This window comes from Diadema antillarum, unplaced genomic scaffold (genome assembly GCF_040938485.1).
Source record: "Diadema antillarum isolate AM-2024a unplaced genomic scaffold, OU_Dant_1.0 seq00001051_RagTag, whole genome shotgun sequence".
Taxonomy (NCBI): Eukaryota; Metazoa; Echinodermata; class Echinoidea; order Diadematoida; family Diadematidae; genus Diadema; species Diadema antillarum.
Window position 1 is genome coordinate 112,313 of NW_027271881.1, and position 144,179 is coordinate 256,491.

The following is a 144,179-nucleotide window of genomic DNA, read 5'->3' on the forward strand; positions in this document are numbered from 1 at the left end:
TGGTTAGATTTTGCCAAAATTGTAATTACTGTGATAATATGAAGTTTGAAAAAAAAAAAAAGTAGAAAATAGGAGCATTAAGGTGCATCAGTTTGTTTATGTTAAAGTTGTTAGCAGTTAGTTTTTTGAAGGCAGTAAGTGATTAATGGTGTTTGAAAAGCACTATTAAAGTGAGAAGAGTATTAATTGTATTTTGGGTGTATATAGGGAGATGAACCAAAACTATTGATTTTATTTTTGGTTTTGAAATTTTTATAGTATGAGAAACGCCACAGGAAGGTAACTGGTTAACACAGAAAAAAAAAAATAAGCAAATTAAAATTAGAGTAAATGATAGTATATGAATTGATAGTGTTTGTATAGCACAGTGTTTGTATAGTGCATAACACAAGGTGATAATACTTTGATGTGTTTATATGCTGAAATAAGTATGGAAAAATGGGTATGGAAAAGAGAATTGATTAGTTATGAGAGGTAATTTAGTGTGTAATTTAGATAAAGTGGATTAAGAAGTGTTGTTAACAGAAACAGAATATTGGTTGTGAACAGAAATGGAATATACTGTCGTTAACAGAATATTAATTGTCAGGAAGGAATATATGTTACTGTGTATATTTTGATTAGGATAGAAAGACGGAAGATGAGAAGAAAGTGATGAATTTGGTTAGGGTAGGAGACTGAGAAAGTGTATTTATACAGGAAAAGTGATGTTTAGTGTTATAGTATACGTAGATTAGTGATTTTGGAAGGAGGATAGAAGATGAGTAAGCGCAGTGTATAAAGTTGATTTGAGAAGAAATAATAGCAGTTTGAGATGATGGAAGGAGTATTTAAAGAAGAAGGAATTGTGTTTTTGATGTGATCAGTGCGATCAGTTTGACAAAATAGGATATATGTTTGATTTCATTTTTTTTTGAAAAAAAAAAAGTATAAGAAAATGAGGACATTTTATTTTGTAAGAGGAAGACTGATTTGTAGGGACTTATTTTGAACCATTTATTATCAGTGTTTTCCCCCTTCTGTTATAACATGTACCACCCCTCTACACACCAATACATCAACCCACACTACATACATATTCACATCCACATGCATCCACGCACCCCACCTATCACTGACACACCACATATCACATGACATTTTCCCGCTCTTTTCACTTCACATCCATTGGTCCCTGTAATACTGAAAACATGCCAAAATCACCCAAGCCTACACATCATTTACATATTATGAATATTTAGCTGTAACCTTTGTTTCCTTATTTGCATGTTTTGTTATGTTGATTCTGTATATGAATATTCATGTTACAACCTGGATTTTTCATGTGAACTCATGCTAAATTACGAAGAATAAACTGGCTACAAGTTAGTTAGCCAGGGGACTCCTTCCAGGTACCACGTGTGTGCTGCTGTAGTCTGCTGTTGGTGTACATGTGATGAGTGCTAGAGAGCTGAGTGAACCCGAGCCTTACACAGTCAAAATGAGGAAAGCTGTCCCTGCCTATGTCCAGACCTACAAATCACAGCTACATGTATATGCATACCAATACGGCTCAAATTCCCCACTGCCAGTGAAAGGTGTGATTCCTGTACAAATCCACTCGGAAAATGCATTATGCTATGTAGATTTCCATGTAGTCCAAGCCAAGAGAAATCTTCTGAGCTATGCAATGGCAAACAAGCTAAACCTGATCACAATCCACCAGGTTTCGGATCATCACATGATGACTGAAGACACTACATCACGATACTCAGGCACGTTTGAGGGTATCGGAAAGGTGAAACACAGAAAGATCAAACTGCACATTGACGAATCTGTGCAAGCCAAATAATAGAAATGCAGAAGAATACCCTTCCACAAATGGAAAAATGTGGAGACAGAACTTCAAAGACATCACTGAAAAGATTGAAGGTCCAACTCCTTGGGTGAGTCCCAATGTGGTTGTCCCCAAATCAGGAGGCTCAGTCAGAATCTGCATTGATGTGAGGGAAGCCAAGAAGGCCATCAAACGTGAACGTCATCAAGTGCCTACCCTACACAAGCTGATCGAGGACTTGAATGGCTCCTGCATATATTCAGCACATTAGATTTGACTGCAGGCTATCATCAATTTCAGCTAGATGAATTGAAGAGGTATATATGTATATCACTACCAGTACCTTTAGCACACACATGGGAATGAGGATGATGCTTACAAAGCCAACCCAATGAAGATCCATACACTGGTTGACACATGGGCATCTGTCATCCATTACACATATGTAATGTGCACCCAACAGTGTACAAGTAAAAGTGTGAACAGGTGAAGTTCATGGGTCACATTTTGAGCAAAAATGGACTGAAAATAGACCATGACATAGAAGAATGGATCAAGAAAATGCCCAACCCAGATTCAGTTGAAGCCGACCAGAGATTCTTGGGCATGGTTAAGTACATATACTGAAGTGAAATTTCTCCCAGCGCTCTCAGAAGGAGCGAGTCACTCAAGACAGTTAATCCACAAAGATGTCCCATGGCATTGGGGCACAGAGCAGTAATGTGCAGCACGGGAAGGCATTGAGACACTCGTAAGTGCAGCGCCAATACTGAGGTATTTTGATTCCCCATGCACAAGTGAGGGAAAGAAGGTGCATTAAAGTCTAGATCTTCATTTGCACCAATAGTAATGCAGCAAGGCCAACCCGTATTGTATGTGACTAAGGCACTGATTCTGACAGTGACAAATTCAGTGAAGAAATGGTATTCCATCAGGATTCGAACCCGAGACCTCTGGACGCCAGCCCGGTGCTCTATCGATTGAGCTATCGAAAGACCTAGTACACTGTTTATCCGAGAAACCCTTAATTCTCAATGCTCGTGTGGTCAGAAGCAATTGTAGTGTGTGTGTGTGTGACAAACACACACACACACACACACACACACACATAAACCCGAAGGATGATTTACATCCTTCGGGTTTATGTCAGGCTTATGTGTGTACCTGTATATTATCATTGCTAATGGTGAACTCGTGAGTCTTTTCCAGGGTGAATATCAAAGCTAACAGAAGTGACTAAAAAACCCCACCAAGTAGTGAGACATACATGTGTGTATACATAAGGATTTGACATAAGAGCTGTGATAAATGATGCCATAGAATCGAAAATGGCAGTTGAATAACAACCAAAAGAGCTTCATTTTGCATAAATCAAATATGGTTATGCTGTAGAGGCAAGAAAATAGTCCCACAATTATAGATCTCTGTACAATTTGGATCTTGCCACTGCTACTGAAAGCAAACATGATCACTATCACATACTCTCTACATCAATAGGATCAACCTTTGTCAAAACTGAGAACAATTTTACCAGTAAAGCACCTGTTAGATATTGTGACTGGTTGGGCACTGCATACCACATATATTTCACGAGTATGATATTTTGCAAATATGGACAATTTTGCAAGTGGTTGAATTATGATTGAGAACTACAGTGACAGAATGAAAATAAGACCTGTCCCTTTTCAGCGGAAATTTTAGTGATTTCCTGCCTCGGACATGACATACAGTGCATTTGTGTAATGGATGGCAATATTTTTGGGAGTAGCTAATTTCATGAATATTGTTTGACTAGCGAAATACACCACTTATACAGTTTTTCACACCATGAGCTGTTTTCCTGCAGTCATAAGTTAAGGAAACCTTACAGTCTCTTTGGTCAACATGGCAAACAACACTTATAATGTGTGGGACATAGTTGTGAGTAGAAGATGGAAAAAGATTTGACGCACACTTGCAGTCATCAAGAACACTACAAGGAATGTCTGACAGAAAAATTCATTACTTACATATATGGTATAAGAGTACACAGTATAACCATGTGCAACTTGCATATCTGATGTCTTTGCAAATGATTCAGTCATTCTAAACCAAAGAGTTATCTCTGTGGCTATTTTTTCCAACTTTTAAATCTGCATGCTTTATGTGTTTATGTTACCAAAAAAAGTAGATTTTAACTACTTGCGAGTAAATCCAAATATAGCTGAAAATTTCATATCCAAAACAAAAGTCTCTTCCCCTCATTTCTTCTTTTGATGACCTCCATTCTAGAGGGGGAATTCTGTCAAATCTTAGTTTCATCACTCTTCAGATGGGCAAAATTTCCTGCTGCGATGAACCCAACAAATGACATAGTACTGTTTGTGATAAAATAAACAAGGTGGATTCCGGGTGTCCTGTAAGAAGCATCACGCACAAGTGTTGCATCACCTCGCGTCTTCAGAAAGATGTTGTCTGGAGCTGGTAGACTCTGGGGCCCTTCTTGAGGAGGTAGTTCTGATTGTTCAGGGATGACACAAACCCCTCAAAGTCTGACACTTGTATGTGAGCTTCCTGCAAATGCAATGTAATAGCAAAAAATCTAATTAGAACTTTGTCAACCTATGCTGCAGTTGGGTTATCAAGTCATTAACCATGCTACAGTAACATGATAGAGCTAAATGTGATCAATCAGTCTTAAGAAGTTGTTCAGAATGAGATTATTTAGGCATTGACTTATGATTGATATCATATCATAATCACTTATATATTCATATGTAACCTCTTGTTCCCTTAAACCTGGGGCTATATATTTATTGCATACTGTGATAAAGTTTTGGAATGCTCAGTAAATTTAAAGCTATACCAATTAAGCCAGAGAATTACAATGACACTGCATTCTGCACCTAATGTTCCTTACCATTATGAAATAAAAAGTACTTCAAATATTTACGATATGAAATGTTAAAGAAAAAAAATCCTTAAATTTCTACCTCAGGAAGAGAATTTTGGAATATGTATTATGTTATCGGTATATCAACTCATCTTGTCATACGAATGAAAAGGCTACCATCCTTCCATCATAATACTGGGCATTACCTTGGCTAATTCTCTCATTTGCTGGACAGTGAAGATATTGTTGTAGGTCCTTTCTGCCACTCGATTCAATATCGCCACAAATTTCTTTGCCTACAATGAAAGTCAGACAAAGAGTCATGGTAACAATTTAATTAAACAATTGAATTTTACTCCATTTTCAATACTCACTATAAAACATTCCATCCTAAAGAGAAACAGATATGTTATGACATTTGGGAAATTTCACAATAAACAGTTGGAACAAACGCCAATACAAAAATGTTACACCCACATACTATGGGAGTGTATCATTCATAACAGCACAGTTTGTTTAGATAACAGTTAAGATATTTTATGTTACAGTTGATATGATTTCATCAATTATAGTGTATTACTGTTATTTGGTCGTCATTTACTTTGCTGTGTATCTTGTCTACCTACTCTACTTTTGTTGTCTCTATAGACCTTGTATTAATTTGCATTAGTTTGCTTTTCAGCACTGCCTTGCAGTCTGGCACTAATTCAGTTAAGTAATTGATATTCAGTTGTCACCTCCATCACCATTGCTTCAGATACCTTTCCTCTTATTCAGTTTTGTTGCCTTCATTCTTTCTCTATTCAGGTGTGTTCATTCATTCCATTTCACACCTGATTCTTTAGTTGAGTCCAGATAGCTCTCATTCGTATATAATCACCCCCTCCTACTTGTATCATCTCAGGCCTTTCTTTACTTATTGGTTGATTTATTGAATTAGACTCCTCCACTTTATTAGAGTCCTCCATTTTTATTACGTCTGTTGGTTGTTGTAGATAATTTGAATATATGTAAATGTTGTTTATGTAAATTATGTCCATTCAGAAGTTTGCTGCGGCAAGTTGCCCCAAAAATAAATCAGAGCACTACCAGACTTCTTTGACTTCAGTTCGTCTTATTTGCGCCATCTAAGTTCTCTCAACATTAAGTTATCTTCCCTTTTTCAAAAAAATGTCAGTTAAATGATCAAGCAACATTTCTTAATAATTTCAACATGCTACAACAGTATTAAAGGCTGCACTTTCATGCATGTCTTTATTGAATAAAATCTACACAGATGCATTTTGTTTTATATGCCAATGCACAGAACTAAATAAATATAAAGGATCATTGAGCATTAAAATAGTGTCGAGGTTCACTGTTAATCAGAGATGAATTTACATTACTGTGTGGTATAATATCATAACATTTTAGAGAGTGGCATCATGTGATGTCCAATGGCGTAGCCAGGAAGGAGCAATAGGGGCAGTCAACCCCTTAAGATTTAGAAGGCGAACAAATGGGAAAATAAAGTTGAGTACAATGTATATGCATGTGTTTCTGCCTCTCATAGACAGCATTTCAACCCATTTGAGAGATAGATTCAATGTAACACAGAGGAGAATAATGCATCCAATCCGAATTGTACCGGCTTACTTAGACAACAATGAGAAGGTCTTCTCCGCAGCAGAAGTGTATCAAGAACTTGTCAACACTACCATGTTTGAGGGAGAGATGGACATATGGCGTCAACATTGGAAACAAAGTGATGTATGCATTGCTGAGAGGAAGCAAGTTAACACCGCACTCAAAGCACTGGGGTGGAGTATTGCCCACGAACAGCTCTTCCAAATATCAATTTACTCCTGCAAATTTTGACAACACTCTCGGTAACCACAGCATAAGAATATACTTTCTCTCAAGTTGATAGAACTGCATCTGCCCAAGAGCCTCCATGGGCAAGAAACGGCTTGAGGCAATGGTCCTCCTTCAGACACAGGACAGAGCTACCTTCCCTAGATGATGTTATCGAATAAAGGAAGTTTTCACAGACACGTTCATAGTTAAATCTGAGATGGACATTTGGCATCAACGTCGGAAACAAAGTGATGAATACGTCGCCCAGAGAAAGCAAGTTAACACTGCACTCGAAGCACTGTAGTACAGCCCATGAACAACTCTTCCAAATATCAATTAACAGCTGCGAATTTTGGCAACACTCCCAGTAACTACAGCACAAGCTGAATATACTTTCTCTAAAGGTGAAAGAACTGCATCTGATGCAAGAGCCTTCATGGGCAAAGAACTGCTTATAGCACTGGTCCTCCTTCAGACGCACAGGATGGAGCTAACTTCTCTCAACAATATTATCTAGATATTTGCCTCACTGAAATCAAGATGAATTGAATTATACTACTGAAATTCAGTTCAGTTTGGCTAGTCTCCCTTACATAAGTGAGGTGTTTGAATAAAGTGTTTTCACAGATGTGTATGTAGTTAAAAATTAATTCAATTCCGGATTTTAAAGTGTTGGATGTGTGGTTTGGGCTACTGTAAAAGTGGTTTCTTACGCGTACAGAAACTTTCGCAGTTTCCATCGGTGCCGACTTTTTCGCGTGTGTTTAAATTCGCGGTCAGTAATGATAGCGTTGTAACAAGCGACGAGTTCAAAACATTTTCCCGTGATGTTAAATTCGCGGTTCAACCTCAAAGCGCGAAAATAAAACCACAGCGAAAGAAACCACTTTTACAGTATTCTCTACCTTGTACCCTATGCACACAAAGCATTAACATGAACATGGGACCAGGCAGTAGGCTTGAGAGAGCTGTATTTTGCCTCATGCCTGTATATACATGGAGTACGAATGGACAAAAGGTGTTCCCCCCCCCCCCCAACAATATACGGTACACAATTGACACAACTGACAATCAACACACAATTTATTATTCTAAGTGAGAGTAGAGGGTGTTTCCCTCTTCTGACTGTTTAAACACTCTTCTTAGTGCTATTTCTGCTTGGTTGCCTAGCATACGGTGTTCATGATATTATAAGAATCAACACTAGAAATCTATTTAAATGATATTCTTGTTTTGTTAAAAATATCTACATCAAAAGTTTGTCAGTGTTTGGATGCAAAAACCACTAAAAAGCTTGTTCAGGCTTTTGTTATATGTCATGTAGACTACTGTAAAGCGCATTGAGACACTACGGTAGTGATATGCACTATATAAGCACTGTATTATTATTATTATTATTATTATTACTATTATTATCATTATCAAAATACTGCTACCATATTTAAACCTGGACTGTTTCAAGTCAACAAAACATGCACCAAATTGCACCACAAACAACATAAAACTGCAAAAAGCTCTCACTGTGGGAGGGAAAGCATCCCCTTCCCACACCCTCCCCCCACTCCTACACTCACTCTCCTTGCTCAGGCTTTGTCACTTCACTCTCTCTCATACTACCGCCCCTCTAAGATTAAACCCTGGCTACGCCATTGATCATGTCCAACCATTAACGCAACTTTCAGTTCCTTCATATAGCATAGTACAGAAAGAGGGTTCATGCTACTGTTAATTACCACTATATGAAGAATAAATAAACATACGAGAAACAAACAAAACATTCATTAATACCTGAGACTTGCTGCTCATTCCAGAGCCATGCTGCGACCGCTGGAAGTCCAGAAAACCGAACTGGTCTGAGTAGGTGTCAATCATACTGCAAGGGTCAAATTGTTCAACAGCAAGTGAAGCTTTGTGCCTTTCATTTGCACAAAACAAAACGTCCAAATGTCCACATCATAGTGGTAATATTGAAAACTTTGCAGAACAAGCTGTCTTTCCTTTCACTGATGGATGATCAGAAAAATGTCTGCTGGGGTAAGACTAAAGTAAACTATATGTCTTTGAACTATTACCATGAAGTATAAATGTGTGTGGTAGTAGGATGCTCGTACAAATGTAGGTCTTCAAAGGAGCTATGCCTGTCTCCTACACTATTACTGTCAAATAATGATAATAATAATTGCTAATTTTTATATAGTGCATTTCACACTTGTTAAGTATGTTAATGCCCTTTAGGAACTATTATTACCGCAGTGACTGGATACATCATTTCCAACCAGCACTAACAATGATCACTTTCCACTCCCTGGAGAGCATTCCAGTCAGTCGTAGCCATTTTACATTTTTATGTTCTTGTGAACATGGTAGTTTAACCCTAAAAAGACTGGGCTATTTTGGTAGCTCGAAAGACTGGGGGGGCCTAAAGGGCCCCCCCTTAAGATCTCGGCTGTGGATCGCGCGATCGCCGCGGAAATTTGCACAATGGTATTGTGCGATGTAATCTACAAGATCATATATTTAAATTTTCCAAAGTAGTCTTCTTTTATTTTATTTTGATTAATTATGCTAATTTATGCGAGAAATCAGACTTTTTTTATCTAAATCAGTAAATAAAGCTCCAAAAGTGCTCATTTTTGGTCTAGATATTCTTTGTAGCATTCTTAGCAAATGTACTTGAAAAAAAATTTGGTATCAAAATTAATTTCTTATTTATTTTATTGTTTTATGAATTTCTTATGTATTTCTTTGTTTTTTCGACCTTTTGTTTTTGTTGTTTTTTTTCAGCAAAATTTGTGGCAGACCCTTTTTGAAGCATAATACTACTAAAACAAATTGATTTTAGCCATTGAGAGTAAAAATAAGCATATTTATATGAACCATGTGATAAAACTCAATTTGTATTGACTTTGTACACAAAATCACATTTTTGAGCCATTTTTGGTCTCACGTGCATGTACAAAAAGTTATGTAACTTCAGAACCGTACCCCCGGGCGTCACAAATTTGGTGTCAAAATGTGCGGGAAACTCGAAAGAAAAAAGTCATAGAGCATCGCAGCGAGAGCAGTGCGTGTTGCTGAGTAATCGCGCGAAATGTCGAGGGGGGGCCTTTTAGGCACCCCCCCCCCCAGTCTTTTTAGGGTTAATGGCAATGAGGGAAATGTTCTGATTCATTTGTTTTTGTTCCTTTTTTTTTTTTTTTTTGGCTATCGATGCACGATACTCACTTAGCCAGTGATTGACTTCATAAAACTTACACCTTTGATTGTCATATGTACATCTGCATATCAATAGAAGGTATTTTGAATGCAAATGTAACTTGGCATAAAATGCTTCTGCCTATATTGAAATGGATGATGGACGTGATCATGTATGTTCTGCCCTTTACATTGATAAGATGATCATAAAATCAAATACTGCAGCACACCCTCACCTGTACTTCATGAGTTCCACCACATCCTCGGCATCAGCCTGGGAGGCCTGCTCCCTGAGTTCCAGCCTGGCCCGGGCCTCTGTCAGCCGGATCATGGACTCTAGCTGCCTGGTGGTGATTGGTGTGCTGTCCATGCCTTGGTGCTGACGACGCAGCTCAAGGTAGAAATTCTACAGAGGTGTGTTTGCATGTGTGTGTGTGTGTGGGGGGGGGGGGGGGGGGAGAAAGGAGGGGGGAATCAAAACTGGGACTATGAAATATTTTACAAGACATTAACATTTGACATAGAAATAAAGATCATCTTATGCCAATGAGTAATCTTGTTATTTGGCTATGCCAGGACAAGCAGCCATCCAAATATTAAAGTGATATGTTAACAGCACAATACTTTCTGGCAAGTTGTATTGTACTGGGTAAACACAGCGAATATCAAGGTAATGACGTAACAAAAACAAGGCAGTCATTAATCTAACATTGTATTGCTCAAGAAAATGTCACACAGCAGTTGTTGTGACAAGCCCACCTACCTGAAGAACACTAGCAGCCTCTGGGATCAGCTTGGGGTGCACATACTTCCTCGCATAGGCGATGTACTTCCTGAGTAGCTGGGGTGGGATGGGGTCAAAGTCTTCGCCCCGCCCAACCTTGAGTCTCTCGGAGAGGGGTTTGTCTGACTGCCAGAGGCGGTGGGCCTCATCATCGTCAGCTGTAGTGACAGATCCCGAGGGATATCTCGTCACACGCACCCCACCCATGGCCCTATTATGACACAGGAAAATCAAATATGATTTCAAGTGTGACTTTGACAATATCTGTTAAACATAACAATTCAAGTTACTTACTTAGTTTTGTGTGAGTCCTTGTATATAGGACTGCCATTACAATTATGAAATTTTACAGGAAGATTTCACAAAAAAATGAGTACAACCTACAGGGAAAGTAACAAAGATTTACACCATTCGATACATTAGAGACATATAGCTACATATTTCTTCTGTCAAGGGCAGGGGTGAGGATATGGAAAAGTCTTCCATTGATCAGTAAAACTAATACATCATAAACTGATGTTTGTGGTCTATAAATTGCAGTTACAGTACACTCTATCCCTACAAGAATGTGATAATGCAAAGAATAACATGGTACCATTTTCTCTTTCTCACTTAAAGTAAAAAAACGCACACAAACAAAACATAAGAATCAGTGGGAGATTGTGAAACCATGACATCATTGTCTTACCTAATTTGCATACGTGGATGTCGATCACTGGTGTCACTGTTTTGTGTAAACTTATTTCACATCTACTTTTGCTCTGACGGATATCGTACGGTTCATTTGACTCGACGCCATAAACTAAACTTGATCAAAGAGAGGAATGGCACACTGACTGCACACCAGGGGGGTGTTTCATCAATTTAGTCAGTGCTGACAAGTTGTCAGTCTCTGACAATTTTGGCAAAATCCTTGGTTTTGATTGGCTGAGATGCTCTGGTCACTGACTGTTGCTATGGTTATTGTTAGAGACTGACAACTTGTCAGCGCTGACAACTTTCATAAAACGGTACCCTGAAAGATGTCTCACCTGTGTTTCCCAGCATGAAGGGCCATCACGTGCTCAGAGAGCATCGAGTCCATCTCTTCATCCGGTTGGTCAAGCAGGATGAAGACCAAATCAAATCTGGACAGGAGAGGACCGCTCATCCTGCCAAGAGAGATGTGATGCAGTAAATATTTCACTTGATTTACTGTGACTTTTTACTCGATTTACAGTGGCATTTCTCTTTATGTCATATCCTTTTTTCCCTGCTTTGATTTTTAGGGGAGGGGTTTGGGAGTAGATACAGAAATTGCCAAAGTTTAGGCAAAAACACTGTATACGCCATATACATTTAGCGAGTCTAATTTTCTGTGAATCGGGACTTCCCGACAATTTTGCGAGTGGGTAAATTCGCGATTGTGAAGTACAATGTTGAACAGAGAAATGTGCGTGTCGCACATTCATGTTGGGATCAGAGTTAAAATTTTCGCATTTTTTCAAATTTGTGAATGGCACCTGACTCGCGAAATTCGCGAAAATAAATACCTCACAAAATATTTGGCATATACAGTAAATGCATCAGAGGTTGAATAAAGAACTTTTCTCTTTATGATAGTCTCTTTTCATCCCAAATGACATTTTGTTTCCTGTTAAATAATTTCCATGCTCATTCTAGAACGTACCTGAGGTTTTCTGAGACAGTCTTGGCCTTGTTGTAATGGCCACCCACAGGGTTTGCAGCAGCCAGGATTGAGGTCCTGGCAGGAAGACTACACACCACACCAGCCTTGGCTATACTGATACTCTGCTGCTCCTGTGTTGTAGTATGGACCAAACCAAACATTTATAAACACTAATCTCCAGTCGAATGTTTCGAAATTCAAACAACCTTACCAAAACAGCAGAGGCAATATTACAGCTTAATTCTTGCTCGCATCACATTTACAGAATTGTACATGTTCATATGAGGACCTGTGCAATTGAGATTACTAAACAATCTAATCGATTTTCCACACTAATACGACTATATTTACAATATTTTTAGCATGCAGATAGTGCCTCTATGCTGAATAATGATTACAATTTTCCAATAGTTCTGTGACACTGAGACACCAAAAATACTACAGAGGATTCCAGTTATAAGGAAGTCCTCAGGACTAGCAGTTTTCTTTCGCTATATTGAAATTTCGTTATAACCGAACACATAAACAATAAAAATACATAGAACGGATAATGTTACAGCCTGAATATTTACTTTGTCGTAACCGGAATTTCGTTATAACCGTGTTCGTTATAACGGGAGTGCGCTGTATCAATCGTAAGGATCACTGTCAGCATCTTGACATTCCATGACAGAAGTGATGACAAACCAAGTGTAATATCTGCTAATGTAAGACCTTTGAGCCTCCTTATACACGTGGCTGTTGCCAAATTCATCTTCTCTGACTGCAGTGAAAATAACTCACCATGGCCTCCAGCAGGGCTTGGTGCTGTGATCCCATCTTGTCAAACTCATCTATGCAGCAACATCCTATGAGGGTGTGAGAAGATGGTGAAAGCACTTTCAGAATCACTTCTTGCAAGTGTTATTTATATACCACTATCCTCATGCCATACTTTGATTTGAATATATGTGACCCTGCATCACAAAACACACAGAAAGTCGCCAGACATGAAATTTTAGTTAAGAGCATATTCTAAAAGAACAGACTTTAAGCTTTAAAATGATGTATAACTCAAATCAAACAGACTCTCCTAACCTATCTAAATATTGAAAAGAAAACACACACTCAGGAAAAGTGTGAACTGAGAAAAGAGGCTCTGAAGTGTAGTGTCTATTAGAGCGCTAAATCTGTACCAAGCCGTGCTGGCTGTGCAACGAATGGGACAAAAAACAGGATGTAAATCACCCAGAGTAACAACAATGAAGGGATTATCAGATTAAACTGAAATTGAGAGTGCCGTATTAACACATTCTGTTCATAATTTATGCCAACTTTCAAAGCAGTAACATCATCCTTTCAAAAGTTACTTGAGTTTAAAGTGAAGAGTGTGTTCAAGGTTTTTAAGAAATGAAAAGGGGACTCTAAAAACACACCTAATCACATTCTACCAAAAAAGTTCAAGATAAACTGCTAAAAAACACACTTTCCTGCCCATTTTATGATCCCAAATTGTAACATAATGTGAAGAAGACTTACTCCTTCAAAAAATATGAAAAAGTCAAGATAGGTTAGATCGACCCATTTCACCTAATTTCAGTCTCCAAACAAAATCAGTGTGTGCGACTTTTTGTTCGTTTTGTGGTGCACGGTCACATATGGTCTGATACTGATTTAGTTGGTTTATTAGGGCCCGGTGTTGTGAATCAATCAGGTTACACTGCTATGTTCAACTATCTTGCATCAATCTGCAAGTACCATACATGGATAAGTTACCACAGCATGACTGGCAGATCAGACTTAATTGAGCAAATTATTGGAAAGGTTTTGCACACATCTCAAAACAGGAGGATCTGTCAAACCAAATGAAGATTGATATTGAATGACATTGCTAAAATTTTGTTGGGTGGATAGTGTTTCATCTTGTGTTTATTTTACCAGTGAATCTGTGTCAGTGGAAAATGTGATCTATTCTCATTTCTCTCAAAAAAAAATACTGAACATAGTTGTACACCACTTGTTCCATACCAGGGCTACCAACATCAACTGACCAAAATCAAGGAGATTCCAAAGAGCACTCAGGTTGATAAGCCTGTTACATACATCTCAATAGGCAACAGTAATTCCCAAATCAGGGAGGATTTTATATTCTTAGCCAGGACAGAAAAAGAGATCTTTCATTATTCAGGGAGCTTCTGGCAGAATCAAGGTAACTTGGCAGCTGTGTCTTACCCATGACATGAAATCCAGCTTTGTGTTTCATTTTGAATCTCAGAACAGATCAGCCGGGAATGTTTTATAATGCTTACAGTTCTGTAGCTTGAAGCTATGATATTCAAAACAAGTGATACTGCACAACTTTTTTCTCACGGACCTGAACTAATACATTCATTTTACGACAGGGAAAGACATGAATGTGGAATAATGACAATGTCGCATTCACTAATGGTAGCCTCTGATCAGTGTCAACACTGCTCTTCCAGAGGGACCTGCCATTTTAATTTGCCCAGTATTGCCAGGTACCCATTTTACAGGTCAAGGGACATAAGATGGATAAAATGTCTTTCCACAAAGGATTGGTATCATGTGGGATTTGAACTGAGGACCTCTGGTCCAAAGTCATGAGCCCTAACCACTTCATCACATGTAGGTCACTCACCCTGATCCCCCAAGACTAAGGCTCCCGCCTCCAGGGAGTAGTCACCCGAAGACCCGTCCTTGGTCAGGGTCACTGTCAGGCCCGACGTCGTGGTCGTGTTGCCACAGACATACACACCCCTGGGGGCAACGTTGGATGCTGCCTGCAGCATCTACAAGGATGATGATATTACAAAAATGATGAACATTTGATGTGGCCACATAGATGCACATTGATTGTTAATGCTGAGTAGAGCAACTACTCATAGTGACCAGATAGTTTCTTTCTTACAGATATTTTGTTTCCTTCCTTCAGATTTTCAGTTTCCTAGGTACTGATGAAACACATACTGTATACGCCGAATATTTCGCAAGGTTTTTATTTCTGCGAATTTCGCGAGTCAGGTGCTATTCGCGAAATTAAAGACACGCGAAAATATTGACTCTGATCCCGATGTGAACGTGACGTACGCGTGAACACTTCTCCGTTCAGGACAGGACTCCACGATCACGAATTTAACCACTCGCGAAATCGTCGGGAATTCCTGATTCGCGAAAATTTAGACTCGCGAAATATATAGCGTATACAGTATCAAATCCATCTAGCTATCACACATCAACCCACAGAGCAAGGCAGTCATCACTTGTTCTTGAGATAATTTTACCACAGAGTAGACTACTGCCTTGCTCATGTAGCTATTCTTTTTTCATTTTATTATTGTACTTGGGAATCCAGTCAAACTAATCATTCTCACCTCATTATCTACATTAGCCTTTGCAAGAATTCCTGATAAAAAAGTTGTGGAAACTTTACTGTCATTACTGTTTGGTAAATTGAAAGTCCACACAACACTGCATATTATAAATGTCTGTGCACATCATATGATTTGCAAAATGAGAGTGGTGGAATAATTCACAAGCAGTTACATTCTGGATTTTTTTAAAGAGACAAATTAAGATATAACTCGGTAATTTCCCATATTGGAGAAATGTATTTAATTTGCATTATGGGAATGTTTTAGCTTGTTGAGTTTGAGGATATCAGTCAAGTTTCTATATTCACAAAAAACACATGCACGTTGAAAACATAAGGCGTGTATAGTGTACTTGGCATTCAGGACACGAAAAACTACAGAGTGACTGATTGAAAAAGGGCAAGCAAAGAGAAGATATTACCTGACTCTTCCCCAGTCCTGGATCACCTACGACCAAAATGTGGGGATCTCCACGCACTGGAATACGATTCTGCAATAGTGATTATTTGAGTAAGTGTTACAGAATGAAATACACAACAGCTCTTACTCTGATGATTACGATTAATAACTGTTTTGCAAAAATCAAATTTGACTGGCTCTGAAGATCTTCCATCCAAAAGCTAATAATTTCTTTCAATCTTTGAGCCTGCAAATGATTATTGTCATTGTAACAGTAGTAATGCAACTTAAACTCAGCAGCACGACATGAATTGGTCGGCAGGAATCTAGACAGCTTTATCTACACTCGAAGATCATTATCAAACATTTTCTTTGATATACAACCCTTCTGTATGTAAAACCTCTTATCTTTGATATACACTAGTGACCAAACATTTACATGACAAACTTATTGTGATAAGATATATACATGTACTGTAAAACACAATATTTTCGCTGCATGAAATTTTCGCAAATGGGAGCTGACAGCCTTATTTGCAGCATGAAATTTTCGCAAGTTGCCTCTCACATTCAATGCATATAGTGTAGACAAGAAATTTAGCCTGTATTTTAATTTCACAAATCTCAGCTCTCGCGAAATTTGCGAAATCAAAATGCACACCAACATTCCTCGTTTTATAGTATATCTTCACCTGTTCTTGAATGTACACATTTGTTATGTTTGCGATAAAACTTGAATTGGCACCACAATACCTTGTCATTGGCATACTTGTGCGTCCCACCAAAGAGTCCAAGAATGAGGCCCGCCTTGACCAGCTCATGCCCATAAATAGTTGGACAGAGAGACCTGAGAAAACAAAGAAGATAAAAATATAAAGGAATTGAAGTGCTGGTTTCAAGAATACAATCCTAAATGCGCCTTTTAAAAAGCTTTCAACTGCATATAAGCATTTTATTGTTGCGGGCTTGTAGGCTGCTCACACTGAGTGAGGGTTATAGAAACAAAAACACAAAAACAAAATCAAGCATTCAAAGTACTTTTAAGAAAAGCCATTTGATCTCATGAACAAGACATATCAGCTGGTGTGTCAACATATACACAATCTTTGCCTTTACTTTTACTACTACTACTACTACTACTACTACTACTACTACTACTACTACTACTACCACCACCACCACCACCATGGCCGCCGCCACCGCTGCTGCTGCTAGTGCTTCAACATTTGTTTCCGTAGCATGGTCTTATTAAAGTTTGAAAGAAGGAACTTACCCAACTATGAGCCTGAAAAGATTCTCCTGGCTCTGAATCTCCTGTATGGCATAAAGTTCCTTGATGGTGAAGTCCACGGCTGCTCCTGATGTCCCAGCACTGCCACCCTCCTCACTAGTCTTCTTGCCCTGCTTCAGGTTGGACACGGAGTTGGCTCGGATGTACAGGAGGAACATGCACTTGTCCTTGTTGCGACTTTTACCTGAAGAGATTGGGATTGACAAGTCAGGAATTGTATGATATACATAACAATTTTATTACTCTGGGCGATACTTCGTAATGTTTTCTCTAATTTCAATGAATGATAATTATCACCGGACCAAGTATTGTTAAACTGGGTCATGAAAGCAAAGGGGGAAAAAATATGTCAGCAAATAAAAAGATATATCTTGATGTCAGCTATGTAACCTCAAGCTAAAGTTCAAGCCCATTGGCTAAATATACTGATGCTCATCTAGATTTAATTAAATCTCCTGGAGTTTACAGACTCAGTAGCGTGGAGTAACCATGAAGTGGAAAGGCTGGCCCGCCTCGGATATTTACCAGAATCCCCATAAAAAATTGTACATAGCTTTATCAGTGATCTCTATGTACAAGTACACACACAGCTGGAAAACCTTGACTGGAGTCGGAAGCTGCCGATCAGCGTACCCTTTGATGCACATACCGCTATTCGCTGACCAATGCTAATTGTGGATTTTCATATGTACCCTGGAGGGAAGCGAATGAATCAGGCCATTCATGAATGCAGACCCTACCGGGTCTTCAAAGGTCTGCAGGTGCTCTATAAATGTGCTGAAAGCCTTTGTTTTGATCGTTACTCCATTTGTGATGACAGGAGAAAATGAAATGGACTGGGAAATCTCTGGAATCAGCTAAAAAAGAAATGACCTTTAATATGTGACACTGCACCTCAAAACAAACAAAAAGTCGCCAGACATGAATTTTTAGTTAAGACTATATTCTGAAAGAGCAGACTTTAAGCTTTAAAATGATGTATAACTCAAATCAAATGGACTCTCCTAACCTATCTAAATATTGGAAAGAAAGCACAAACTCAGGAAAAGTGTGAACTGAGAAAAGAGGCTCTGAAGTACAGTGTCTATTCAAGCGCTTAATCTTTACAAAAACGTGCTGGCTGTGCGATGAATGGGACAAAAAACAGGAAGTAATTCACCAGAATAACAACAATGAAGGGATTATCACATTAAAATGATATTAAGCATGCCTCATTAACACATTCTGTCCATTAGTAATGCCAACTTTCAAAGCAGTAGCACTATCCTTTCAAAAGTTATTAGAGTTGAAAGTGAAGAGTGTGGGCAAGGTTTTTCAGAAATGAAAAAGGGATTCTAAAGACACACCTACTCACACTATTCCTACCAAAAATGTTCGAGATAAACTGCTAAAAAAACACACTTTCCTGCCCGTTTTATGATACCAAATTTTAGCATGATATAAAAAATGACCCGCTCTTTCAGAAAATATGAAAAAGTCAAGTTCGGCTAGGTTGACCCATTTCCCTTATTTTCAGTCCTCACGCAAAATCAGTGTGTGCGACTTTATGTTCGTTTTGAGGTGCACGGTCACATATACGTGCTATCACGTCCAATGATGATTTTCTGTATCAAATTACCTTCATCCACATTTGCCACTTTGACAATGCCACTGACTGTTACAGTATCCCCTGGCACACAGGAATCAACTGAAATTAAAAGAGAAATCCATAATCCTTCTGACAGTATACATGTAGTGGGAGTTCAATGCAATGTGTATCATCTGCATGATATAATATATCTTTATAAAGTCTTCATGATGATAAATGTTAATAGGCCATGTGATCTAAGAACAGTTGATACCTACATCAATCTAGCAGATTCACAAAAACAAAATTTGTGATCTACATTGTAAAAGACAAAGTGGTGTGAGGTTTCCTGTTTTACAAGACAAACTTCAATCTTAGGAAAATCATTGCAAACAGAAGTCATGCTACTTTTGGATATCCTTAAAACAGTCATCTTAGTGAAGAAAAAAAAGCGTCACATAATTGCCTGTACAAGTATCACAAGTATCACACAGTCAACTCTGCTTTTTAAGTCCAATCCACTCCTACTGGAGAATGAGCTCCAACATGGCCACTATCTAACTTCCCAGATGGCAATTGAACATTAACTCTACTGCCTCTATTTACAGATAGAGAGCAATGCAATGGAGTGCAACAAGAAGGCAGTTTCACTGACCAAGGTCGTGCATGAGTTCGCACTCTACGGTTCGCGGGATCCGACCAGTCTCCCGCTGCTCATCCATAACGATTTCCTGGAGTTTAATGGTCTGCCAGTCGGCAGTCTCTGTCAGGGCAGAGCTCTGCTGAGGGACGAAGGACCGACCCCTACACTCTGGAGCAAGACACTAAGGCAAACAAAAATAAAGAACATTCTTTTTGAAATACAGGGGACTCCCGTTACAACAAATTGCTTGTACAACACATTTGATCATTCTATAAAACCAATTCTATGCAAAGAGTGAATCTTAACTTTGAATTAATTTTGTGAACATCTTTGTAGTAAAACATGCTTTCAGATGGTACCTTTTGCTCTTGTAAAATTAAAGTTTTCAAATTGGTGCAGATCAATCATGTTGTGTGTGCAGGGAAGTGATGCTTTACCCAGAGCACATCTAAGGTAGTAAACAGCTCTGTATCAGGACTGTACATCATCAAGCTTGCTGTCAATTTTCCGTCATCACCTAGTGAATGTATAAACAGCTGTATTTGATTTTCACATGTATTTGAGGTCAGTGTTAAGTAGTACATACAATGAACATACAACAGAAGCATTCCTCATTCTTTCTCCAATCTTGAAAATTAGTGTCACACAGAACAAGTACTGTGAAAGTGGAATTTTTTGTGCGAGTAATTTTTGACACTCAAACAGGAAAGACAAATTTAATGATTTTGATTTCACAGATAGTCATGACAATTGAGGGGCACTTCAAGCAGCTCACCAGTGCCACAGCATTTAAAGACTTTGGCAACACACACTGGAGTATGGGTACACATTAGTTCCATGTAACACAAAATGTGTGAAAATGTTTGACACTGCAAAAAATGTCCACTCTCACAGTATGTCAGACCCACACTGATGGCAAAGAATTCCAAAAAATAGAAATAAATAGATATGTTTCTGGGGTATGAGTTTTCTTCAATCTTGTCTCCCTCTGTACAAATGAAAGTTGTAAGATCGCAACTACTACTGGAAAATGAGCTCCAACATGGCCACTATCTGACTTACCGGATGTCAGATGCAGAGACTCCAACTCTCCCGTTTTCGACGGGAGATCTCCCGCCGAAAGCCCATTTTTGCACAATCTCCCGTTCTCCCATTTGAGATTTGATTTCTCCCGCCCTGGCTCTGTGTCTCCCGGTGGAAAGGATTTCTTACTTATTTCTATCGTATGTTGAAAAAAATAAGCCTTAGATAGCACCAGAGAACATTTAGAATCCTAGGAACTTCGCACACATCAACTTGGAGTCTCCCGTTTGCTAGGGGTTTCGGGCGGGAGAATCTCCAGATCAGAAGGTGCTTGGGGTTGGAGTCTCTGCAGATGAACAATAATTTTAATCAAATGCTTGCCTTTTCATAGATCATAGAACAATGTCAGAATTTTGAAGCTTGGGTATCTGTTCCAAGTTCATCATGTCATTACCGGCAACCAGGGATTGCCTGGTGGTAGTGTCGCTGCCTGGAAAGCAGTAGATGACAGGTTTGATTCCTGCTGGTTCCTTTTTTTCCAACATGCTTGTTAAAAAAGTTGATCAGCATGGCAATCTTACAAATTTTGAGGGAGACAAAATGAAGAAAACCCATACCCCATATCTTCACCCTTCTGCAAAATAATCTCTTGCTTTCATTCAGATATGTTTTGTTTTTTTCATGAACTGGTAGCATAATTGTTAGAAACACACTGGATACAGCTGTGAAACAAGATACCGGTAGACTTTGACAAACCTTTGTTGGCAAGACGTACTTCCCCTCAGGCAAATTGACAATCTGTAGAAAGGATGAAAAAAAAGCAAAACTCCTTTACATGCTGCTCCTCATGGGGGTGAACCTCAGGAGCTGCAGATTTTTGGAACAAGATTAGACTCAAGGGTATCCAGGAATTCTGTGAAGGGGAGGGGGTGCGCAAAGCACAGGAGCGTAAGGACTAAAGCCCAAGCCAGGGCAGGCACTGCACTTTTGAAAGTGGGGGGCAGTTTATATTTCTGGTGCCACTTCCGGGTTTCATCAGCTGACAAGCAAAAGAAAAAAGGGCCTTAAAAAGAATTTTCTGGTACCACTTATGGGGTTAATTGGCTAAACGCAAAGAAAAAAAAAAAGCTGAAGTGCAAATTTTCTCGTTTTCTCATGCCACTTTAGGGTTTCATCAGCTGACAAAAAGAAAAAAAAATCTGCCACTGAGACTAAATGACTGACTTTCTTATTCCGCTCCTTTTTTTTTAATCGGCATTTCAATAGATTTGTGAGAGTAGCATGTTACACTACAACTAAAATGCAATTACTGAAACATGTTATATAAAGGTTTGTTTGTTTTTTAAAGATCATCTTAAAAAAAAAATCAGAAATGAATATCAAAATTAAGTATACAATGCAGCACAGCCACAAAAGAACAGACAATATAATTGTATTTAAATGATGCATCACCTGAATGTCCCCACATGTATTGCACAGGAACGCCATCTTTGTGCAGAGAGGTTTGATGTTGCTCACTCTAACGACTGTCCCCTTCACTGACACAAACTTTCCTGTAGCAAAGTATCAAAAGAAACAAATATGGGAATGGCGGCTAAATGGATAGCACTACTGCTGCTGATATGAAAAATACTCTGCTACCTCATTCCCTATGAAAGTCTTAATCTTTCCACCTGCAGGTTCCCTTTGGTAATTGTCTAAAATCCTGGCAGGGTAGATATAGAATGTAAGCAAAGTGTCCCTGTAACTGTAAAGACTAAGGCCCGAATTTACGGAGATGGTACAAATTAAACCATGGTTTTAACCATTGACAAAAACCATGGAGCGCAAAGTGACGCATGGAATATTTCGTTACGAAATCAGTCATTTCGTCGATGAAATGTTTATTTTGTAACGAAATGACAACATTTTGTAACTAAATGAACATTTCGTCTACGAAAAGATAATTTCGTTAATGAAACGGTCATTTTGTTGACGAAATGACCAATTTCATAACGAAATATTCCGTGCGACACTTGACGCTCCATGGTTTTTGTCCACGGTTTAAACCATGGTTTCATTTGTACCACCTTCGTGAATTCGGGCCTAAGTGTTAAAAGATGTGTCTCCCAAATATGACATCAAAGAGTCAAAGTCTGTAATGGACAGACGTGCATCAAATCTGGCATAACGTCCTTCCCTTTTCAAATATCACTGGGTCAAAATATGAAAAATGGTGAGGAAAACACAGATAAGGTAGACCCCATATTGATACAGTTTCATTCAGAGGTTTTGTTCAAGACGCAGGTATGATGCACACAAAGTACAAATTACGACGAAGTTGTCCATTACAAAACCGTGAGAGTAACATCTTCGCTGAATAGATATCATACTATTCTTCCTCTTCATAGATATCCCCCATTACTGACATTTTCATGAAAAGATTACAGCATGATTATACAAAGGTAAGAATTGAATGCACAGAAAATGCAAGAATGTACAAATCATGGCATGTGTTTATGCAAGAGCAAGTCATGGTTTGTACTCACCATAGCAATTTGCTTTCAGGTTCTTGAATGCTGTGATGGGTTCATAGTTCAAAATTCTGAAAAATTGCAAGCATTTACACAATTGAAACAATTATGATCATTACTTTCAATAGCATATGGCTAAAATGTGGTGTGCGTGAAGAGAAAAATGTCAAACCAAAAGATTTACACATGAATTTGAATCGAGCATTTTTGACGTACCAATAGACAACAAACTCAATACTTTAGCTCTGAATGCGAATTCGACTCAAATATAATTCTTTCTTTCGTGACATCAACAATATTCATTTGACTATACACAGATGTAAAATGTGCCATGTGATGGTCATGCACCAGCAGGATGAAGTGGACAATTATTGATGTTGAAACCAGTTCTATCATTTCAACACTTCTTAACTGGTGTATCTTTAAGTCAATATTCTCAAGGCACTGAACTTCACTACCCATTCACTTGCAAGCACTATCACTCATTTGCATATCATATACCCTATCCTGGATTCCCTGATAAATCCCATAGATCCAATCTCTTTTCCAAACACCCAACATCCCCATACATTCAATAATACTTGTGTAAAGATGTTTTTTGCTGCTGTTTTATAGGCATTCATCATTTTACTACAAATGATTCCTTACACTGCACAAACTTTGCCACTTCTTCTCCTGCTCTAGTGGGGAACGGAAATGGACCAACGCACTGGCTAAACTCTGACATTGTTCAGCTTCAATTGGTCCTCGCCAATGAACCTGCTGGTGTGAGGTTTTGATACTGACCTGGCGTGGATGAGTGGAACCTGGACCAGCATGGGGGGTATGTCAACAGAGTCCTGGGACTGACTCTCCGAGTTCTCCTGCCTCTGCAGGACTGCTGCTTGTCGTTCCAAGTCCTTGGTCCAGACCTAGGGATTGGAGCAAATCGTGTACAGGAGGCTCTGTTTTCTCACTTCACAGACAGCATTGAACAGCATGCAACAGTATAAACTAAAGACTGCCCACCTGTGTCTAGATGGCTTCAGGTCATGCTTTTAGTTTAATAATGCATTCTTTTTCATGCACCATAAGAAATAAAGACTGTGCCTTTTAATCCAAAAAATTCCAATACTACTAACATCTGATCCAAAAGGATCTTGAAGCTCACCCGTCTGCAGCAAAGCAAGATAGAGCAGCAAAGCAAGATAGAGCGGCAACTTACTGTCGAATTTAGACTTTTGAACATATGTCATTGTTAACATTCTCTCTCTCTTTCTTTTTCTTTAATTGAAAATACCTGATGAAACGCCACACCAAGACAATTTATGATGCGTTGAGGCATTTCCTTGAGGTCTGCCTTGAGGGAGGGCAGAGTGTCGCTCACAGAGGGGTCACTCAACAGTTCCTTAAAATCCACCAAGATGCTGCCCCGCTGGTCAATTTCAGCCTGTTCAAAGAGAACGAGCACACGAAGGAGAATATGTAAAGACCTTCTAATCTGCATTTTCCAATGCCCCCTCCCCCCTCCCCCATCCCCCCCCCCCCAACACACACACATACACACAAACACATAAAATCTCATGAAGGCCAATATTACAATTTGACTTGAATAGTTTGATGCATTTTTAATACCTAGTTTGAAAAAATTTATTTACTCCTTTAAATGCTAATGGAAGGTGTTTTTTTTTCTTTCAGCACTAAAACAAAACTCACTGGAGTTAGCTGAGACACTCGGAGAGAACTCTTTTCAAATCTACACACTCACAACAGGCAGAGAAACAAACCTACACACACATGCATGTATTTATATGGAAAAGTTAAACTAAACATGGGTGCATGTGCTATATATTTTACTCTTTTTACAGGTATTTTGCTGTACCATCCCAGTAAAAAACATGAACCTTGCTCAATCATAATGCCATGCATCATCTTTCAACCATTACTACTGTTTGTATACTTTGTTCTGAATACCAAATACCCAAAATTGACAAGAATGAAGATCCTTTCCTTTTTGTTGTGACTAAATAGAAATATTACACTTTATCTACAAGATCCTGAATGCCCCATACATTTCACAGAGTTTTTATTTTCACAAAATTTGCAAGTCGGGTGCTATTCATGTGAAAGTATGAACTCTGATCCCGACATGAATGTGAATGTGACGTGCACAATTCTAAATTCTTTACTGTACTCCATGATTGTGAATTCAACCACTCGGAAAATGTAAGGAAGTCCCAATTCGCAAAAAAGGAAGACCTGCTTTGCTGTACCAGCACCAGTATGCAGTAATGTCAGGCATGGCGGGACACGCAGGACTGTACCTTGTCATACTTGGCAAGTCTTGGTCTGAAGAACATCTCAAAAGTCTCAATCTTAGTCACTGTTGAGGATTCTGAGCTGTAAGCTATCAAAAAGAAATGAGAGAAAATTGGTAAAATTTTGAACTTATGGCAGTGATGCAGTAGACCTGAGATAGGGGAATAGGTGAAACAAGCACATTGTGCAGGGACTTGCTGGTAAGAGACATGTTTCAGCGTCATTGAAAAGGCCTCCTATGCAAAGAAACACTCATTACGTGAGTTGGACAATACAATTTGTGCAGATGTAAAAACAGATTGTTAGCTGTTTTAGCTGTTTCAGTTCACACATTCTATCATTGTGAAACAGCACCATACTAACTATAAGTAGCTAGAATTAGATGTACCACATCTTCATTTGTCTACTACTGCATCTATGTCATACTTCCATCTGTGTGCTGTACATTCATACTGTGTAGATCTTACCATACATTTATCTGCATGCAATTCTGTCATTATTTTGAGTTCTATCTCTCCATCTATCAGGAAGCTGGAATCTTGTCATTACCATGACAATTGCCATTCCAGCACGGTTGCTATCATATCAACTTTTTTATGAAATGGGGCCCAGGTCTTCATCTATATAATATGCCTTCATCTACATACGTGCTATACCTTGATCTACGGCTTTCACCTTGATGCATATATGCTCCCTTTGTCTTTGTAATGCATCGCCTGTGTATTATTGAGTCTTCATCTGCATACCTTACCTTCGTCTGTAAAGTAGAATCTCCAGCCTTTGTAGGGGACAAGACTGCTGGCGAGTGCCTCCATTTCAGCATGGCGTGTACTGGAGACTGGTACAGAACTGTTGGAATTACTGTTTCCATAGCCACCTCCTGTAAAAGACGGAAATGTGACATGGGATTGCAAATCACTCACTCCTAATTCCTTAATCTATCAATAGATTGACACAGAATTAGTCAGTGGTCATGATGCAGGCTCTGCAATTATAGAAAGAAAGAGAGAAGAATCTCTATGCCATCAGCATAGAAATTATTTACTTCCAGGGAAAATATACTTCATAATGAACATGTTAAATATGTCATGACATGGTTACATGGTTGCAAACATTGAACACAAAGTCAGAGTGAAATGTTGAAAGGTAGCATATTTACTAGGAAGGGGTATTTGTGGGTATATAGGGAACTTCTGTATTTGTCATCATATGGCACTATCAGGTAAATAATCTCCACATTTTTGCAATTGCAGTCTCATTCTTTCTGATACTGTCAAAAAAAGTTCATCTTAAGTTTTCCTTTTGTGGTATATATTCATTTATTTCAAGTAGAGCATTATTTATGAAAAATATGATGCAGATTCAAACTTTTCCAACTGTTCTCATCATCTGATAAACTTCAACACTGCTTTGTAGCTGGAGTTGTCCCAGGTTCCAGGTCGCTAGTCATTATCAATTTATGTGACATTGATAATGACCTGGGACATGGGACAACCGCACCTACAAAGCAGTGTTAAAGTTCACCATATGATGAGAACAGTTGGAAAAGTTTAAATCTGCATCATATATATCAAGCACAAAGTGGTACAATGTGGTCAAAACTTTTGGAAATCATTCCAGCAAATTTTGAAAGTTTTTACATGGACATATAAACATCTATGAGATGAACACTTGCTAATGCATTGGATGAACTTATGTTATAAACCCTGTGAAGATGATTCTATATTCACAGCCCTGTGGTAGAATGACCTAGTGTTCAAATACAGCACACATTGCATTGGTCAAAGGCATAATTTACCATTTGCAGATGAAACAAAAACCCAGCAGCTGTGCTTCAAAATAGTTCTTAAATGTGAGTAAGGGATAGAAACAGCCAATGTAAAAATTTTAATCGTTATGATGGATGTTAAGTATTGTTAAAAATACAAAATGTGAACAATAGTTTGTTTCTGGACTAAACTGTCTACAGTTATGGTTTATCCTTGAGAAAAAACAGTGATATCTCCTAATTGTATTTTAGGATTTATTGCAAAATGTCTATATGGTAGGATGTTTTGTGATACAGCTGACCTACACATGCATCAAATGTGATGTCTTGAAATTTTTTACAATCACTGCTCCTAAAGGTAAAAAGGACCTAATTTAATCTTTTAGATATATGCTATATGTGTAACAAACATTAAACATTATCATGTTCGATCCAACAAACAGTTTTTCATTCATAATGATTATCTGCGCAATAAAAATGATATGCAAGGTTTCCAATCACTGTTTACCATAAGAATACATAAGGCGCACTCGCAGTCAGACTGGCAAAAGATTGGGAAGTTTAAGATCGTGATCTTTAAGATCTCGAAGTTTTGCCAGTGTGACCGCAAACTTCCCGCAAAACTTCTCGCAAAACTTCTCGATCTGTTTGCGGGCGGTGTCTCCGAAGCACGAGACCAATGTCATGAACAAATGTGCACTGTTTAATACGTCATAATCACTAGCCATCGGACGGCGCACACTTTCTTGCCCGCATACAAATGGTCCAATTAACTTCGCGATCTTAAACTTCTCGATCTTTTGCCAGTCTGACCGTGCCTATTGTATACTTTAAAGGTGCATGGTCCCGGTAGTGTAGAGGGCGCTGCTGATAAAACTGCCAATCACCGTTAGCATCGATACGAAGATTACCGAAGTTGAGCTGTCACCAAGAGTAAAGTGTGTAGGCGTTGCTAAGTAACGTTGCCTTCGTTGTCTTCTCTGCGCATCGCGCAGTCTGTAGTATTAATGCAAGGCACAGTGTGTGCGTGTGTGCATATATGTGCCTGTTATATATTATGACATCACAACAGAAGTTTGCTAAAGCTGTCATCCCCCTCAGCCGAATCATGAGCCGAACTGTGATAGGACAACTGACTACAGTACAGTGAATCGGACTTCTTCGGACTCGGGGAAGTGGGCCACAGCGTAAGCGCCAAAGAGCATAGGTCTAACGTTATAGGAAACTTGCGCCGTGCGCCCGCGTACGCATTTGACTAAAACACTGGGACCATGCACCTTTAAGTTTGAGAATATTTTTCATCCCTAGCTGCATGGACACTTATTTGGCCACCAAGAAACAACAACAAACAAACAAACACACAGAACCATAGACATGGAATAAAAAATGTCAACAAGTCATAGCCATCACAGTGATATACCTCTACCCCTCCTGTTCCAAGAGTTCCATCCTCCACCTCCTCTACCACCCCTCCAGCCTCCACCGCCTCGGCCTTGATTGCCTCCTCCTCCTCCTCTCCATCCTCCTCTTCCACCACCACCCCCATATCCTCCTCCTCCTCCCCTGCTCTGGTAAGTTGTGAAGTAGTTCCCTCTAGTTTGGTTTCGTCCCCTCCATCCTGGGCCACCAGCAGCACCTCCTCCTCCTTCTCTTGCTCCTCGCCAGCTAGAGCCTCCTCCACCACTGCCCTGCCCCCTCCAGCTCGAACTGCTGCCTCCCCCTCTCCAGCTTTGCAAGGATCCCTGGGTGTCACTCATGGCATTTTCATCAGCAACCAGTTTCTTTGCCTGATGGTTAATCATTCATAGTACAAAACACAAATTTAAATCGGCAAGTGGGCAAACTGAGCTTTAGTAACAAGTCTAACGTTAGTCATCAGTTACCGTGATTCGAAATTTGGCGGCATACCAGTAGTATCATACGCCTTTCTAAATTCTGCTCTATCTCTGCTGGCCGCGGGGGCCCGTAGTAGCTAGCGCGAGCTATTCCCACCTCAGCGAGTGACAAAATTGTGTAAGCAAAGATCGTACGGTGCTCTCTGATCAGGCGTTCCATAAACATGCACGTAAACGGCAAATCGTCTCAGTGCGCACGCACGGCGCACTAGCTGCATTGTTCCATACAAATCAGTGGTAAGCGCGCTTTTTGTTTTCGTGCAGTGTGGCGGGGATTTCAGCCAAACGCCAATTGGCAATTGGGGGAATTACCAGCACCGGATGGGTGCTACATACACGGTAGCCGGTTTGTAGCATGCTAGCACGTAGCACACAGCGCACTGACTACACGAGATCCAGTATCAACCAGCCAGCTGCACACAGAACACAGACGTTTTCAACGTTTTGGCGCGGCTAGCAATCGGCATTGTTTCATCTGTCTCGAGAGTAAGTATTGGGTAAGGTCTATTAATTAGTATTTTACCGTTTCCGGAGTTCTGAAGGTTATTGTAGATTGTTGAAATATCCCTTCACTATAAACTTCAGAGAAATTACGAAAAACCGTAGGCGCAGCCGCTAACGTCAATGCCGTCATTGCACAACAAGGCCTGACACTGTGTGGTGACTCGGTATATTTCCGTGTTTTGAGACACATCAAGTTTGAATTGTTTCGATCAAAATGTTATAGAAACTTATCATGGTTATCAGATCAGGGAGATGTATTAATTATGGATGACTCTAGAAGAAGTTTAAACGTGGTACCAAAGGTGAGATACCAAAACAAAGTTGTAGAACTGGAATGCAAACTTGTACACAGCATTGCATTATTCTTAACGCTAACATGTTAGGAGGTAGACAGAAAGATCCGTCTGTCCGGAGGACTCTTTTGTATTTTGCCATTAACGCCGTCCTCCGTAGACAGACGGAAGGTTGTAGTACCCATTGCTGTGTGGATGTTCTTAACCACTGTCTCTGTGGAAAATTGGGTGAGGTAAAATTACCTCACCCTTCTCGATTGCGTCTAATTCACGGCCCTAGGTCGGCAAATTTAAGCTTGAATAGTTAAATCAACTATTCAAGAATAGACTACACTCACCAGATTAATGAATAATCCAATATTTCGGTCGAATTTTCAACGCAAAACACACATCAACCAGCCCGTCGCGTCGTCACGTTCAAACTGCAGAAACATACAGTATGAATCTATTAGCCAATCACATACGAGGTAGTTTCTACGTGTTTTTTTTTACTTAATAAAGTACCTCGCATGTGATTGGTTAACAGATTCAAAATGGCCACCTACAGCTAGCGAACGGCGATGTTGCGATATGGATAAAATTTCTGCATTATAACCGCGTTACTGTGAGTATTTCGATTGCAAAATGTGAGAAATTAACCCCAAATATTGCTGCATAATGTGTCATGTCATGTCAAACTTGTTTGAATATAAAAAAGCTGTCTGAAATTTGGTTTATCGTAACGTTTGATCTGTGCGCTACTGCCACACAGGAGCTGGCATCATTGACTTCGGTCTGTATACGGAGGGGATCCGTGAAGCCAGACGCAGTCTCCGCAGAACATTCCCCGACGGACAGATACAGACCGATCTTTCGGTCAAGTTAGGAGGGTACCCCCATCAGTACTAGTAGCCTGACCAGACCGCTGTGCGTTGCTTCACGACTGCGGCTGCGTGTAGTTAACCCATCAGGTCACAGGTGCTTTAACTAAAATTAAAGTTTGGCAAAACTCAACAAAACTAAAGAAACATTCATAATCTAATATTCATGTTAATCATGATATTCTCATTACAATTAGCATGATTAGATACTAGTATCTAGTCCATTACAAAAATCAGAACAAGGTTATCCTAGAGCTCTCACAGACGTGCAGACAGTGCACAGCAGAAAAGACATCTCTCACTGCAGTTCTCTCTTTCAATAATGGGCCAGATGCATAAAAGCTAGCAAATTGCTTGTGCTAGCCTTTTACTAAACTGCGAAACACAGCCCGAACGCCGAACGCAAAGCGTTCGGACTGTTTAGGGAAGGATTTTGAGTCACGGTAGAGGTTAGATTCGCGGGTAAATGCCAACTTAAGTACTTCAAATTTCTTCAATTTGAATACTTACAGATTTGGTCCAATTGTTGAGGATACTTGCCTTGGTACGTTTTGCTCCTCCAGTGGTCCGTTTCTGTAAATATTGGAGACTTTAAATGATCTAGTCAGGAGGAATCTGTGAGAATGACAACTGCTCCATTCGACGAATTTGAAGCCTGTGCGCATGCGCCTGTAAACCGGAGTGCAATGTATCCTTTTCACAAGGCCTTCTCGCTGTATTGCATTGCTTTCTGGGCGAATGAAAAAGCGATATCCCAGGTGAGCGCACAGTGTGAGAGCGAAAGGGCCTTGTCCAAAGGCGAAAAACATTGTGCCGTTCATGCATATTGATATCGCCAATGTGCTATGTGCCTTCGCAAAGGTTGTTTCAAAAAACGAAGGGAGGAACGGGGAGAACGAAGATGGAGTCGTAGAAAAACATCTTTTCAAGACCGTAGGATCAGTTTCAAAGTGTGCAAGTGAACAACAATGAATTAGATAAGAGACATATATAGAGTATAAAATTAAGCCTTTTTCTGGTGAAATATGTAACTTGTAGAGCCGCGAAAATTTTGGGTTGTCTTCGAACGTTCAGTGACAGCACTCTTTCAACTCAGGGGCGCTCCCACAGTATAACTGTGTACAAGGAGCGCCCTGGGGTTAGCCTTTTACTTGAATCCGTATTATGCATAAAAACAAGCAATTGCTTGCGAGCAAAAGCTTTTGCTAGCAAGCACAAGTATTTGCTTGCTGCCCGCAATCAGTTGCTTAGAAGTTAGAAACCAAGCGTTTGCTTAAAAACGTATGCATACAACATACCTTTTGCTTGTTCTTGCTAGCAGTTTCTTATGATTTTCCAAGCTCTGTAAAATGAGCTCTAACTTTTGCTTAACTGGGATGTTCCCTTTTAAGTTTCATTTTCATATTCATCAAAGAAAGACTAAACTTGTGCAGTTGTGGCATAAATCTACAAGAAATTACTCCTAAGTAGTGTAAGAAATTTGTTCAGATGTTAGTACGTAAAATGTGATGAAAACAGGTAGGATGTCTGACTTTGGAGGAGAGCAAGGACACCTCTCTCCACGTGCGACCTGGTAAATCCGGGCTACTAAGCAGTGATGGGAATCAGCCAGTACGTTTGTGTGTGTAGATGTGTGTGTGCGTCTGTGTGTGCATTTATGAGTGTGATTTCATAGCTCCTTTGCTATGTCAGGAAATGTTTCCGCACACACACGCCCTTTCAAATACATGCTGTCACACCTGCCTTTGTTCTTGTGTTTGCACAGGCATGACGTCCCTTTTGTTGAAAACGCAAGCAATTGCTTGTACGGGACAAGCAAAAGGTTATGTATATGGATTTAAGCTATTGCTTGAGTTAGACCTTTTGCTAGACGAGCTTGTGCTTTTGCTTGAAGCATTTTATTGCTTACAAGCAATTGCTTGTTTTATGCATTCGGCCCAATGTGCTGGTAACAATGCGACCAGCCCGAACTGTGTCCAAGGAGCGCCCCAGGGTTAGTGGTGATAAGCACAATCAGGGTATGCAATCATGACTTTCTCACTTTAAAAAATTGTAACTTCTAAAAGAATGCACCAACTGACTTAAAAATTCACATGCAGCATGCTAAGACATCAGTAATCACATGTGGTAAGACAATAGCTAATTTCTTCTCATTTACTGTTAATTATTAAAGATCAATTACCAAAAAGTCCCCCAAAACCCACGTAATGCATCAAAAAAAGCGTTTTACAACTTACGTAAAATCAAGATTTGAGGTCCATATTTTAAGTCTACCCCTATGTGTTTGGTATCAAATTAATGGATTTTTTCCTGGCATTGCTTGCATGCAATAAAAAACAGTGGTTTTTTCAGCTGGAGAAAGTTATAAGGTCTGAAGTCCCATCCTGGTAGGAGTGTAATGCTGGCTTATTTTTGTGACATTGTGACCTTTTAACCCATGCTGTACAGCTATACATGGAGAAACAGCTTATTTTTCTGCTTTTCCTGAAAGTACTGAAGACACACTACAATATGGTGCGCTGTTTGCCAATAAATGTTCAGCCAGTTTTGAGTTTTGAGCCATTTTCAAATGCTGAGTAAAATAAGTGCAGCCGTTTTTCAGTATTTTCAGTGAGGTATATCCTAATTTGACTACTTTAAAGAATCTTTTCCTCTTATTGAATATCCTTGTTTTTTTAACCATGAATTGTACATATGTAGAAATCTATTGTGTGAAAATTTGAGCAATAGGAACTTATTTTTTTATATTTTTACAACTTGCTGAGCATAAAAAAGTGCGATACACGCCCATGTTATACTGCATGAAGGTCATATGATAAGTGTTCAGTGTTCATATTTCAATGCTTGTTCAATTTCTAAAGATATCATAAGCAAAAACATAGTATTTTGGCTTAATATGTCATTGTTTGAGTGTCACAGCTTGGATATCAACTCAAGTCATCATAAATCTCACATTCATTCTTCTATCTGTGTTTACAAATATGAGAATTGATCCAAACACTGTGCGCACATTCAAGGTCAAACTGTACAGATAATTTTTTGATGAAAAATATCATATCTTCCAAAGTACCAGCCCTAATTTCATAAAAATTTGTAATAATGGCCACTATATGCCTGTTACATATTCCTGAAAGTTTTGCCTCTTCACTCTTTGGCAAAAGTGAAATATGATAAAATATGTAAAAGTGGTTTTATTTCAATTCAAAATAATGCCTACAAAATTGATCATCCATTTCAAGAAGTGAAAATATGAAATTTATTCATATTTTGTGATATGTCATGGCTATGTGCTGGTGGTGAATGAAAGGGATATTTATCAGGAATATCTAACAGCAATAGCAGATGAAAAAAACATTCTCCTTTTTTTTTAATGAATTTTTCCAATATATTAGTCATTTCAATGTAATTCGACACCCCTAATTTAAATGCTAATTTATGCGCAGTTAAATGCAAAATTTTCACTCTTTCTTTACATGAAATGAAAATTTGAACACTCTGCTACAACAAACAATAAAAAAAGCATTTTCACCAAGTTTTTTCATTTTTGCCCTGTTACACAATTGCATACCCTGATTGTGCTATTGACCTAGTGTGTACTGTGAGTTGGAGTAGCAAATCAAAATGTGGGGTACAGGAAGATGAAAAGGAACTCTTTCCACCTCCCTGCAAGATTTACTACTCTTAGAACAGCAAAACTTAGATAAACATTCTAGAAACATTTTAGCATAGACCGATAATTTCATAAATCTGCCTCTTGTTCGGTGGCCTCTTGTTAACTGCACAGTCAGCCCGGTCAGAATGGTCAGCTGACAGTATTTCCGACTATGCAGTTAATAAAAGGCCACCGTATATGAGGTAGATTTATTGGTCTAACTTTACCAGAGTACTTTATATCATGTATCACACAGATTAAAATAAGGAAAATAATGTATGCAGTGTGTTCATCATGGAAAAATAATGAGTTTTTAAGAGGACCTTACTTTGAATTCATTTTGATATGTGCACTAATGTACAATGAGAACAGAAATTCATGTTTATAACTTCAACTTCTTTCCTAAACTATACTGAATGAATTCTAGTATTTCATTTAAAATTTTGTGTTGAAATAGATACACAGCTTGTATTTCACTGAAATGTAAATATATTATAAGAGAAATTTGTGAAGTATTGTTAATACAAAACAATTCTTGAACAGTCAATATGAATATGCAAATGAGTGATGATGTCATCACCTGGTCCTCACAACTTGTAGTTTGAACATAAAATCTTTCATTTCCAGTTACTTTTTGTTTTAGTGCAATTATGCCATAGTCTCAAATTCTGATCCTTTGTCTGATCATTATTCTGAAGTAAGAGCTCTATTAGATTCACTTTTTAATTTTTATAGCAGGAGATTTGCTTTTTTTTTTGTCTTATCTTTTTACGAGGTCAGTGACAAATTGTGTGGTGATGACATCATCAGCTCACTCATTTGCATATTTTTCAACTGTTTCAGAATTTCATAACTTCATTATTTGATCAAATTGTCACTGTCATGCTTGTGAAATTTCACTCTTTCTTTCAGACTAACTTTTGTAAACTGGTCTGTAATTGCCCTATAAGCCCATAGAGTTTTGTCCAAGAAAGACATGTTCATACTGACAAGTCAACTATATTTACTATTCTGTTTGTCTGCTTGTACTCTGCTAAAACTCCAGGAAAGCAAGTTTGATTGTAACTTTGTGTGGAACTGTATTGTTGTTCATTGTGCAGTATATACTTGGCATGAATGATCTTGGTAAAATCCTGTAGAGTCTTGTTTCGGTCTTACAGCTTACAGAAATACCCCCTCCCCCTCCTTTTTGGATTGAATTTTTGCTAGTACCGTGCACTCCCGTTATGATGAACACGGTTGTAATGAAGGAAAAATTCAGGCCGCAACATTATTCAATTCAATTCAATTCAATTCGTTTATTCATCTCATTTTCGGATAAAACAGTATTGAATTTTACAATACAGAACAAAAAGATAATCATTTTCATATAACAGTGAAAAGGAAAAAAGATAACTTGAATAAAGCCAAAAAGGCCTTGTGAAGTAAGTTCCCTTACGAGTATGCACAAAATAATTGATTTTTAAGGTACAAAGTGTAGACATGGACAGAAAACCAACAAATACAACAAAACATAACATAACAAAGCAAAACAAAAACATTAGACAAATGATATGATAGATTGACTATGTGTGATTTGCTAGAAGGTATATTTTCAAAAATTTCTTAAATGAGGACAGACTATTGCGTGAACAAATATCTCTAGGAATCGAATACCAGATTAACGGAAATTGGTGACGTACGGAGTTTGAAACCAGATTTGTTTTTACTACCCCAGGGTGGTCCACGAGGGGTTTTAGCATGTCGCTGCAACATGCTAAAATTCTTGTGCAACATCCTAAAAAGCCAGCAACATGCTATGCAACATCCTTAAGAATTTGCAACAAGCTCAAAGTAAAAGTATTAAAAAATGTGCAAAACATGTGCATAACATAAGAAACATCAAACTACCAGGTACTTTAGATATTTGTGTGCAAAACACGAGAGAGAACATTGAATGTAAGCAGCACAAAGAGAGATAAGCAGCAAAATATTGCGTACTACGTACTCATCGTGTGCGCTCCGCGCATATTTAATTTCTGCAATATTCTCAGATTCTGAGCTTGCAACATGCTAAAATTTCAAGTTGTGGACCACCCTGTACCCACATATGAAATCTATTGCAATTTCGTGTATTGTATTTATGAATTTCGTTATTAGTGGAAAACATGTACATGAAATATTATGAGGTAACATATCTTTGAAATAATAAAATCCCAAAACAGCAGTATTATAAGTATACAAATCAAATATATTCAAAGTATTAAATTACATATTTATTACATATCTATGTATTACATATTTATTGTTATTTTGTCCGGTTATAATTTCGATATAACGAAAGAAAACTGCCTGTCCCCGTTATAACAGGAGTCCACTGTATAGGCATTATAGTACAGTAGTAGTAAAACTGACAGCATGGTCTTCATGATAGACCAACTATACCCTCACTTCTGATTAGGGTCTGATGTGAATTGAGATGTGAATTGAGCCCTCTTCAGCCATGAAGGTTTCTTGCATCTGACTCTGTTCTCTAAGCCAATTTTACTCTTTTCTTTGATATTTCAGGACTTTCCTTGTAGCTATCTAGCAAAGAACACACTCATCGCAATGGCACAGACGACCTCTCAGAAGCATAGAGACTTCGTGTCAGAACCCATGGGAGAAAAGCCAGTTACAGACTTGGCAGGGATAGGGGCTGTCATTGGTGGTCGTCTGACAGACAAAGGCTTTGACAAAGTGAGTATTTATTAGATTGTTTGTACAAAATTTTAAAGGGAAATATTTTATTGTTATTATGTTAGTGAAATAGCTATTTGCATAGTATTCCAAAACTTGACCACTGTCCATTTTCTGTATCTTCAGGAAAAACTCTCCAAGCACTTTAGGACACTTTTAGCTTTATTTGTGTGTGTGTGTGTGTGTGTGTGTGTGTGAGTGTGTGTATAGCTTGTTTATGGTTTAACAGTTATGTAGTTAAATATGGAACAGAAATTATTTCTATATTCATTAAGCAGAAGAATTATAGACATCCAATATTACACAGTGCCTCTGCTTATCAGCAAACCTGCCAGGGACAAACAAGTGCTGTACAGTAGTTTCATGGAAATTTATGACTACACCCCAGTTCAGATATGGCATTAAATGTGCCCCTGCAAGAAAAATAACATCAAGATTATATTGTTTGCATAGCAACAGCAGATCAGGAAAATTCAGGAAACATTAATCACTTTCATGCTTTCAAACCCACCAAATCATCAAATGAGTGACAGGGCTGGTGCTATTGTGTACATGGTTCTCTTACCGGTAATTTCTGTCAGTACTCTCCCGAAAGCTTTCCTCCACAACAACCTTTTCTTCAAAACTTCAAAATAATCACAAGTTTGAGAACAAAATGTTAACTTTCATCTTTTAAGATGTGTTGCCAATTTGGGGATCATTTATGAATTTAACAATTTAGAGACTTTGGATACAGTGCACTCCTGTAATCATAACAAACGTGGTACCGGGTAATATTAGAACTATTGTTACCATGAAGTAAAAAGTCAGGTCCTTAAATGATTAACATCATGAAATGGTGAAGCCTGAGTACACATATCTTTGGGACAAATTCCCCTTAGATTACCGGAGAACATACTTTGTAGTACGCTTCTTATATTTTTACACCTTTACTTTGACCTTTTTTAATGTCTTCAACAATAATAATTGTTCCATTAAAACATTTTACTTGATGAATTTTGCTATTTTTCATAGGCCTATGTTTTGCTGGGTCAGTTCCTGGTACTGAAGAAAGATGAGGACATGTTCCGAGACTGGTTGAAGGAAGAAGGAGGAGCAAACAGGAAACAAGCCTCGGACTGCTTCAATTGCTTGAAAGACTGGTGTGACAGTTACCTGTAAAACGTGACAAAGACCATTCACTGTGTCACAGACTGTCATCGTGGTCAGTGGAAGGAGGGAAGAGCCCAATATGCCTGTCTAGCTGTGATAAACATTCAAATGTGACTCGGTGTAGAAGCGTCTTTCATAGATTGCTTTGATCCTTCCCCCCCCCCCCCCCCAAAGAAAAAAGAAAAGAAAAGAGAGGAAGTATAGCACAAACATCCTGGCGATGTAGGTTTGTTGCTTAAAGGAATGCAGCTGACATCAACTGTAAACCTTCTTGATAGAAATGCAATGTTCCACTTATTCCTTAAAATGTTTTTAACCCTGAAAGATTCCCTCATGTTTAGAGATGTGAAAGTTCCCTCTTTGCACAGAAAAACTAGGACAATGCCAGTAATACAGATCTATGTATCCGTAATACATTTCACACAATTCTGGTACTTCAACAGCATATTTTACACAAATATTTGCATTTTGGATTGATGTTGGTGGATGAAATGTATTGTGTGATTGGCATTTAATAGTTATACTTATTTATTATGCCCCCCTCCCATCCTAAAAAGGGTACACAAGTGTTTCTCCCAAATGATATGGGATTTCAATTACATGTATTAGATGGATATATTTATGCACCACTGTGCAAGACTCATATCAGTCACATGACAATGACACATGACATGTGGGATGTTTATTTTTCTCGAATTTTGAAAGTCGAGTGCTATTTGCGAATTTAACAATGCATGAAGACATTAACTCAGATCCTGACATGAATGCAATGTGTACAATTCTCCATCCCTTCAAATACTTTGTGATCGCAAATTTAACCACTCACAGAAATGTATAGCAAGGCCCGATTCGCAAAAAAAGAATTAAAAAGAATAAAAAATAGATTCCCTAAATGTTTGCCCTCTACAGTCCATTTTCATTCTGTGACTCATTGTGATGTGGTAATCCAGACAAGAAGCTCCAACAGACAGCTCTACATGGGATTAGATTAGATTAGATTAGATTAGATTTTATTGACTCTTCCAACCCCATTCCGGGGTATGAGAGTACAACACACAAATACAAGATATGGTCATTACAATAACAAAGAATACATGTTTGCGATATATTACAATGATGTATATAAAATAGTCTATACCTACTAAACATATATACAGTGATATACAAATTGGCAAGCAAGGTTAACTACCGTAATCGTATGAACCATACGACCAAACAATCGTAACATACAACTACTATAGATCGAGTATCACTGGATGCTTAATTTTTCTACCACTACGAGTTACAATATTTTCTTTCTTGACTAAAGTACACTCCGCTTGTTCAGGCTTCTGCAAATTTGCAAAATATGACATGGATGAACACCAAAGATTCCATTGTTGAAGAAAGTAAGTCATAATAGTCACAGTCACAGGCATTTTATTTTAACTTCTCCTTCGCTGACTTCATGCTCATTACAAATACAGTATGTGTAAGTGTAAAAGAATATACATGTTGATGTACTTCTCTTGGGGCCGAGGAATTCATTGTATTCTCATTGTGGTGGCATCTTCATTCGTCTTTCCTAGAATTCCAAACAAGATATGGCTCATCACAGGAACCTATTCTCATTTGTTACCAAGTTGAATTTTTAGAAATGTACAAGTCTGTATTTTAACAGTTTCACATGTACAACGTACAATGTGTCATATTGTCGTAATATAATACACAACTGTACATATATTACAAAAGAGAATGTAACCAGGCCCAAGATTGTGTCTAAAAATAGTTCCATGAATGAAAAAAAAAAAGAAAAAAGGATGTGTGATAGCAACATGGGAAGCATAGTATGGTTGTTTTGATACTTCAAAATTAATTTGATGCACTATCAGCTTTCTTCAATATCAAACTGTGGCCTGGTAGTCCAGTTTTAATCTTTTAGATGTGGAATTATTGAATTATAATGTATGTACTGCTCATTTCTAGATAGAACGTAGGTATTTGGATTACATGTGTAAGTATAGCAAACTTAAATTGAATACTTGCACACAGTTTCATCACATTTTGTAATTGTAGCAGTGTCCTTAGCTGTTATGCACATGCACATCGTCGTACATGTATATGTGTAACCCTAACCAGGCCGGGCTTTTTGGGCTGTTCTGTAGCCAGGGGAGGGTTGATCCAACCCCCCCCCCCCCCCCCATTTCTCGACCGTTGCAATCGCCATGAAAATTGGCACATACATTATCTGTTGCGTAATCTGCCAAGCTATAAAAGAAAAGTTTGAATTTTTCACTTTTTATAAAAAATTATATTGGTTATACATGTATGCGTAAAATCATACATTTTGCTCTAACTCAGAAAATAAAGCTACTAGCATCCTAATTTTTGCCGATATTATTCTTTATAGTATTGCTAACAATGTACTTGAAAAAAACAAATCTGATATCAAAATTAATTTCTTATGTATTCTATTGTTTTATTAATTTCTTATGTATTTCTTTGTTTTTCTACCTTTGCTTTTTTTCCCCACAAAATTTATTACAGAACATATTTTAAGCATAATTTTGCTAAAATTAATTGATTTCAGCCATTGAAAGTGAAATTAATCGGATCTTTCTGAGTAAGGTGAGAAAACTCTATTTGCTTAGACCTTTATACACAAAAATATGTTTTTGAGCCATTTTTGGTCTGACAAGTTTGTATAAAAGGTCATACAGTGTCGTAACAGTATGCCCGATTTTCGCGAAAGTGGTGTCGTAAGATGTGCAAGACTTGAAATTAAAAAGTGGCACAGCGAGTGGCACAGTCAAAATAATTTGCGCGGCGGAATGGTTGTGGAAAATGTTGGGGGGGGGGGTTGATTCAAACCCCCTGGCCGTTATAGGGTTAAAGAACATTTAATGCAAACTGTATGTAGCTCCTTGGTTGTACATGTACTTTGCACTTTGCACCTATTGACAATGCATACATGTATACGTGTACATTGTAACTCTTGATTTTTTTTTTTTTTTTGATGAGATAACGGTGAATAAAATATAAAACTCGTTACAAATTCAGACTAAGCACATGATTTTGTGTAGTAATTTTGTGGTCCAATTAAATACAATGCTATCATAGTTGATGGCTTTCTAATTTGAAAAAAAAAAAAGGTTGATGTTAGAAGTACTAATCTTGTTAATTACACTGTACTAGACTCCTCAGCTGGAGATCTTATGTGGATACATTCCAAACCTCTGCTGTATAATTTTTAAAGGAGTAATTGATATTCTGTCCCCTTTTTTTTAACTGTCAAATGTGTGATAAAAAGCTGTATTGTGTGTATATCAAAATAATAATGTATTTTTCCCTAATGTACATCTAGGCTCCTACTGTATGACATGGGAAACAGCATATTTAAGGACACAGTACACAGTTTACATGTACACCATGTACGTGTAACGTGCACATCATGTTCTGAAATGCTGTAATGTTTGTGCTAAGTAATCACATGATTAATTTATGCTTTAGTGTATGAGGTACTGTTAGTATGTCTGTTCAAAGTGCATGATCAAAAATTTTATGTAAGATTTAATCCATTGATATGAAATTCATTAACCTGACTTTTCATTAAACAGTCTGAAGCAAGATTTATCAGTCATCAGGTGTGATAAGTGGTAGCAAAGGTAGAGGAGTCAGATGTAATGTTACAGTTTGAGCAGTGTTTTCAGATGATTATATTATGTATGTGTGTATGCGTATACATGTATATATATATATATATATATATATATATATATATATAATACTGTGTATGTATACTGTATATATATACTGTATATATATATATATATATATATATATATATATATATATATATTTTATATATATATATATATATATAGTGAAAACTTTGAGCAAAGAAAATGGGTTTTCGTCGGGATTCGAACCCGAGACCTTCGGCTTACCAGACCGGTGCTCTACCGACTGAGCTATTGAAAGCCCTAGTTCGGTGTTCGTCCCAAACCCTTAATTCTGTTTGCTCATGTGGTCAGAAGCTATAGTGTGTGTATGTGTGCCACACACACACACATTAACCTCACATAAACCCAAAGGATGTAAATCAACTTTGGAAGAAATGCGAGGGATCACCAAAGCGATGCAGCTTTTTATTTTTTGTAATATATATTGAAACAAAGAGAGGGAAAACTGACCAGAAACAAATAATAAATAGTGAAAACTTTTAGCAAAGAAAATGGGGTCTCTTTGCTCAAAGTTTTCACTATTTATTATTATTTGTTTCTGGTCAGTTTTCCCTTTGTTTCATATATATATATATATATATATATATATATATATATATATATATATATATATATTATATATATATATATATTATATATGTATATATATGTAATCCATTGCATGTGTTTGATTAACACATTGAACAGATAGAAAACATTGGAATCATTCAATACCTGCATAAATTTCTAATGAGTCATTGGCAGGACAGTCTTGGATGTTGAGGGTGTTCCAAAAAGAGTTGAAAGTTTGTAACATAAATAATTTAGTCACTAACTTTCAACTAATGCAATGAAATACCTGCAGCAATTTGCCATCAGCCCTGTGAAAATGCTGTTTAATTGGTTTTCCATTGGTTAGGTACAACGTAAAAGATGTTCATAATTAGATAACAATTTTGTTATTGTGGGAAAGAGAATGGCCTGCATGGTTTGGCATGTAAAGCAACAATTTAAGACACTAAGCTCAATTATTAATATACATTACTTCTGCGTTGGATTCTTAATGTGGATTTGTGAATATGGAAATGTCATCCTGATTACAATGTTATAACAGGGGTAACGTCAATGAAACAAGAAGGGAAAAAAAGATATATAGGACTACATCTGAAGACACATTCGAACTTGAACGCAAGAACTGGTCACAATAGTACAGTCATATTCAATTAACAGTATTTACAGCAGAATATTAATTAACAAGGACAAAAATTTCATGAAAACAAAGTTATGTAGCAAAGTTTGTAAAGACAGAAGCATTGACTAGTCCTTTATTAAATTTTGTTCTTAGAGAAAACATCTCCCCGTCCCTTTGTCCGTATCAACAAAATTATGGCCATAGTGATGTGGCAGAGATATTCTTGCAGTTTTTACAGCTTGAGTCTTGTAGTGACATAAAGACATGACATTGTGTAATGACAATGGATTGTGGCTCAGTTTTTGTTTTGTTTTGTTTTGTTTTGTTTTTTTGTTGTTTTTTTTTGGGGGGGTCTTTTTGTAATAATTATGTGCATTGTGTGTGGGGGGATAGGAGAGAAGTTTGAAAAATAAACCGCAGAGAATTACACATTTTCGTTCATGCGCCATTGTCAAGGGAGTATTCCCTAACACACATTGATTATTATGCTCACATTATTAGTTGACTCTTGGATAAAATCATTTCCTTCCGAAACCCTCTTTTCCATCAATGTTTTCCCTCAGGACCCATATAATTCACTTGTCCCTCCAAATACATTTCAGTGATTAGAATCAAGACAGGTGAACCGTATTGCACATAATCAGTTGAAGCACACAAGAAATTCATACCATTACCCAATCTTGTGTAAATATGAAAGTTGGGATCAATTTCAATTCGATTCCCAGATGCCCGAAACTGCTGAAATTCACGAAGAAGGCTGGAGTGCAGGGGCCTGTTGCATGAAACCTTTTTTACCTCAGAGAACCCAGGTTATCTTTCCACAAAGTTCTCTACCATTAAGCCAAAGTCTATAGCAGAATCATATTAACCTGATATTGTTTTCATGGTCTTATCAGGGTGGTTTTTTTTTTTTCAGGTATTGTCAAAAAAAATTTTTTTTTTTTAAATCAAATTAAAAATGGTCACAATTTTAGTGTGAAAAAAAACCCCAACATAATGTACAAAACTACTCACTAGTTCAGTTTGTATACATAAGGAAAGTAACTGTTGTCTTAGGTTATTTTAATGACACGTCCAGGACTCCATGCATGATTCTAGGACAGGTGTACCCGCTTGACAATTACCCCAGAACTTCCCTGACCTTTTTACCCTAAATCCTAATCCTCGATCCTGAACCTAATCCTAACCCTAACCCAAATTCTAACGCAAACCCTGATCCTTACTCTATAACCTTATCACTAACCAGTAAGCCGGGGGGTTGGGGGTACTAGTAATTGTCCTGATACGCCAGGCATCGATTCTCTTCCAAGTTCCACCGCCTTCGTCTCGGATGTGAGATCGGTGGATCCCACTTCCACGTTACCTACTTACCCGTCAACGAAGGGGGCGCACTCTATTGTCGCTGCTTCACTTTCCCCACTTATGCCTGGAGCACTGCCCTGTATGGTCTGGATCGGGGGGAAATTTCATGAAGCATTTTGTAAATTTGCTCTCTGCCAATCAGATGCAAGGATTTCAGATGCTTGTAACAGTTTGTCAGAAAAATATCCGACCAAAACGCTTCATGAAATGCCCCCCGGGAGTAACCAGATGACAAGTCCAATTGGTACTAGAAAAGCAGAAGCCTATATACACTTACACCTAAGAGGTGGAAATTGGAACCATCTCCTTTCTTACATGTACGTTCGGTTTCTTTTGTGTTTTTGTGGGGGGGCGGTTCTTTTGTGATTGTAATTTTGGTTTTGCATTGTCCTCATGTTATTTTGGGGATTTTTTTTTTTAGTCTTTTTGTGCGCTTAGAAACACCAGTATAAATATATAATCATATAAATGCAATTATTTTTACTATTATTGTTATTATTATCAATTATATTATCATTATTATCATTATTATTATTATTATTATTATCATCATCATCATCATCATCATCATTATCCTCATCATTACCGTATATCTTTATCATTTTTGTCTTGGTGGGTGATATCCAAGACAACTAAAAGAGCTGCCGTGAAGGGCGTTGACTTGCTCCTTGCCTGATACAGAACTTAATAATCTCATTATATACCTAGTGATACCAGTAGGCCTAATAGGCATGGGGGAGGGGGCAATAGAAATTACATAGGCTATACATACAAAACAAATTCTAATGTCAGCCACGGACTGTATCGTTGAAATAATGTCACAAAGCAATTGTTACATCACAAAGGAACTGTGACTGCTTCGTACAGTCACTTTGTTATAAACCAGGGAGGTGTTAGAAAAGGAGAGACAACTCCTGCTCTCCTTTTGAAGTCATGCGCGGCACCGCCAACTCAAGGTCAGTTTATTTGCATTGCACGACTGGACACTAACTTTTGGGAAGTTCTCTCTCTCTCTCCCTGGTGGCCTATTCGGGCCATGTACTAAAATATATATGAATTAAAAATTTTGGTGACCCAAAAAAGGAACGTGGTGCTGGTCCGAAGTGAAAGGAAATATATATATATGTATATATATATATATATATGTATATATATATATATATATATATATATATATATATATATATTTATATATTACAAAATCATTTCAAAGTTTTGGTGGCCGATCGGAACCACCGCTAATGTCGAGCCCTACCATAATACAGTATGTGATGTATGAGAATGATGCAGTATAGGTCAACCATGTGGTTGACCTATACTGCTGTCTAAATGCATCAGTCTGCAAGAATCTTCAGTCTATTGAAGGAGGCAGACTTAATCAGAAGAAGAAGAAGAAGAAAAACTGAATTCATAATTGCTGCGCAACTTTTAGCATCGTGTATACATGACTTTCCGCGGTATTGTCATTTTTGTTTCCTTTGTTTAGAGTTCCACAATCCATGCATGGTTGACCATGTGGTTGACCTATACTACTGTCTAATGCATCAGCTTTGGCATTGTCTTGTTACACTTGAATAGATGTAATGAAAATCAGGTTTTATGATCGGATGCATGCACGTGTAAATTTTATCCTGCAGATTCCATTGATCTGTAGTTATGTACCTTCGGATGAAAAAATATCTATTTTAGTGCGTCTGTCTAATAGAAGAAAGATGTAAAGATTGATTTATTAATTTAGGTCTTGTATATGAAACCATTAAAAAGATTTTCTTTCCTTTAAGCCAGTATGTTCATATTTTGTTTCACATCACGCCGACAATGCTATACCATAGCCTATATAAAGGAAGTTCAGTGGAAGTGCGGTGATCAACCTATATCTGAGAGTACAGACTGCTCATATAAATATTCTTTTAAAAAAGACGTATACGCGGTGGCGAGAAAGATTCGAAAGTATACCACAAATATATCATACACCGGCATAGCTCGCTTCCACATTCTTCCACAATAAGCCAGTTCGGAGTAAGTTTGCGCATGAGAGGAAAAGGGTCATTTTGTAATGAGTCGCAACAAGCCCGATGGTTTTTTAATTCAGTGAGATAAGCATGCAACTGCGAGTCTGCGATACAATGATTATTCATGTAGGAACCATCCCTGTAAATGGTGCTTGCCATATTATACTGATAGCATCACATCCACCTTGACGACAAAAATGGTATTTGGCAATATCAATTTAAAAAAAAAAACAGATGCACATTGATACATTCAATGCAAAATATGAAACGGACCATTCTCACATGGTTCACGCAGCTTCATTCTTTTATTTAGCATGGCTGATAAATTCCACAGATTGATACGTCTGGCAAGCCTGCGTATAGAATTATGATCAAGTCTGAAAACAAGTAAAGAGTCTGACCAACTGAGGGAGAGAGAGAGGGAGAGAGAGCCCAGAGAGAGAGAGAAAAGGAAGGTCAGGGTTGTATTACTGTGCACATGAGCTAACTCCGAACGTACAGATAATCAGCAAAATACAATAAGCGACAAGCGTCCATTTCAAATCGTACGAATTATTTTAACACAGTAGGCCTATGAACAAAATACAACCGAACTTCTACTTCTTTTTTTTTTTTTTTTTTTTTTTTGATTGAGACTACTCTAGACTGGACAGGGCAAGATAAATTGTTATTTTTCGTTTGTGGGCTTTTTTTATTTAGTTTCTGGAAAGTACGATGTATGAGGGCATTTTCACCATCTCAAAGAGAATAAGAGGACCAATTCTAGCGAGATGCCACGGTCGATGATTATATACTACCGGTACACATTATAACAGCACCTACATTCCAAGTTATCATCCTCAACATGCTATTGTGCATACTTCTGAGAAGAAACCATGCTGTGGTAAACTCTTTGTTACATAGTGTTCGATTGCAGCATTCCACTAGGTCCCCAACGACCTTGAGCCATGATCACAGTTATCATGGTTGTGCTGGAATTACATTAGGCGACTCAGAAAGCCACATTTGCGCATATTCATCAAAATACATTCCAGTCTGAGGCTTTAGGCAATATCCTGGTTACACCACTAGATGGTCACTGAGAATCTTCCCGTGGCGCTTTGGTCTCGGTAGTTCGTGATTTGCCGTTTCGAGTCTTCACATGTGAACAGGAAAAACAATGTGCTAATTATAAAATGGAAAGTCAACTACATTGAGGTCAGAACGGGGCGTTACTCTTTCAGCGGGCTAACCATACCCTTTCTCCCAATATGAATGCCCTTTTATTGATGTTTAGGAGACACAAAGCCGTGTCCATGACGACCGTAATTATAATATGAATAAGTTTTGCGGAATGATCGTTGTAGAACCGCTTCACTCTGTGAGGTCTTCCGAACATTGCGCCTTGTAGCGTAGATCCGCGAGCCCATCGCGACGCTAGCTAATTAGAGATTAATGATTTTGATTTTGTTTCTCCTATATGCTTAATGTGCTAATATCTAGCAGGGATGCAAATTTGAAGTAAATTCAGTGACACGTAAAAGAAGAGTAATTGTTGCCGATGAACCCATACATGACAAGTTCGTCTATCTATGCTCTTCAATGTTTCAAATAGTTCCGTACACGTACGATGGTTGTGCGGATATTGGTCGGCTTTGATCGGGGGCGCTATCGATGCGGAATCGGCGAGAGGATGGGATGCTAGGTACCACCTCCAGTAGCTGGCAGCAGGTTCATGTACGGGAAATATACACCGTACGTAAACACGTTCGAAACGCGACAGCATTTAATGGCGAAAACGTATGGATGACACTACGGTAAGCAGGAAAATTACACTCTCTTAAAGATTTGCCTTGTTCATGAGTTAAGTGAAGGTATTCTCTGCATATTATAAAATCAGTTTTTGAAGCTGGATAGTAAATGTCTCACTTAATCGCTGTAGTGCAGGGAGGTAGCCTTGAAGTATCATGCCCGATGTTTGACGTTTTTGTGATAAATTGCATTGGTGATGGTAGACCTAACTTGTTACATGTACCGTACTGTTGTACATTGTCGTTGGCTAGATACGTTGACCGAAAGATCGGTCTGTATCTGGTCGTCGGGGATATGTTCCGCGGAGACTGCGTCTGTCTTCACGGATCCCCTGAGGAGAGTTAAAAAATGATAAAAGATTCCTCCGGACAGACGGATTTTTCAGTCTACATAGGCCCCTACCGGCCTACGTGTGGTTGATTTCGATAGTTCTTGATCGTGATGCCCTCCGTCTGCGGGGTGCCTGCTCTGCTACTGTTACCACTATTTCAGTATTTGGCCAGGCGGAGACTCCTCGAGCATGTCGAGATCGAGGACAGTATTGAAGCAAATAATTAACGATGGTGAAGGTGATGGGACAAACTATCATTTCCGAGGCGATCTGGATGTAGCTATCTTTCTGAAGTGCAGCTGAGGAAAGATTGCGTTCACATTCAGATCGCCGAGGAAGTGATAATTTGTCTCATTGCCTGAAACTAAAAGTTTATTATTTGCTTCATATTCCACATCTAGGGTCCTAGAAATTCCATTTTATTCCATATCTGAAACCGTTTTAGCTGTCTTTAGGTATCCTTAATAACGTTAGAGCTTAGGCTACGTGTGCGCGTCGATAACAAAACAATGAATTTGCTGTGCGCACCGCGCGGCACCGAAGCGAAGTGAAAGTGTGTTGCACTGTGTACTATCAAGTGACCTAGGTCACATGATAGTCAACAGTGCAACGCACTTTTATTTTGCGCGTACTCATCTTGCGTTAGGAGTGTGTGGACTGTGGAAATCAGTGAAACAAAAGGGACTATCAATGTAGAGGGTAACGAACTTTTCTTCTCAGGTGATGTGACGGGCAAAACTACGCTTGATCACGTGATCAGCTCTGGACCAATCCTAATGCAACATTTTTAGTATGTGGAATATAATAAAAAATGTCCAAAACTGAATGGAAAGCCTATCATCATGATCATGTTGTGCGAATCGCTTCTTTGCAATCCTTCAAGTAGGGTTTCTAACATTAGTAATACCATTTGATATACCTGAAAAAAAAACAACAACAAGAAAAAACAGTGCAAGGGCCATACATAGGGGGCTCTAACGTTGGATTCTACACAACAAAGTCGGGCAATCCGGGGCTAGGGAGTAGGGGTTTCATGAGAGGGGCCACACACAGTTTTGAACTCAAATACCCAAAATAAATGAAATGACTCTATCTAATTTAGGCCCTAATTGATATTCTGGGCTACAGAACGATATTCTCACAATCACACACAAGCATTAGCCATTACACATAAGACATTACACAATGTCATTGCAATGGCCAATGCACGTACAATATACGTTGGCATTCCAAATAATGAAATTAGAACAACCTAATATTGCATGGAATTTATAGGCCTAAATAAACATTGCCGAGTGCATGCAGAAATTAGAAATTGCAATTTTATGTGATGAATTGCCATCATGTTTACCGTCACTGGCGTTCGGGTATGCTGGCTTCTGTAACGTTTGCGATTAACACCAATTACCATGGAAGTCACCACTTTTTACAAAGATAGTATATTAAATATAAGTTGCTAAAACTGATTTAAATTCATCCTTTCATGTGAAAATTACAATTCTCGCCTTTCTCTGTGTGATGGAAACAACTCATAAATTTATGGGGAAAACTAAACGTTTTTGCCTTAGGTTCTCAATCCAGCTGTCATGCAGACACAACACATGCAATTTACCATTTGCCAGTCCTCTCATCAGGTCGCCATCAGACAGTCATGTTGCCACTGTTGAGCTACCACCCTTATTTTCTGTAATTTTTCAAGGCACACCCATTTAATGGTTCTGCCCAATGCTGTACATGCCAAAGTTCAAAATGATGTGTGATTTAACTAACTTACCTTCAATATATTGTGCACACTCTACACGTTTATAGTGTACATGTGTCTAATGTAGTTCCGAATTCAAACACATTTGTACATATTGATAAGCTCTTCCTGCCAACACAGACATTTTTCACTGTGACAGGACATTTTTTTTTTTTTACTTTTCACTCAACTAGACAAGAGTCATACACATGAAATGATATTAAAGCACAAGAGGGACAAATAGTGACAGTCCCATGAGCAAGGGGCGACTTCATGTTAATGGCAACTTAGGTGACGTTAGTCATTTTAGCTTTTCAGCAATATCTGCAATCCAATTTTGGCCATTACTTACAGTTTGTGCTGCAAGAATATTTGCCGTGTGCATACAAAAAAAGAGAGTAGAATCTTCATTTTGCCAGTTCAATGCTTACCTGCTGCTCCTTGTGTGCATTCTACTAAAAGTAGCCAACAACTGTGATGAATCATCAGGATATGGTGCCTTGGTGGCTTTGAATGCTAACTCTCACTAACACAACAGTCCTAAACTGTGGGATAATTGTGACAGTTTACCCCCTCCCCTTAATTGGTGGGTTGGTAGTTATTTAGGGCAAGAGTTCCTCTTGGGACAGCCACACAAAACTGAATACCCCACCACTTGCCAAATATGCGTGTGTGCATACATCCGTGCATAAGCTTACAAAAGTAGGGTTGTGTAGGTGGCTGTCCCAAAAGGAACTCCTTCCATTATTCAGGTTTTCAAACCCAGTTCTGCTATGAAGATTTGTTAAAACCAACTCTTTGAGTATTGTATTGCCCATGTAATGACCATATTGCACTTGTTTTTGGCGGGTACTTTATGGTCCTAGCTTGGACAGTTCATTCCAGTGTTCTCAAGTTGAGCAATATTATTTGAACTCGATTAGAAATGTTATTCTTTCCTTATGTTGTTTCTCCCACAGTGAAGCAGTCAGCATGCCTATGGAGATTGATCACTCCCCTCTGAGAGAACGCTGCTTCGTCATAAGCCTGTGTTGAGCCTGTGGCAGATGCATTATTCCTTATGACCCTGTTTTCAGCCAGAGGCAAGAGTGCTGGTCTGTCAGCATATGTTGCTGATACTGGAACATTCTGTTATATTTAACGAAAACAGGAGAGTTATCGAAAATCATGGACAAGTACGAGAGACTGGGGAAGATAGGTGAAGGGTCCTATGGAGTGGTATTCAAATGCAGACATAAGGACACAGGGACTATAGTCGCTATCAAAAGATTTGTGGAGTCAGAAGATGATCCCCTCATTAAGAAGATTGCCTTGAGGGAGATTAGAATGTTGAAGGTAAGTCCACATTAATAAATTATCTGTTTGGTCCTGGCACTGTCAGTGTCAACGTGTGTAGGGTGGCAGAAAGAAACCCAATATGAATTGATGAAGTGCAGCATTGACAGAACACATCAGCCAAGATTGAGGAAAATCAAACAATCCGTTCAAAAGTTTTATAAAGCCATCGCTTGATGAGAAGACTACAACATTTTGTGATGTCATGCATGGAAAACAACTGGAAGAAAATTCAACATATTTTAACTTTTCTAGCATAATGAAGAGTGCTTGACTTACATTATACCTCTTCCAGAAAGCAGGTGGAATAATATTCCCATTAAAATACAATGTATGTCAGTAACAAGATGAGTGAGCATGTGTACTTTTCATGAAAAATGAAATTTTTGGAATTTTCTTTATATTTTCTTCGTATCATTGTACATACAGAAATCTCATCCGGCAATGGCCGCACCGAAACTTTAAACTTCATAACTTTTCAACAGATCTTCTGAATTTCCTTAAACTTCACTGATGCTTTCTTCTAATATCGCTGCATTCATTCAATCCTTATGTATATTTGGGATTTCATTCCCCTGTAAGGGCATACATGTAGGTCCTGGCTGGGGTCCAGTGACCCCCTACATTTCAGTGGTGTTAATGTTTGAGGACCTGTAGGGCTCAGTACTACACAATGTATCATTACATGAATAACACCATTTACTTTTTATTTTTGATACCTTCTTAAGTACTTTATAGTGTAATTTTATGAATATTGTGTGTACACATGAGATATTGAATATGGTACAAAGAAATGTTGAGTATAGTTTTCCAGTTTCAGGTAAGGTCCTGCAGTATATGTGGGTGTTTTCTTTGAAACATGATGTGTATGATCAAGGAGTTTAAAGGACAAGTCCACCTTCATATTCATATGGATTGAGAGAATGCAGCAATGTCAGAAAACCACATCAGTAACTGAGGAAAATCGGACGATCCATTCAAAAGTTATGAATTTTTGAAGTTTCTGCTCAGTTACTGCTGGATGAGAAGACTATTACAGATTGTGAATTCACATGTGTACAACAATGAAAATACAAAGAAAATCCAACATATTTTCACTTTTCTTGCATGATAAGCAAACACTTAATTTGCTTCTTTCAGTCGGAGGGGAATGATATTACCCTTAACATGCATTAGTGACAAGTCGAGGGAATGTGCACTTTAAAAAAAAAAAGATTTTGTGATAATTCTTGTTATATTTCCTTATATCATTTTACACATGTGACTTCATACATTGTACTTAGTCTTCTCATCCAGCATAGACTGCACAAATACTTTAGAAATTCATAACTTTTGAACGGATTGTTCGATTTCCCCCAAACTTTCACTTACAACTGTTCTACTAACATTGCTGCATTCACTCAATCCACATGTAAGGTGGACTTGTTCTTTGAGAGATGGAGTTCCAGCTGGCTGTAATTCAAACAGTTGTCAGTTTTTTCTTGCAATATACAAAAGAACTCCACAGGTGGGATTGTGCCTTTAATGATTGATGTTCGATGCTGCTGTCTTGCTTAGCAATCTGAGGATTCATTTTGAGGGTTAACGTAATGTTGGCTATATTTTGATTGTTCATTTATTAAATGAAATGAAATCTCACTTAAAGGGAACACAAACCCAAAGAGCAATGTGGATTGAGTAAAAGCAGTAACATTAGTAGAACACATCAGTGAAAATTTGAGGAAAATCGGACAGTCGATGTAAAAGTTATGAATTTTTAAAGTTTTGGTGTTGGAACCGCTGGATGAGGAGACTACTAGAGGTTATATAAAGAAAATATAAAAGGAATTCCACAAAAATTCACTTTACTAGCAAAATGAAAGAGTACTTGGCTAGCCGCTCTTAGAAAGCAGGGGGAATAAGTGCTACCCCTGACATTATGTCAGTATCAAGTTGATAAAATATGAAATTTTCATGAAAAATGAATTTTTATCGAATTTCCTTTATATTTTCTTTATATTATAGTCCACTCATACGTCATAACCTCTAGTAATCTCCTTACCCAGCAGTTCCAACACCAAAACTTTAAAAATTCATAACTTTTGCATCGATTGCCAAATTTTCCTCAAACTTTCACTGATGTGTTCTACTAATATTACTGCTTTCACTCAATCCACATTGCTCTTTGGGTAACTTACATTCCCTTTAATGAAAAGCATATAAAACAAAAGTCAATCCTGTCCAGAAATATATGAAAAAGTGTAAATCTAGGCCCCATTTCATAAAAGAAGTTAGGATAGCAACTTTTGATGGAATGGCAATATCCCAGAGCAGCAGCCAATCACGAAGCTGGATTCTTGTCATTACCATGACAATTGCCATTCCAACAAGAGATGCTATCATATTAACTTTTTATGATATGGGGCCCAGAACCGTATCATGTAAAAGTGTTTATAACTGTACCCTCCTGGAGCCAGTTTTATCACTCTTCCACATAATTCAGACAAATAAAACTGATATGGAATAATCTTCAAGTATAATTCTTTATGAATAGATATATCAAATTAGTGCCCGGACATGCCCAGTCGAGCAATTTTCATTTTTATTTCATCATTTTTTGCCCAATTTCTATTCACTCATCCCCATGTCTTAAACATTTATATATCATCTATCTTTTACAAGTATGGATGGTGGTTTGAATCAAATCCATGATTTACGAAGCACACTTACATATTGTAGGTTATGGACTAAAACAAGCACAAAATACTTAGAGGCATACATTGTACACATACATTTAGTACCTTGCACATGTGCATGTCTGTGCCCACTCACTTCTGGATGTCTGTGGGCATGGATGATACTGTATGCATACAGGTACTGCAATTGATATTTGCATAATCTATGCACTAAGTTTAAGATCCACCACCTTAGGAGAATTCATAACAGAGAATTTTGTAAAAAAAGATTCCATTCAGCTGCAATATAATTTTTATTTTCATTAATCAATGTAATAAATACAATAGGACCATAGTGCATATATACAAATTGTAGGATAAAGTTCTTTGTTGGAAAATGAAAGTTGGAAGGCGTATTGTATGTGATGATGGTACCTGAAATCTTCAAGTGAATGTCTTTGAAATATGCTCTGCTTTGTTGTTTTTTGAGATTATGTTTGGTATTGCAGCAACTTTAGTCAAGGCCCTCTACTTTGCATATTTTCTTTCACAGCAACTGAAACATGAGAATCTGGTTAATCTGAAGGAAGTGTTCAGGAGAAAAAAGAAACTTCATCTTGTCTTCGAGTATTGTGATTACACAGTTCTGAACACATTGGAAGCCAATCCCAATGGGTAAGGCAGTTATTATAAGCATTTCATCATGTTTTCAAACTTACAGATTTGTGAGTGATGACTGCTTGTAGAGAATGCTGTGCTCATCCGCATAACCTTTCTGCTGTTCTTACAGCGAAGCAGTTTGATATGCTGTGTTTTCAAGTTTAGAAGAAGACATATAGATCAGATGTGAATGACTCATCAAGTTTGCTCTTTGTGAGACTCAAGTTATTGCATAAATGTACAATCTCTGTCTTTTCTATGATATTATGTTTGTAATTGTTCTTTATCTACAACTGTAGGTGTAATGTAACAAATTAGGTAGAATTTATTGGTAGTGGTGAGAAAGAGTTAATTGCAGTGTGTTTGGAGATTCAAAAGACATGTGTTGTACAGTAACTCAGGAGTGTTTGGCAATGTTATCATCCCAATATAGTTTAAAGTACTGTACTGTAGTAATGGGCATGGTGAATCATACCATTCTGCACTCAGCAGTCAGCCACATCGCAATATCAAGCTGAACAGGGGATTAAAGCGTTCAGCAAGAAGTTGATTGTAAGACACAGATGGAAATGAAGTGTGGCATGGCTTTAACACTCAACAACAAAGTTAAGTTGAAGTTACTGTAAAAGTTGACCTTTTTGCGCAAGTAAACTCTGCCCAATAAGATGAATTCTGCATGTTTTTAATTCCGCGGTATCAAGATATCAACTACTGGAACATATATTGTACAGCAAGCAAAAATATTTATGTGCCTATATTTTCACGCTAGTTTCTTGTAGCGCGACATGTGCAAAAATTTCAACACTGTAAAAAATTTCACTTTTACAGTAGATAATGTACTGTAGCTATCCAGAGCATGGTTCACATCTTTGTACATGTATATGTTTTCCTATTGGTAATGTAAAATGCCCATGTAAATGGATTTATCTGTTTTCTTGTTTGATATACAACACTTTTGTTGGTATGCTCCATTTCTTTACACTAGTGTTCCAGAGGCGCAGTATATCAACATTGTGTACCAAACACTAGAAGCAGTCAACTTTTGTCATCAGCATAATGTAAGTTTTCGGTGTTTGTAGTTGTAACCAAACTTTCGTGAGAACCTTTGCTATCATCGCAATTCTGCCTGTAAATGATGTGCAGTATTCCTAATCAATCTGTAGAATGTGCACTGTACTGTTGATGCAATAGATATGTACACTCATGACAGTACCTTTATATTATACAGAATTTACATCTATGATGTGTCACTTTCAAATTGTAAGTCATCAATACAAAAGCAAAGATGTCTGATTATTGCAATTGTGAAAATTGCAGTTAATTTATATACATACATTTTCCCAACAAGAGAGCAGTAGGAATATGCACACTATGGCTGGGGAGAAACTCTTATTATGAGTAGATTATTGAAAATTCTGAACTTAATTGTTTTCCTCCATTGGTATTACTTTGAGAAGTGCAACTGTATTAATTGATGAACACCATTTTTACAAGAACAGCTGCTAGCATTCGTAATGAAATCATATCTTGTGCATGGAGACTGTGTGACATACACGTAGCTAATAGCACTTTTGTTGATTTTTTTTCAGAGGGAGTTTGTTATTTGTCTGTCTCTGAGAATTCTGATATGCTAGCATTAAAGAAATTCTTAATGTTATTTCAGTAGACTCCAAAATCACAAAATACATGTTGTATCAATGATATATGCATATTACAGTATTTTTTTCTTTAATTATTATATATGACTCAGCTCTGGACTGTTTGAGATGAGGATTTTACTAGCGGTCATGGTCAGAATAGGAAGTTGCATTGTCAAGTGCAAGAACTGAAGATTTATAGATCAACATAGTATGATAGATACATGCACACAGTATCAGTGCTGTCACAGAACCTGTTTCACCCATTGAAGACTGATTCTGACTATTCTCAGGTGGGGTAAATAGGAAATGCATGTTTATATAGAAAAATCAATCCGTCTCCAATGGGTTAAAGTGCAGAGTACTGTAGGGCAACTCTCAACACCCAGAGGGATGATCAAAATAAGTTGAGGTCAGCATGCAACACATAGTACCAAGTTTATGAGTTGGTCATATTTTGATAGTGCATTGCTGATTTTTCTCACTTTTATTTGCTTGTTCGTTTGCTTCATATGGATGACTAGGGAAAAACGATGACTGCAATATTTTTCGTTACATTTCTCTTTCAGTGTATTCACAGAGATGTCAAGCCTGAGAATATCTTGATCACCAAAGATGGAAGAATAAAACTGTGTGACTTTGGATTTGCAAGAATATTAAGTAAGTGTGACCACTTTGTAGATTTGCATTGATGTACATGTAGATATATATGTCATAAGGATATGCTGTCCATGAAAATGATAATATCTTTATGAGAGGTAAAGTAATGTTTTTGTGCATATTGTTTGTATGGTTTATTTCATGATAATCAATCAGTGTCAATTTAGATAATGAAATACTTCTAAACATGAGACAACCAAGTCCCCAAATTTTGCCTTAATGTAGATTTTCATTTAGAATTACGGTGGAGCTAGGCTATGTGCAAATGCTTATGGCGTTGTGGGATGGATAGATTTGAAAAACAAGTTACTGGGTGAAATGATAATCCTATGAAAGGTCAAATGATACTATACTTTGGCTACAGATCATTTTCTGCCATATCTTTAGCAAGGAGTGTCCAGTAGTCATGATTTGGTAGGGAAAGAATAGAATTAAATTGAAAATGAATTCAGATGAAATGATTCAGATATAAAATCAGATGCCCAGGCATGAGCACTGAGAGTTTTTGTTTTGAAGAAGAAAATAAAGCAGACATTATTTCCTATGTGCAAAGAGGGTATTATCAAAGTAGATACATGTTCTATAGGTAAGATCAGAGAATGTCTTATTACTCTAGTTAGAGGACCATATTAAGGGCAGAATATGCAACAGTCTGTTTACTCTAGCTGGTCTTTTTGTTCAGTCCATTCTCATACATACCAGTATTTCAGACCATTTTCAAATATATCTGTTCTGTTGAGTAGATTAGTACAGTAGATTTAATATGTATAAATTTATATGAAGCTCAATGACAACGTATATTTTTGTCAGACATCAGTAGTGTCACATGTTTTCAATTGGATTTGAACAGACATTCAATATGATTCTTTTTAGTGATAAGATTGACCTTGTTTAGAATTTCCAAGAACACAATATCCTTATATTTTCAGCCAAGTAATGAGCAAACATTTCATTTTGATGAAATGAGACATACAACTGTAAGGGAGACATTTCATGTGCCTCTAGAAATCTTATATACCCAAAACATAATATTCCTATAATTTTCTAGAAGAACCAGTATCCTCTCTCTTAGAACATGTGTAATATGGCATTCTTGATATATTTTGAATAAAGCTTCAATGAAGAGACATGTGATACATTGTAATGGACACAGTATGTCTGATGAGAAAATGTTATAAAGGGGATTGAAGCCCAAATGTATATGAATGAATACAGCAATATTACATGTACAAAGGTCCTACATGTACAGTACTGTAGTAGAACGTGTTCAGTAAAAGTTTGAGGAAAGGCATACCATCTGTTTAAAATTTATGAATTTTTAAAGTTTGGGTCTAGCCATTGCTTGGTGAGAACACTACTACAGTTTGTGACATCAACTATTAAAAGAATGAGTTGTAAAAAAAAAGTACACAGACAATTTAACATATATTGTCACTTTTTAGCATAATGAAAGAGCATGTGACTAACCTCTTTCAGAAAGCAGTGGGAATAATATTGCCCATATGTCAGTGACAAGTTGAGAGAATGTGTACTTTACAAAATGTACATTGAAAAATAGACATTTTGTTGAATTTTCTATATATTTTCTTTTCACCATTCTTTGTATGTGATGTCACAAACTGTAGCAGCCTTCTCATCCAGAGATGGCTGCACCAAAACCTGAAAAATTAGTAACCTTTGAAGGGGTTGTCTGATTTTCCTCAAACTTTTGCTGATGTATTTTACTAATATTGCTGCATTCGCTTAATTCACATGTATTGAGTTTCATTCGTATTCCCCTTAAAGGGGAAGGCTAGTAACTGATCAGTGGGAATCAGTGGAAATGCTGGGAAATGATTGTTTCAATCCTTATGGGATTCATTCAAGAGTTCATTGTATATCTATTGTTGTGTGAAAATGATTTGCTTCAGAATGGTCTCATATTCAAGTAATGTGCAGTTTAATGCTTCCAGGTTAGCGTCCCTGGTCAGTGACGGAGCATTAATCTGCACATTACTTGAATGTGAGACCGTTCTGAAGCAAATCATTTTCACACAACAATAGATATACAATGAACTCTTGAATGAGTCCCATAAGGATTGGAACAATCATCTCCCAGCATTTCCACTGATTCCCACTGATCAGTTACTAGCCTTCCCCTTTAAATGATGATTTAGCACGATATCACACTCGGAGAAAATGACCATTGTGCAAGTAGTGTCTGTATCATTTGACTGCAATGATGTTCTGGGGGCCTATCAGACAACATTGTTGTACTCATATACATGTACAGTTGTATGTCAATTTTCACAGGTCAAGTTTGCTTTTGAAATTCACATCTTTCAAAGAGAACAACCTTTACCTTAAAACTAAACCGATTTAATTTTCTTGGAAATGTCATATCAGTTGTAGTTCAAGAAAAGTGCAGTATCTGCAGTATTACAACTTATATGAGGTGAAATGTGGCATGTGATATCTAGCCTGCTATAAAGCTTTAGGCCATATACTGTATACGCAAATTTTGCAAGTCAGGTGCTATTCGCAAAATTAAAGACACACGAAAATAATGACTCTAATCCTGATATTACTGTGATGCACACGTATGCATTTCTCTGTTCAGTACAGTACTCTACTATCAAAATTTAACCACTCGCGAAATTGTCGGGCAGTCCCAAGTCGTGAAAATTTAGACTCGCTAAATATGTGGCGTATACAGAAGTAGAGTTATGGCTTCCAAGTATGAAGTGCACACAGAAATCAATACATTTTGTGTGTGCCTTTTCTACAGTCATATAATTCTGTCTGAGCATTGACAGTTTTGGCTACTGTCAATCAGTAAATATGTGTGCCAGGATATTGCAGAGCCCTCCTGACAATCCTTTATCTAGCATTCATTGTATCAGTGGAGACATTTTATACAGCTGTATACAATGTAATATGTATGGAGGTGTTGAAGCATGATTTAAAGGGACTGTAGAGTACTGGTTGAGGTAGGGATTCATATTTTGAACATTCCTATTAAAGTGAGATAATGAAAAGCCTCCTATGAAATATGAAAGAGCATGTAATTTTAAAAGCTAAATCGACACCTCGACCAGAACTGTACACACCCTTTAAGCAAATCTGCACAATATGCCATGTGACAAAGCACAGCTTATGAAATTGTTGTACATCTGTATCAGTATCAATATGTAAAGGCAGTAAATTATGCTTTGTTGAAAAACAATTACACTGTAAAAGCAGTAGATGAGAAAGTGGAGTACAGGATGTGATGATATAGTGTATACGTTTGTGTACTCATAGAATGCATACTTGTGCATAAATGGAGTGATTTATAGTGTCCAGATGGCAAGTTGAAGTGCTGAGCCGTTGTCTGGCTTCTTAAGCACATATGACAGATGGGACAAAATTTGCAATTAATATTTAGTTTCTGCCTAGCAACTGACAGTACAGTGAATTCACACACATGTACACACACACACACACACACACACACACACACACACACACATACACATGCACAGCGTTTTAGCAGGGAAAGGTGGATTGCAGTCAAAAGATTTGTGCAACTGTTGCCATGTGAACCCCACTCTGAAGTAATATTTGGATAACACCGTTGCCATGTACACTGTAGCACCATGGCAGCAGCTGCATAAATGGATTGGAAATTACTAATGATATGGTGTATTTAGTTGGCAATCTATTATTTGCAGCAGTCATCTTGCGTTGATCGATATTATGCAGGGCTCCATACTATATTTTTTTAACTTGCCCTTAGAGCAAGTTAATTTCTTACTTATCATAAATTCACTTGCTCGTAAAGAACCTACATGCTCAAAACTAAAGGTTAGAAAAAAGAGTAGCTACATAACTTTATTTCTTCAGTAATATCAAATAATAATGATGTCCATAATTTTTATGACTATATAGTATAGTATTAATCTTTGAGCAAGATGTTGATATTTGTGAATTGACCATAATAATTAGACAAATTTGTGTTATTAGGCAGGAGAGATGGGCAGGGGGGAATTGAATAATTTATTTTCAACTTTTCAACAGATAACAACCATGAAAATCTATTAATTTTTTTCCTCCCACTAACTTTCATAATATCAAGTTTACATATACCACAAATAATTCTCTGCTAAACTCTTAGGACAGAAATAATCACACATGTCTGTCTTGTGGTCTATGCCAATTGTTACACGTGTTACCTGTGTTATTAGGCAGGAGAGATGGGCAGGGGGGAATGGAATAATTTATTTTCTACTTTTCAACAGATAACAACCATGAAAATCTATTAATTTTTTTCCTCCCACTAACTTTTATAATATCAAGTTTACATATACCACAAATAATTCTCTGCTAAACTCTTAGGACAGAAATAATCACACATGTCTGTCTTGTTACACGTGCCTCTGCAATATTTTGTACTGCTGCTTGCCAAAAATACTGCAGGTTTCATCGAAAATACTGCTTTTCTCATATCATATTACATATCTATCGCAGGAGCTTGGTTCATGGAAAATACTGCTTTTCTCATATCGTATTACTTCATACAGTAGATCTATCGCAAGAAATATATAGTACCCCCGTCATACTACGGGCGGAATGAGCCGGAATGCCGTTGGAATGAAAATTCTTCCTGCCTTCCTGCATATTCGAAGTGCATTCTAAAAATTCTGACGACACTCTGAGTGCGTTCCAAACATTCGGGCCCATTCTTGTGGCTAGCCCGAATGTTTTAAGCATGCTTAAAACATTCAAGGAGCATTCGAAGTGGAGAAATATCGATTTTTATTCAAAGGATATTCTAACTGGACTTTGATTGCATTCTAAATATTCCTACGGCATTCTAGATATTCTGACGACATTCTAACAGCATTTGAAACAATCTGATCTCATTTGAGGGAGAATCGGAACGGTGTTGCACCTCAAATTCTGCCAAAATATCTCAAATGCTCATACAATTAACCCCCAGTTAAATAATAGCGAGAAGGTCAGAGTAAAGGGTTAGGGTTAGGATTAGGTTCAGGATTAGGAGTAGGGTTAGGGTCACGGGAAGGGTCTGGAGTAATTGCCCAGGGGGTAACTAGCCTAGACACTCTTTTTTGAAGATGGTCTTTCTGGAGGACAGCAATCTGTAGCAAAGCAATACGGTCCAAGGATGATCGGGTTGAGACTGGTGAAAATCACCATTTTATACGCTAGTGGAGACCATTCTGGCGGCATTCTTGACACACAGGGGACATTGGTGTTGCATTGTAAGTACATTCTGAGTGTATTCCAAATTTTCGGGCTGCATTCTGTTTGAATTTGTGAACATTTAAAGTATATTTGGTAGCCATTCCTGGAACGTTCTGACCGCATTCGAAATGAGTTTGTACCGCCTGCGAGACGCTTTCCCACTATCAGACTTCGGGCAGCAATCGAACCGCGCTCATACGGCATTTGAAGTGCTTTCTAAAGATTCTGACCCCATTCTAACAGTATTCTGAATATTCCTACAACATTCCAAGTACATTCGAGCATCATTCGAGAGTTTAATAATTCATTCGGAATGTGCAAGTATGATTCGAGAATGATTCGAAGTACATTCCAAGTATTTGAACAGCATTCCCTACCAAATTGTTAGAATTTGAATTTTTCTCCCGAATGTGGCACGAATTCGGATAATCTTTAATTCCGGCTGGTTCTGCTTGATTCGTGCTGATTCCGAATAAGTGTGACGGGGGTATCAATACTGTTTTTCTACCCAGAATATACCTTTCAGCCCTCAGAATACTGCAGTGCTGTTCACAAGATTAGCATCCTGTGTGATATTACAAAGAGACACCTATAATAATAATAATGATAATAATAGTCAGTTCTTAGAACGCATAATACCATAAGATACTGTAAAACATGATATATTCGCGGCATGAATTTTTCGCGAATTGGAGCCGAAGTGCCACTGGCGTTCAATGCATATAGTGTCATGGACTTTCGCGTGCATTTTAATTTCGCGAATCTTGGCGCTCGCGAAATTCGCGAAATTAAAGTGCACGCGAAAATTCCTTGTTTTACAGAAGTCTATGCATGTACAAAATTAATGAAAACAAAATCTATCACATATTTCTCTATTCAAACATGTAATCAACAATTATCAAAAAGGTGAGTTTTTAACACAGATTTGAATTTATCAAAACCTGTAATGCATCTACCACTGAGAGGGAGATTATTCTGTAATGAGGGTGCCATTTTTCCAAAAGCCCTATCACCAAATGTCTTAGATTTGACACTTATTTCAGAGAGGAGATTTTTTTATTTTGAGCGCAGATTACGACCAGGATGTTATGGCTTGATGAGTTCACTGAGATATGCAGGGGCATTTCCATGAAATCATTTGAATACAAGGGTCAAAATCTTAAACCTGATACGAGCTCTTATGGGTAACCAATGAAGACTACGAAGAATGGGAGTTATTATGATTAAATTTCCTTTTGCGTGTCACAAGCCTTGCGGCTGAATTTTGTATCCTTTGGAGTCCTCGCAGCTGAGAGTTTGGAACTCCAATGAGCTAACCATTATTATTATCCAAATGACTAAATATAAATGCATGAACCAGTTTTTCTGTAGTTGCTTTATCGAGAATGTGTCTCAATTTTCCAATCCTGTGCAGACCTATGCATGGCAGTTGTAACATACTGTATACACAGCATATTTTGCAAGCTTCTTACAATTTCTTTAGAATTTCGCGAGTCAACTTATGTGTTGTATACTCAAGAAAATAGATATTGCGTCACATAATTCAAAAGCATAGAATATGATCTTTAAGTTGAGAAGTAACTAATACTTTGCTTAAAAAGTGGTGATACTTCTTTCTCGTCCCATCAGTGTGACTCTTGATTGGCAAATTAACATCTTGCCAAATCTTCTTACAAGTCCCAATTTACAAAAATAATATATACTCGCAAAAGATATGGTGTACAATCTGCCATGATATACTTTGTAGCTGATATTTAACAGTCTTTTAGAACAAGATCATCTCAGATAAAATGGAAGAAGCAGAGAGTAGGCTGTGCAAGATAAAGTAGTTATATGTTTTATCATTATTTTATTTATAGATATGAATTTTAGCCACATGTAATTACCAGCATATTGATTTGTCTTTTCAGATAAAAGTCAAAGCGCCTCTGTGGTCATTCTACAATGTATGAATGATTTAATTTTAAGCATTTTTGTAATATTCAACTGAAGTGGATAAGGTCACTACCGATTCAAGACGAGCAGAAGTGATTGATGCCACCAGGTTGTAGCTAGTATGTTTTGGTTTAGACCAAAATGCTAGTGCTGTGCTAGATACTGCATTTCCAAACAGAAGGAAAGAGCAAGAGAGGGAGAGCGCTAGTAGCAGGAGATGTAAACATTCATTTCTATGCATGGTGTGTGTACCTATTGTGTACTCTGTCCTCATGGCAACGCAAATGCCTCATTAGTGTCGATGGAGGAGTCGAGGGATTGAAGAGTGGTACAAGAGGAAGAGATAAGAGTGCATCTCATGGGAAATATTGATCAGCCTGGACAATTAACGCTACCAATTAAGTTAATGCACAGCTGGGAGTGCAGAATTGTATTAAGTTGGGGTTTTTTTTTATGTGTGTCTCTGTGAGCATACTGACAGTTATTCTGTGCGACATGTCAACATTAAACTGATTGCCTACATTGAGTTTGATCTATTTTATATGCTGTCATAGTTACTGCCCCATTCAAGGCTATATAGTACATACATGTAATTGTACAATTGAATTGTCGTCGTTTGCCAGTTGTGGAATTTATAGTGTACATGTATATATGAAAATGACAACAATACTATTCAGTCCTTCAGAGGCAGTATGTCAAGGGCTGATTACCTGTAATACTAGGCGGTGTTTCAGAAGTAAATCTTCAAGAAACATGCGATAATGTAACTTTGTCCACTCACAATCACTAGTTTTTTCAATGACCATCCCAATTTGTATTAAAACAAGTGAGGTTCGTGACACACAGTACATACTGTGTACGCTGTACACTAGGTGGCCTCAAATTTATATTTCAAGCCCTTAGTACATGTTCATTAGTTAAAAGTTGAACTGTAATAAAGCCAACCATAGTTGGACAATGCAAGTTTCAATTACTACTACACATTTCCAAAGTTGTAAAACAAATTTTAATGAATGCGGTCAACATCTTTTTTAAGTGAGTGAAGAATGAGAATGCATGATATTCCTTTCATGGGGATCTATTCTCTTGTGATATTAGTGTAGCTCATGGTGATGTATAGTGTGCTCTCTATCAATCTTTGATCCAGTCCAGGGGCCTGTTTCATAAAGCTGTTTGTAAAGTTACGAACAACTTAACGTGCGACTGGTGATCAATTCTGATGTGCTATACTTATCAGAATTTCCATAATTCAGCACAAGAACAGATCACCAGTCGCTCGTAAGTCGTTTGTAAATTTACCAACAGCTTTATGAAACACCCCCCAGATATTTCCATTTTTCTTCTTTCTCTACATTAAAAACACACACAATTTGTCCTCCAGTCCAACTGGTTCCTATGGAAGACCAGCTACACTCTAATAGTGCAACCGAATATGAGTTAACCAGCCATCTTGTCTTTCCGTATAGTTTTTCTAAGTTTCCCTGTCTCTGTTTACACTGTATATCTGCATGGATTTTGTTTTTAACATTGTCAAGTTTGTAATGTTATTTTTATCTTCAGATTTGTATATATTTTATTGTATATGTTCTTTACTTTGTCTGTTTTAATGTCATTGTGTATAATTTGGTATATCGTTGCTGGGGCGACAAGACCTCGTATCTACAAAATGTCAAATGTTCAGGAGAGCCAAAAAACATGCCAGCCAAAGCACTATACCGAATCATAATGGGACAGCCGTTCGTTTGACGTGCCATGGTGGCTTCATTTTTGGGGTAACACACCTAGGACTTGGACAGGACATCACTTAACTGATTATTTGACCATAAATACAAAAAAGTCATTTTCACCAAAATTGCAGATCATACAAGGTCTTGTCACCTCAGCGACGATATTCTTTATACTAGAAATAAAAACAAATATCAAAAAAAGAAGTGTAAAGTGTATTAGAATTCTATGGCACTACAATATTTTGATACAGTAAGTCAATCCTGAGCATACTTATGCACTGTCATATGAAACTCAATCACCTCATACAGCTGTTCATCAATTTTCTTTGTCCTCGAAGTGTCTGAGTGCATTGTGAATTCATCTGTCTGTTTGCTTTTGATGCTGCGGTATAAAGTCATGATAATTAATAAAACCCTCTTGTCTTCCTTTAGCGGGACCTGATGATGAGTACACAGACTATGTGGCCACTCGATGGTATAGAGCCCCAGAGCTGCTTGTTGGTGACATGGTGTATGGTCCCCCTGTAGATGTCTGGGCCATTGGATGTGTGACAGCCGAACTCATAGCAGGGGAGGCCCTGTGGCCTGGCAGATCAGATGTTGATCAGCTCTATCTCATCAAACAAACACTAGGTAAGAAGCTACATTCTGTATACCTTGGATGTCATTTTTATCATGCGTACATTTATATGCCTCTCTTTTCCATGAGAAATTGAACGATTTCATTGACTCGGCCACGTATACTTTTTTTCAATTGCCAGAGGTTGATTACCTCCGCCAAGGGAGGAGGTTATGTTTTCGTTACCGTTGGTTTGTTTGTTAGTTAGTTCGTTCGTTCGTTCATTTGTCCGTGTGCCAAATAACTCAAAAAGTAGTTTACGGATTGGGATGACACTTGCAGGAAAGGTTGAGAATGACACAAGTACCAAAGGATTAACTTTTGGTAGTGATCCGAGAATTTTGGGGAAATTTATGAAGGATTTTTGACATTTTGGCAGGTAGGGTCAATGAACTTGAGAGGTCAGGCTGTGCGTATTTGAGGTTTGCATGCGCGCACTAAAGTGCGTGCTCTAGTTCCTGCTAGGGGGAGGCGCGCCGTGCAGCTGATCAAGGGTTTATGACGTAACAAAGGCTTCTATATTGGGAAATCGGGCGACTTTTCATGCACACAATGTTATAAGTACGTAGGGCCTGTGGATGGAAATCACTGATATCTCTATGGAAGAACAAGATCAGTGGTGGATCAGAGTGCTTTTCTAGTCACAAAATGCATTATCCAAGTAATGACACATAGCAACATGTGATGTGTTATGATGGTGTGTGTGTGTGTGTGTGTGTGTGTGTGTGTGTTGGAACTGTCATGAAGTGCATTTCCAGTAATTCAATAAGTATGTTATACTCTTTTTGTTCCACAGGTGACCTAATTGACAGGCATCTGAAGATCTTCAGTACAAATCATTTCTTTAAAGGAATGAGCATTCCAGAGCCAGAGAGAAGGGTAAATATGTTATGTGACTGCAACTGTACATCTTTAGGGACAATTGTGTCCTTCAGGAATTGGAAGGGCATAAGGAGTGACTTCCAAACAATTGATGCAAATGATACAATAGGCATTTTCACATCAGCCAAATGAAAATCCAAGCACAAGTTTTTTTTCTTGATCACAAATTATTTCATTTGACCTATTCACATCAGCCCAAAGCGAATTAGCCTTAAATTTTTTGAGCACATGCCTTAAGAAAAAAAAAAAATTACCTGTGATTTGTGTGTAGATTGCTGCGATCAATCAGGCCACACATGTAAGGCATTATGGGATGCATCGTGCTAATTTCTTGAGTTGAATTCGCATAATCAAATAGTGTGCTACAAATGTAGTTTGCAAATCATCCCACTGTTCCAGAAATTTCTGGAGTTTGGGTTGAGAAATTTTCTCGATCTTTGCTTTCAAATTAGGGCACTTATTTGAATCCATATCAAATAGCATGCTATTTCGTCATCGGGTTATGAAAATCCAAGCTCAAGATTCTGAAAATGGCACGCTATTTCCAAACATCAGGCTGATATGAAAATGCCTATTGTGGATGTTTTGTTGTAATGTATACAGGTGCATTTGTTTAAGGTCTCACCCCCCCCCCCCCCAACACACACACACACAAACACAAATATGGAGCCAAGAGGCAGAGAGAAGCAAATGGCATGCTTACAAAAGTCTTCCAAAGATCCAGAACTTAGGAGCCAAGCTCTGCAGGTGTATATGGCATTTGCTTGGATATTATTTTGCAATGTTTGTTTTTTTTTACTTTCAGTATATGTACAGACGGAATTAAATGTCATTTACATGCCTACAGTCTGCCTTTATTCTGTAATACAGATCAGGTTCTCACAGCTTGCATTTATATAAAGGCATAGAAATATTGATAATCTCAAAGTATTGTCTTATCTCTTTATTTTCTGCAGATACCTTTGAAAGATAAGGTCAGGAACCTGAATCCCACAGCACTGACATTTTTAGAGGTAAGAAGTCTTTATTTATTTATTTTTATTTGTATTCTTCTGTTGAGTGCATGAAACTCATCAGCACCAAGGGGTTTCCTGCATTGTCAACCTCTACTAGCTAAAGTAACCAATTTCACACTACTATTGAAGATTAAATTGCGGAGTAGAGTTATATGGGGATGAAGTGAACCAGACAAAGGCATACACAATCTTTTACACACACATAAGTAAGGGTGGCTGCAGGCAGTTTAATGATCTTGGAAAGAGCTGCAGTCAAGGTGGTTCAACTCTCAAAGGCTTAGTGATTATTTATATATCATTGACAAAAAAAGAAGAAAAAATACTGGAGAGTGTGGAATGTGATGAATCGTTTACATTGTTTCATCATGGTATGAGGTCTTTACGTTCGAGCCTGGAATGAACTGATAATACCACAGCAGGTAATTTGTGGTCATAATCCAGTCAAAGTCAAGAAAAGAAGGAAGAGGTTTGTATTTCATCGGTGTGATATCTTTTTGGCATGAGGTTTTACAAAGTGTGCTTCCTAGGGAAGTGAGAGAAAGAGGCCAAAGGCCAGTGAGACCTCACAGTTAAAGGGACATTCCATACGATTTTCATAATTTCACATGTAGTACATAAATCAACAGCTCCATGTATGGACTTATGGAATTTATTGTGGCCCTTGAGCAGAGAAACCAATAATCTGAAAATCTTAAACAAATTACACTGAACAGTGTTGATGACATGGGAGCCTCACATATTTAAGAAATGTAGCAGTGTAATTCCATTACAATACCGCTTGCGACAATTTCACCTGTGTAGAATCTATGCACACCTTCTTCTTTGTTCTGCTTCCTTGAGCCCCAACTCATGCATTCTTATGGTGAGGCTGCAATGTCATCATCCTTGTTCATTGCAATTTGTTATAAATTTTGAAAACATTATTATTCCTCATCCCAGTCACTTTAAATTCTGAAACTCTGTACTCAGTATAACTAGGACCCCGTTTGCGGGGCCGAGCCCCGCAATTTTGTCCATTTATACTGCCGGGCTCGGCCGCGCTTTTAATTCAAACCTTTCAATTCAAACCTTTCAATATTTTGTCGTAGTGGCACTCTGCTTGTAAACAAACACAATTTGGTATAGTGTGGATTTTAGACCCTTTGCCAACTGGTGCCTGTGGCGACGAAGTCGCCGTTCGGGCAAAGGCCTTTGCCAAAGGAAAAATCCTTTGCAGGACAAAACCACCTTAAACTATACTAGTTTTCGACGTTGAGGGGGTTAATATCCTGAATAGCGAAATAGTACGGGCAGAGGGTCTGCAAGCCAGACTAAAATTGGCCGCGCATTTAGCCCAGTTTGCATTTACACTGAGAAAAGGCCGTGGCCGAGACTACCTCCAGAGCGTGGCCAAATGCGCGGCCAATTTTGGCCCCGCATTTGGCCTTTGCGTGTTTACACTGAAATGAAGGCGGGCTCGGCCGCGGCCAAGCCCCGCACTGTAAACGGGGTCTAGGTTATAGTTGTTGAGATGTAAAAGTCTGAAAATTTTCTGGAGGTCCCCTTTAATTCCTGGAGATTTTTCCTCCTGCAGGCTTGCCTTCAGATGGACCCAGCAGACAGACTCAGCTGCCAAGACCTCATGGAGATGCCCTTCTTTGACAGACACAGGGGTGTTGAGGACAGACACGTTGAGTCAACCGTTCGGAGATACAGATCAAAAGTAGTAAGGCCCCTTTACCCTTAACCTATTCTACAGGCAAGAACTGAAGCAAAAGGAGTGACATTTGGAAAGGGGAAAAATATCAATATTTTCCAAATAATTTCATAACAATGTGTCATTTTATCACTGTTGGGGAAGTGCTGACACAGGCAAACTTGAAATGCTAAGGTACCTAGAGAGTCTAGGAGATCATTGAGCATTAGAATAATTCCAAAATGTATACAATGCCTTTTCCGTTTTGGCAATTCATATTTTTTATGCTTGAAAAGACATGGACAAAAGAGTTTGCCATGCTTAAAACAGCAAAAAAAAAAAGTATCATGTTGCCTGACTCTCCTTTTCTTTATATCTTCCCATCAACACTAGATGGCTCGAAAGGACAACAGCCACTTACCTCAGCTAAACTCCCAGGGTATTCAAGATGGACTGACCAAGGGACACAGTATTCAGGGCCACAAGAAGATTGATGAGAAGATCTCCAAACGAGACCGTCTGCCAAATATAGAGTCCACCTTCAAGTAGAATGCCAGTGACTTATGATGCGTTCATTGGAGCCAGAGTCTCTGTGGACTTACTCAGTGACTCAGATTCGTGGTGAGGGAATTCATCTTTGACAAGTTCAAACAAATCTTGGAGCTATTTTTGTGGCCTTGTACTGATTTGCAAGGATGTAGACAGCTATGGACTGTGGTATATGTAGCCGCTGACGAGACTTGTGTGAGGAAGGTGGATAACGGAAGACCAGCATGTGTCTGGGGAAAACTGGGAATGATTGAACACGTTCCTCTTTGTGGGTTCTTCAGTGAGTGTACAAATGGATCTCCTCCTGCATTGTGCTAAGGACTGCAGGGTTTGCTCCTATGGATCCTGCTCTTCTCCGTTGGTCAGACAGAATGCAGGAATCCAGTGCGCTGTGCATTAAAGCATTGCACCAGCGTTGCAAGCAAGATTGACATGTAGTAGTCACATGCACTCCAGTGTATTGATAAGTCAAGATTTAGGCATGAAGTGAAGTTGATTGGCACGTGGGATATTCACATAGTATTTCATTGGTGGTGGTCCTCTCTTTCTGTCTCTTAAATGACTGGAATTAACATCCAGCTCCTATGTAAACCTTGCCTTTATTTGTGAGAAATGCGTACACTTCCTGTGCTATTTGATTCATTTTATGTTAGTCAGGATGAAGGGTGTATGATTGTGTGGATGTGTACAAGTATGCACATGATGGTAAGTGTAATTCATGAGGAAACTTAGTTCCTATTGGAATTTATAGGTTTAAGCAGTTCTTGAGTTTTTTGTTTGTGATGTTATTTGCCACAAAGGTGAACAATTTGATGTAATCATGTCACACACATCATGAATTTGTTGAGTTAAGCTTTTATATAAGTTAGATGAGTTACATCCCTACAGTGCCAGTTACTAGACAATCATGCTCCTGTAAATACATCAGGATATACTTGTCTTATTGCTGACAGTGTACCATTCTCTCCCCCCCCCCCCCTTTCTTTTTAATGTGGAAAATATTTTATCATGGAACCTTTTTGAGGATGCTGTTAATATGTATTTCTACTTCATATACCAAATTTGGATGATGTCATATGGAATATAATTGTGAAATGGTGAAGACAGTAAGGTGATTTTCAGAGATAGAAATTAATAATGCTCAATGCAGAAACCTACTTATGACTGAGGCATTCACCTCTAAGTACCACATCTAGTGTTAAAAGGAGTTGCAATTGATTATTAGTTGCTCAGTACACTCTTAACCATGAGTTTACAGGGGATATTAATTTTCTATTGAGTGGCACCTGTTTATAGTATGGAGCCTCTCCTACAAAGTGCTGCTGTGATGTAAATAATACAGTGACTGTAGCCATCATACAGTCATGTGTTTCAAACAGTTGGAAGTTGACATTTATAACTCTTTTTTGCATGGCAAACATTTAGTTTTTCCCCGGTGTAATAATTTTTTCTTTTCTTCATAGTAAATGCTACTACCTCCAGGCCTTTAAAATCTCTGTGCTTGTGCCAGAGGCTCCCTGAAAACTTCAATGTTTCTGCACGTCCTGACAAAAAAAAACACACAATAGTGTCCCTCATTGTAGAATTTTTTGAATGAGTTTTGCCTGTAGAAATACATGTTGTATGCTTATCTCTCCCTGTATGCATTTCGGAACCTCCATGATCTCGATGTTGGAATATCGACAGTTCTGCACCTTCGAAAAGTGCAAAATAATTTTGAATAAGATATAACTTGGTTCACCTCTTTACTTAGAAAATGAGAAAAGATTATTCATTCTCTGTTGGAAGAATGTGAAGGTGCAGTGTATGTTAAAAGCTGATACAATACCTAAAATGAGATTAGAGACTAGGCTTGAAGAAACTTCAAAAAGAAAGAAAGAAAGAAATTAATTATGAATGTAGTCAGATGTTGACAGTTAGGAGAGTTTTTTTTTTTTTTTTTTTGGGGGGGGGGGGGCATTGGTAAGATTTGTTAAATCACCTTCTCGAGTAGGATATGAGCTGTCTTTTCTTTAGACATACTTGTATGTAATTGTATTTTTTATGCAAATTTGTATTTTCACTCTGGAAGCATGTCAGAAATTGTGATACTATTCCCAAACAAGAAATCACAAATTTCAAAAATTTCTGATGAGATGTACTGGTGATTATGGCAAGGAGTAATGTGAAATGTGAGATTGGTTTAAGTAGTTTACATTTCCTACATGTATGACACATGGATTAAGATGTGGGAGAGAAAAAAAAATCAATGCCTATATGTAAGCTTTGTCCTCATTCCCGACTGCTGCAGACCTTTGGCAAATTGTACAGCATGCAATGTTACAAAATACTTGTCTTGTACTCCGAATTAGAAACAGCAGTGATTGATACTCACCAAGCGTACTTCAACAGAAACTTTCGAAAGCTCATGGACAAGGGTTTGACACATATAAATGTTTACATTTGTAGGTCTGTGTATGCAAGAGTACTCAGGACTCTAGAAATTATGTGCTACCCTAGATGAACACAATTTATAAAGAGGATTAATTTTCTCTCTCTCTCTCTCTCTTGTCTGAAATCATGTGTGCACTAACCAACATTAATGTTTAGGATTTAGTAGTGTGGTTTGCAATAGTGTATCTTGTAGATAATTAAGGCAGTGGATGCATCTAGGACTGTCAATCATCATTTGGTGATGTCATCTGACAGATTGGAATGCATCTAGGACTATCAATCGTCATTTGGTGTCTGACTGATTGGAGTAACGTATGTTGTCAGAGTGTCTACTGGGCCCAGTTTCAATTTGATGGATGGTACTGAAGTATGCCAAATTATGTGTAATAAATTATAAAATATCTTTGAACTAGAGAAATGTTGAGAGAGAGAGAGATATTGGGGAAATAAGACGCTAGATATGTGTTTATTTGTTCAGTATTTGTTCTACAGTACTTATAAAATATACTGTAGGAGCTGAAATTTTCGCGGTGGTTTTATTTTCGCAAATTGCCTTTGAACCGCGAAAATGACAACACGCGAAAATAACAATGCGCAAATAAGGAAGTTCAGGTAGACCCTCGCAACCGCGAAATTAACAACACGCAAAAATGTCCTCCAAGTAGCAATTCGTGAAAATGTCTGTATGCGAATATTTCAGCTCGTACAGTACTACTCCTCTACAGGCTGATATAGCAATAGCTCACGATATATTTGTTTTGGAAGAATACTCTAAGATTTCACTCGTCACTGTCTGGTTCTGACAAAGATATACCCTGTTTAAACCAGTACTGACTTTCTTGATCAACCTTCTGTATCTTTTGTGCTTTTCAATTCCACTATACTGTGTCCCCACTTCATATGTGACGTATTTTCTTCTTGTGTTGCAACACATTTCGTATTGTACAGTATATGTAGCCTGCGATAAGAGGAATATCCATATCTACCCAGACTTCATGAGCATATTGGTCATGCACATTCTGTATCGATAGACAAAAATTATGACGACTTAGCCAAGAAAGTGATGGAAAAATCCGACCTCTTGATTGTTTCTGTGCGATTTCTATTTTTTTACAAAGGTCAAGAATCTGTAAAGATATGACAACTTAGCCAAGAAAGTGATGGAGAAATCAGACCTCTTGATCCTTTCTGCATGATTTCTATTTTCTACAAAGGTCAAGAATCTGTTGGCCTGTGGGGCCTTTAAAAAAAAAAAGCCAAAATTCCACATAGAGACTTGGAGGGGGTGGAGTTTGTGATCTTTGCGTCGTAATTCAAACCAGAACTTGATTAATGCAGTCAGTTAACATTTAAGTGGCTGGTATGTCATCACTTGATTTGGAAACTGCATCATGAACATCCACGATGGTGTGATTTTGCTATAATGTATTCTGGTTCTTTTTGAATCCTGCATCCAGAAGTTCCCAAGAAATGTGTAATGTTCTGATGAAAATACAAAGTGTATCAATAAGATGTGATGCAGTTATTGATGCAGATACCTGGTTCAGTCAATATAATTGTTTTACTAGGGTCCCAATACATGTCACCATTAGACTGATTTGTAACATTATATTACTTTTGTGAATCTGCCAACTTTTGATTTTCAGCATTTACATAAAATGTCAAGTTGATTTTAGTGTACAGTGTATTCCTAAATGTATGTTCTTACACAGCTGTGATTTCATTCGTATCACATCTACTTTTCAAGATGATTTTGAATGTAATATTTAGTGGGTTTTTTTTCCATCTTGCGTATAAAAATATCTTTAACTTGGGTAAGGTCCCTACACACAGGTTGCCATTTCCAATGTTCTATAAAACTGTTTTAGTGAATGCATAGTAGTGTACATGTCGGTGCGTTTGAATGTAGAATGTCTTCTCTGTATTGCATCAAGCCAATATCAGTTACTTTGAGATTGTGCGTAGGGAATTAACCTGTAACATGCTAGCCTGTGAAAGTATGCATCTATAGTGGCTTGGCACTCTTATAATGGTGCAAGAGGTATTACTTTGGTTTGAGTATTAACAAATGTTGATAGCTTTAAACATGTATTCTTGAACAATTCTTGTAGGTCCACAAGGAGCTAGCCTGTTTGTTTGAAATACATGTAGTGGATACAATGCATAGATGGAAGAACTGTGGGATAATAGATTGCCTAACTTGCAGAATCAAAACTCACTTAGTGACAATGTAAAGTGTATCATAGAAACTTGAGGACAAAATGTGTACATGTGATAAGTAAATGTTGCTTTTGTCAATAGTATATTTCTGTCTAGGAGGATGAAATAAATTAGACAGTACAATTGGAATGATTGTGTTTCATGATGTTTGATTGTCCCAGATTGCAACTGATAGACAAATTGCCCTACATTGGATGTTAATACACACCAAATTAAATCTAAATTTGTCAATGGTGGTACTCTAATGACATGATCGGTACATGAAACATTAGGCAAGGAACAACTTTCCTTGTACGTATATGCCGTATTTCACTCATTTTTTTACCAATGCTGCTTGAACTTCATCTCTCGAGGTTGGATTTTCTTCTACACTTGAGCACATGCTCCTGAGGGAAAATAAATCTTACTCAGTGGAATAGCCAACAACTGATACATTTATATTCAACTTGGCACACACATGTACACACAAACACATACACTCACAACTATTCAAAATAAATACAAACGTGGATTACTTTTACATATTTTGTCCGTATTGATGCATTCAATGTTTCTGTTCATGATGGTTATCTTGCAGTCTCTTATCCAAGAGGTACAGAGCAATCACAAAATGAAGCAGGGGTCTTTGCAAGAACCCGAGTACGAATCATGTCTTGGGCCCCATTTCATACACACACTACACACATTCATATACAAACACACACACAAAATGTTGGGATGGCAACTCATGCTGGACTGACAACTTCCCATAGCAACAGCCAATCAGGAAGCTTGATTCTTGTCATTACCATGATGATTGCCATCCCAGCAAGAGTTGCTATCATATCAACTTTTTATGATAATGGGGCCCTGCTGGGCCCCATTTCATAAAAGATGTTAGGGTAGCAACTCTTGCTCGAATAGCAACTTCCCGTAGCAACAGCCAATCAGGAAGCTCGATTCTTGTCATTACCATGACCACTGCCATCCCAGCAAGAGTTGCTGTCATATCAATTTTTCATGATAATGGGGCCCTGGTCTTTCAGAGAGGAATGCATGGTCATGCACAGTGCCACTAATTGTGTAGCAGTATAAACAAGCACGCACATCTCACCGTGGCTTTCATCTCCATTGACACAACAAACAACAAAGTGAACTTTTCATCACCTGCAGTTGCATTATTGAGGTTTGTTTTTTTCATGATTATTACCATTAGTCTTTTTTCATGTCTTCACATAATTTGAAACCTCTCTCTTTCAACAGTTCTTTATTTTCCATGACTTAATTTCATTAAAATTAGATATACATGTATAACACACATCAAATACACACACACACATATGATACACTAATGTCTATCGATGTTAACTAATGGGCACTCACAGTAACACAGTGTTTAGATTCACACAATACAAAAATAAATACCAGTTGGCTTACATGTACATCAATAGAAAAATACATATTTCTGTACACACAAAAAATGAGGCATCTAAAGGCAATTCACACATGATATTTCATTTTAAAAAGTAAAAATCTCTGATAAGAGAGTGTGAAGAAGAAATCCCGATCACATTTGCCTTATTATAAACATCATTTTGATGGATTAGAGTCCTTCAGGCTTTATATATATTAATCATATTTTGGAAATCCAGCTATGATATATCCAGGAGTGTAAATTTACCAAAAATTTGAAATATGAAAAGAAGATTGTAAGTACCAAAATGCAGTGTTTTTGTATCCATCCCATACTAAGTAAAGCATTTTAACCCTAAAAGGAGGCACTTTTATTCTGCAACACTTGTGTCAACCAAGTGAAAAATTTGTTACAAGACCTGAAATTTAGTCCAAGACCAACACAGTATTTCTCCACTATCATGAAATTTTTGATTCGGCAAAATACAAAATTCTCTATCCACTGAGCACCAGCTCAAAACTTTTTAGTTCAAGGTATAACTTGCCATCAACATCAAGGTACAAGAAGCTGTGGTAAACACAGTACTGGCATATGCATCAGGAAGTGGTCATTTTACATGCCAACATAAAGGAGCTGATATCTGGAAAATCTGGTAAGATTTAATCAAAAAAGAAACAGCAACAACTGAATACATGAACTCTCAGGAATCGATACATGGCACATGCTTAAAAAACATTCCATATCAAGAATGTACTTCCATAAGTACAAACATACCTCTCTGTACTTCTTTTGCCTTTGCTTTCTCAGCCAATAGTATTCAGCCAATGTATTCTAAGAAAATAATGTGCTTAATTCTGCAGTAATTACTGGTTTGTTCATAATTATAATAACTGCTTGGAAATACAACATTAAAAAACAGAAAACATACAGGCACTGAGTTCTAGAAATACCAGAAACTCACATCACACCAAATGGCCAACTTTTGCACAGTACTTTACAATCAAGGTGATTTTGAAACTGCAAAGGTAAGATAGTAAAATAAATGAAGGACTCAGCACACTGTAATGACAACATATCATATTCTGTAAAGCTTACCTATTGCTGACATCCTTCATTAGGTGGGCTATGTTAGTTCCAAAAATACTAAGGGAGTCATTTTTAGTATTCAGGCTTTTCTTCATTTTTGTTTTAAAAGGGAAGTCCTGGTCCAAACTTTGTCAGCACACGTTGAATGACATCTTCTTTTACATAATCAGACAAGCAATCCAGATTTCAATATCCAGTTTCCTTATGCTTTAAAAACATTTGCATATGGTTCTGAAAATAGCACATAGGCCTACTGACCTTTTCACTGGGAACATATATACATCTGTTAGATGTTACAAAAACACACACACACACACAGATGTTTGCACTCACACATTCCTTACATAGAAAGTTGTAAGACATATTTTCCAATGGAATACACTCTTCCACAGAATCACGGTGACATAAATAACTGACTGTTTATGTACACAAAGTATACCAATATACATGAACACACGAGACATTTGCATGCAAAGACTCTCCTGCCAAAAGTGGATTTTAAAAAAAATCCTCTGTTCTCCTTCTTTTTTGTATTTGAATTTCTCCACTCACACAGTACATATTCCCATCAGAGATAAATTTTCCCCAGCTTAAAACTTGGCTTTCAATAAAACAAAAAACCCAAAACAAATAAAGCAGTGAGCAGCGATGTGACATAAAACTGCATACATCCCATTAGCCGCTGATGATGACCACAGTGTACTGTATGTCACTGCACTGCAAACTTGCACACACATTTGTAATAATTTGTACATCTCTAATTTGTAAGGTGGTTCAAATGGGGGAATCTCCCGTTTAGGAGATGCCTAGGTTGGGATTTTTGTGCATGTCCAGGTTCAGTTTTGACACCTGTTTGTTCAAGGTACTTGACATCATTAAAAAAAGGAAAATAGTACTTGCAATATCATACAACCTTATGATAAACTGGCCACAAAATATTTAAAATATGAAAATATACAATTGTTTAAAGCAGCCATACTGATCAATTCAATATATTACTTGCATTGTGGCCTCAACTGCCATGAGCACTACAAATAAATGCTTGAACAGACAGACACAGGCAGGCAGTGTTGTAATACTGAATTACACATTATATGTGTCCATATCGCCGAAGGCATATAGCATTCTGCAATAATGTACATGATGCATATTCATATGGAGTTAAATATGATGTGAAATCCTTGAAGAAGGCATACAGCAACACACAACCTCTCACGTCAACACTACTTGCTTGCCTAAAAAATTAGGTAAATTCAAAATCACAATTAATTTGTGCATACATATTGTATTTGCACTGAAAGATTGCTTTCATCATCATCATCATCGAATCAGTTTGCTGACACAGAAGACATGAATCATGTTTCATAAACATGACCAAATGATTCTTAGAAAAATTTGAGAAGTATGACACTCCATAATTTCACAAGTTTATGGATATGCCGTTTCCTTGTTATCATATTGCTCAGGGGTAGCGATTTGAAAGGCATGCAAACTTGTGAAATTTTGCACGTCTCCAGTACTATAAATTCCATCGATCAGGCTTGGACATCTTTAGCTCATCAATGCTATCACATCTGATGATTAAAGTGTAGCGCCATTAACTTTACACACTCGGTTTAATACTTCACCTGCTACCACAATCTTTCAAGGTTGGACAAAGGACATGCACTGTGCCCATGCCCACGGGAGCACATCTTAACATCATGCATGATATGATGAGCACCGACAGTATACAAATAGTGAATGGTCAAGAGTGTGAAATCTTGTTTCATTGCACGAGCAAAGACCATACACTATTTGTTTAATACAACACCTCAAACATCAACAGATGTGGTCCACACAGATTCTTGAATTTAGCACAGAAATGGCAACCATTTTCCGCGAAAGACGAATGAGTAGCTGCACAGTCACAATCACTGTGTACGTACGTATGTACACGAAGCCAATCGGTAGAAGTTGTTTACAAAAATGAGTGACAAAAGTATGTGCTTGTAAGCACACTTGTAATTGTTGAGTGCACGCGGCAAGTGTTTGTTTATTGTGACATCAGAGCCGTGCGATGGAGCAAAAACTTCAATTTAATTGTGAGTTTAACAAAGGAGTCAATGGAAATGGGTGACGTCAGCCATGCGATATATTTTTTTGCTCAAACAAAATTGCACGGCTGACAGCCACAGCGTGCGATGGAACTTATTGCTACATGTCACGTGATGGGCAATCCATCAATCGGATAGCTACATTCTATTTCGGTGTTGTATAATTCCTATTTGAGATGTTGTCTCTCACAAAAGGGGGTAGAGCTTACTGATATACTTACTTTTGTTCAGTACCAGATAGTCACTTTATAAAACAGAAATGAGCATGGAGACAAACTGAAAACTAGAAAAGCACTCTGAGAGCGCAGACCTCCGCCAAGCATGCAGCTCATTTCCACCACTGATCTTGTTCTTCTATTATTTCCACCCATACGTACTGCATTGTGTGTAGAGTCGCCCGAATCCCAATATAGAAGCCTTTGTTAAGTCATAGACCCTCGGCTGCACGGCGCGCCTCGCCCTAACAGAAACTAGAGCACGCACTTAAGTGCGCGCATGCAAACCTCAAATGTGTGCAGCCTGAACTCGCAAGTTCATTGACCCTACCTGCTAAAATATCAAAAATCCTTCATAAATTCCCCCAAAATTCTCGGATCACTACCAAAAGTTAATCGTTTGGTACTTGTGTCATTCTCAACCTTTCCTGCAAGTTTCATCCCAATCCGTTAACTACTTGTTGAGTTATTTTGCGCACGGACAAACGAACGAACAAACAAACAAACCAACAGAAACGAAAACATAACCTCCTCCCTTGGCGGAGGTAATAAGGCAGGAAGTGAAGCACTGTGAATTAGGCACCTGTATTCACTGAAATGGGCAGTGCAAGAACATGTGTTATTCGCTAGCAGCGAAGATCTCTTTCACTGCAACAAATTACTATCACATCATCCTCTCATAAGGTCTTTCTAGCTCTGAGCTGACATAGTTCACATGCCTGCTCTATCTGTCTCTGGATGTCTTCCAAGTCTTGTTGTACTCGGCCTTCTTCAACACGTAGGCCTCTCCTGGGTGTGCCGTCTCCCGGTTGGACGGTGGGGCTGGGGCAACCCTGGCCTCCATATTCTTCTTCTTGCACACGCAGACGGCGATGACGATCACAGCCAGGAGTACCGTCATCACGGACAGCACGACGATGGTGAGCGGGGTGAAGACCGTGGGCCCACTGTGGGGTGGGCTTTGGCTGGGTGAGGTGGTGGCCGTTGACAGGTGAGGGGGCAGGGTGCTGACGTCTACGAGGCTGGGTAACACAGACAGCATGGTATATCTTACATTCACTGTGAAATATATATAGCTAACGAATAAGTGAGAGAAGCATTAGTGGAGATGCAGTGCACTTGAGGGTATCTATTTACTATAGTGAAACATGCACAAAATTGTGAACACTCGAGACTGAGCTGCATCTCCACTAACCTCATGAACTTAAACCTGTGCATTATTTGATTTATAAACTCGGTCTACGAACTATTATTCATGTACTGTTAGGGTGAATACTAGCCAGCTACATGTAGAACTTGCTCAATAGGCAAGATGTTGTTCTAAACACTGAACACCAGCTTAGAAGTTGTTAACAGGAAATATAAGTGACTGATCATGCACTCGTATCTGATTGAGTGCGCACTTTTATAAGAATATGCAGTGTGATATCAGTTAAAGCATGCAGTTATGCTTTTTTGCTGAACACTTTTTTGACGCCCTTGCATGTTAGTACAAAAATAAGAACGTGACTCATTTCAGCGCTTTTGATTGGCTTCATTCTTGAACCCATCTTAGAAAAGCTGATAGCTCCACTGTGCGTTTGGGTCGTGCATCTTCAAATCTTTACAGTGATGTTGGGAGAAATCAAAGATGCTCTTATAGGGGTCTACTGCTTTTTTACATACTGCTCAAAGATACAATAATGTAGTTGTGGATAGATCTGTACCTACTTAATTTTGATAGATTTCTCCTTTTTTTTTCCATATTTGCTCTAAAACACACAAATACAAATAACAAATGTCAAACAATACCAAATCTGTTTTCTTTTCTTCTTTTTTTGTTTTTTTGTTTGTTTTTTTTGGGGGGAGGGGCAATTTCCCTACCAAAATAAAGTCTTCCTAAAAATGTCATGACCCATGCAAGATCAATATGAATGAATTCCTACCTGATTGATACAACATTGTAACTGGCGTGATTGTAGCTAATAGAGAATTCTCCCATGGAAACAGCTGCTTGAAGACTATTGTATGCCTCCTGAGCTGAAACTGAAGAAAAATAAAGCCAAAGAGGGGAATGTAATGAAAGCGCAATTCTGTTCCATATGTAAGACCATTTTGATAAACAGACTACAACAGACATGCACAAGGGTAGAAGTTCTATTAAAACTGGGCATAAGATTAGAAGGTAATCGACATACAAAGTTTCAAATTCTGTCATGTATAGTGATTTCAATTCAAACCGCATCCACAAATCATGGGCGATGATGTCATTACCTCACAATTTTCCTTGTGATCATGACTTACACACAAAACGTTCACTACTTCATCATTTTGAATTGACATGAACTACAGAATGAACAAGTCTTACCCTTTGCATTGACTCATCATGTGGGAGCAGTTTCAGTTAATACATAATGTATTTATGCAAAATATGATCCTGTTGATATTTGTGGGTTCTGCACATGTTCTCCTAAATTAATGTACCCGAAAGGCTTGTATCATTTTAGCTGGGGGAACTTGGAACATGTTCTCAAGTTTGTAACATTACCTGCAGTTGTTTACGATAAACGCAGTTAGAATAAGATGAAAGTGGATAGTAACACCACATTCACCAAAAAAAAAAATATATATATATATACATATTATATATATCAAAGCTCGACTAAGTTTTTCTTTTGGTGGCCCGATTGCACCACCATAACATATGTTTTCTTAACCCATTGAGGACGGGATGATTTTGCTACAACACGCATTTCCCATAGACCCCTGTCTGAGTATGCTCGAGACTCATCCTCAACAGGTTAAAAAGTGGTGGCCCGACATCAGTTTGTGGTGGCCCAAGGCCACCAGGCCACCACTAATGTCCAGCCTTGCCTGTTTAATGACTGGATCTAGAAAACAGCTGTCATATTTACTAGGGAAACTAATAATAATAATTATAACAAAACAAATTACTAAAATATATATACATAGAGGGTGGGGAGAGAGGGGTTGGAGAGAGCCACTCAATTTCTTTTCAAGAGCATAAACTGTCTTTCTGTTGAAAGGACTGAAGCTCCTTACCTTCAGAGTCTGAAACTCGCTCTGTGATACATACTGTCACGATCACACTTCCTTTCACCACCTGCAAGATTTCGATACGATCCCTGGGAAATGAAAAGGACAAGACAGAGTTGTAGCAGTTTTTTGAAAAATGCATCATGGGTAATCAATGCCAGCTCAGCTTGATCAGAATCATGATTAGCAATCATCCAAAGTTTGGAGGGCAGAAGCACAAGTAGTTAGGTACATACCAGGTACTTCATGAACTTCATATTGATGCCTTTGGAGACCATCATGTCACAAACAGACATTCAACCAACTTTTGTTTTCCATGACAGCATATCAGACTGAAGCTGATTCTACTGTTACAGAGTGCTAAAAAATCTGCATGTGTCATGGCAGCTTGAATCTCCTCTAAACTACATGGAGAGCAACTTTCTCAAAGCTGGGTAACTTGAGCAGGATACTTACAGCTGGACTCGAGTGACCGCTGCAATGTCATTCTTGACCGTGCTGCTGAAGGCATTGACCTCTGTCTCTTCGTCCACCTCGGAGTAATCAAGGTCACTGATTTCCAGAGACAGACTAACCTCAGCGGGTGTGGACATCTTGGAAGATGCTGGAAAGATAAAGACAAATCATGCTAGAGAAACTCCTTGTGATCTTTGCGTCAGCCTTCTGTCTTTGAATACATTGAGTGCTGTTACTGTTTGTAATACATAAATCTGAAGAATGGTACATCTCTCACATGTGGTCAAAGTCACTTACACTTCTCGGTATCAATCTTAATCTAATGCATACACTAGGCATGCATACACTACTTTAAACGAACCCAATGTCGTGTTGTGCATATTGAAAGTTTTGACAAAATCAAAATTTTGGCCCATCATGCCATTTGTAGCTTTGAGAGCAACATACATCATAAAAGGCCATTTCATGTCCAGTATTGGGAGCTCTGTGGCATAGTGGATAAGACTCCTGACTCCCAATCGGAGGACCCGAGGTCGATTCCCGCCCACTGCTTACATCCCTGGACAAGATGGTTTTACCCACAATGTCCCTCTCGACTCAGGTATATAAATGGGTACCTGGCAATGCTAGGGTAATAACGATGGCAGGGCCCTCTGGCAGAGCAGTGGCAACACTGAAGAGGCTACCCTGGATAGACCTTATGAATATTATTACTATTGTTGCCTAGAAGTATGGAAATGACTTACTCTGGGGTGATGGGGAAACAGTAGAGGAAGAGCAGGTAAGGCAGGGCATCTCAACGAGACTGAGCAGGGAGGAGCCATTGGTGCAGACAGTGGCGGCTGGAGGACAGTGGACCACTCCGTCATACCCTGGGACCTGAGCGAATCCAGTGCAAAAACAATTTACTTGCCAAGGTTTGTATACTCTTGGAGAGTTTCCAATCACCTCGTCAAGGGCATGGCAGTGTGTCTGAGTGTCAGTGCAAGTGCTTGTGTATGGATTCAATTTGGGGTGCATCAACATTACTATTTGAAAACCTGCCTTGTCAATACTTATTACTCCCCTGACCTCTCCTGGATGACTGACCCTCTCTAAACAGGACAGGTGACATTATATTATCTTTTGCATGCCATTCAAAAATATCTAACACAAAAATGGCATTCAAATTTGAGTGAATGCAAAATGGCCTCATAAGCTTTTGGCAAATAGCAATTGCTAAGGATAAGTAGTTAAAGCATCTGCATGACTCTACATGCAATGTGACTCGAGTTCGACGAAAAAGCTTTCAGTGTTCCTCATTAAATAGTCTTATATGTGTCTCGAGGAATATAGCAAAATTATTCTACAGTGATCACAATGACAGTACACCATATCTACATAAAACAAACATATAAACAAACACACCAATCTGCAATCTAAAGAAATTGTACAGTGCAAAAAAGCAATTGCAATGGTACAATAATTCCTTTCATTTCAAAATCCACAACAAACACAGAAATTTCTCAATTTTTAACCAGAGTGCAGTACACAAGTGCAACTTGAACAGATAGAAATAAGCAGATCACCAATTTCCAATGTGGGTAAGCTCACACACCTCAAACAGCATTAAAGCAATATAAGCACTCACAAAAAGGGTTTTGAAATTACACCCTGCCATTAATTATGTTCATACAAATTGCAAAATAGATGAAAAAAACTTCAACTACATATTACATACTATGTGCATAGCAAAGAGACATAAAAAGTCAGTGAATGGTAACCAAAATGCTGCAGCCAGTGCCACACATTCTCAAACACAAACTTACCTTGCTTGAATTCACTGTGGTTGCATTGTAAAAAATCACAAAAAATAGTACTTAAAATTAGCCTGGTATGGGGTGTCACGCCTTCGGTACTACTTCAAAACCATGGTTCATATATCATGACACTATTAAATTCAGTCTCAACATTTCGCACAGCTTCAAGGCAAATTTGGTCAAGTCAATAAACTTTGTACGGAAGATGTACTTTGTATTACCTCGAGGAAAACCACAGGTATGAAGAAACTGATACCTTCTTTGAATACGAGTCTGTTCCATTTAATCTGTATGCAAGGCTTGACACTAACTTTTCCTTTTGGTGGCCTGACAGTGAAATTTGGTCGCCCAATGGTGCCCCCAAAACATATCTATTCTTGAAAAGTGGCGGCCCAACATTTATATCTGGTGGCCCTGGGCCATTGTGCCACATCTAATGTTGAGCCTTGCTATATGGCATCTTCCAGTGTTGTGAAGTGCCCCACTTGTAATCACAGCTGTAAAGTGCGTGAGTATCAAAACCTGGTGAAAAAAAGCACTATAGAAAAACAGTGTTTGTAGGCTGGTGGATGACTAATGCAGCTCTCTATACCAGAGCTTTTCCTTGGATACTGGGATTACAGTATTAGATGCAATTAAAATTAGATTTTTTTTTTTTCTGATTGCATTTTGTTAGAGACATATATAATAGGGAGCTACAGACAGTGACATATTCACACAAAGAATACTTTAAAAAATATATGTGCAAAACAAACAAATATTCAATTCTATACAATGTATCTAGTATGACATACTACATGGCAATATTCACAAAGGAACAGACCTTACTGCAGATAATAAAATCTGACATTCGACAGCACAACGAGGCTGCTAAATGACTTACTGCTATAGAGCTCTACATGATGCACACACAATTATCATTATTTTTTTTTAAAGAAAGAACAAAGACTAACAATGACATTCACTAATACCTGAATCACAGCTTCTTCTGGACATGGGACCCAATCTGCATTGAAGAGTTGAATTTGCACAGGTTCTGATAAGCCACTGCACCTGGTTGCATAGCACCTTCCCTCTGCTGCTCCAGGCTCACATGTCCCCTATGGAAGATGGTAAACATTGCCAACATGCAGATGAATAAAGTTCAGGAGTTTACCTATTTCCTCTTGGCTTACAAATACCAACAAACTATTTTTAGAGAAGACATTGTTTCAATTATGTCAATGAAGTTGGAAAAGGTCAAACTCACAGTTCTTAGCTAGTAAATAAGGACTATCAGACTTGATGTGAGGTGATTACATCAGTTAATACCCAAAAAGTTAGCAAGACCAGAGAGCATGTCCCCAATGTTTCCCTGTCCGATCAAAATCTTAGGATATGATAATTCATGCAAAACACATCCAGGTTGAAAAGGTTACAATGAATGATATATCAAGCAAAATCATTAACATTTTACTTGCTTGTCTGGCTGAAAGAATATCATCCAAAACCTCAATAAGATAAACTGAACTGCAACAATGAACCAGCCTTCAGCAAGATAAGGTGGAAGTATGAATTTGTTAATCTACAATCAATTTTCTTCTCATGACACTCACAACAGTCAAGCCACTTTCAAAAGGGAATTTAGTCACTATTGTTACTTTGCCCTCCATAGCTCACCCCACCCCCACCCCACCCCCCCCCCCCCCCCCCTCGAGATAATGTGTACTAAAAATCATGCTCACAATGCAACATCATTTGAAACATCCAGATAAACTCATCTACTGTTGAAAGAGACCTCCGGATGGTTTTCAGACTTATACATTTGAACAAATAAAAATTAGTTATACAGAGTACAGAATTTCAGAATTTATAGTGATTGGGATGAGGAATACAAAAGTTTTCAAAATTTATAACCAATTGCAATGGACAAGGATGATGACATGGCAGCCTCACCACAAGAATGCATGAGTTGGGGCTCAAGGAAGCACAAGAAAAGAAAAAGGCGTGCATAGATTCTATACAGGGTGACCTTGTTATGCAAGCGGTATTGTAATGGAATTACACTGCTACATTTCTGAAATATGTGAGGCTCCTATGTCATCAACACTGTTCAGTGTAATTAATTTTGTTTAAGATTGTTCAGAGTATTAGTTTCTCTGCTCAAGGACCACAATAAATTCGACGAATGTATACATAAAGCTGTCGATTTATGTACTACATGATATGAAATCATGAAAATCATCTGAAATGGCCCTTTAAGATGAATGTCAGCATGCACAGCCTCACCGCTTTCAGAGCATTCGATCTGAAGCATCTACTGTCAGAGCCAGGAGTCTCTCCAGTGATATTATTAACACCATTGAGTTCGGTGCACAGAGCCTGTAAGTCTGGCCAAAACACTCTGCAGCTATCCAGGTAGTCATTGGTTGAACACGTAGCCTTGTTCAGTCCCAGATAGTCACATCCCGCAGCACTGGATAAAGATAACCAGAGTATGATTTTTCAGAGAATCATCCATTAGTTCTGATACTTCATGTAATCAGCATGACATGCCATCACCCTACACTCTTTTGTTTCACTGCCCCAGTTTGTGGTCTGTAATTTGCATCGAATTTATTTCGGCTTAGGGCTATGTCTAGAGGGCTATCACAATGTTCATCTTTTTTCTGTGAGCCTCAACACTGACACAGCAATATCAAGTGGAAACTCTCCAATTAAGATTGTTCAGTCATCAATTTAGAATGGACAACACATATCTACATGGGAGTTCTCTCACTATGGGCTACTGCATACTGCTGTATGCCTCAAATGTGACACTGCCCTTGGACCTCTTACTTTCAAAATGCAACAATCCAAACAATTTGCAAATAACTCTGTCACAGTTAATGCTCATATCAAATTTGGTTTCATTCCATTGTATTGAGGACAATTAGGAATGTGAATTTTAGCAGATCTATTGCAAATCAAACTTGTTAGGTTATCATAAATATAATAAAATTACACTGCACAAATTTTCTCCAATTTCATGCTAACTAGGAATCAATTTAAATATCCCATGCCATGCAACAGAAGTGTATATCCCCAGCTGCTTAACTATAGGGGTTAAGGGTAAACCATGATGGTCAAAAAGTCAAAACATGTGGCCAGCAGAGTGTTTACAAGCCACCAAAAGTAACAGGCGGCTTTATTCTAAATACTTTGAATCAAAATTTAATGAAATCTGTCATGAAATGCAGCCCATAGGCCACACAAAAGACACCAGCCAAAATATGACCTTTGCCCCTAGAAAAGGCGGGACACTGGGGGCAGCATCATCAAAAATAATGAGGGGTCTAAGTTTCACCATGAAGCACCTCAATACAAGTTTTGATGAAAATCAATCAAAAATTGTGGATGACAGAGCCCCCCCCCCCCCCCCCCCCCACACACACACACACAAAATATATAGATATATAGATGGTGGCTGCCTTTGACCCTGTAAAAGGCAGAACAGTTATATGAATTCAGATTTGACAATGATACGCCTCTGTTAAAAAAAAAAAAAAAAAAAAAAAAAAAAAACTTGAAGAAAATCCATCTTAGCATGTGGCTGGCACAGAGCACAAAAGCAGGCCCTCAAGAATCAAACTTTTCTCAAGATCGAACAAGCGAGGGCGCTATCACCAAAAGTTGCAGGCAGCTAAATTATTTTTAATATGCAAAGAGAACATAGAGACCACATATTTGATATCAACTCTAGCAGTGATGGACCTACACCATACAATGGATGCAAAAATACATACTCAGAGAGTGAGCCCTATTGTGTTCACATTGACAAGCAATGAGACTTGCATTCCTGTGCTTCGACAAGAACCCAGTGTCTCCTCAGGCTCAGCCACTTAGCATGGCCTCTTAGCCAGTGTGTTTTGAGGAGAACTAGACTGAGCAGATGTCTCAAATCAGTAGACATGGCACTCTCTACCCAGGGTCCAGGGACTTTCCCCCAAGCAAGAGGCAGGAGAAATAGCATTCTCTGTTTGTAGCTTGGATAACAAGTCTTCTGAGTCCCAATCCACTTCTTCTGTTCATTTTTATATCATTGCCATTCATGCTAACTTCTATACATGGTTAGGAAAGTCAAAATGTTGAAATATAATTATATCAGTACTGCAAACTGGGCAATAGCTGTCCACAGTATAAAAATCACAATTCTGAAAAACTTGTAATTTGTTGCAGATCTTTGCGCAATCGCATTCCAAAGATATACACTATTTCTATTTCATGCATAAATTATGTAAATGAGCTAATTCATATTCATGTTTTCAAATTTTCCAGGGTAGCTTGAACAGATTCAAGAAAATTTCTGTGTGCTACCTGTGTTTGGATGATGTTCTGGAGAATCTAAATTTATATTATTTGAACATGATACAACTAAGATATAATAAGAAATACTAATAATCATACCTAATGAATATTCATACTTTATGTGTTGTGTAGTACAATATGCAAGTTTCCTAACATATTCAAATTTTATGCAGACATTTCTTACAATGGTTCTAGACAACCTGGAAGTTTGCCTGAGGTGTGCCCACCATATCAACAACTAATGTTGCAAACTGGATTCCAGGAATTGAAAAATAGTTTTGAGATGCAGATTAATAGAAGAAATATCCATATCAGTTTAAATATGTTGGTAAACTGGTCTATGATAATCACATCTTATGTGATTTACAATGACATCACATGCATCAGCATTAAATTTGTCTCCTTACATTTTGGTCAGTCTTAAAGTCTTTTCCTGTTTGTGACAAATTCCATATGTTACACAGTAATAATCAGGTACACTGCTAGGTACATTACTACAGGCATTCCCACATCCTGTTATTTTCAGAATGGAGGACTATCAGCCAATACTTTTTACAGTTCATGTACTTACAGCTAATCTGCAGCCATAATTTTGAAGGTACAGTACCACTGGTATATTGCACCTTTTAAGTTTTTCGGCATGTATGCCCTTAGCATCCAGTGTTCATTTCCGACTACGGTGGCTCAACTTTGACCCACAAAGTATTATTTGTTTAGCTTTGCAATCTACAAGTGCATTTTAATAGTCAGAATGTTGAGAATAACATAATTATGCATATCATTTGATATGCATAATGATACTGATCATTTTTGTCTACCACATAAGGTTAGATCATGCTCACCTGCCATTACAGAAGAAGTCGGAGAAATTTGTGGCACAAGACAAGGCTGATCCAAAGTCACACCCCTCACTCTTGCCCCAGAGGAAATCCCCCACGTAATCATAGTTGACCCGGTACCAACCCGAGTCCTCCATGACGGCCAGGGTCATGTTGTCTATGAAGGTTGAGTGGGGCTGCAAAAATGTTGAAAACAGACTGACACAACTTAAAAGATCTTCATCAAATTCACATCGGCCGGTGCAGCTGTGCAAAATAAGTGACTGACAGTGGTGTCTAGTCCCAGTAATGCATATCGATGTAGTGTTGCTATTATACTACAGAACTAAATTATTTCGCACATTGTCTGTGAGGGTAAAGGGCCTGCGGATAAACAAGCATCTGTTTGTCCCTGTTGGACTGAATCTTTGTTTGTACAGTGCACTCCCATTACAACGAACACGGTTATAACGAAATTTCGTTATAGCGAAGTAAAACTTCTGGTCCCAAAATTAACACCATTAAAGTCTATGGTACAAAATTCGCTTATAACGAACACGGTTATAGCGAAATTCTCGTTATAACGAAGTCTTTTCCGGGCGCCACTGACAAAGAAAAACAAAAGAAATGTGCTCCGTTATAACGAAATGCGAATTGCTTTCGAAAATACGTAGCGGAACAAGCATTTTGTAGCGTCTCTGCACGGGCGAACGCTTCACATCACTGTGTGTTCCCTCCTTTTGTCACGCACAGTTTCTGAGGGGAACTTACGTTTAATATTGTAATAATTCCATTCCATTTCACATAGCTTTTCAGTGTATGATGAGTATTCAGCATATATATATATATATATATATATATATATATATATATCGTTGTTTCCTTGTTTTTCGTTATAATGATAATGATAATGAATAACATTTATATAGCGCTTAATACTGATGTTTCTAAGCGCATCAAATCGGGGAAAAAATAATATATATAACGTAAAAACAAAATACAGCATTATGTACATATTATGATAACGACAGCAACAACAACAGCAAAATTAAGGTTGTGTAAACAGATGAGTTTTCAACAATGACTTAAACCTATCAACATTTTCAGCGTTACGAATATAAAAAGGGAGTTCATTCCAAAGTGGGGAAATAACTGAAAAGGCCCTATCACCATAACGTGTACAGGTGCGGGGACCACGTGATAATTGGAGAGCGGAGGAAGAACGAAGAGAACGGGTTGAAGTGGAGGAGCGGAAGGAAATTAAATCTTTAAGATAAGATGGGGCAAGATTATTACATATCTTGTAAACAATAAAAAGGAGGATTTTAAAAGTGATACGTTGATGGATGGGGAGCCAGTGGAGGGATTGGAAAACTGGAGTAATGTGGTCAGATCTTTTTGTAAGGGTCACAAGCCTAGCAGCTGTATTTTGAATTCTTTGAAGTGGTGCAGTACTTGAAGCAGGGAGACCAACAAGAAGGGAATTGCAGTAGTCAAGATGAGAGGAAACAAATGCGTGAATGAGACGTTCCGTGGAAGACTGATCCAATAATTTACGTATTTTACCAATTTTACAAATACCCCAAGCAGCAGAACGACATGAATTCTTAATATGTTGTTGAAAGTTCAGATGCTTATCTACAATAACTCCGAGATCTCTGACGGACTGAGAGATGGGGATAGTACTATCTTCAAAGGAAAATTCTGTTAGAGAGCTACCCCGCCTGAACTGAGAATGAACATATAAAAATTCCGATTTAACACAATTCAATTTCAAATAATTATCGTGAGACCATTGCTTGATATCATCAACGCATCTACTAAGTTTGCAGAGTGCTTCGACTTGGGTATTTGGTTGTATGATTATGTAGATTTGCGTATCGTCGGCATACATAACATGTAAAATATCGTTATGAGAGTTGATTACTGAAGACAGAGGGGCTGTGTATAGAAGAAATAGTAAAGGACCAACCACAGACCCCTGGGGGACACCATGTCTAAGAGGGAACGACTGAGAAAATGCACCGTTCACAGTAACCATCTGTTGGCGGTCGTGTAAGTAAGATGCAATCCATCTCAAGACTGTTCCCGTTAGACCAAAATTAGTCTCCAATCTGTTAAGGAGAATTTCATGATTGATAGTATCAAACGCAGCAGAATAATCTAAAAGCAGAAGAGCAACTTCATGGCCTTTGTCTACTGCTAAGAGGAGGTCATTGAGTACCTTCAATAAGGCGGTTTCGGTGGAGTGGAAATGCCTGTAGGCAGACTGATTACTAGGAAACAACTGGTGTTCATCAAGATGATCTCTGAGTTGGCGAGCAACCACTTTCTCAAGAACTTTACCAAGAAAAGACAGATTAGCAATGGGGCGAAAATTATTCAAATCATTATATATTGTATTTGTTTGGTTATAACGAAATTTCGTTATAACGAAAGAAAACTGCCGGTCCCGAGCATTTCGTTATAACGGGAGTGCACTGTATAAATACAAGTTTACCTCAGAACTGTTCTCTATGACATGTCCTCATTTCTTCGCAAAAGAAGGAAGAAGACATCATGGACTGCCATAATTACCTCCTGAATGGTAGGCGCCATCAAAGAGCCAAACATGTGCCTCATTTCCCAGTGAGATGACGACCCGCCCTGAAAAACACAACACAAACCAAATACAAGGAAACATACTTGATATTATGATTTATATTAATTATCATAATCTACAATATCTGAGCACAACTACTTCAAATACTGGCATAAACTGCTGCCTTACTCTTCACTTTCCTGCCTAAAACAAACTCACAAACATTTTCAGACGTATCTGTAGCTTTTAAGATACTGAGCGAATTTATTACACAGGCAGGTTTGATAGAGGAAATTCTCTTACATCTAATCAAAGGAACTGTGTATACAGACTACTATAGCCTTTGAATCAGACAGAGCCATTTGTGCTTGACTGTATCTACAGACACTCACATAATCCTCCAGAGGTGCTCCCCAGTCTTCCTCATAGCACCCAAAATGTGTCTGAGCAGCATACAAAACTGCTGGGGACTTGAGTCTGGTCTGTTCATTAGAGGTTGAGGTCACATCCTCTCTCTGTTCACACTGGAGACCATCAGCTGGGATAAATGGACAGAGGGTGAACAGTGAGAGATACATACAATGCCTGCCAATCCTGTGCATAAGGAAACAACCGTCACTTTATTTTTAAATACAGTTGCCCCCACTTAATCAGGACAATTTTTGAGCACATTGTTCTCATTGAGTAACTGCGCCTATCAAAAGAGGTCCGAAATTGAGTTGTATGTATATCAAACATAATTCAATACATGGGCCTTCATGTCACATCATAACTTGCTCACACTTGAATATCACAAGCTCAAGTTTATGTATGTTCCTTGTATACACATCAGTTTGGATAACAGTGTGTGTTTTTCACAAACTTGTAGGAGAAGTTGATGTGCACAAATGTACATAACAGTACATTTCATCAAATGAAGTTGGGACAAGGCTGGGCTCAGCATGTCAATGGACTGCATCATGCTTCATATGAAAAAACATCCTGCACTACTGTTAAATATTCCGTCATACAAAGTTCTCATTACTAGTAGGGTTTTTTTTTTTTAAACTAATGGCTACATTTGGTCATACATCTATTAAATTTTTCCTCTCAGTAGAACTACTTGTATCAAAAGTTTCCATTTTCTATAAATACTTGATGAAACCATATTCTGTTTAACTACCACGGTAATGTCTTTTCCTGTTTAAGAGCAGATGTAATGTACCTTGGAAATGTTGCTGTGATAATGTTTTGTTAAAGCAGTGCTATCATCTGTCTTAGTCCAGATTACTCTGTTGTGACTGCATCCCATGAGTCTAAAATTGTTGAATTTCTGTACCACGTAATTTTGGTGCATGCTTTCTTTCATGACACTCTAGCAGTTAGAGCTCTGTGCAAGCACACAAAATATTCATTCCTCCCTCTTCTAAAGGTAGCTCTTGACATCAGAGCACCCTATGTGAGAATCAGAACAATTATATGGCTCAAGCATTTGTCAATTAACATCATCCATCCAATCATCTTTCCATTGCCATGAGTGCACCACGCAGCTTCCGGTCTAATTAAGCATAATATCCCACTTATCTAGAATCTTTTTCAGGTTATGGCATTAGTATATATTACCACACATTTTTTAACAGCAGCAATCTACAAAATACAGCTTTTGTGGCTGTAAATCTTACCACAAATGTTGCAAATCTGGAACTTATCAAACAGGCTGCTGGAGAAGCCAAGAACATGGAAGATTTCATGCAAAGCCAGCTGTGAAGCCAAAAGGAAGAGCAGGAAAGAATATATCAGCTTAAATGAATTTTAGAGGGCATGCGAAATGGGGCATTCAGATATAGAGATAACTCCACATACATGACATCACATTATAAACCCATATCTCATGAAATTGCCGAGTTTCATTTTCAAAATTATTTGAATGTGACCCTGAATTCCACTGTGTCCCTGCTGTTGAAAGAATTTGCAATTTCAAATTGAGGCACTCAGCACTCAGCTAAAAACCTACAACAGAGAGTACTACATGATACATCAGAACACAATCTCACCAGGATAAACTTGTCCTCGTCGTATTCATCACTTAAGAGAGGACCGGGGCAAAAGTTGATAACGCCAGCAATGGGTCGGTTGAACTGGTCCAGTTTGCAGTACGAGGCATAAGCATAGACTCCCTGGTTAAGAGAAACACACAATACAGAAAACTCTCAAAAGGTGTACTTTGGAAAACATATTTTCATAGATTTGTAATATCCCAATTCAAAGATCTATGCCAAAACTTTGGCAAGTTTAACATCCAGCGATGGTCTGCTCTATATGAACACAGGGTGTTTGTTACATTTCTGAGAGCACTATTCAAAGAACTGCAGAGAGACAATGTCACAAGAGTCAGCAAAATTATTCTTGATAAAGATTTGATAGTAACAGAATGCTTAAATTATCGGTAAGTTCTACCCATTTTACAGGAGAGATGATGTAATAATCAGGTTAAAATAGTGTACAATTAAACTCCTTCTTTCATCTACAGTGTCAGTTAAAAGCCAGGCACATATGGCATGCAAGTCATTTTTAGACAGTAATCGTCACAGAGACTGCAACACTGCCTCTGTTGACACTGTTCTCACCCCTGAGTCACATCTGCTGGTGTGTTCAGCCTTGACATACAGTACTGTGTCTGTGTTAGCAAGGCCATTTCCAACGGGAAAGTGAGTGATTGGGTCTGGGTTGACGGCATCCCATGTCCAAAGGCCACCAAGATGGTCGTCCGGGATCTGTTACCAAATGACAGAAAATGAAAGAATATCAACATCCTTTCAAGTTATGCATGCCATCCAAACTCACACATTTTCCCCCTTACAACTTACAACTGTAACTTTGGTTTTGGGGGTTTTTTTTCATACCTGTTTTGGGTTTTTTATAATCAAGCTGATGGTCTCTACTAAGGCTAATGATTCAAAAGTTATGTTCAGTTGAAGAGTACCACTGGGCAAAGACTTTACTTTTGCTATATGACAGATACACCACTCAAAAACATATCTCACATCTATGGTATTTTGATCCCAAAAATTCCTACACACTCCAGATGAGGACAATATTTCTGCATCTTTTGCCATGTTGATGCTCTGTAACCATACCTCGCTCAATGCAATCAATGTAACGTAGAGTGATATATTGCTGGCCTCTGCAGGCAGCTCACCCATTGCAAGAACAATGCATGCATGCATGATAATCTAACTAGTCTATACCTACTACATATGCATGTGTGCATGTGACTGATGTTAAAATTATTGATACAGTGGACTCAACAACTTAGAAGTAATAAACATTGAAAGTACATGTACTATTAAAACATTTAAAAAGACAAAAGTCTTGCAACAAATTCATATATTTGCATTCCAAATACATTGTACCCTACATATATTCTGTAAATGTTATGTGCTAAAACATCTTACTCCTTGGTTTTCCCTTCACTGAAATTGTAAAGACTGGAAATTACCCTAATGCATAAACATTGCTTGCATAATATCATCTGAGACATTTGGGAATTCAAAATTCTTACCACAAACTTGTCCAAACATTCTTCTTGGTATGTTGGTAAAATTGATCCACATCTACAATAAAGGAGAACAAATAAAAGGACTAATATATCAAAAAATGCAGTGACATAAAAAAACAAAGAGCATTTCCATCATTTTTGCACTTCTGAGTGTGCTAAAAGTTTGCTTTTTTCTGTGCTCCTAAATGTTGGAAGTCACTTCATTTTTACATTTTAGCATTCATTATCATTCAATTTGGCTCAGCACAATATTACATCAGTTTAATTAATGCACAAGTCATACATATTCTCATTTACTAGCCTACACATCCCATGCCTTGCTTTGTTCACAAATAGGCATAGATGTTATGAAACTAACCAAACTGACTTGAAAAAGGATCAGTTACATGGTAATCTGCTATATCTCTACTGTATTGCAATAGCCCGCAATAGGGATTGTTGAACTCTCATTCTTTTTCTCTTTGAAAAATTATCTGCTTGCCAATGAAGAGCATAATTAAAAGGTCGATGCACATGGGCAAATGAAAGGTTGAGAACTAAAATGGGTTTTGCACTCACACAACACTGTATGGAAACCAGCATTTCACCTAGGACTTGAAAGAACTTACAGTTATCAAATAGCTGGGATATTGGCTGTCACAAATGACACAGAGTTGTTAATGGTCAGCGTGCTAGATTCAAAAGGGAGGTGAATAAAGACTAATAAAAGTATTTTTATACAAGTACCCACACCCATGCTTACAACATTGTATTAATGTGAAACTGTGTTTTCATTCATACTTACTTTCCCGCATTGGGGCCAGTACTATGGACACTGCGGCAAGCTGTATTGGATCTTTCCAAAATTAAGGCGTCTGAAACTGGATAAACTGAAATATGAATCAGATAATGCAATGCACTATTACCATCTAATGCACATTTCAAATACCACATAACATTGTTTCATAATGTCAAATTTTTCCCAATACTGTACAGAGAAAAGAATTTTTCCTTTACTTCTGTTTTCATTGTAAGCAGGGCGAATACATCTAATGTTTGTTTGTTTTTTCACTTGTTCAGACAAGGATACTCCCCTCACTGATGTAAAAAGACTGACGTAGGGTAGCATTCAATGTCAGAAAAGCAATGATTTTATGTCTCTGCTAACATTCACTTACTTTCAAGAAGATTTCAAAGTACTGAGATGTATACAATACACATTATTTAGTAACTGAACTAAATCTGTGCTCAAGTTAACGCTCCAAATATCATAAAAATCATGTTCATGCTTGTTTTTCTTTCACTGCCAATTCAATAGAAAAGTTAATATGATCTGCATAATCACTTTATATGCAAATATATCCCTGGTAGTAGAAAGCATGTTGGTCTTTGTTTACTTTGTCAGTGTACGTAAATTAATGCTACTAGTACATTCAATGAAATCCAAAGCATGCCTGATTCTTCTTACTCTACAGTGTACAAACATCCACTCACATACCCACACACAAAGATTCACTCTACACAATGCACTCCTGTTATAAAGAACACTATATTTATATTTATAACGAAATTCTTGTTGCAACACAGTAAAAATTCAGGTTCAACAATTATCGTCTAAAAATCTTTCCATACTTTATTGTTCAGTTACAACAGAATTTTGATATAAAGAAAGAAAACCGCCAATCCCAACAGCTTCATTATGATAAGAGTGCACTGTATTATATATCATAAAATCAGGGGGAAAAAGTTAATACCTGCAAGGAGTTTTCTTATGACAGACACTGCACTTCCCATGATTGTTTCCAGCCTCTCCACCTGAACGCTGTCCATAATTTGCTCCTCATCCTGCACTATAGTTGTGATTCTGATTGGTTGGTAAGGGTCCACTGTGCCTCGCCTTGCTCTTGTCACCTCATCTGCAAAAATCATAAATCCATTAATGGTGAGCTGCTTCTCTAATATTGCAAAAAACAGTTAAAAGCAATAATCGGTGCTCCTCCAGAAAATGACAGACCTGTGACAAACCTGTGACAAATGACAGACCTGTGACAAATGGTCTGCAGTGCAATTTCACTATATACTGTATGGAGTGGGCAATTAAGTTTTTATTTTGTTTAACCAGTGCTCTGGACCTGAACCATGATGGCATACAATCTTTCCTTTTATCTACAGAAGTGAGTATAAATGTTTGATAAAAGCAGGCATTGACTGTGTTACCCTAAAAATAACCCAACATTTTATGTGGCATCACATCAGCCATCCTGAGGTATTCAAACAAAAGAACCAAGATTTGCAACATTAAAATGCATGCATAAGTTTTTGGTCTACTGACTACACTATGATGCATTGCCCCCCTTGGATGCAAGTGACAATTCCTAAAAAATTTCATGCTGCAAAAAAGGCTGTCAGCTTCAATTTGTGTAAACTTTGGTGCATTAATGAATATTTCTTGCTTTATGGTACTGTTTCGTCACCTGGCTGATAGTTCACTGTTGTCCTGTGTACACGTTGCTCCCTCTGCACATCATCATAGATACAGTGATGTCCTCTGGCCGGAGGCATTACGACAACTGACACAGCCATCAACACTAACACTGTACCCCAGACACCAGTGACGGTGTTCCATGTGACAGTCATGGCCAGGCTGCTTCATACTGGGCTTGTTGAATTAAGAGAGAAGCGGACTGCATATCCTCGTTTCCTGAATCTGAGTAGGGGAAATTAGTAGTAGTACTCATTTAGTAACGTGTTAGAGGCGAAACAATATCTTTAGGACCTAACGTTACATGGTATGGTTGGGGCACCACCTATCGGCAGGGCACCTTCCCATCGGCACCCTGCATATCATGGCTGTTTGCTTGAAGAAACGAAAATCAAACTCAAACAAACCAAGCTAAAAATTACACATCCGCTCAGTAACGACGCATGGCTGTGAAATTCACGTGTATTACCTATGGCCTGTGAAATTCACATGTATTACCTATAGATGCTGTGAAATTCACGTGTATACCTATGGAGGGGAGGGGGTGCCGATCGCAAGGTTCCCTTTTTAGCTGCGCGAAGAAAACGGAACGCACGCACTAAAATTGCGCTATTGACCGTAAAATTGTCATTACGCCTCTCTCTCAAACTCCGCCGCTTGTACGATCGTGCACACACATTACACATAGGCGCTAGGCCTACACATGTATTTTGTCGCCTGCTACGACCGTACGAGTTGAAGCAGAAACGAGAACTGAATGTGAAATAAACAAACCGACTCATCTAATTTATTTCAATTACGATGAAAAGTTTCCTAATGAAAATCAATTCAATTTCATCAAACAGTCCTTCAAAAGTAACATCGAAGGATTCAAAATATATTCAAATATTATTGGGGAAAAAATGACGGCTAGAAAAACATAGCAGCCTGTCGAAAAAACGCATTTAAGTGCCCTTAATCCGTATTGTCAGGGTGGTCAGTTGAAATGAGCAGGGCAACCGAGTGTGGAAAAAATGACACCCCACGCGTTCGAAGCCGCCATCTAAGAGCGCATACCTCACATCGCATTTTCAGTGCGCGCTTGTGAATCCGGAGTATTTTCTCCACACGTGAGTAAAATTTCAGGCAAATTGTGAGATTTTTCACGTTTCTATTGATAGAAAAACGTTAGGTGGCCGGTATTATGAACACCCAACCATACCCCCAACCCTACTCCTTTAAAATTAACTTGTGCGATTTTTATCGCTGTCAGGTATCTATCACACACACAGTCACTAATTTAATAAATTATTTAGTGATCTTACAGTACAAGTCTAGAATCTATAGAGGTCTAACTAGATCTTTTAGGCCTATTAAAATCCAAAAGGGGCCTAGCATAATCACTGTGCCTGTGGTGTTAGCTGTAACCCCGGCGCGGGGCACTGTAACCAGTGCAGTGCCAGTAGTGGTACGTGTTGGGGTCGCTGCTGCGGTTATGTTAGCTGATGACTGATTGTAGTAATGAAAATAAATGGTAAGTGTAGACCAGTGCAGTGGTCAGTGGTGTGGCAATTGGTAATTTTACTGCAGTAAGCGAAGCCCCATTATTTTATGACTGTGACTGAGTGTGAGTCACGGGGCGCGTTCAATCAATTGTACGACTCTCTGCCCCATACAAAAATGGTAGGGCCTACACACTGCACACGGGCACACAACACAGCACAGTCATGACAGTCTACCATGTTTACCTAGATTTCAAGGGCCAAGCATGCAAGGCCTGTGCTGTGATGGATAACAACGTGATGATGAATGTCCAAACCTAACCCCGGGACGCTCCGTATACACAGTTACACACTGTTACACACAGTTACACACTGCGTGTTGGGGCTGGTCGCAGTTAGTCCAAACCTACCTTTACCTCCGCACTTGTGTCGCTGACGATATCTACGGGCTACCCCGACGGACCATAGTGGGACTACCGCGCTAAGTTCAAGTCGTGTATTATTTTAGGTATTAGAAGCTGAATACACGTAGAATCGGAGCTCGAAAACGTTAACTTCTACTATCTACATGTAGATCAAGTTACAGGTGCATCGATCATAATGCAGTGCATGTGTAGGCCAAAGTACATGTACATTTACATACATTACGCTTCTTCTCTTTACGAACGATAGTTAGTTAGGCTAGACTTTAGCCTTCAGACTGAGATCAACCCGCCGTGTATCGCAGCGAGGTACGTAATGTCTGCAATACCTCTAAAAGTCTGGCTTTAAAGACTGTTTGTAAAGATACTCTCTATCGATTGTAAAATTGACAGGGATCGGAAAGGATCATCTGTCAAACAAATCAACGAAGAAGATTGAGAGACAAGGAAAATGACACAAAAAAGTGAAAAAACACAATTTATTCTTTGCGTATGTTTTCACGAAATTCAATAGAATTGGTGCCATATAAAATTTGTTTGTTTTTAAACATTCATAGAATTATTTTATTTTCATGCTTTAGTCAGGGATAGTGGAAAACAGATCTCCGTATAGCCTCATGTTCATGAGTGGAATATTGTGCAGTAGGCCCCCTAGTTGGTCCGCTGACATTGTAAATGTCAAGAGCAATTGGTCACTAATGTAGTGATAGGCCTACAAATTGTCTTTTACATTATATAAAAGAGCATATTTCAGTAAAGTTATTCAGACCACCAACATAATTTACCACACCGTGTCATAACCCAACAAAATACACCAGTCAGCGAGATGAAGTAGAAGGGTGAAGTCCCCCACCCTCCTCCCACTCAGCTCAGTACGTTGGTCATCTGTATTGCATGCGCGTTCCCGATTTTTTGGGAAAGGGGTAGGGCCTTTATTTTAGGGTCTCAATTCGGGGGGGGGGGGGGAATCCCGAAAATTGTTGAAATAGGAGGTCTTTTAGTATTTTTCCCAAAATATCTTCAATTAGAATATGGGGTAGGCCTATAGTTTAAAATCTTAACCGATGATCCTGAAATGGTGTCCCGAATGGGCTTAGTTTAATACCCCCGAAAAAAGGGGTAGTGTGGCTTGGTCCTGTTTCCTCCGATTCTCAAATGTGCTTACTGCGTATGTTTTGCTCACACAACTCCATGCTGGGTTCAAATTGCCTTCTTTTATCGCAAAACTGTGTGTGTGTGGGGGGGGGGTGGCTTTTACTGGCTTCTCTTCCAAAAGATAGGGGTTCAACTTGGTCCTAACCCATATCCAGGGGGTATCTCTACGAATCTGGAACAAGCATTATGTGTATGGCTGACCGCACCACAATTCTTTACAATTCCTCCATTCTTTGTTTATTATAAGCCTTTGTAGAATATCTGAGCAAAGGGGTACCTGAGTAATGTGGTGTGTAATCATACACGAGTTCCCATAGTAAGAGGCGAAACACTTATTATGTCCCTCGGATATCAGAACATAAAAATGGAGGTCCCGTGACGTGTGAGAGAGAGTCGCAACTCATACGTCAAAGATCCCGCTTCGTTCATTCACCGCAAAGAGCAGGACGTTAAACCCGGTGATCAAGTGGTCCTGCCCCCCACATTCAGCTGGCCCTAGGGAAGACCAGCCAACATACAGCTGACTATCGAGCCATCTTCTCAGATGAAAAAAAATAAAATAAAAACACAACTTAAGGGAAACAAACAACGAGCAAACAACCATCTTCATCGAAACATTACTACGTAGGACTGGTATCATCACCGCTGTTACATTTAGTACTTTTATAGTTATCATCACAATGATGCTAATACATTGTATAGGTTTTGCAGCCCAGTTTCATCAGATTTGCATTCGATTTAACGATGCGATCATCTCATGAATGTAGCAACCAGCAACATGTTGATAACACGTCTCAGACAGAATCAGCTGTGTGTTATAACGTTTAAGATATCGAGATAGAAATAGTTTATTTATTTATTTCAATACGATTTATGAAAGCCCACTATCAGCCTCAGCGCTGTTTTTGTTTTTTTTTTTAGTATATGAGTCAGTATGACACGAGTTTACAGCATATTAAACAACACAATGTGATACAGAACATGCAGCATTCTCACAAGAAAAACAATTATTGAAAAAAAAATCATCAACAACAGAGGCTGAATGGCCTTAAAAAGACCTAAAGATGGAAAAAAATATAGTCATTTACAATATCATAAATCATGTTACGTTTATTTATGTGAACGCCGGAAAAATCGGAAAAAGAATGATTCTAGACAATTAAAAAAAAAACATGATATATTTATATCATACAGATCTGAAATCACCTGATTAAAACGGAGTTTGGAAGATGATGTGATCAATGATTGACAAAAATCGATTTAACTGGGTTTCACGTCTGAGATTGATTGGGAGGCTGTTATAGACTTCGGATGCTACTTACAATGTGCAGTTTCTCTTAGAATTAGATTCGTTATCATGTGCTCAGCGATGAATACTCATGGCCAATAATAATATCAGTGATACCCAGTGGGATTTCAATGTAGTGCGCCATCTCTCGTTCATTTGCAAGTGACAAACGGAGAGTAATTCCAAACAAAGGAGAGAGGGTAGAGAATGAAGGAGAAACATTAGCTGTACTGAGCTACGAACAACGAACGCTCATGTATGCAAGATGGATGGGATGTATAATGGTGAAAGACAGACACACATACACACGCGTTCGTAACTGCTTGCTATTAAGATGAGTAAGAATGACTTAATACCAATGCTAAAACTTGAAATAATTGTTTATGATACTATAGCATTGCAATCACGGCAGATGTCTATTATTTTTCAGCTGCTTATTAAATGCATTACATACTTTTTTTCTTTTCTTTTAGTGCATGATATTGAATCATTACCTATGCCCTGCCGAAGTGAGTGAGGATTGGGTTTAGGAGTGGATTTTTCATGTTTGCATACCAGGTCCTGTCTGTCTCTGACGAATGTGATCCACGGGAAATTATGTCGGTGACATAGATTGTCGCTCAGAAAGCATATTGACAGTCTTCCTGTCAATAGTGTATGTGTGCGTGTGTGTGTGTGTGTGTGTGTGTGTGTGTGTGTGTGTGTGTGTGTGTGTGTGTGTGTGTGTGTGTGTGTGTGTGTGTGTGTGTGTGTGTGTGTGTGTGTGTGTGTGAGGGAGGGAGAGACAGTGAGAGAAAGTACAGACAGCGTCATCTGCAGTGGAAACTACCATGACTACTGTCTGTTCTCTGAGATGGAGAAGGAGGAGGGGGGGGGGGGGTTAACTACCACCACTGGCTCCTCCAAAGAGTAAGCACTTTCCCGGAGAGACGGCAAACAAAGGATTCCCGCATTCCATGATCGAGACGAGAGAGGAGTGCGCATCTCCCATTGTTCCTCTCCCCCCGAATCCCTGCCGAACGACCCTGATGGCTTCCTCGCTAACGGAGGACAAAGAGCAGAGTGGTGAGCAGGTTTCGATGAGGAGCAGAACATGGGAAAAGTACTAATTACATTCAGTTACTACTATTTTCTCGTTCGAAACATCAAGGTTAAAAGTCATCGATTTGAAGTCAGGACATGATTTATTGCTGTTAGATAAAGTTGACAATTCTTATTCTACTCATAACATACACTGTAACACCAAAACAAAGTAATTATGTTGTAATTATAATGTGTCTTCAATACAACCCCACATTTTGGCTAGGCGTTATTACCATTTTGTGTCTTCTTAAGTCGGCTATGTTTGAAGTGGAATATGTCTAATTTCTGACCATTATGTTTGGAGACAAATTCACACGTATACGTTCCACCATTCTTTGTCTTTGTTTCTCGACGGCCTCACTGTTCTTCCTGTCACTCCAACATGTTAAGTCTCTGAATAGATAATGTAATAGCAGAAACATATTTTACTGCAAAATCACATCAAGTTTTGATCGTTGCAAGAGGGCCTTTTGTATTAATTGTATATACAAGCTAACAAAGTAATTTCTCTTCGAGACTTTGACAATTTGATAAAACTCGAGTTGGGTTGTGTTGGAACTGTCGAGAATGATTTGTTGGAAAACCGAATTGCATTTTATAAGGGCATTAAAATTATCATGTGGAAATGCGTCGATTGGAAACTTGGCCAAACATCGACGAAGTAAACTATCGAAAAAAAACCCACACACACAAACACAAAGCAAATATGATTAATACAAAAAACTTCATGATGGCCCTTAAATTTGGTTTACAGAGTATATTTTGTACTGAAAGAGTGATCATTTTAGACATCGTTGTTCTATCATCTCTTTACAAATTTATTAACAATACCGGAGCAAAGTGCTGATGAGAGAGAGAAAAAAATACCAACAGCAAGCAAACCCCCTTTGTTAGTATTGCCTTTACAACCTTTTTGACAAAAGTTTTCTTTACTCCAAAGTACAGTTACTCCCAACAGTTATTGGTGTTATGAGAAGTCGAATGTAACAGTAGTTAACAGATGCAGTGTCAAACAATTTAATGCGCCGATTTCATAAAGATGTTTGCAACGATTGAAAGTGTTTTTAATTGCTGCAATTGCAGCTACCACGGTGATGGCTCCGACACTCTCATCAGATTGCATGGTTGCTGCCATGTAAGCTGCAATTATTGCAACCTGCGATCATTCACAGAGGTTTATAACATTATGCCGTGAGCTAAAGGTGTGGATACCTTTCGCGAAAGGAGTAAAGATTACATTGTCAAGTTAAGGTGTATTAAATTGCTTCTTCATCATCATGATATAACATCAACTGACACTGGAGGAAAGAAACTCTAAATGCTTGGACAAAAACATTATAGATTCAACACTTGTTCTTTTCATTCATTCATTTATTTTTTCACTTCCAACAGAAACATATATTACAGAAATTGAATACATAGATTTCATCATAATACAAAATAAAGGATAAGTTTACAAAATTTTGTAAATATACGGAAATGGTGGAAATGGGGAGGAATGCTAAAAAGCATTGAAACTAACAGAAAAGAGAAAACTTGAAACTTGAAACTTCTTGACACTAACGGAAAAGAGGAAAGCAAGCGGATTAATAAATCAAACAAATGAACAGGACATGATATCAATCATCATTCACATAGGTTTAGTCATGGAAATCGTTTTTTAAGAGTAAAAAGCATCAAAGTCACATTACACTGGGAAGTTCATTGGACACGGTGCAACATAACATGCCACAATAAACTCTTCCATCCGTTCCCGACCAATCTGAAATGATTCAGAAGCTATACTCCCCCTCTTTATTATTATATTCCTACTCCATTCTCACCACACCTAAGTCTATGTGAGTTGTTTTTTTTTTATCTATCTATCTTTATCTCTCTCTACTCCTTTTTTACATTTCTCCGCATGCCCAAGATGTGATGTCTTGTCTTGTAAGCGACACGGTTCCCTGTCCCACCTTATATCCTCTTGTGTCTCGCTTAGTTTGGCATTGGGTCCATAGCCGTTCTGGCATCTCTCATGATACTGTAACGTGAAGCTAACCCCTATCCGGGGCGGTGACCAAGGCGTCACTACAGTCAGTATGTTCCACTATACAGAGGAGATAATACTAGCTAATCGCACAGAGCGCGGAAATTGAAAATGGTAATCCGAGAAGGCATCTCGGGAAAGTGGGAAGAAGAACGCCTCTTCTCTTTCTTTCTGCCTGTCTTACTCCTCTTTCTCTGTCTTCTTTTTTTTTCTATTCACGTCGCTTCATACTCATCTTCCTCTGATCTGGATGAGAGAAAGAAAGGCAAATGATTCAACAGACATGGGACAGTTCCCTGTTTGGGGTCAAAGGCCAGACATATATAGTTGTACTGCTCCTTTCCGTATCTTTTGACTTCGTTTTCCTTAAAGTTCATTTCCCCAGTACACAAAGAAATGACGAGTCGAAGAATATAGCTTGTTTCAAATCAAGTTGTGATCTGCTAAGCGAAATAACAAGGATGTCAAGCGGTTCAAATGGAATTGACGACCATCAGTATGCATGCCTTCCGCGGCCCTTATACGCTCTTAAGGATCTTTTGACTTCACACTTCACACGACCTCGCTATCGTTTTCTTTGGCAACATGCTGGATGCCTGCCTCTCTCATTTATTTCTTATCAAGCGTGCAGAAGCTGCATGGTTTCCATAGCAACCACTAAATCTTTTCAATCACGATCCTTTACGGCTGATTGACAAGATCATTAGTTATTCCTTAGCGTTTTTCCCATTGCGTTTCACGACGAGTCAAGATCTTGGAAAGCTCGGATAATAATCTCGAATTTCATTTTCTTTAAAGATGGGATGATTATGTAACTAAAAACTCCTCACGGGCATTGCTTATAGAACCGTCTGTCAACTGGAGAAGTCGAGTCAAAGAGTTGCTCGCCAGGCGATCTGCGTTCTGCGTGGTGTGGGGAGATGAGGTGGGAAAAAAAATCTTGCTCGAGGTGAATAGCAGGAAGGAGCGGAGAAAATGGAGATGGTATCGAATGATGCATGCTTATTAACTGGCAAAGAGAACTGTGAAGAAGTGAAATAGCAACACAGCCTTATGATAACAAACAAACCAGGGATCGAGTGACCATGGACATTTAACATTTGTATGCATGATTTAAAATGTTTTCCCGAGGAATCTCACAGGCGTTGTATTATTCCGGCTAGAATTTCGCATTCTGCAACTCTAGAAGGCGATTTGGGCTCTTAATGTTTTCTCCGCCATGCCGGAGTAATAAAGGACCAAAAAGATGAAGCGCGAACAAAATAAGGAGAAAAGGCTAGAGGGGCAACTCGGAAGAGGGAGATATGAACTGAAAGAGAAGGAGAGAGAAAGTGAGAGATAGAGATAGATAGATATATATTTTGAGAGAGAGAGACAGAGAGACATGCAGAGACTGAGATGGGAATATTGTTGGATATACTGACGAAGACAATGAAAGCTAAGATCGAAGGCGTATTATATGAATGTGAATAAAATCAAATCCAAGCACAAGGAAGTACAAAGGGACTGAAAGATGAAAGATATGAGAGGTGTAGCTATGTGAGGCCAAAAACAGGCTACAACACCAGATTCTTTCCTTTAATCTGCCTTTATTTTTTGGCTACTCTGGCAGCGATAAAAAAGAATAGATAAATAATAAGTAGATAGGTAGATAGGTAGATAGATAGATAGATAGATAGATAGATATAGATATAGAAAGACATACAGACAGATTGGTAGATAGATGGACAGATAAATAGATATGGATAGATATATAGATAGATAGATAGATAGATAGATAGATAGATAGATAGATAGATAGAAAGATAGATAGATAGATAGATCGATAGATAGATAGATAGATAGAGGAGATAGAGATAGAAATAGATATAGATTAAAGTGGATGGAGATACCGTGCAAGAGATGGGATGAGAGAAGAAAAAAAATCATTTGTATAGGGCCCCATTTTCTCTCTTCTTTCTTTCTTTCTTTAAAACAACAACAGAAGAAAAAGAGGAGTGTCCTGATGAGCAATCAGTTATGAGAGACACAGAAGAGAGAACGAGGCAGTGTAAGGGAAAAAGTGGAGATAAATCAGGCTTAGAAATAAAGACCACCGTAAAGGTGAGGTCACAGTATTGAGCGGAACGAGACATGTTGAGTTGGTCTACAGAGAGGTTAAGCCATATATCCACGTTATGTCGAATCACGATGTTGACTTGTTTTGCAGTGTGATCGTGGTGTGAAAAGCCGATCGATACTGTTTCGACGGTGTTCGAAGGCGCGTGTCTTGTGAACCCACGAAAACAAGGAGGAACTATGGCAAGATCAAGGACCAAGATAATTACTATTTATTCAGCAAATTGCTGGCGGTGTATCAAGATGACTGGAATTTATGTAACCCCAGGCGGAGGCGATGATATTGGCGCTGTGTATTTTCTAGCGACACTTGTCCTGACTCTCTCTGTCACAGAGCAAATGATTTCCAGCACGTGTCATGCCATCGAATGAAAGGAATGAAGATCACATTGTGAACAATGTACTCAGCCCTATCACGGACTGCTGTAGAGATAGAACAAAACTTACATGCTGAGTCTGCTACGAAGTACAAACTATCTCGGGAAATTAAAATCCCGTATTACTCTCTAAACTCTTATTTTCAACTTTTATTGCACAATGACGTACATGTATAGTTCAGTCCCGAGTTCTATGGCGGTGCTTATATAGAACGTAAATCCTGTACAAGTAAAAGTTAGTCTAAAAAGAACGAGTAAAGTCTTACAAGCACAACAGTGACAGTTTGATCAAAATCGCGTAAAATTAAGGAAGTAATGAAATTGTGAAGTTTTATCAATTTCCAAGAAACAAAGTTCTTGTAAAGTTAATGTGAATACAGTGCAAATAGTGATCGATAATGTCATCCCTTCGTAACATAAAATCATTAACTTTCCAATATGTTGACCAAACGCAATTAACCCCCCCCCCCACCCCCGACTGAAATCCTGATATACAGTATCTGACTCATTATTCTGAAGTGAAGTTATTCAAGCAGGGATAACATTATGTTTTGTGCATCTAGAACAGAAAAATGAATTTTCTCAACCCCCCCCCCACCATTATTGGTACACGATCAATTGAAAATTGTGAAGTAATGATTTCCTCAGCTCACTCATCTACATTGTTATTCATATCAATTCTTGAACCTTTGAGATTTCATATATAACTTCTTTACCATTAATCTGATGGTAAAAAATTAATCTGATTTTGATCAATATAATTTCCACTCTCGCCTTTTACTATAGTTTGTGCTGTGCGTGAGTATCATAAAACTCTTCACAGAATAGAGCAGGGGGGGGGGGTGTTTCATCAACGTTTGTCAGCGCTAACAACTTGTCAGCGCTGACAAACGTTGATGAAACACACCCCAGATCATGGCTTAATTCTCTCAGATGCTCTTAACCCTCTGCATGCTACATTGATTACCTGTCCATAGGTTTGTGTGTGTGAAATTTGTACATATTTTGACCCATTGGCAAAGAAAGAGTTAAGCAGACTTGTGTGTTTGATTATTCTCTGTATGGATCTTGACCACAGCTAAAGAGTGATATTCTCGTAATCTTTATAATGGAATTGCTGTATCCCTGACGTGATAACTCGACGTGAGGATGTTGAAAATAAAAGGTTGTTGAAAAAAAATGAAAAAGGCTGTTGATTAACATAATAATTTCTGCCTCCGTTATCAATGTTTAACCTGCAGTTATGATCGCAGTCAGAACTTATAGGTATGCATTTCCCCTTTTCCTCGATGAATGATTTTTTTCACCTGCCATCTATTGCCGCTCACAATAAACACAAAGGCATAGCGCCTCTAAACCTGTTTTGTTATTCATTGGAATGATAAGTCATCAAGTCACAATTGTTTTCTTAATATTCAATCATTTTGCAGGTCCCGTGCTGCGCGCGCGCGCACACACACACACACACACACACAACACACACACACACACACACACACACACACACACATATATATATATATATATATATACACACACTATGCATATATACTTCCGCACTCACTTACAGACATTACTTCTTCCTCAATCTTCTGGGGGGTGTTTCATCAACGTTTGTCAGCGCTGATAATTTCAGCAAAATCATTGGTTTTGATTGGATGAGATGCTCTGGTCACTGATTGTTACTATGGTGATTGTCAGCGATGACAACTTTTAGCGCTGACAAACGTTGATGAAACACCCCCCTGATCTTGTCTCCCTTCTGCCGTCCCTCTCCATTGACACTCCTCCCCCTTTCTCTTTTTCTCTTTATATCTCTGGCCTTCAAGTAACACATTGAGCACAGATTGATGCAGTGTGAGAAAAAACAATGTGTATTACGCATTTCAATTGGTTAAAGAGGAATAAACGAACGAAGTATACAATGTTGATGACTAAATGAATATACTTCCAGGATGTACAACTTGAAATCTTGTCCCCTCCACGCGCCGGAAGGCTCTTTGAAACCATGTCTACGGATTGTCTGACTCAATGTGTCTCAAAATTTTGTGGGGGAAAACAAAACCCTTTATCAACGACATTCTTAATTAGTTATAGACTCAAATGAGCAATGGAGCACGTATATTCATAATGTTGCATGTATTGGTAGCGGTGATTGCATTTCCCCTCGACAGCGCCAAAAGGAGAAACTTGAAATTAATATGAGAAACATTGAGGATGGGCAGACGTCTAGCGTAACTTGATGCTTCGAGGTTAATCTCGTGATTTGAAGGGACAGTTATTGCTTTTGAATCAGCCACGCTTCACACTCAACACTTTTAATTGCTGCGCTTGTCCGATGAGCAGAACACGAAATTTTAACTGGACACTCCAGTATACTGGTCATCATAGACATAGATTACGGGATTGTTTTTTTTTTTCAGTTTTACAACAGTATGCACATAAAGTAAATCTAATTCGTGCCGACGAAAAGATAACAGCTGATCTAAATGTTTTGCTTCGGAGGACGACACGATGTGTGAATTTGTACAGTAAGTCTTTTCTATGGAACGAGCCTCCCATGTTTCCATTCAGCGAGCAGCCATAAAGGCAACTGCACGCTACTGCGCCGATACATTAAGTTCGATACTATCTGGCTTGCCGACATCCCGAAATTCCTCTGGTGTTTGTTTCTAATTAAGAATATATTTTTACAACTGAAAAAAAAGAAACAATGGCTTTGATTTTTTTTTAAATCAAAGAGCAGCTGATGACCAGAAATTGTAACAAACCAATGCGTTTGATCGTGAGAAATCTCTCTAACAATGATCACTCGTCTTTGTAACGTCATTCAGTCAACAAAAGAACGTTCTCTCACTGTTTTTCTGCCTTTTCCCAACTCTTCTTTTTTTTTGCCCTTTTTTTATTCTTTCTTTCTTTCTTTCAGATGACAGAGGAAAATGCATATTTACAACTCTCTTTTGAGAGGACTATGATTATTCCCACGGTCTCCCACGCTTGAGCACCAACCGGCGGTTAAAATCGTGGAAAATCTCCATCAGAAACGGGGCGTGCGCGTGTGTGCTCGTTTACGCGGAGCAAACAGCAATTCGTTGGCAGAGTCTGGTGCCAGGAACCATAATAGCGACACGTGCGCCCGCGGTGCTTCGAGAGTTTTACCCCTAGCAGACATAGCACAACAAACTAATGCAATGAATGAAGTCTAATTGAATGCGAAGTCACCTGAGTTCATATTGGATTGAGCTGATTTCATGGTGGCCGTTTATGCAGTTTGTTTCTCTGTGTAGCTTATTTTGTTCTTCATCTTTCTGCGCCGCAAAAGCTAGGAAATAAATCTTATGCGATTAGGATAACACATCGCTCTGCTGTGGCTCTTTGCACGTTAGAAACAAGAAATAATCTCGTAGTAATAACAAACTGTATACAAGATGCACTATTAAGCTATAAACAAAGACAATACATCAACGGATTAACTTAATGTGGTCATACAATAGTTTCTGAGAATGTGAATTCTGATTACTCTGCCATTCTTCAACTGGTGAGAACTGCGGGCGGATCACTCTCATAATTTGTGATATTAAAACACAAAATGAACTCTGTTCCAACGTCAACCTTTCGTCTATACATCGTGAAGAGATTAACGAAATTTATTTCAAGTAAGACGTTGTGTTGAAAATACTTCTACCTCCTCAAGTTAGTCAGTTAATTGCTTGAGAGTGAGATAATAGTAATATTCACTAATATAACATTCAGTTCGCCTTTCCGATTCCAAATCAATTAAGTCATAGTCATTGTCTTCTTCGCAGATCTGTTTTACTCATTACTTGTCGTTGTTACGTTATATTTCAAGTATTTTTTGTGATGTTACATTATGTTAGGTTACGTTCCACTTTCTCTTTTTACTTGCCATTGCCTTCTTTAGATATATTTTTTAATATATTCTGATAATTCGATCGCATCCGTGTTTTTGCGTTTTTGTGTTCTATCATCTGTTTTATTTCAACAATGTCTACTCCTCCACCTTTTGCCAGTGTATCATAGGCTGCAGAAAGTCAAACTCTCGAATCTGTGAATTTGTGAATTCTAGCTGCTGCCACTAGTTGCACCCGGATCCCATCGCGTTACATACTGGCGTAAAAATTCTCTAAAACAGCTGTATGCAAATGAGCCACAGCTTCCCTCAGAGTAACTAAAATAATACGCTGATGAGTGGAAAAAGTGAGCAAGGCGTGTATACCGCATCTCCTTCTTGGGACCGAAGCTGTCCGTGTAGCCCGCATGACACCCGTGTCCTAGCACACGCCCATTCAGCCTGCTCGCACGCAGACTCTTTCCCCCTTCCATCTCTCTCCCTCTCTCTCTCTCATCATTGGCGTCGCTCTGTTATGTCGGTGCCGCCTATATAAATATATGCCGGATTAAAACGTTAATGGTTAAAGTGTGTCTTGGGAGACATTAAGCATTATACAGTGATGACAAATTACAAGTAATATGCTAATTGCAGTCAGGTCTTGCTTTAGGTTGGGTTTAACGCGTCATTAAGTATATTCCCTCTGAGAGTCATAAAAAGTGTAATATCTTACATTATAATGTTATCTTTTTTTACTGTAAATTGTTATTCATTATATTTTTGTTGTTGTTGGTAAAGGACATATTGGGTGTGTGCATTAATTGCATATCTCGTTATGAAACTACAATTGAATTATGCAGATTTAGAAAGAAAGAATGAAAGACATTGTGCCCCCATTGAAAAAACAAACAAACATTGAACAAATTTCTCCGACTAATGAAAGAACAGAAGTTGACGTGGAGATCCTATTAGAAACTCTTGTTTGCTCTGTTTGTAAACATCAAACAAACAAATTCGGCATTTTTTTCCGCAGGTAAAGTTAGAAATTAAGAAGAAAAAAATGAGGACCACCCCTCTATGAAATTACTCAGATGTTCTGCCAAAGAACAAAGAAACAAATACAGAAAAACAAGGAAAAAATAACGAAAAAATAAGACGAAAATGGAAAGATAACGAAAGAGAAATAATAATCGAAATAAAAAAGCGACGACGACAAAATTGATACATAATCATACTATAACAATGATCAGAAGTTATATATTGATAAAAATATTATGGTAAATTCGAAAACATTTATATGATCATATAGCATAAGAGAAAACAAAAGGGAAAAGAAGATGAGAAGTGCGTCAAATGATATGCAAAGAGAAATATGTGAAAGAAGGACAAAACTGGAGGGAAAGTAGACGACAGGAAGAAATTAGATATTGGGAGAAGGGCGGGAGGACAAGGTAGCAAAATAATCTTCACCAATATGCAAACAGTACTTTGACCTTCACCGCAAACAACAGTGCTGCAGACATGACTCAAGTGGCGGATGTCTCGATGTGTTCATGAGCCTGGGACAAAGCCGGACTTTGCCTCCTAATGTTGGAAGAGACGCATGGAAAAATCAGTTCATGTCCTTTGTTGCCCATAGGGAACGCCATGGTAGAACTGGGTGCATTATTTACCCACATCCCCTGCAAAACGCACACACCCTCATACACATTCTATACGTGCACACACAGCTCCATCAATACACAAACGAACGTACATACACATTAAGTCAAAATATTCAAAAGCAAAAGCTAAAAAAAAAATGCTTTTGTAGATACACTTTCTCGTCATTTTGATGTGAAACATAGGAATTTGTCGTTGTATTCTAATTGCATGAAAATTAATGGTGCGTTGGTACACACTTTTCTTTGTTTGCTCTGCCGCAGCGATCCCCGCTTCGTTCAGAATGAGAACATCGACATGTTCCCCTTGTCATTTGAGTGCTTTATCAGGAATGTCAATTATTAATACATCACAATATATTGGATGCACAAAGGTGGGGGCAACGGGAAATAAATTCCTTAAAAGCCCCGAATATTGTCTGGGAAAAGAGAGAGGGAGGGGGAAATTGCGATCTTGCCATTTCGACAGCTGAGCCCTAAGTGAGCAAGAAAGAATTTTTTTCAACTCGAAGCGAGCCGGAGCGCTTCGAAGGCCCGGGGCGCATCGGCCGAGGATTCCGCAACTGACATCCCAGTGGCGTGTTGGGCCAGAACAATGATCGTTCTGCCTTCATTAATCAGCTCAAAGAATTTTCATTAACTTTTTTATTTTACCTTTTTTAATATAAATGAAAGATTGCTATCCGGAAACAGAAAGGGAGAGAGAAAGAGGGGCAGGGGAGAGACAGAAAGAGAAAAAGAACACACACACACACACACACACACACACACACACACACACACACATAAACGACAAACGGACAGAAACAGAGAGAGAGAGAGAGAGGGAGTGAGAGAGAGAGAGAGGGTGAGAGAGAGGGCTTAGATAGACAAGCTTATTAAAAGTAAACAGGGGTAAAGAAGAAAAGTAAATAGAATGGATCAGCAAAATGTCTATTACTGGAGTTTCTAAATTATATGTCAATATTGTGTATAACACCTGACAATCATCAAAGCTTTTATTGTTTATCTTTAGGCCTATGCTGACTTCCTGATCTCATATACTATCTTTTTCTTGTTTTCTTTTTTATCACTTTCACATTTATCTATATTCATTCATTTCGTTTTGTTTTAGTCAACCTTTCCATTCCATTTATACCGTCGTTCTATCGTGACGACGCGTTCTCTTTTCAAAGATGCCCGGCGACTCTTTTTCAGCGTCAAATTGATCATTCACTGCTCTCTCATTAATTATATCCTAGTTACCGTACACACAATGCCAGTGTCTGCTATCCATCTCTTAAAATGGCTTGGCCAAAATAAACGGTAAATGTCCACTTTGTGAGTGCCAGTGTCATCTCATCTTAAAACATTGTTCAACACGCCCTATACATAGATATAAGCGAAGATCCTGAATTCCTGTAATCTATATATGTTTTGCAGCACAACAACAACAGCAACAACAAAACACTATTGACCCCAAGCACATTAGATCGAGACAAGCCGTGTTATGATGTGCTATCACTTGACGCTATTTCTTCTTGGTAGAACAGAAATCAAAGTTGCCGGATAGAAATGTCAGAGGTAAAAATGCCAGAGGTATCCCAAATCTCAGATGTGAAAATGTTGGCGGTAAAAAAAAAGAAACAACGCAATAACAGTTCAAATATTCTCTCTGAATGTCACGATGAATTATCGTACATTTTCATTTCCCCCCTGCATGCACTAAGTTTTAGCTCTACATTTTAGTACATTTGACTTTCCACCTCCGGCGTCATTACTTCTCACCTTCTTTACCTGTGGCATTTTTACCCCTGACATTTTCACACTTTAGGATAAAGAAGAGCTATGTAGTACACGAACCAAATCTGCAAATATACAGATCTTAAAGTTAGAAAAAAATCTACCAAAGTAAGAAAATATATAACTGTTGCCTAAATGAAAGAACCTTTTATTCCAGTAATGTTATGACGGTTTCTTATAATCATCCGGACATCAATCCAATCCTCGGGCCTGACAAGAAAACGGCATTCGCTTCAGAATCAGCATCAAATCAGAATCAATCCACGAAATGTACCAAAAACAAATGCCATTTTGGCACATCGCACGCAAATTACTCGAGAGTAAAAAAAGATTGAGTCAATATTTTAACATGCAGCTGTGTTGTAGCCCCATGATCTAAAGAAGATGAATAAGTCGTCCGAGATTCGTGTATTCCCTCATCATTTTCTCAATATCTCACCTTTCCAAACGATATTTTCTGATCACAATGAAGTTGCCATAGTATACCTTAATTTTTCAGTTGTATTTTCGTAACTTGGAATTAAAAAAAAAACGATGCGAAAATCTTGTTATCTCGCTCTCTCGCTCCGTACCCCCCCCCCCTCTCTTCCCCTTTCCCTCTCCCTCGTGAACTTGGACATGGGTATGGAAGATCGGCTTAGCGAGCTTGAGCATGTGTGAGGTTACAGATTTGATTGTTCGAAACCCCCGATGTGAAAAATTACGCACACAATTGCGGCAATAATATCTACGTGAGCAACCATGCAAGTAGCAGCAACTCGGCAGTGTTGTTCGCTCGCAACAAGAATGGCGGAGCAAATTTCACGCATGAGCTGAAAACAGAGACATTTATCATTGACAATTGAGCATGAAGCCCATTAGGCTATAGAAAGTACACTGACAGTTGATATGTGACTGGCGTGCTGAATGGCGAAAATCTTTGTCAGCTGGCTGAAAGGACAACGCAACAATTGCAAAGCTCTCAGAACGTGCCTCAATGGAGAAAAAAAAAATAGCTACTAACTTTTAATCTCCCGGGTTTACCTTTCATTAAAAGAACAAGGGCATACGGGTAAATGTCCGTTCGAGAGATAAACGGCAGATGTTCCTGCTTCAAAACGCACACAATGTAATAGCAAATCAAATGGGATGTCATACACAGTATATCAAAGCAGACTGATAAAATGACGTTCTAAACGCACGGAGCAAGATGACAGATATGCACTCTGCTTAAGGTATTACTGCCTAGTTGTAAAAGTTTATTTTGCTCCTTTGTTTATAATATATAACAATATATTTGATACAATATATAATAACTGTTAATAGCCATTAACTGTGCGTATTGTATAGATCTATATTTCTAGGGGTATTCTCTGCAATAGAACTGATGTCGCCTTCTCTAACAGAATGAATATCATTAATGCTTGCGAGCACTATGGGCTGTCTCTAGTCCAACTCTCGAGTATACTCTCGCTTTTTCTTACTCACACTGTTTTCTATTCTCCTCTCATCTCACCCGGATTTTCTGTCGTATATCAATGTATATATATATATATATATATATATATATATATATGTTCATCTTGGAATTTTCCACGTGTTGGACTTCGAATGTTATAATTATAAGAAGAATGAGTCTCAAATACCCCATCTGTAGATCCAACAAGAAGGTTTTTATTCACAAAATTTTCAGCCTGCCTCGGGCCTTTGTCAGTGTGGTGTATATACTATAGGACAGTGTGTCCTAGTATACACCACACTGACGAAGGCCCGAGGCAGGCTGAAAATTTTGTGAATAAAAATCTTCTTGTTGGATCTACAGATGGCGTATTTAAGACTCATTCTTCTTATATATATATATATATATATATATATATAAGAAGAATATACATTTTATTTTCTTTCCCATCTCCTACGTGCATACAAAATAAACATGTAAAAATGTGTATTGATTTTTTCTTTTTCTTTTACGTGTATATCATAATTATATTAATATCTAAATTTGTTTTTTTGTTTTGTTTTGTTTTGTTTTGTTTTGTTTTTTTGTTTTTTTTGGGGGGGCCCTATCCATAGACATTGCTTCTCCTGGGGTTCCCACCGTCAAGTTCAATGGTTTTTGGTTTGCTTGAAGTGATAAAATATGTATCTTTGTGTGTTTTTTATTGTATACTGCTGAAATGATGGTGTGTAAAACTAAGAACTGAACTAAACAACTTGAGCATGTAATCGCCATAAGATGAACTTCAAATAGACACAGGTATATGATAATGAGTCATGGTTATCATGCCTAGGTGCTAGTAACATTTTTCTTTTCTTATTGTGATATCATGATAATGATTCCAGTAGTATTGAATGACATCCTGATCAAGAATACAATAAAAAAAAAAATGAAATCCAGCTTGTAGAAAAGTATATTTGTATGTGTGTGTGTGTGTGTGTGTGTGTGTGTGTGTGTGTGTGTGTGTGTGTGTGTGTGTGTGTGTGTACATGTGCGTGGTGTGTGTGTCAGAAATTTTAAGTGAGTGTCAGATGAAAGTTTCATAAGCTAATCTTTGGTTCTCTATTTCTTTGTATAGATTTGATTTATTTCTCCATGAATCTTGATCTTTGCATAGAAAATATAATTTCAATGCTATTTACACAGTGAGATATTAAACAAATTAAAATAGGTACGTGTACTATTGATAGATCCCAGCAGGGCATGGTGGAATGCGTTATTTTGATATCTGACATTAGCTGGACCCAGGTGAATTTTCCTAGAATGTACTATTCAACCTCTCGAAGTACTAATCGTAACCAATTTCTTTATCCTTCAAAACTCGCCATAGATGCAACCAAAGCCACTGGGGCCAAGATGCATACCCTCCCACAGATGCAGGCGACGCTCCTCCAATCATTGAGGTACTAACGATCCTGTAGCCATGGTAACGACGGGTCTTGAAAGCTGACTTCAATATCGATGAACCCAGGCACCAGTTGCATAATCGTTGAGGGTTCTTCTGAAGATTATTGGTGTAAATTTGAATATGAATGCCTTTGTATTACTGCGTTAATGAGCATCAAACCCTCGACAATTCCTGAATCGTGATTATGTAACATAAATCAAATGGTCTCCCTGCTCCTCTCTTTTTTTCCTCCTCCCCATCCTCACTACGCATCCACACACACGAATACACACATACACATACACACTATCTCCCTCTTTTTCACATCCTTTCTCCCGCTCTCTCTTGGGATGTGATTAAGAGTTCTTGTTAGGAGAGGAATGACTGTAGCCAGTGCTATGCTTCTTTCTCAGAGACGAGCTTCTCATCTCTGCACGAACTCTGGGGAGAGTTAGTATCCAATAATCTATACTTTAAAGTCACTGTATACTGCATCCCCAATGAATTGACTATAAACCCGTCTTCGGACCAGACGCAACACGATTAACGGATAAAACGGCACTAACGTCATAATGTCATTACACTTTTGACATCATGTAGCATTTCTACATCGATTTGATCTCGCTTTGTTTGTCGGCTATATTTCTGATTGACTCGAGGGAACCTTTTACAACACATAATATCTTTTCCTTGTACAGCTCTACCATGTTTACAGAGTTTCACTGTTGGTGGCGACACTGTGGCATGGTGGATATGTCTCTTGACACTCAATCTGAGGTCCCGAGTTCGAATCCCATTAAGCACCTAAGTCCTTGTGACAAAGAAGAGCTTGGAAGGCCATTCATTATACTAAATGTGTTCTGAGTAATAAAATGTTTTATATTATATTATATTATATTATATTATATTATATTATATTATAATAGTATTATACATTATATTATGTTATATTATATTATATTATATTATATCATATTATATCATGTCATATCATGTTATATTATGTTATATTATATTATATTATATTATATCATGTTATATCATGTCATATCATGTTATATTATATTATGCTAATCTATGTCATATCATATCTTTTTATGTCATATTGTGCTATATTTGTCATCGTTATTATTGTTCTTTTTCATAAGCTGTACAAAGAAAAGTCATTGATTTATATTCATATCACCCCCTTGAAAATTCATTTCTGTTTTCTCACATTTTCTGTTCTGACTTTTTTCTTTTAGGTTTTTAACGTTGATAATCTTTCCCTTTTTATCTTCACTATATATGGTATGTCTCCTCAGCTGATATCATAGTAATACTCAAAATCATCACTATTTTCTCGACTAGTATCCTCGACTAGTATCAATCTTTTTTTTGGGGGGGGGGGGGCGTGGGGGCAAGTTTGCTAGGCTATTTTGTAGATGCCAAACGGCCGAGCTGCCCGGTTTGTTGTGGAGCACACGAATCAGTCAATGCACACAGTGCTGCGAGGTCGGACCGAAGCCTCACAAGGTCCGGTACGAGGAACCAACCCTGGAACAATGGATGAGGACAGGCAATCGATGGCTATCAACTCCCGGTGAATTTTCCCGGACTCCATGCCTCTACAGCGATAGTGCTGTCTGCATGACTGTCATCTCTGCGTGACTCTACAATCAACAGGCTGGATTGATAATTGCTTCTCAATGATGGCGGTCTCACGCAAAAACTTGGCCGAAATTTTCTCTCACAACAGTCTCATATAGGTGCTTGCTGTTATTTTGTGCATACAGCAATCTCGCCCGAGTATTATAGGTGCAACGAGACTTGACGATTCGACTTGAAATTTGATTGGACAATTATTATTAACGTGAGGATGTTTGCTACCATTTGTCATTGAATCTCACGGATGGCTCCCAACTTTGATCTCATTCAGGTTTGACCCTTTTGCGAGATAATCAGAAACCACTTGTATAAAATATTAAAGACCATACAATTCTAAGAGGGATTAAACGTTTTATGTGATGAAAATTGGTTTGAAATGGCTGAGATATCCATCAAAAGTATATTTGATGAAGATCGGTTTTGAAATGGCCGAGATATCCAATTGCTTTTGGATAAGTCAGCCATTTCAAAACCAGTTTTCATCAAATTAACTTTTGATCCCTCTTAGACGTGTATGCTCTTTGATATTTTCGTATAAGTGGTTTTTAATTATCTCGCAAAAAGGTAAAACCTGAATCCCCACCTCAAGCAAATCTATATCATCCCTTTAACTTGCAGTTCTGTCAGTAAGCACTCATTGTTGTTGTTGTTGTTGTTGTTGTTGTTGTTGTTTCCTTTACACGAAGTTGGTTACAATCAAAGTTTCGCAGACATCAATATTCATCAAATATTTTAATGGATATCTTTCCGGATGGTTCTTGAACAGCTCAGTTTGCCGTGATGCTGATTAACATTTTTATGGGTTTACCTCAAGCACGTAGATTGCCTGTATAGCAGCTACTCTTCTTAATAGAGGAGCGAGTCAATCGTAACTGCTCACAAGAAAAAAAAAGTTTGTGGAAATATGAAAAGAATAACTTCATCACTTTATCGCAGCAGTTATTTCCTTTTTTGTCTTAATGACGCAAAACGCCAATATTTTGACGCAGTGCATGCTTCATATATTTTCAAGTAATTTGTTCATTGCATAACCATAGCGATGAAGCCATAATTTGTGTGTTTTGATTGTCTGAAAAACTTGCCTTTGATAACTGTAATGTATATCAGATTGGGTTTTCAGTTGTGTCTGCGTACTACAACCTGACACATTGGTTTGATGCTGAAAAATGATAAAACTACTACAAAACACCCTATATTTTTGTATAAGTTTAATTCTAGGTTCTCTCAAAATTAATTTGAAGAAAAAATATTGTTTTTTTGCGTCATTAAGAAAAGAAAGGTTATTACCGGTTATAATCATTACATGGACAGCACATACGATCGCACTCACCAGCAACAGAGTAAGTTCCGTCTTGTAATTGTATTTAGTAATAGTATTTAGTAATGTTTGCTATTTCGTATCTGTTAAACATATTATGTTGTATGATATTACTGTATATGTTTATAAAGTTGTTGTTATATGTTTAAGTATACTTTTGAATTCATAGAATTTGTGTAATTAAGGTGAGCTGAGTTCAGTTTGATTTTACACCGTGGTTAATTTTGGCTGAATGTTGTTGTTACACAATGTCACTTTAGATTCTGACGAAGGGCAATTAGCCAGAAATCTCAATAAAAGGGATTGCAACTTAACATCGCAGCTACGTCTTTGTTGGATATATATATATACCCATACTCCTGTAATTGGTTTTCTCTGCTTTTCTTACACCTGTTTTGGTTTGTTTTGAACTTCAAATTTCCCACTCTAAATACAAGCATGTCTGTGTCGTACAAGCTAGATTTCTGGTTTGGCTTAACTGAAAATGAAGACAAGGTTGCCTCTGTGAAAATTGAAGTTATTGTACCAGACAAGTAAGAGAAAGCTCTACAAATAGTACGTAAATCATGGATCATACTATTCTGTACATCATTGTTCATAATTGTAACGACACCTGTACATGGTTTTACCATTACGGTTTTTTTTTCATCATATAAAACATGAATTACAACTATTACAAATACTTATCTTGAAGGATGCGAATGGACACGACGTCCTTGTTTTTATATTGAACAGAGCGAGGGAGAGTCTGTACTGTTCATGTGAGGGAAAACTTATTAAATCTATAGTCTATCTCAGAACAGATTGATAAAGAATACCAGACAAGTGGTGGCTCACTGATGGAATGACCGATCTCTCGAGTTTATCATCGGGTTCCCTATGAGTACGCCGTCACAGATGGCTTGCATACGTCTAAATTGTCCGGTATTTTCTTCTTAAATGATTTCCCAATTTGCTCAAATTTTCACCAATCTGTTGATATCGTTTCGTCCGAATAGCCTAGCCTACTGTATTGTATGCTGGTATAAAGATTCCCTCACGTCTGTCTATATGCTTTGAATAGTATAGACAACATAAGACAATAGGCCCTATACTCTGTCCTGTGAGAATGATTTATGAAGGCATATACCCCCTGAGAGAGCGCTTATTGGATAGAAAATCTTTGGTACATTCATCTGACTTAACCGACTCTATCCGGGACCAATTATTTTGAACTTCAAATCTCCCTGGCTCGCAGATTGTTTGCCGTGCGTCTTCCTCTCCGCAGCTGCTCCGATTGTCCGGGGAAGAAATCCCTCGGAGAGCGGTCGGATTATCGGACCGGGCGCGTGCCAGTGCTTGGTCTTTTGTCCCGCACAAGACAACACAAGGAGGCCTCTTTGCCCAAGGCAAGAAAGGACAATGTTCCTCAGCCACATTTCTGTTTAACATTCCCCCAAAGACTATGCTCATCTTTCAACCATCGTGGGAAACTGGTGATAGTAGTCCTCGTTCGTCTATCCTTTTGTCTACCTCGGTCCTCTTGGAGAGACATGGTTGCTAATACTCCTGCATCTTGTCTCGTTCTCCATCAACTTTCTTGGACGTCTTTTTCTCTTGATAGATTCACTCCCCACTTAAAGATTACATACACACACACAAGCACACACACACACACACACACACACACACACACACGCAAACATGCAAGCACTTTTTTATTCTTTATTAGAATTTCGTTTAGTGTCACACAGAATTCACATTCACAAAAAAGCAAAAGAAAACATACATAGACAAACAAGATTATAATATACACAAACGTACAAAAATTGAGTCAAATTTTACAGAAGTACGCACGCGCGCATGCACACACAGAAGCACGCACAAACACACACACAAACACACACGAACACACACACACACGACTTATCGGTATTCTTCTCGTTTTATCCTGTTTCATGTTTATTCGATTTATTCGGTTTATTTCTTATCTCTCAAAAGTGCTCACATGAATATAATCGATCAGCATTAGCGATTGTCGCCTGGAGTGTAAAGCCTCGGCTGTTTGATTCATCAATGTTAGGCACAAATGTTGCTCTCTCATTGTACAAGATCCTCATACCTTCGCAATTCAAGGTTTCTGCAAAATACCAATGGGCGCTGAGAGATAACTTTCTCCATGAGTTACTTGTATGCGTCAATTATTTCGTAATTTGGAACGAAAGAGCTAATCGGGAATTAACTGAAGAAGTGACGTCATGGGGAAAGTCGCAATAGATTTTTTTGTTTTTGTTTCGGAATTGCTGAAATTGCATCATTTTCCTGGTTATTAGATGGTCAAAAACACGATTTAAGCAGTTACATAGTTAAGTTTAGAATTCAAAACAGGTCGCCTTGGATGATATGATTATTGAAGGAACAGCTTCCATAGCAGATACCATCCCCTATGTAGCTCCACCGCGTCTCATTCTACATCAGCTCAAGATGCGAGGGGCCAACTGTAGAACCAACGTCCGCAACCCGGTCTATTGTCCCAGCGTTCCCCTTTCAACTTTAGCTTAACGAGGCACCCCAGTACACATTGCAAGGATATACCATTTTTTGTAGTTGCCTCGATTTTACTGACAGGAAATTTGCATTATTCTGGGAAGCAGTCTGAGTACCAAACTTTATTTTACCGACAAAGAAGGAGCGTGTTATCGTTTACTCCATTTTATCACACGAAAAAAAAAAAAGAAGGACAAAAAATAATGTGAGATGACCAATGAATTCCAGTCTGAAATCACCTCTTCTTCAGCGTGTAAAGGAATTGACTGATACCACATCCTGCCTTTGAGACCTCATAACCTATCAATCATTCCGGCGGTTAAGATGTAACCGAAAGGCGAAAATTAAAACAATGAAATATTCATGCTCTCTCTCCCTAACTAAACGCAAAGTAATGACGAGATTGCCAGTGCAAGTGGTTGGCTTCGAGACACCATAAATCACGATGACACAGAAATTTTTGCTAACTCCATCAGCAAATTTCAGATTACACGTGCGCATTCTACTTCTCGGTCTTTGAACCACGCATTATTTCTTCACCGCCATCCTGATTACCATCCAACTCTACAGAACAAAAAGATATGGCGGCGCTTTGATACATATTTATCCCTCCGCAGTTTCCTCGCCCTGAGCTGATGGAATGATGCTTCTATCGCCTTTGCTGTGTCTTCTGGCTTATTACTTCATTCTGATTAAAATTTCCGCCCATGTACGGTACCCCATCCGGTTCTCCCTGCATCTTGCCTCCTGTTGATGCAGAAAGGAATGCAGATATCTGATTAAATCAAATCAAATCTAATCCAATCAAATCAATCAAATCCAATCGATCAATCTGTGCATTCAGTCCACATCTACTCCAGACGACGAACTCATTTTGAGTGCGATCTAGGAGTCTTATCGTATAAATAGGCCTATTAATATTTTTATGTGTCAACGTATGCATAGTTATCGTTTTCATATCTACAGTATGAACGAAAGAAAAGAGAGAAAAATAAAAGGGAGGAAGAGAGAGAGAGGGGGAGGGAGAGAGATAGACAGAAAAAAACGGAAGATGAAGAAGATCAACATCATCAACAACAGTAACAGGGAAAAAAGGGGACTCATAAATAGTTATAAGCATGAAGGGAATATCATTGATTATCCCAGTGGAAGTACACTTAGAATGTATACAGTACTCATTAAGTTGCCTTCAAATTACTTCTCTTTCACATGAAATTGTCAGTAAAGGTCTTGTATGACTGTTCGGCTATATCCAACGCAGAGCATTCTAATTTGAAGGCAGAGCGCCATGGAACCAAAGGGTCGCAATGTTGTGCATTGCTCTAGTACTTTCTTTTTCTCTTGCCCAACGAAGTGGTTCAAGCTGTAACAATTATACTTTGTAGGTATACTTTTACAAAAAACAAAACAAAACAAAAGTTGCCACCTCTGTGGTCTTGACCCAATCAATATCCTGATAATGACACGTTTATCGTGGAAAACCTTGATATCAGGAAGAAACAAACGGGGGGGGGGGGGGGGGGGCATTTACTGTGTAAAGGAATGGGCGCGGCATCAATCCTTCGTACATTTTTTAAACAAAGAAACAAAAAAAAACAGAGAAAAAGATAAAGAGAGAGAGAGTGGAAAAGGAAGAGAAAGACAGAGAGATTGAAAGAAAGACAGGGGTGCGAGGGATGCGAATCGACTACAAAGGAAGAAAAATACGTACACATACACACGCATACTCACGCACACACACACACACACACACACACACACACACACACACACAAAGACACAAAGACACAACATCTTTACGTCCACACTCATGGAAGCGTATACATGCTGTTTCGACTTTTCTCTTCGGAGTATCTCTCAAACAATAAAGTTTTATCAACAGTCGTTCGCCGTATACAGCTCCTAATATTTAGCACCACACAGTTTAATAACCGGTTCTATTCATAAATCACTCTATATACTATTTGTTATAACGTCTTTATGTATCGAAGTTTTGTTAAAGAATCAACGGGAATGTTTGTCCTCTTGAAATGTTCATCTACTCTACAGCATTTCAAATTCATATCGTATATCACACGTATTATGTAAAAGGCGAAGAGAAACTAACTTGTTTCTTTCTTCATGGGAGTACAAAGCCATTGTTTTGAGCGCAGCAGCCGCGGAGAAAATATTTTTTCCAAGTGAGTCATGAAGTTATGGTCCGTTCTTCCATGAAGTAAATAAGAAATCCAGCACAGGTGACGTTCGAATCAGGTGACTTTACGACAATTATTTACATGCACGTCAGTCACCAGGTTGGATGACATATTAATGATTGGATGATCAATACAGTTTCAACAGTTGTCCAGATACGTCCATTTTTTTTTCGATCTTCTGTCCCACCATAAAGGTGCTCCGGTATCGCCGCTTGTTTGAAGAATGGTTTATCCGTGGAGTAATTTTCCTCTGAGCTCATGCTTCAAGTGGCGTCATAGTGCATGCAAAATAACTTCCGTATGCCTCCCTTGCGATTAATCAAAGTGAAATTCGAGGAAAACTGCATCTTGAACGAAGATTACTTGAGAGTAACTCAACCTTTCAAGTGTGGCAATCTGCTGTATAAATTTCGAGCAAACTTGGCGGTAAGCATGGCATTCCGCTGTTGGAGCGACATGGAGCAGCGCCTGGCCGACATGCCGAAAGTCATCAACACGCGCCTTTTGTAATGATTGCAGAAATGTAATCCCGGTACCACCATAAATTAGTAATGGCAAGCAGGCACAAGAGCCGTACTTAATTTACGGCTTTAATTAGGGAAGGGGTTTTATAGGGTTCGGTTGGGTGTCTACCGCGGGAGCGCTAAGTACGCGACGCATGACGAAGACGTGGCAAGTACTGAAATTTGTCCTAAGAATTTGCGGATTGAAAAAAAAAAGAATACTCATATTGTAAATTGTTTGACCTGACCTTAAAAGGTGAATGGCTTTGCCAAATTTTATAAAACACAAAGTGTGTATTTGTCTGTCTGTGTGTGTGTGTGTTGAGTGGGTGTGTGTGCAGATGTATTTACGTAAGACGAACTCTTATGAACTATATATGGAGGATGTGCATAGTGCATTTAGTCAAAATGTTCATGTTTATTTCGCAGATACTCTGCAGAGATATCTATATATTTGTACAGAACTGAGTACTGTACGCAGTCCTACTTGTCGCATTCTATAATTCAAGTGCCAAAATTTGACTGTGAATAGATGGAGGATATTTACGAGCTCACTTCACTGCTATAGGCAACGTCTTTGTGATACAATGATGACGCATTCATTTATCATAACTATCCATTTTTTCAATTGTTTAATTTCGACACGGAGGCACACTTTGCACCAGTCGAACGGCAACATGTTATTTAAAAAAAAAATGCTATCCAAAATATCTCAAGATTACAACTCCATTCATCTTCAAGTCACCGGCCGTCTTACCTAATTGCTCTTTGCTAAGAGTTCGTCATAGAACTAATTTTTCTAATTGATAAAAAATATTTGAGTGATTATATTCATGTTATCTTACAAATTGATACCACGCATGTTCACCAAAGTGTGTTCAGCACAGCTGAACAGCTTTGGATCAAAATGAAGACACACAGAATTAGGATTTCATTTGGGTGTACACGAGGTTGACGAATCATTTGTTTGTTTGTTTCTTTGTTTGCTTGTTTTTTGTCATACTAGTCCAGTTCTTCGTAATGACGTGATTTTACATGTGTGTTGACCTTAAGGTCACATAAATCTGTTAATGAAAAGTTGACATTTTGACAAAACAAAATATAGAACGTTGAAGCTAGAAATCGCAAAAGAAATATGAGAAGGCGGACTACGTGGCGTTTCTGGTTTGATCAAATTGCGGGACAGATAACAGCTAGGGATATTATGTCCAAGGCACATTAAGCCATGACCCCTGACCTTTCACCTATGATTGTTTAACATAGTACAGCGCACCATGTATACTGATCTGCATAAGTGCGATAGTCTCACTAATTAAAGACAGCTTCCTTTGGCAAAGGGCAATAATTCATATTCTTTCTTGACCCAATACAGCTCAATGGAATTTACTTAAGGAATCGCGTAAAATATATGAAGACTTCCACTGATTCCTTTGAATGGGATTAGCAGAGAATTTATTCATACTTTGTAGTCATCAAAACAAGTCGTTATTCAATCATAGCATAACATAACCTTTATAATGATCGATAATGTAACTTTATTTTCATTTGGAGTTTTACAGACGGTATGGTCATTTTTCATTAGTCGGAAAACAAACAAATAATGTGCGATTAAAAAAAACATAACATTTCAATGCATTTACCGAACGATGCCGAAGGGAAACTATCATGCTGATCCATGGTGGCGCCCCATACACCTGCTCCTCTATAAAGATGACAGAGTTAAAATGAGACAAATCCATGTGGTCATGCTTCCCCCTTGATAAAACACAAACAGAACGCGATCATAAGCAATCCAGAAAATTCGCTAGATATACAACCACCAAAATCATAATGTATACAGGATATGACTTTTAGCGATGTGTTTAAAATCAGGCCTGGTCGAGACTTTTTATTACCTATTCTTTTCTCTCTCCTTCCTCCTCACCTTTACATAATGTCTGTCTATCTATCTATCTATCTATCTATCTATTCATCTATCTATCTATCTTTTTAGCTAGCTATCTATGGCTATCTATACGTCTCTTTCTAAGAAATATGGGAGAGATGGAAAAAAGAGACTTAACATTTTACATATTTTTCTTGGCCCGAGGTATTCACTAAAAAAGGGGGAGAGTTATTGATAGGTGATCCATCTCTCATTTGCCAAAACCGGGGAAAGGTCTTTTCCTCCCACAAAACAAGGTGGCGAACCATATTACTAGATATGGGAGAGAAAATAACCGTAATGAGAAGACATAACGGAATAATGAATCCTCGGCTAGGACCTTGACAAGCTGTACCAGGGATAATGTCGACTGCAGCTGTCCACCCTCGAGGGCCTGGGATCTGCGAAAGCTCAGCCGAAGCTCGTTGTTTCGCGAGCCTGTGAATAGGGTGGTGTGTGGGTGGCTCGGTAGTGGTAACCGAGGAAAAAAAGGGAGGGGGGGGGGGGGAGGGAGAAGTTGAAGAGAAAGGAGGCAGATCAGAGAGGGGAGAGGGAGGAGAGAGAGGGGGAGGAGGAAGACTGAGAAGAGACAAGAAAAGGAGAATGGGGGAGTGAGGGAGTGTGAGAGGGGAAGAAGAAAAAAATCGGAATGTTTCAGCGGTTTGCGCGTATATTCATCAGATTGTCAAGCTTAGTGGTTATTGCAGACGGGAATTATGTCTGCCCAAAATATTGACTGTCCATTGACTTTCATTTCATAGCAATGCTGCAGCATGCTGAATACAGGGCATGCAAGGAGGTGAGCCGAAACCCCTTTCCTCCCTGGTGAGTGCTTGCTTGCTGAAGCCAATAATTCGCTAGTGTTATCAGGTGTTACAAAGCAGTCGCGAAGCAAATGTTGTAGCCGTAGTCAATATTTATGATTGACCTTTCAGAATTAATAAGAACGTCCTCAGTCATCTATCGCACAGCTCCACATTGCGTAATTTCTCTACATACCATAGCTGATATCGCTGTCCTCTTACAATTACATGCCAGGTGTTGTGTTGGAGGAGCAGTCAGTTTTGATTTGATACCATCGCGAGAAGAGTTTTGCTATACCTTGAAACATGAGCTTGAACAATCAAATTATTTGATCATTCATAATCTATCTAAGCTATCTGTATCTATACTTATGATGCTCATCACTGCTTCCCTTACTCTTTGTTCACTCAATGAGATGAGGTCAAGACGTTTTTTTTTTTTCTGTTGAGGTATGAGATACACCCAATTAGATTGTTCGAGAACACGCATCGCACAAACGCGATTCCGATGTAGATTTAAACACATACTTCAGAAAACATATATTATTAATGTCATTTTGTTCATTTCCCCCCGCACTTTCACTGACGGACATTGTTTAGAAGGGCGGACACGTTTTGCCAGCGTCGAGACCGGATCTGCTGCAGCGTCGAGATCGCGACTCTGTTTTGGTGCTATTTGGCCCCGGTAGAAGCCAAGAAGGGCTGCGCGTGCCGGTCGCGTGCGGGGCTCAATATCTGATGTGCGGCCAAGCATTGAGAACCGGTGCGCTAAGCCCGAATCCGACAGACATTCCAGTGGCGGGGCTTACCCCGCTAGCAAGGTGAGACGCACAACAAAGAGCCAATCACTGCCCCCTCTGATTTCCACTGACTCACCCGGCACTGTGTGCGTGCCACGCGACAAGTTTGGCTTTGTCGCAGAGAGCGGGGCTCCAACAAAATGAGCACAACACACTAATGGTGAAAACAAAGATTCAAATGAAATAGAAAAGGGGAAAAAGCCCGATGAAGCTCAAAGAATGTGTGCAGGAGAGATGATGGTGTGCGTGTAGAGTGAGGGAAAGAAAAAAAAACACGAGGGGTGCTGTGAAAAGATTTTACATTAAAATCATAGGAAATCAATTTACAGCAAAATGGAAATAAAGTAACATATGCCTTTCATGCATCCTACCCCTCCCTCCATCCCCCCTCTCTCTCCCTCTCTGTTTTGTGAATGTTGCTTTCTGGATTCAAATCGCTGAAACGCCGATGAAATCACTCAGCATCCACTGCTGAGAAACTAATCACGCCCTTTTGCTTTCTTGGCCTGCTGCAATGTGGGCCGCAAGAGTTGAGCAGGGTAAAGCTATAAAGCAGACGGGCTAAAGTGCCGACTGTGATCGCACAACAACAAAGCCGCATCATCCCCCGCCGACCCGACTGAGAGAAGTGATGAGATAAGGAGAGACACGAAGAAAGATGGAGGGGGACGGAGGGGATTTAAGTGAGTGAATGCCATTACAACCACTGGAACGAGGTAATTAGTTTTCGTCGCTCATTCGCCGAGAGCTCAGGCAGCTGATGACGAAACAATCCGAGTCGGGGAGAAGAAAACAATGAAAGGCACGTGCCGGCTGGGTAATAAAGTCGCATTGTTAGATCGGTGCCACAGAATGGACTCCGACAAGCAACACTCAGCCCTCATGAATATTCATCTCATTCGCTTGTTTCTTGTGGTCCACTCTGGGGAACGCGGAGGGGGAAAAAAAGAACACTGAGAAATGCGTAGCGACGAGCGAAGGTAAATACTAAGGAAGAGCAGGACAATCTCATGAAACCACTGATGATATAATGTCTTTGTTAAACATGTAATGTGCCAAAGTCAGAGTAAACTCGCTGAGAGGCGCACGCGCAGCTGGACATGCACTGCCATTGACACAACTGGTCAAGGAGGACTTCTAATTCGAGAGCTTTGTTGTTGCAACAACCTGCGTTATAGCCTGTTGACTCGAGTGAACCTACGCGAGGCACACAGACGCAGTCTCCCAGCAGCAGCCCGAAGTCTCTCGCGCCAGACACACGACCGAATCATGAATACCGAGCGCCCGAACTTTGTTCGACCAATCAGAATACTCGATCACAATGCCCGGTCTCGCGCTGTGTTCACTCATCAAGCGGATATTTAACAGCGATACATCTTATCTCGTCTCACTTTCCTCGCTGGTTTCACGAGAATCGGAGAGCGCTCGCATGATCCATTCTCTTTCCATCATCTTCTCGGCACAAGACAATCACTGTTGCTCTACTGAAAAGCATTTTCCATCCATCTGACCTGCCGTTAATCCAGCAAAGGAAAACATTTGCTTCTTCTTTGTGCGCTTGAGAAATAGACATATTCCTGTGCATTTGTGGTGAGAAAGGCACCTGTCCTTTTCCCGCTTTTTGTTTTATTACTTTATTTCATTTATTTATTTTTGTTTTGTTTTACTCCGACTGCTTCCCTGGCAATATGCCTCGTAATTTTCTCGTGAAAAGGACGAAAAGGACATGCAGCGTGACGTACAGGCAGCGAAATTCCGATGACGAATTTGACGATCTCGGTTTCGTTGACGGTGATTTGACTGACTCGTACATCAGGCCGTTTAACTCGCCCGACTCGGGGTACAGTCAGAGCCCCGTCGCTCCCGTGAACCACAAGGAGTCTTCGTTTGCATTCCATTTCGACCGCGATGTGATGGTCGGCTCCCCGAACCACCTGCAGGCATGTGGCCCCGTACCTCATCAAACTCTTACACCTTGCTTCACTAGTGATTTCACCTCGATCACGAAGTCTCCCGTGACACCGAACACGAAGCTTACATTAAGCGCCCCGCCTGCCCTCGGCACCAAACGGCCAAATGCGGACTCGGACCACCACAAGTCGCATCGAGCGAAAAAGCCCAAAGCAGCCAGAAAACTCACATTTGAAGAAGATAATCGTTCCCCGGTTCACGGCACCATCATCAGAGAGGATGTCGACGCAGCCAGCAAAATGAACGGCTCGCATAAAGTGGGTGATCCCAATGGGAGCAAACTTGGTGGAGACTTCATGTGCAAGCTGTGCAAGGAAAGCTATCCCGACCCCCTTTCACTCGCGCAACACAAGTGCTCTTGCATCGTGCACGTCGAGTATCGTTGCCCCGAGTGCGATAAAGTTTTCAACTGTCCCGCCAATCTCGCATCTCATCGCCGTTGGCACAAACCGAAGCCAAACAATAACAACAACAACAATAATACTAACAATAACAACAACAGTTCGAGCAATCGCACTCCCTCCACAAACTCTCCCCGCATCCTCCCTGCTGGAGCAGCTAAAGACGCTCTGAAGCAGTTTAACCCAACAACAGTGCTCAACATTCCAGACGCTACCAGGAAGGCAGACAGTGGAAGCGAGGGGAGTATCAGCAGAGGAAGCACACCGAGCCCCCTCCACCACCTGTTGCCCACACCCATGGACACACCCCGCAGTACACCCAGCCCGAGCTACCCTCAAAATAACAACATCGATGTCAACAAGACAAGCAAGGAGGACATGCTCTACAATTGTGACCAGTGTGGCCGCAAGTTCCGGCGACCGGCCAACCTCCGCCGTCACATGCAGCAACACATCGAGACAGAGGAGACGTTCCCATGCCAGTATTGCGGCCAGGTGTTCAGCAGCCTCACCAGCAGGGCTACACACGTCCTCACTCACGCCGTCGGCACCGACAACATGGATCCCGAGGCAACTAGAGACTACTCCTGTGGCATATGTGGTGGCAACTTCCACAGCCGGGTGGCCCTGGAGCGGCATGAGAAGTTGCAGCACAGCAATCCAGGTGAGATGTATCACTGCAAATACTGCTCCAGCATCTTCCCAACATCTCCTGGTCTTACCCGGCACATCAACAAGCGACACCCGTCGGAAAACAGGCAGGTAATTTTGCTCCAGATGCCCCCAATTCGTACTTAAGGTTTGTTTACTATGGCCAGTGACTTTGCCAGTTTTCAGAGTTGTTAAAAATTCTTCATCAGGGAAGGGACTCAGCTGTTGTTGATAAGATTCCCACAGTAGCTAAGATTGTCTATCAAGTGAGAGAGAACGCGAGATAGAGAGGAGGAGGTGAATTATATCAAACTGTGACTATGTAGGCCGCTAATTTGGAAAAAGAGTCAATAACAAGGACGATGCATATTTGAGACTTTGCATCTTCCTAAATAGTGCCTGTGATGCCTTCGTCTTAAGTACATTCACAGTCTTGCCTATAGCTTCTCTGCGTCATCTCTCGCCAGTAGACCGCACATCGACGTGGGACTTTCACTCAACATAATCATTGTGTTATCTTGGCCAGTTAGCCTGTGTTACATTCGTTAAAAACGGAAGGGAAGGTCCCTTCGGGTATTGTTAACAAGCTCGACGTGCGTTAAATGCTTCGATTTTTACTTCTTCAGTCAGTGTCAGTAATGACCGAACTGTTCTCGTATATATCATTTTTAAGATGTCGAATAATGTTGTCATATGATTCAATGTTTATACTTATCTAAAAACAGAAAGGTGTCTGCCGTTCAGCGATGACTGATGACATATTTTCGTGATTGTTATTATGTCGACTTGAATAATTTCTCATTTCGGAGACATAACTGTAACGTATTTTGTTCAAAGGTATTAAATTTTTAATATATATATGTATTTATTTGCTAACTACATTCATGTTTCACGGATGTACTGCGTCTTGCCAATATAATTTTTGACATTCCATACTGCCGGAGGCAGTTCTTTGTATTTCTGATTTGCTTTGTGCTTTTATATATTTGCTGGAAAATGCGCTCGTTCTATGGACGGCTGCATTCTTTCTCCTTTAAGCTGACTCCTTTCTTCATTACTAACGTACATAAATTATGGCCAATGACCATTTGTCTAACAGTGCTTATTCTCCAAGTGACAATATAGAGTCTCAAGAAATGTTTACTCCCAAATATTATTAAGCTACCTGCCACTATCTTTAACCATTATTATCAAAAAGTATAAATGCTAACGCGTGACTGGAAATGACAGGCATCTAGTATAAAACTGTCATCATTATACTGTATCAAATCTATGACTGGAGCGGCGCAATGGCTAGATTATGACTGTGTATGATCTGTAACAGGTAACGTGTTTGCGTATATTTATTTTCTTGAATGTGTAATCGCAGTGCAATCATTATTACCTATTGACGATCTGTGTATTAAGTTCCGTTTAATAGTGTATAACGCGAAGCATATACCTTTCTTGTCAATGCGTAGACGTGCATGAACGCTGATTCACCTTGTTCAGTGATCATTCTTACGTGCAATGATATTGAATGTGAATTATTATCCGAATCTAAACGTGTCCAAAAGAGACACAAACGGCTGCAAACCTTGCCAAATACCCCCATCCAACCCTGAAAGAAAAAGAGAGCAAAACGAAACAGAACAAAGAGAAACAAAACGAAGCTTTTCTTAATCAAATGGTCAAGCTTATATTATTTTGGTCCACTACGCCTCTTCGTGAAGTGTAGGGGGAAAATGCCTCGACACTCGAGTTTCGACTACAGGGAAGAAAAAAAAAATGCGTAGGTATGCCTCCTTTGTCTGGCCAGCTTTCACTGCCGCCAGCTCTACCGGACACAAAAATTGGGAGAGAGCGATAGCTGCTGGTACATTGGCTTGTTAACGGGAACGCGAGCTGACGCAAACAAAGAGACCGTTGAATTAGGCGGAGAGTGCGCGCCTCTCCGAGATGGGGCTGACTGTAGGACAGTCAATTTGGTCCGCCAAAAATTGCCTTTGTTACAGTGAAGAGACTGGTGTGATAATTTGTAATATTTGTGTCTTATTGTTATGGCGAACTAAAAACACATTCCATTCGGCACAGGTATTCCTCCTTTTATTACATCATCTTCTCTTTCTCCTTCCTTGCTTCACAGTCACACAAACAACCTTTCTGTCTTCTCCGTCTTCCGTCTTTATCCTTTTCCGAGATCGTTTATCTTCATCCCTCTCTTTCCCGTCTGGAATTTTTCTTGTTTTTGTTTACCTCTTTCTGATTAATAACATTTGGCTTAATTCGTCATCTTTTCCACATGCTACGTGAATGTCAAATAGTTCAACTTATCCAATGTGAGAATGCAATTCGCTTGTCATTTTCTTCGAAGGACTAGCTGATCATGTGATCATGTTCTCCGAAAGCGGTGTAGGATGGAGAAAGTAGGTCACATGGACATATTCAGTGGTGGAGTGAGGTTGTCTTCTCATTGTGTTTGATTTACTATCTCATGTTAATCAGTCATTTTCTGTGACTTCAGTGTTCAACTTCGTTCATAATGTCTGTCACTATATGTATATTCAATGCACTGCAGAGTAACTTATTGTTAGTATTAAGTGTTTACATTCCATTTAAGACTATTCGAGTTGTTCTCTTGTCGTTATTAGTTTATTCTTTAAAGCCACCGTAGCCTTGGGATTAACCGCAAATTGCGACTATTTCGGTTGTATCGATTTCGCACCAAAACACTCGTGTCTAGTGTAGTCGATACACTCCTGATATAAGTCCTTATGCATTCACCGTGCCTATTTTAGCCACGAGGTTTGGCCAGTATGATTAGACATAGTTGATAATTTCAGCCTTCTTTTGTGCAAAACCATTCAGTTTTCACAAAATTCTCTGTCTCTGGTGTAATATGCTAACAAATTTCTGACATTTCCAAAAGGCACACTGTGTGATATATGATTACTCTGCAAGACAATCTATTTTTACTTCATTCGTTCGCATAATTGACACCGTTTCTCTCTGCCTTTGCTTTTCCATGGATGGAATGCCTTCAGCATATTTTGAGAAGCGTAGAATGTAAAGTTGTATTTTTGTAACTGTACCGTGTTTACAATGTATTTTGCAACGATAGCGGCTATATAAAATGAAATATAAATTTTCCAACCTAAATCTCTATTCAAAAAGTGCTGATTAGTATTCGAAGAGAAAGAGAAGATGAATTTCAAGATATCTACTTCTGGTTGATATTTGTACATGCAAATTCGATGAGTGTTACAGACGTGTATGATTCACAATAGTTGCTCAACAGAAGACGACTGAGTTACGACTAAAGGCTGCTCAATGTGTGTTTAGTAGCCAGTTGTTTGAACAAGTTGGTGGTTGTTAAACAGACTTGCTTTTCTCTTAGAGGGTTTTAAGGTCATTAGTCATGTGCCTTGTCATTTCGGTTTTTAAACATCTGTTTGATTAAAAAACACAACAACAACATTCAAGAAGTGGCACCTTGTTATCAATTTAAGGGTGCGGAACAATTAAGATTGTGTTCTATTGTCTACATTGGCTTGATATCACAATGTAAAGGTGTAAACAATAATTACTGATGTTATGCGTTGCAGACAGTGTGTTGTCCAATGTCCATTGAACGATCCGGACCCGCTGTAATTTGTAACTCATCTTATGGCAAAGTTGTTTTATTCAAATCCAGGAGTGCTCGTCCGGTCTCACCGCGTTTCGAGCGACAATGAAACAAACTCAATTGTTTACAATGTTTTATGATATTGCGGTCTGGATGCTTTGTCAATGTTTGTAGCGAGTTGCTTGGTTGTTATCCACTAGGGGGAATCGATGTCTGTGTTTAATTTTTTTTTTTTATAGTTTGCGAAATGAGTAAAAGATATCGGTAAAGTTTGTACCACCTTCTCGTTAATCATCAGGGTCAGGACTAAAGCTGAATGGGTCTGAGTTCAGACGTTGAATCACACTGTAAGAGCTCTACAGTCTGTCTTGAATTGGAAGTCCTAACAGTTTGAATGTTGCTGCCTTTATATTTTTTCCAGCCTTAAACTCGCATAAAAATATCATCATTCCCAATGTGGATTATAATGTAATCTGTTACCTGTTAATATGATTTTTTTTAAAGATAAGTCTTATATTGTTGTGTCATATTCATGATCCAAAGGCAGTAATATCTTGAAAGTTATTGTTTAATTCAAACCATGCCCTTTGCTTTGTCCTTCTGTTTTTATTGTTTTAAACACACTCGCAATGTATATATTATGGATTATATCAAGTATAAGAAACAGCTCGCTCAAAGATAAGAGTAATTTATCGCAACCATATGTATTTACGATAATATTTTATCTATTAAGTTATTGGACAACATTCCAACTTATTTATTACATCACACACCTTGCTGTTTGAATTTGGTGCTGCAAACGAAACGATGAATATTGTTCGTACTTGTATTATTGCAGTTTTCTTCATGTTATCTAAGTTTGCTTCGTTACCTTCTATTCTAGGCATCGAAATGATGCAAGAACTTTTGTAAGTTGACACGAAAATTCATGTATTTATTTGGGTAAATCACTATATCATTCCGACTTTGTAACAACTGTATTTGGTATAATATATACAGTGCAGTTGAATAATTGCATCTCAGTGTAATATAAGTTTACTATTTGTGGATTGAATGAATAAAATGAATCGATTCATATACAATAAAAAATCAGGGACTCTTGTTGTCAATGTTGCTTTCCTTTGTCCAAACCAGTAAACTGCTCATTTGAGGTATAGGCTAGTCACATGTCCATGTGACTGTAACGATTGACGACGATGATGATGATGACGATGATGATGAGGATGAGGTTGATGATGATGACAATATTGGTGGTCGGTGGCAGGATAGCGCTCTGAAAGATGAGCATCCTAATACGTCTCTGTGCTGTCATGGTGTAATACTGCCACACTATGATGTAACACGATGATGTTCGCGATCAATCATCAATCTACGTGATAGAAGTGCATGCATGATACTTGTCAATGCGTAATGACCTGGATTTGGTGGTAGTCATGGTGACGATGTAGGTGATGATGATAATGACAATGATAATGATGAAGATGATGATTCATGATGATTGATGATGATAACGGTGATGGTAAGGATAATGATTACCATGATAATAATCATGATGTGAAAATGACCATAATGATTAGTATGATGACGAATACGTGAAAAATAGAAACGATGAAAAGACAATTCTGGGCCGGTTAAGATATAGTCTGAAGAAAGAGGTCAAAGTTTTATAAACAATGGTGAAAATTTGACCACAATCAGACAAAAATAGGGAAATTATGACATCGTAAAATTTTGCCAGTTTTGACAAAACAATTCTTGAGCACATATGAATATGCAATTGAATGAGTTGATAACGTCATCTCCTCACAACTTGCCATATACTTTACACACAAAATCTGGAAATTTCCATCTATTTCCTGTTGCAGTTGATTAAATACAATGATGACCAAGTCTCAAATTCCTATATCCAAATTATATCCCTAACTGTTCATTAAAATTAAGTTAAAAAGCCAGGAGGGACATTACGCTCTACTCTTATTCAGCAGAAAATAAAATTTTGTTAGTATCTTTTTTTTTTTGCACATGATTCTTTTTTTTTTGCACATGATCAGTAGAAAATTGTGAAATAATGACATTATCGGCTCACTCATTTACATTATTATTCATATCAACAGTTCAATATCTATTTTGCAAACATTTTCTAATCTTTCACACCTTATAACTTCCTGATTTTTAATCCGATTTCGTTAAACACTTTTATTGTTGTGCTCTTAAATTGTTTGTCTTTTTAAAGTTATTTCTGGTCCAGAAAAATAATGATTACTAATCAAAATTCCACACAAAACAAGGTCTATGATGTTGTTTTGACAACTTTTGATTGAATAGATCGACTGGTTTTCACATTAGTGATCGATCATTTAATCAAGACTAGTAAAATCAATGCAGAATGAGGTGATGATTATGATCAACATGAACAAAACATATTTGCGTGTTAATACCGAGATGATGGTAATGGAAATTGTTAAACATTAATCAGAGCACATCGTGTAATAACAAAAAGAGGGTGGATATAAAAGACATTACTTCAGTAATATTCATTCAATTATTAATCCATTTATTCATTCATTCTTTTTTTCATTTCTAACAGAAATCTATGAGATAGAGATTTTTACAGAAGATAGGCGTACAAACTAATATCAAAGTGTACAAAAAAAATGTAATTCGTAAGTTCGTAGATCAATTTGAATATACGAAAATGCTGGAAACTGGAAGGACTTTAAAAAAAAACAATGCTTGTAGGGTACATCCCCTCCCCCAAATAATTGATATACTGTACTGAAGTTATACAATTGAATTACATGGCCTTTATAGAGGGGTAATGAATGGACGGAGCCGCTGAGCAAACGCTTGATGTTAAAAGAAAATAAAAGTTTGATGTTACGATCCTTTTGCAAGCATTAACGAGCAAGGGTTTACAATCTTATAACGTTAATGTATATAGCGTTAGGTTTAATAATGAGGCTCAGCTGATAAATCTTAGTAGATAACTAAAGATGTTTTCCCGAAGTTAATTTTGAAAGAATTCAAACTTGTATGGGGCCGCTTTTAAACTATCACAGAGTATTACGCAAATATTGCATGTGAAAATCAAAAGACTAAACTTCACATGGCACATACTATATGTCTGAGGATACGACGGTGAATATGAAACAGAGAAAACAATGACATCAACCATCGTGTACAAAAGATGATTTATGGTGATGATCTTTCTATCGACAATGTTCCTGCTTTCATGCATCGTCAAGATCATCTGACAACAATTTGTCATAACTCTCGGTCTATAGTAGCCCACTTCGGCCAATTCATTGTGGCACATTGTTTGGTTGACATTATATAGCCTACATAGAGTGAGCACATTCAAATGTGTGGTTGATGTATACATATACACTGTAAATCAACGATTTAGATTATGATAATGAGTAAGATACCCGGAACGTATACCGAATTATCCTCCAAGAACACGACAAGAAAATGTGCAAATGTTTATTTCATCAGTCAACGCGAAGCACGTATGATTTGATACGAAGTTTGATCTATCAAATTGATCGTGTGTGTGTGTGTGTGTGTGTGTGTGTGTGTGTGTGTGTGTGTGTGTGTGTGTGTGTTGTTGTTGTTGTTGTTGTTGTTTGTTTGTTTGTTGTTTCTCAACAAACGACCAAATCATGACTATATCATACATCTTTGTTTGGTTGATAGTATATCTGTATGAGAATATATAGAGCAATCACAAGGTGAACAACCTATAAAGGTTAACACTCAATAAAAATACTGTCTATATATTTTTTTCTTTATCTGTGAGTTGGTTAGTATATTTTTGCTTCATTGCATATATCATTCAAAACGAACTTTTGACTTTAGTATCAATAATCGACATCCGCTGGCGTTTCACGATCTCCTTTGTATTTCCTTAGAGGCTAATTTTTATCGACACGTGTTTCATGACAATAGACCTCGTCGGCAACCGTTAAAAATGTTACAAAATATTAACGGCCCCTCAAAGACATGCATGCCCAAGCAATCCACAAATACTACTGGGAGTTGTAAACAGCCTGTGGGTACATGTAAACTATAAGGAAAACACACACACACTCAAGAGTATTATGTAAACTAACGGGCCGAAATCAGATAAATGAATCAATCCCTGTATAACGGCTAATTAGGTAATTACGAGGCAGATAAGTATATGAAATATGAAAGCTCCCAAGCCGCTATATGCGCTCCCTGATCGAATGGTGATGCGCGCGGTGAAATATTAATTCGCTCGCTGTTTCTGCGAAAGGCGCTGCTCGTACTCATTAATAACTCGAGACGCTACAATGTATTGGTATGGTTGTCCATCAATATTGCATGAAGCCTAATACCTACAATGAGCGAGGTCTACTTCGACCGAGTAGTGCGACTAAACGGCCATTAACTCGGATTTATGAAGAGGGCAAACGAATGGCATAATCGCTCAGATTAATATAAACAATTCATGAAAAACCATTTGAAAACGACACTGGATGAATTATCTTCATATTACCGTGATTTTCTGAAAGGGGTTCACATCTTGCGTAACACACAGTGAATTACCTTGATATTAGACCGTCATGGGGTGATGGGGGAATGAAATCATCGCATGGCAAAACCGAAACCCATTAAAGTTTGTACTATTTAAAATCAGACACAGTCAGGAGTCATCTTTCACAGAATCTGGATGAAATGCGAGGCCGGTTTGCCTCTGGCCTCCAATAAGGTGAAACCATAACCCCTCAGTATGTTCTGTGAAGTGTAGACAAAATGCCAAGAACCAAATAGAATGAAATTTCCCGACAATGAAAGGATGTAAGAGACGCCGCCATCTACACAAACTCATTTTCCTTCGCATCATGGATGGCTGACGTGGAGATGTTCGCGATAATAATTGTAACTTAAAATGTTCTTCAAATTAAAGACATTGTCTACAATTGGGAGCAGTGATTTTAAAAAAAATGTTCGAGTTATCACATTTTATGCATATTGTTGGTCAGTTGTATCACAAAACATCCTAACATATAAAGATTTCGCAATATAGCCTAAAATATATGAGGATATATCACCATTTTTTTTCAATAAACCGAAGGTAGATGATTTATTCTAGAAGTAATTCTATTATGACTATTGTTCACATTTTGTATTCTTAGCAATACTTAACATTGATTATACTGATTAATATTTATACATCGGTTGTTTCTATCCCAAACTCACATTTTAGAACTATTTTGAAGCACTAAAGCTGAGTTTTTGTTTCATCTGCAAATGGTAAATAATACCTTCAAGCTCACTAGACCATACCATTCAATTGGTCGGATAAAAGAGCCAAGTATATTAGGCATAATAAGCTTTCATGACAATCATTCACATTCAATGCTAACGTAGACCTATTCATTGCCTACTTCTTGAAACAAAACTCATACGTATTTTTATAGCGCATCAGTTTGTATAATGACAAGATCACTTCAGTATGCTGAACTTGCTTCGTCAGTGTCCCGTCAAAGATATTCCGATTGACTGAGCGGCATATCGAAATTTGACAGAATTGCTTTTACACTGCGAAAATGAGTAGAGAATGTCCCAAAATAATGCACAGGGATTTTTCTTTTCAATGGATATGGCGGCATGTTACTCTTTTGATGAGACAATATTACCGTTAATCATTTATATGTTGTGGAAACAGTATGAAACGATGTTACGCTACACTGGTCTTGTCGTCTCGCACGAACGTGCGCGTGGATTTGCAGAAACTGCCATCCAAGTATTTTACACAAATTGCGAGATACATTATTTTTTTATCAGTTTATCAGCCCTGAGCTTTTGATCAAATTAACCTCGAGGTGAAATTCACTTACGCCCTGGACCAATCACATCGGTGTCTCCTCAATTTTGTGTAGGCCAGACAGTCATCAAAAAAGAAAAAAAAAGACGTCCATCAATAAAAACAAGACGATAAAAGATTCGAGAGCAGAATCATTCAGAACGGGGATTCTGATTTCTCAAGTGATGCGATGTACAAGTAGCGATCACTGCTCACGCTGGGGGGGGGGGGGGGGGGAGGAGGAGGAGGGAGGGGTGACGAGGACAGGAAAATACGCACGGATAGGATACACACACGGAAGCGAACTTTATCACGACCCCAACGGCGACATGACAACACTCTCCTAAATCGATTACCGGTGTAGAGAGGTGATGGAGGGGAGACAAATAGATCGAAGGATGTTATTCCATGAATCATCGTCACATTGTTGCTTGGACAGCGGTAGGTGATACCAGTCACTATAGGACGGATCTTATCAAGGAAGAAAAAAATGCTCTCGGTGGTGATGGGCGTGGAAACATTATGGGGCTACTTCGTTTCATGGACATAGGTTTGACACTGAAGCTCATGAAAGTCCGCTTGGGAATGCGTCAAAACAAACAAACAAACAA

General features: G+C 38.5%; 5 protein-coding genes across 6 annotated transcripts; 3 read left to right on the top strand and 2 right to left on the bottom strand.

Annotated features, from left to right (window-relative positions):
* Positions 1–4,113: 4,113 nt before the first annotated feature.
* Positions 4,114–28,802, bottom strand: LOC139743141 (DNA helicase MCM8-like). Its single transcript, XM_071653650.1, has 23 exons — positions 28,754–28,802; positions 28,466–28,699; positions 26,029–26,157; positions 25,283–25,365; positions 24,259–24,408; positions 23,766–23,890; positions 22,995–23,050; positions 21,919–22,019; positions 21,223–21,264; positions 19,456–19,624; positions 18,852–18,920; positions 17,216–17,417; positions 16,696–16,789; positions 15,965–16,033; positions 14,811–14,961; positions 12,956–13,020; positions 12,173–12,303; positions 11,535–11,654; positions 10,483–10,714; positions 9,956–10,125; positions 8,313–8,397; positions 4,895–4,984; positions 4,114–4,369 (listed from the first exon to the last, which is right to left on the bottom strand). Exons 1-23 carry the CDS (start codon positions 28,800–28,802, stop codon positions 4,256–4,258), a joined length of 2,730 nt encoding a protein of 909 aa, XP_071509751.1. The 3' UTR covers positions 4,114–4,255.
* A 511-nt stretch (positions 28,803–29,313) lies between these two features.
* Positions 29,314–40,281, top strand: LOC139743142 (barrier-to-autointegration factor-like). The gene is made up of 3 exons (XM_071653651.1): positions 29,314–29,426; positions 36,797–36,967; positions 37,982–40,281. The coding sequence occupies exons 2-3, from the start codon at positions 36,839–36,841 to the stop codon at positions 38,126–38,128; spliced, it is 276 nt and encodes a 91-aa protein (XP_071509752.1). The 5' UTR covers positions 29,314–29,426; positions 36,797–36,838; the 3' UTR covers positions 38,129–40,281.
* A 7,628-nt stretch (positions 40,282–47,909) lies between these two features.
* Positions 47,910–71,772, top strand: LOC139743143 (cyclin-dependent kinase-like 1). 2 transcript variants are annotated; one of them, XM_071653652.1, is made up of 10 exons: positions 47,910–48,182; positions 51,209–51,584; positions 54,792–54,913; positions 55,884–55,956; positions 57,105–57,195; positions 66,516–66,716; positions 67,499–67,581; positions 68,541–68,597; positions 70,174–70,305; positions 70,669–71,772. In XM_071653652.1, exons 2-10 carry the CDS (start codon positions 51,417–51,419, stop codon positions 70,822–70,824), a joined length of 1,083 nt encoding a protein of 360 aa, XP_071509753.1. In that variant the 5' UTR covers positions 47,910–48,182; positions 51,209–51,416; the 3' UTR covers positions 70,825–71,772. The 2 variants fall into 2 exon arrangements, with proteins under 2 accessions (XP_071509753.1, XP_071509754.1); XM_071653653.1 differs by lacking the exon at positions 47,910–48,182 and having other exon boundaries at positions 51,194–51,584.
* A 9,219-nt stretch (positions 71,773–80,991) lies between these two features.
* LOC139743121 (ciliated left-right organizer metallopeptidase-like) lies at positions 80,992–99,388 on the bottom strand. Its single transcript, XM_071653630.1, has 17 exons — positions 99,275–99,388; positions 98,555–98,716; positions 97,606–97,690; positions 96,825–96,876; positions 95,890–96,036; positions 95,317–95,439; positions 94,948–95,023; positions 93,676–93,821; positions 93,280–93,348; positions 90,727–90,899; positions 87,827–88,013; positions 86,530–86,658; positions 84,506–84,638; positions 83,760–83,907; positions 83,310–83,392; positions 82,193–82,292; positions 80,992–81,289 (listed from the first exon to the last, which is right to left on the bottom strand). Exons 1-17 carry the CDS (start codon positions 99,381–99,383, stop codon positions 80,992–80,994), a joined length of 2,220 nt encoding a protein of 739 aa, XP_071509731.1. The 5' UTR covers positions 99,384–99,388.
* A 33,408-nt stretch (positions 99,389–132,796) lies between these two features.
* Positions 132,797–134,334, top strand: LOC139743145 (insulinoma-associated protein 1a-like). The gene has a single exon (XM_071653654.1). It carries the CDS (start codon positions 132,797–132,799, stop codon positions 134,276–134,278), a length of 1,482 nt encoding a protein of 493 aa, XP_071509755.1. The 3' UTR covers positions 134,279–134,334.
* The last annotated feature ends 9,845 nt before the right edge of the window (positions 134,335–144,179 follow it).

Bases quoted from the DNA above. Each gene is read 5' to 3' on its own strand.
- LOC139743141 (XM_071653650.1), bottom strand. From the start codon at position 28,802: ATGAGTGACACCCAGGGATCCTTGCAAAGCTGGAGAGGGGGAGGCAGC. The intron at 24,409-25,282 runs GTACAGTCCTGC...CTCTTTGAACAG, and splicing joins GACTTGCCAAGTATGACAAG to GCTGAAATTGACCAGCGGGG. The intron at 19,625-21,222 runs GTTTGTCAAAGT...TGTTTGCCTTAG, and splicing joins AGTACGTCTTGCCAACAAAG to TGTCTTGCTCCAGAGTGTAG.
- LOC139743142 (XM_071653651.1), top strand. From the start codon at position 36,839: ATGGCACAGACGACCTCTCAGAAGCATAGAGACTTCGTGTCAGAACCC. The intron at 36,968-37,981 runs GTGAGTATTTAT...TATTTTTCATAG, and splicing joins CAGACAAAGGCTTTGACAAA to GCCTATGTTTTGCTGGGTCA.
- LOC139743143 (XM_071653652.1), top strand. From the start codon at position 51,417: ATGGACAAGTACGAGAGACTGGGGAAGATAGGTGAAGGGTCCTATGGA. The intron at 54,914-55,883 runs GTAAGGCAGTTA...TCTTTACACTAG, and splicing joins TTGGAAGCCAATCCCAATGG to TGTTCCAGAGGCGCAGTATA. The intron at 55,957-57,104 runs GTAAGTTTTCGG...TTTCTCTTTCAG, and splicing joins ACTTTTGTCATCAGCATAAT to TGTATTCACAGAGATGTCAA.
- LOC139743121 (XM_071653630.1), bottom strand. From the start codon at position 99,383: ATGGCTGTGTCAGTTGTCGTAATGCCTCCGGCCAGAGGACATCACTGT. The intron at 88,014-90,726 runs GTGAGCATGATC...ATCTTTATCCAG, and splicing joins GACTTCTTCTGTAATGGCAG to TGCTGCGGGATGTGACTATC. The intron at 84,639-86,529 runs GTATTAGTGAAT...GGATTCGCTCAG, and splicing joins CAGAAGAAGCTGTGATTCAG to GTCCCAGGGTATGACGGAGT.
- LOC139743145 (XM_071653654.1), top strand. From the start codon at position 132,797: ATGCCTCGTAATTTTCTCGTGAAAAGGACGAAAAGGACATGCAGCGTG.